The sequence below is a fragment of the Monodon monoceros genome, unplaced genomic scaffold, assembly GCF_005190385.1.
Source record: "Monodon monoceros isolate NGI ecotype Baffin Bay Population unplaced genomic scaffold, NGI_Narwhal_1 Super_Scaffold_14, whole genome shotgun sequence".
NCBI lineage: Eukaryota > Metazoa > Chordata > Mammalia > Artiodactyla > Monodontidae > Monodon > Monodon monoceros.
In genome coordinates, this window is record NW_021703770.1 from 74,116,074 (window position 1) to 74,260,252 (window position 144,179).

Genomic DNA, 144,179 nt, shown 5'->3' on the forward strand with positions numbered 1-144,179 from the left:
GCTGCCCTGGTGCTTCGTAGTTAAGAAAAGCCACAGTTATTTTGACAACACTTAGGAAAGTATGTTGGCAAAAGGGGAAAGAAAAAGCACAGAATTAACTGTGAATGACTCTGCTCATCTGGGCCCTGGGGAGGGGAAGCAGGATGCACAGTCAAGTCCGGGTCCCTCCCCCAACTCACAGCTCTCCAGGGGCCTCTGAATCTGTGCTCCTGGGCTCACCTCCCTGGGGACCCCCCACCTCCTGTCCTAGGGTTCCCCCGGCCCACGGCTCCCGGCTCTTCCTCACAAGGAAGTGCTAAACCCATTTCTCCCTCAGGACATTTGCACTGCTGTTTCCATGGCTTACAGACGTAGCCTCAGAGATCACCGCACTTCACTGAGGCCTCTGTTCAAGTGCCCTGTCTTCACCCAGGTCCCCCTGGCAACAACTCTCTACCTTTGGGGACCCCTCTTCCCAACACAGACAGACCCTCAGTCCACTCCGTTTACCTCCGTGGCACCCATCCCCACTGGATGCCTCACAGACCTACTTGCTTCCTGGTCTACTGTTTGTCTCTCCACGAGGGTCTCAGTTCCAGGAGGGCAGGGATGGGATTTTGATCGATGCTGTGTCCCATGATGTAGAACAGTGCCTGAATCATAGAAGATGCTCAACGCACATTTGTTTGGGGGAATGAAGACATCATTCCTGTGGGGCAGACAGACATGCCACAAAACAGTCAGGGGCAGGAATCCAAGCCCTTCTGGGCGAGGGGGGCAGGGGAAAGGCTCCCAGACCCAGGACGCTTGAGAAGGGCCTTGGAGATGGAGAGGCAGGCGTGGGCAGAAAGGAGACTTGTGCTGCAGGAGGGGAAGCAAAGTCACAACACTGCTGGGCTCAAGGAGAGGCCGGGCGTTTGGAGAGAGGAGACAGGATGCAAACACACCGTGACATGTTGGTGCTCCTGTGACGTCAAGTGGGCAAATTCCAGCACTCGGAGCAGAGGCACCTGCCTCCTCCGTCAGGCTGGTAACGAGGTTATCAGCAGACGGTTCGCCAAGAGGGATCACGGCTTCAGGTCACCAGCAAGGGCTAACGCCGCTCCCCGGGGACGCCACTGGGGACAGGCCCCCACCCCGGCCCCATCACCTCAGAGCCTCCATTGGCTGATGTGACCAGAGCCTAAGATGAGGGACTTTGGCCCATGTGGTCCCCAGGCTCGCTGGGCCGCAGAGCCAGACAGAGCGAAAATCCCGAGGGACAGTAAGAGGATGTGCGGCTCAGGAGAACTCCTTATGGGGGAAAAATGCCTCAGTGGGCGCCTTGAGATGGATGGTGAGACCCCAAAATCACACCCAAGAAACCCCAAACGCTGGTGGTTAAATGCCTACACAGGCAGCCGTGGGAAAAGTGTGGTTCTGCCCCAGGGAAGGAGATGGGGAACAGTGTGAGGAGAGAGGAGGGAAGGGCAGGGTGGGGACCCCGTGTGTCCCGGGCCCAGTGTCACTCCCCAGGGACCACAGACCTCCAGCACCTCTGCATGTCCATGTAGACCCACAGTTTGTATGAGTGGATCACCCTCATTATTCGTGGGCTTCACCCATGGGACAGCATGGTGTTTCCCAGAGACCGCTCTCGTAGAAACAGAAGTGTAGACTCAGAACAGGCTCTGAAATTCCCATAAAATCTTTAGGGGAGGTTCATTTTCCACAGGCTCCACAGAATTTTCCACAGGTTTCCACAATTCCACAGAACTGGCCAAGGTTCGCCCAATTCTACCTAGATCTTTTGGATCTGAAGGGTTGTGAGTCTAAATTATTAAGAAGGGTGGAATTTCTTTTCCCCAAGCAGCGGTGAAAATATGGAAGCATTTATGGGGGCTCTGTTCTTGTGGCCGTGTAGAAAGTGGCAGAAAGAGCTTAGGCAAGAAAGACGACGTCCTCGCCTACGATGAGGTTGGGAAGAATGCTCTGGAATCTTCTGGAATGGGCATCCTTCTACATTTGCGCCACGAATACCTTCCTTAATAAAATCACCCACAGCCTGTAGGCGCTCACACGGTCTGGGTCCTCGTGCTGTTTCATTTAATTAACCTCACCTCTGTCACCCGCCACTCACCACTGCCTCTGCATCTTCTGAGGATTTCTCTCTCTCCTCAGATGATTTTAGATAAGGTGGTCATTACTTCTCTCTCCCACTCACTGTGGCACTGTAGTTCCCCTTGAGCCCCTACCTTTCATACCCACTCCTGACCATCTGCTACTTTCATGAATTAATCCTCATTAAGTAGGGAATGGTACTTTCACTATATGAGTACAAAAGAATATTTGAAGGCTCTGTTATGTCATATTGGAGCTAGAAAGATAATTTTTTTTTTTTTTTTTTTACTAAAGGCGTTTCTTTTCTTTAGGAAAAAAAATACTTCACAAAAACAGTGTTGATTTTTTTCCATTAGTATATGTCTTCTCATTTTCAACAAAGACACAAGGAGGGTGCTGGGCTATGACATGGTAACTTTGAGCATTTTGAAAAGGCCAGAAATTTACCAATCCATGAACAGAACCCAAAGGCCTTGTGTATAACCACCTACTGGCCCACTGGCTTATCTGAAAAGGCACAATTTAAAAGGAATGTCGAAATTTAAAAGACCATTGTCCTTGGTACAGACAACGACTTCCTAGAATTCAACAGTCCTGTTTCCTGTAATTTTCATCTTTGGGAAAATCATGATTTCTGTGAGATGTGACATTTATTTATGGCACTGTGTTTTTCTTTTTAAGTGTCCCATATGAGCCATTTCCTAATAGTTACATAAGGACAAAGTTAGAAGTAAAGCCTCAGGTAAATTTACCCACAAACATGCCCACATTTATCAACTCAAAAAAAAAAAAAAGCAAAACAATTTCATGTACTATTAGGTTATGGCTACAAACATTTATCTTAACAGCTTGATCCACCATGAATTTTTTTCTTGTTTTCGATATAACCAATTTAAACATTGTTGGACTGTCATCCATGGCACATTGCAAAAGCATTGAACAAAATCCCAGTGTACAAAATTGTACTCATTGCATAGACCCAGACAACTGATGCTTGGAATGCATGCACCTGGGTTGTTTGAAGCCTCTCAGTAATTTACAAAACAGAAAAAGAATTAAGGACTCTAATGTGAAATTAAGGAGTAGGTCAGAAATGCTAAATAAAGGAACCTGCTCCTATGCAAAGAACATTTTGCACATTTTACATTTTGTAAAAATCCAGCATAACTGTTATTAAGTCCTTTATTCCTATCTCATCTAAAATTACAAAGAATAGAAAACCTCAGGCAGCTTATTCAATTAAAGTGCCATGTATTTTAAAAGTTCAGAGTTTGATTGAAATTTACTAAGGGACTAGACCCTTGTTTCTCAAAACTGTGGTCCTTAAACCACCTGCATGAGAGTTATCTGAGGTGTGAATCAAAAATACCATTTCCTAAACGTGCCTGAAACACTTGGACACCCTTGGACGCCACAGCTTGCCTCCTTGGCTGTGGGGAGTGTTTCTTTCCCTCTGCGAGTCTGGCCTGGATAAACTGCCTTAGGGAACCGGCATGCTGCTATTCTGGTCTCAGAACAAAAGCCGAGATGGTCTTTGATCTTTTCATCTTGCTCTAGCCTCCTGTATGGTTGGAACTTTGCTACATTTTTGTTACAAAACAGATCTAGTTCTCCCCTCCATGCCCTCAAATAAGAAAGGCAGGGTTGCAATTTAATGCTATTGGAGTAGTAAAAGAGGGCGGCGGCAGGTCCCCTTGCTAGGGTTAAGGCAGCCTCTACAAAGCTTGACCACAGGTTCTCTTAACTGAGATCCGTGGCACCCGTTCCTTACGTGCTGATTGATACTTGGACAGCTTGACGGTGGTGCTGATTTAGCAAACCTCCAGGTCAGCCTGTCAGGCAGGTACTATTGTTAGCCCTGTGATAAATTATGAATGAACACTTTCCTGGTCACCTCTCCTGAGAACATTGGGCCTCCAGTTCTCAGAACTTTGAAACACATCACCAAAACCCAAAGCATAACAAGCAAAACAATTTTGCCTCAGTAGAAGATCGAGAAACTGGTGCAGAAAACATCGTATTTCTGAGTGTTCTTTGGGGCGCAAAATTAAAACACTACTGAAATCTCTTCTCTAGGGGGCTCATACCTTAAATTTGGGACAAAACAAAGGGAAAGGAAGTCTCTCTTCACATTTGGATCAGAAGCCCCCCCAAATTCCGGGAGCTGCCTGTGACCTGGAGACTCCAAATCTCTGGGATGGAGTCGGGAACAGAGGACAGAAGCTGTCACCTCCTCCAGGGCACCTGACAAGCCTAGGAGGCCAGGCCAGCTCGTGACCGCCCCTGAATCCCCAGGCCAGCAAACCTCAATTTAGAGACAAGTTAACTTATGCAGAAACTACAGTTCACCTTTATAATGGTAAAATGCAAGCAGGGCCTTGAATGCTTCTTGAACCAGCCCTGTGTGGATGATAACTGGGTTTCAGCTGGCGAGAAGATGGTCCCAGATCTCGGGAAACCTCCTCTAAGAAGGATGCAGCTTCCAGCAGCTCAACTTGGGATTTTTAAATTTTTATTATTATTCCAGAAGGATAGAAGAGCTTATAAAATAAAACCTAAATTGGTGGGGACTTTTTCTTTTAATATCTTACAGTATCCAAATTTAGTAGGAAACTGGAGAGGCTTGTGAGATACAGGAAGGAATTGACATCTGTTAACAATTGCCCATTTTATATACTCATCTCCTTGGTTAATGATTTGAGCAATTTAAAAAGATGAGTTAGGACTTCCCTGGTGGCACAGTGGTTAAGAATCCGCCTACCAATGCAGGGGACACGGGTTTGAGCCCTGGTCCGGGAAGATCCCATATGCTGCAGAGTAGCTAAGCTCTTGCACCACAACTACTGAGCCTGAGCTCTAGAGCCTATGAGCCACAACTGCTGAGCCCACGTACCATAACTACTGAAGCCTGCACACCTAGACCCAGTGCTCTGCAGCAAGAGAAGCCACTGCTATAAGAAGCCCACACACCACAATGAAGAGTAGCCCCTGCTCGCTGCAACTAGAGAAAGCCCGCTCACAGCAACGAAGACCCAACACAGCCAAAAATAAATAAATTTATAAAAATAAAAAAAAATTTTTTAATAAATAAATAAAAAGATGAGTTTGTGCAGTTTCACGTATCAGGTAGTGTATATCACACTTTAACCAATGTAATCTTGCTTACAATCCCCAAACAAGAAAACACAGGGCCCGTACACTAATTTTGGTGGGTACATTAGTCGAATTTTTCCAGAAAAAGAGAACCAATTATCTATCTATCCATCTGTCTATGTATTTATTGAGAGAGAGAGAGAAATTTATTTTCAGGAATTGGTTCACATGATGGGGGTTGCTGGGAAGCGGAAACCCAGGGAAGAACTGAAGTTGCAGCTCAATTCCAAAGGCATCTGGAGCAGAATTCCCTCTTCCTCAGGTGACCTCAGTCTTCTTTCTGTTAAGGCCTTCAACCGATTGGATAAGGCCCACCCACCTTGCGGAGGGTAATCTGCTTTACTCAAAGCCTACTGACTTAAATGTTAATCCCATCTTAAAAACACCTTCACAGCAACATCTAGACTGGTATTTGACCAAATATCTAGGAATAGTGGCCCAACCAAGTTGACACATAAAATTAACCATCATAGTAGGAAAATAATTAGCATTGAATTGATAGGTGTTTTGTCAATTTAGTAATATTTCCCTTTTTCATAGAATTTCAGAGCTGGAAAGATTTTGAAAGATGAAGCATCTTGAAATCAGAGATGTTCAGATCACAGTTGACAACGGTCAGAATCGCAAAGGCCTGTGTACTTTAGTTCTCTGCTGTTTCCCTAGAGACAGAAACAATCCCTGGCACTCAGGGATTAATCAGCGGAGTTCTTACACACATAGTCCTACCACGTGTCAGAACTGCTATTCTTTTCTTTTTTTTTTTTTGGCTGTGTTGAGTCTTCGTTGCTGCACCCGGGCTTTCTCTAGTTGCAGCGAGCAGGGGCTGCTCTTCACTGCGGTGCACAGGCTTCTCATTGTGGTGGCTTCTCTTGTTGCAGAGCACAGGCTCTAGGCACACGGGCTTCAGTAGTTGTGGTTCGCGGGCTCAGTAGTTGTGGCTTGTGGGCTCTAGAGCACATGCTCAGTAGTTGTGGCGCACGTGCTTAGTTACTCCACGGCATGTGAGATCTTCCCGGACCAGGGCTCGAACCTATGTCCCCTGTATTGGCAGGTGGACTCTTAACAACTGCGCCACCAGGGAAGCCCCAGAAGTACTATCCTTCACAAACGTCATTAAATCCCCACAACAGTCTTGGGACGTGGGTCATCTGTGACCCCACTCTACAGATGAGGGAGCAAAGGCATGGAGGTACTGAGGACCACACCCAAGCTGGTGTTGCTGCCGGTAGCAGAGCTGATGTTCAAAGCAGCCACTGCGGGGACTTCCCTGGTGGCTCAGTGCTTAAGAATCCGCCTGCCAATGCAGGGGACACGGGTTCGATCCCTGGTCTGGGAAGATCCCACATGCCACGGAGCAACTAAGCCCGTGCGCCACAACTACTGAGCCTGCGCTCTAGAGCCCGCAAGCCACAACTACTGAGCCTGTGTGCTGCAACTACTGAAACCCATGCGCCTAGAGCCCGTGCTCCGCAGCAAGAGAAGCCACCGCAGTGAGAAGCGCGTACACTGCAATGAAGAGTAGCCCCTGCTCACCGCAACTAGAGAAAAGCCCATGCACAGCAACGAAGACCCAACACAGCCAACAATTAAATTAATTAATTAATTTAAAAAAGCAGCCACTGTGACTCCTGCACACATTTGCTGAACGAACGAGCCTAGTGGCCCCGTTAACCCCACAAGTCCCAGGTGACCACAGCTCCCCACGCTGCCGAGATCCTCTCCTTTGGCCTCCTGCGTGGGAGGGGGAGGGGAGTGGTCAGAGCAAACACCAATTCTTCCCCAAATTCTCCCAGTTGCCTCTTCAATGCCACCCAGAATGCCTCACCATCCCTGACATTGCCTGGGGTGGGCGACCTGTCAAGGCTGGGAGAAGTTACTTCACAGCCTCTGGACCATCCTTGTGGAAATGTTCTAGCTTTACTTTTAGGATCTGACCATCCTTGATGCGTATTTTATAGTTCTCACTCTTTTACGTTCTCTGCAAAAACCAGATAGTAGTAAAAGTTGTATCTATCATCATGTTTTAGCAAGGTTTATAAGACCTGTGGTTCAATTTTAAATTGAAGGTTATATGAGAAAAGACATTATTTCATCTTATTCATTTAATTCTATGTGCAAAATGTGTAATATTTCTTCTCTGTCTACTCATTTCTTCCCCACTTAATTAGGGTCCCAAAGTCAACTCCTAATCTTCATTTACACAGGTGTTTTCACAGGCCAGAGTGGGTACCAAGGAATTCCTGCAGAATGAGACCCTAAAGAACTCGTAATGAGCAAGGGTAACTGACAAGTGTTGGCTGAAAGAACAGTGCACAACGTAAGGGCTGTGAGTTAAGTTTTATTCAGGGTCTTATTGAGAACTGTAGCCTGGGAGACAACCTCTCAGTGGCTCTGAGAAGCTGTTCCAAAGAGGGACGGAAGGGGCTTCCCTGGTGGTGCAGTGGTTAAGAATCCACCTTCCAATGCAGGGGACACAGGTTCGAGCCCTGATCCGGGAAGATCCCACATGCCGCGGAGCAACTAAGCCCATGTGTCACAACTACTGAGCCTGTGCTCTAGAGCCTGAAAGCCACAACTACTGAGTCCGTGCGCCACAACTACTGAAGCCTGCGGCTGAGGTTGCAGGGTGGTGTCACAGGGGTTAACATTTTCAGTCCTTAGGCTCCAGGAGGCCTGGGGCTGTGTGCTTATGGTCGTCAATTGTTAACATCTTCCCTTTGGTGGGGGTTTTTCACATCTGCAAAACAACTCAGGAAATTCGCATCAAATACTATCTAGGTCCTTCAGAGAGGAGCGGCAGCAGAAGACGCGGGGGAGGTCTGTCCTGGGAAGGCCCTGGGGTCCTGTTCGGTTACAATTCCCCCTTTTCTTTGCTACTCCTCAGTCTTGAGGAGAACAAGTTTTGAACAAGAAAAGGAATAAAGGTTCAGATAAGGAAGTTAATCATTAACTTGACAGAGATACCCACATTCCGGCCGACACTGCTTTGAGAATGGCTGGCGGCATCTAAGTCTGACACAGCTACTCCATTTTTACTTCCAAATGCATTTCTCTCCTCAATGGCCAAAGCAGACATCACCATTAGTGATTTTGATGCTTTTCTAGATATGTGAAGATGCAAGAATTTGGGCTCGTCAAATCTTCTCCTGAAAACATCTATCTGAAGACGTGTTCTGCTAGTTTTTCCCAGAGCACAGAGCGCCTCGTTCCTGATCACCCTGAGCTCCTTTCAGGGCGTGTTGAAGGACAGCAGCTACAGTGGAGAGGCAGGTGGTAAGTGTCAATTTTCAGCCAGCAGGGCCCCTTCATGGTCCTAAATTTGACCATGGTTTTCGTGGCATTTCATAACCTTTTCGTCCCATGGTGCTAGGAATGCTCATCCCCAGGTCTGGCGAAGATTTCGTCAACTACAAATTGTCACTCGCCATTGGCACTCGCCCTCTACGTCTTTGAGGATTAAATCAGGTGTCCCTGCGGCCGCTGACCTTCAACATCTCCGGAAAGGAGTTCAGGGTGGAGATCAGGAATGAGGCGCTCGGTGCTCTGGGAAAAACCGGCAGAACAGGTCTTCAGATAGTCAGGTATTTTCGGGAGCTGATTTTATGAGCCCAATTCTTGTATCTCCTCTTACCTAGAAAAGCACTAAATTCCTTCACGGTGACATCTGCTCCGCGTGACTATAGCAGTACACCAAAATCACATATATATATACTGACCTCCCCCCCCCCCCGCCCCCCGCCTCTTTGGAGCAGTTTCTCAGTGCTATCTGGGATGCTGTTTCCCGGGCTGCAGTCCTCATTTTGCCCCCAATAAAACTTAACTCGTAACCCTCACACTGGGCATTTTTTTAAAGTCGACAATCTCATCTGGAACTATACATTATCATTTTATCAGAGGCTCAGTCGCACATCTGTTAACGCAAGAAACAACAAAAAAGGCAATCTAGGTTATAGGTTGTTACAAATATCTCCTGGTTTCTGCCAGACTCTGTAGGGGATGAGTTAATGTCTTCTTTCCTGCAGCCATTTACAGGTGGGCGGGGTCCCGATGTTCTCTGTGAGCTGAACAAAGGTATTCTAGTTTAACATTCAAGCATGGGGGCAGGGTTCCCTGAGATGGGCAATTGTGTATACTTTAAGCTATAGGCAACATCCCATTAGTGATGAATTTGGAGCAAAAGCGATAGAATACACAGGTTAAAGTAAAGGGAGATTTGTTCTTCCCTATCAGAAAATGTGGTTGTTAGTGGGTCTGCTAGTATGGACTCAGCGGGCAGTGAGAAGCATGGCAGAGAAAGGATATTGTTTTAGAGAATTCGTGAATCATCAGGAAGAGACCGTTAACAAAGACACCGAAGGCTCTGCTGTGAGGGACCAGAGATGGGGAAAACATTACTGGAAATTGGAGGGAGGGCATCCTTGTTACATACTGGCAGTTTCTGTGGAAAGCAGAACTTGTAAGTGATGAACTTGGACAATGGTAAAGGAAAACTTTCATGACTCATGTGAAAGACAGTAAGGTTGACTTCATTCAGCGACCACTACGACGGGGTCTGCAGGAAGCAAGGAGATTCAGCTTAACGCCAAGTACAAGCACAAGTACCCCAAGAAGCAGGTGGTGGTCCGTGGATGGAAAATTACTAAGAGGAGGCACTGGGGGTAGGGGGATTCTGGCTAAACTGGCCCGACAGGATTTTTGCTGAAGGCGGCTAGCAAAGTTTAGGATAAGGAATTTGATCAGGGTGGGGTTTTTCACTAAACCGAATCAGCAGGATTCTTGCTAACATTGGACAAAGTAAGCCAAGGACAGAACCCAAGGGCAAGACCTAGTCAAAACCAGAGCTCAGAGGAGAGAGTCTGGTCAAAGGAGAGAGTCCTTGTCACTATGTAGCTGAGGAGATTTTCAAGAATGTTGAAGTTGATGCCCGGTTTCTTCTTGCAGCTTTTAAGTAAAAAGCGAGAGGAAAGAGATAAACTGAAGGAAGAACTGTGAAGCAAAAAAGAATCGGGGTTTGATGATTTGGGAAACATTCTACTCAGATTGCAAAAGATGCTAGAAGTAAGAGATTCACTGGCAGGAAAGCATTCTCTGAGAGCAAGCCAGGAGTGTGGCTGGACATCTTTTGCTGTCGTGAGAGTATTCAAGCACACAGGGGGATCTTTGAAGAGACCAGGTATTTGACTCATGGCCATCCTCAGCCACCTAAGTGTAAACAAGGAATAGATATGGGTAATGCAGGAAAGATGTGTAGAGAAGCCTCTTGTCTCTAATGGAGTGAATCCCTGAGACTTACACGGGAGACTCACATGGTTCTTGGCAGAAACACTGAACTGAGCTGAAATGGACCAGACAGAACAGAATGAAGGAAGGATGCCAAGGGTGTCAGACTCCCCAAATTCTCCAGGCAGGAAACAGGCTGATAAAACTACTCAATCGCAAACCTGCTACCTCTCATGAAAGAAGAAGGATGGCTCTACGTGTGGAGACACGGAACCAGAGGGTGGGACTGCAAGCCCAGAGGACAGTCAGTGATTCAGAGGGTGAATTTGTGAGCCCAGATGATTATTCCGAGGTCCTGAAACCTAGTGGTGGCAACCACAAGTTTGTTCTCTATGTCTGAGTCTGTTTCTGTTTCGTAGGTAAGTTCATTTGTGTCCTATTTTAGATTCGATTTGAAAATGAGAAAAAGACCTAAAGAAACACTTCACTGAAGAGGATATACTGATGGTAAGTAAGCACAGAGAAAGATGTTCAGAATCACTACTAGTAGGACAGTTAAAAAAAAAAATGATGACAATACTAAAGGCCGGTGAGGATGTGGAAAATCTAGTTCTCTGATACATTACCGGTGAGAATGTAAAATGGTACAACCACTCGAAAATAGCCTGGCAGGGGCTTTCCTGGTGGCGCAGTGGTTAAGAATCTGCCTGCCACTTCAGGGGACACGGGTTCAAGCCCTGGTCCGGGAAGATCCCACATGCCGTGGAGCAACTAAGCCCATGCGCCACAACTACTGAGCCTGTGCTCTAGAGTCCACGAGCCACAACTACTGAAGCCCGCGTGCCGCAACTACTGAAGCCTGCGCTCTAGAGCCCGTGCTCTGCAACAAGAGAAGCCACCGCGATGAGAAGCCTGCACACTACAACCAAGAGTAGCCCCTGCTCGCTGCAGTTAGAGAAAGCCTGTGCGCAGCAACAAAGACCCAATGCAGCCAAAAATAAATAAATAAATAAATAAATTTATAAAAAAGAAAGAAAATAGCCTGGCAAACTCTTAAAAAACTAATCATACACTTACGATATGACCCAGAAATTTTACTTATGAAAGCTTATATCTGCAGAAAAATTATGCATAGCATAATTATGCATAACACTTTTATTTGTAATAGCCCCAAACTGGAAATAATCAGGGTATCCCTCAATAGATGATGAAAAGTTCAATTAACAGTGGTACATCTGTACCATGGAATGCTAGTCAGCAATGAAAAGGGACACACTATTTTTTTTTTTAATTTAATTTATTTATTTTTCGCTGTGTTGGGTCTTCGTTGCTGCGTGTGGGCTTTCTCTAGTTGCGGTGAGCGGGGGCTGCTCTTCGTTACGGTGTGCGGGCTTCTCACTGCGGTGGCTTCTCTTGTTGTGGAGTACGGGCCCTAGAGCACACGGGCTTCAGTAGTTGCAGCACCCGAGCTCAATAGTTGTGGCTCGCGGGCTCTAGAGTTCAGGCTCAGTAGTTGTGGTGCACGGGCTTAGTTACTCCGCGGCATGTGGAATATTCCCAAACCGGGGCTTGAACCCGTGTCCCCTGCATTGGCAGGCGGATTCTCAACCACTGCACCACCAGGGAAGCCCGGGACACACTACTGATACAGGCAACAACTTGGAAGGATATTAAAGACGTTAACCTGATTGAAAAATGCCAATCTCAAAATGTCATATTATTGTATGATTCCATGTTTATAACTTTCTTTACATGACAAAATTATAGACATGGAAGACAGATTAGTAGTTGACATGGGTTAGGAATGGTGGGGAAGGGGTGGATGTGATTATAAAGGGGTAATAGATGGGAGATCTTTGTGCTATGTCTTGACTGCAGTAGTGATTACAGGAATCTACACATGTAGTAAGATTACCTAGAGTTCTACATACAGAAGTCATGTCAGCAAGATGGTAGACTAAGACCTCCCAGCCCTCCTTCTCCCAGAAAAACAATGAACAACTACTCATGGAAGAAAGAAAGTAGCTCTGGGAAAGTTCCAGAATACAATTAAAATGCTTCAGCGACCCAGTGGAGCATAAAAACGAAGGATGGCTGCACAGCAAAGCGTAGGGAGCATTTTACCTGCGTCGGCCTCTTCCTGCAGACTGCACAGCTGAGTGTAGAGAGGGACGCCCTCAGCTGCAGCCTCCTTCTGGGGGGAAAGAGGAGAGCAGGATGGTCTCCTCAGTCTGCTGATGCTGATCGAGGGGCCGAAGACCCCACTCCTTCCCTCTGTGGAGCCACCTCTGCCCCCGCGGCCCCTGCCCAGCTGGAGGCGCCCCTGAGACCCTCTCACCGCACACCCCCGCATCTGCGGTGCCGTTGTGCTCCCCCAGAGCCCATGCCTCCACGACACCCCACATCCCTGGACGTGTCGCGGTGTGACCCCACCCCCACCCCAGCAGGCACCCTCGCACCACTGCAGGGGAAGGTCTTTCCCACCCAAGCCAGTCCGTCAAGTCTGGTAGGGGCCACCATACACCCACCAAGGCTGCAAGGAACACACAAAATCAGAGAAATGTGACACTACCAAAGGAACACTGAATTTCTAGTAACCAACCCCAAATATGGAGATCTACAAATTGCCCGACAAAGAATTCAAAATAAGTGTTTTAAATAAGTTCAGTGAGAACACTGGTAGACAGTGAGATCAGGAAGACAATCCATGAACAAAACGAGAAGTTCAACAAAGAGAGAGAAATCATTCAAAAGAACCAAAGGTCGGTTCTGGAGCTGAAGAATTCAATGAATGAAATGAAAAATGCAACAGAGAGCTTCAGACTGGATCAAGCAGAAGAGTGCATACTGCACCAATGTCAAGCTCTTTGGTTTTTTTTGCTTTCTTTTTTTTAAATTTATTTTGGCCGTACAGTGCGGCTTGCTCTACGGGATCAAACCGGGGATCAAACCCAGGCCTCCGCAGTGAAAGCACCTAAACCTAACCACTAGGCCACCAGAGAACCCCCAAGCTGTTGGTTTTGATATCATATTATAAACACATCAGATATTAAACTAGGTAAAGGTACATGGGAACTCTCTGTACTATCGTTATCATTTCCTGTGGATCTATAATTATTTCCAAAAAAAATGTTAAGAAAAGGAACAGGTTGAAATGTATTCAAATAATGATTAAGAATTTAAGATAATAGAAATATATTGAAGAAGGAATGTTTTTTCTTACTAATAAGGAAAACAAAAGTAGCCTTCAGAAGAAAAATGACAACAAAAAATTTGTAATCAAGCAAAATGACAACACGGGATAATTTTGAGAACATGGTAGATTATAACAAAGAAGCGCTAAGTTAAACATTTCCTCTGAAGTGGTCACTAAGTGTTTCTGGGGTGAGCAGTATTTGCAGAGCACTAGTAACAGCTGGGCTGAGGTAGTGACCTTCTGGCAGCATCAGACTGCAGCCACCAGACCCCTGGGCAAGCTTCCCCCGATCACACTGAGGCGAGGAGAACAATATGAACCAATGTGAAGAAATGAAAACTTGGTAAAGGATGGGCAGAATGTGCACAACAGCAGAACCCAGCCCAACTGACAGATAGGTATGAATACCATGCAGGTTATAAAGAGGCGACAAATTGCTCCAAGACAGCGACTAGGACTAGAATCTGATAACCCAGAGGCTGTGGTATGGTTTTCTATTGAAACATAAAGTTTCTCTCTACAGTCAAAACAAATGGTTAATTTCTTCAACAGGAATGCTAATGACCATGAAAGCATATGTATGAATTAGCTTAGATTTTTTTTTTTTTTCTTTTTCTCCTGACTACTAGTTACGTTAGGGGCTAGGCAATACATATATATTTATGAAGTGTGCATTTGTTTTATGACTATTATTTTTAACTGGTAATATTCTCAAACTCAAAGGATCTTGAATCGTATTTTGGATTTTTTTCTTAGTGACAAACAAAACTTTAAACCCTCTTATCTTTTTTTTAATATATATTTTTAATAAATAAATAAATAAATTTATTTATTTTTGGCTGAGTTGGGTCTTTGTTGCTGCACACCGGCTTTCTCTAGTTGCAGCGAGCGGGGGCTACTCTTCATTGCGGTGAGCGGGCTTCTCATTGCAGTGGCTTCTCTTGTTGCAGAGCATGGGCTTCAGGCGCACGGGCTTCAGTAGTTGTGGCGCATGGGCTTAGTTGCTCCACAGCACGTGGGATCTTCCTGGACCAGGACTCGAACCTGTGTCCCCTGTGTTGGCAGGAGGATTCTTAACCACTGCGCCATCAAGGAACCTCAGAGAGTCACTTTGACTAGAACTGTGGCACGAGGGAAGTGGCAAAGAACTCATCCGCCTACTTGAGAGTACATTTTTCAGCTTCATAATATGACAATGAATAGGCCCCTTGGCTTCTTGCTTGAATAGCTAGCAGTGAGAGTTTTCACACTCATATTCTGCTCTTTTCTTCTCGGAAAATGGCAAAATTACCCACCCCTGCCCTTGCCAATAGTTTGAGCCGTATGAATAGTCCTGGCCAGCAAGTTGGATCATTTATTCGCTGGCATGAGACACTTTAAGAGCTCTCTTTTCCCGTTGTAAAGGTCGTGGAAAACACATGTTAATATGGTGGGGTCTAGAACCCTGAGCCAACCCACGGGGACAGCGGCCTAGAGTTCACCTGATAAACTTGTGTCGGGGGAAACCACTGCAACTCTGTGTTGTTACAGAGGCAGAATCTAGCCCGTGCAGACGGTAGTTGAGAGTTTTGTATCGGGGAGGCATGCAGTGTATCATCCAAACCTGCACACTTGAGAGTGAAAGGGTGCACTGTTAATAATCACGACAGGAGAGCAGTCATCAACTGGGACTGCCACGAGCAGACCAGGATGGATGGTCACCTTCAGTCTGTGGGCTGAGAATATCTGACCTCCAGACAGCCGTCCAGTAATATTCTCCAGTGGTATGTTGGAATGCAGTTAAAACCACAGCAGACTGTGCAATTTTAAAGCCTAAGTCAATACAGTCAAATATTTTTTCCTAGTCAAATGAATTTTGAGTGTGAGTTCGTAACCTACGGAACCAATGAGAAATTTCCATTTGAATTATACTTGCAGGTCTCCTATGTCCGTAATGATTAAACCTCCTGGGTTCTTGTGTGAGGTCAAACCACCGAGGAGGCTGTCCTGGCCTGGAGCTATCAGCTCACAGTAGTTACTGCTGAGATGCCCGTTGTCCCACCTGGTGTAGACCCTTTGCTTCTGGAGGTCCTACTGAGTCCGTTCTACCCTACGGGCGTGAGAGAATGTAGTGCAACCAGAAACTCCAAGTCTGAAAGTCCGGCCTCTCCAGCTATACTGTGCATCCATTTTCTCCGAGTTCTCGCCCCTGGCTTGGTAAACAGGTTTTGGTTTTGTTTTGCTGCTCACTGGACGCAGGGTCATCTGTTTCATTCCCATCTGGGGAGGGAGGCCTTGGGGCATAATTGTGCTAACAAAGTCAGCTTTCTGTCCTGCCAACTTCACCTCTCCCACAAGGCAAGCAGCCACATGACTTGCCTACCTGCTTAAGCAGATCAAGGGAAAAGGAACAGATGCAGAATAAAAATATAAACTAGTGTCAGAGATGTATCTCATATTTCAGCCTTTTAATTAGAAATTGAAGGGAGCTAAGGAGACAGAAAGCCCTCTCCCTGTAACATTCAGTGGCGGCTTACCGCTGAGGCCAAAGTCCTCTGTGATTAGAACATCGTTAGTTAATTCCTTTGTAAGAATTCTACATTTTTTAGAGAGTTGTCTAAGTAAAAATACTCCTGGAGGGAAACCGAGCTGATTTAGTATATGAAGCATCTTGGCGTGAATCCCTTATCATAAGTTCTTTCCAACATGGTGCTACTCCTGGGTCCAACAGGACACATTGTAGAGAGGCAGAGGGAATGTTGGTGGGGAAGGTGGGGATGAGACCACAGAGGGGTCGGGCAGCGTGACGGCACCAGGCAGAGAAGGAGAGCTGATGTGCTGCTCATGTTAAGTGCTGGTTTATAGCTGGTCCTGGCCGGGGAGCTGCGTGATCCAAGCACCTGTGTTCTTGGACTCCCTCTGTCACTTAACCATGACCTTCAAATTGGGCTACACTGAACACTCTTCCAGAGTGTTTGGGGTGGACCAGACTCTGTAAATATCTCCTTGAAAAAGCGTAGACTTTAAGTCACATTCTGATTTATACCACATTTTTGCCAAAAGGAAGGGTGTTGATGATTATTTAGGCCAAGGCTTTGTTTTAGGATTTTTCATTTAAATTCTCTGTTCTGCCCTAATAATGAATTTGTTGACACAACCCCTATTTTTAGTATTATTTTTAGCAAACTATTCCATTTAATGGGATTTTTAAAAAAACACTCTATTTGAAGGCCAGTTGTTTCTGGTCAATTCCTCCTAATTACTGTGTTCAAGATTATCAACCCATTTAGAGCAGGAAGAATCTATGAATACTAGTTATCATTTCAGTGCCTGGACTCATTACTATGGTTCAGTTATCTGATCAATAAAGATAGGCTTATTGACCAAGGAATTTATCATCTTCATCTCAGAATTCAGATGCCATAGCTTAAGCACGTGCCGCGTCATTTTCTTCCTTGCATTATTTGAATACAAGTTTATTAAGAAAGCAATGATGTCACACTTTGCTTCATATCTTGAACATCTATCACAGTTTCTCAGAAAATGTTCATTAAATTTTTAATAGATTCTTTAAAAATTAATTTAAAATTTAGTTACATATAAATGAAAAAAAATTAAATCTATAGTTTCAATGCATCTAATTTACAAGCAGTATCCCTAGTGAAAGAAAAGCATCTCTATAGATTAAAAAACATATTAGAGTTGAAGTCACTATTTACTGCAGACAATGAAGTAGAAATGCTTATTTTCCTAAAATAAATTCCTTTTTTGTTGATAATTTTTATATTTCCTTTTACTGGAAGAACTTCCAGTATCCTATCAATATGAAATCTACTGTAATTGCAAAGTTACAGTTAATACTCAATCCATCTGTTAAGACATGAGAGCTGACCAAATGCCTTCTAACGTAATGGTTAGCTCTGAAATTCTTTATACTAGTGCCCCATAATTTCCTCTGTCTGTTTATGTACAGCTGCACTAAAATATGAGCTCTAAGAAGGCAGGGCCTTTTCCAGCTGTTACCTGCTGTATCTCCTTGCCCAGCAGAGCTCACATCCTAATAAACACTTGTTGAACGAATGAGCGCATCACTTAACCAGACTGCTTGTCTCTCTCCCGCAGAGGTTTATAGACTATGAACATTCTACTGATGCTTTTTTGGTAGAGCCCCTCCTGCGGGCCACTGTGCTAGGCCCTAGGCCTCTTTTAAGCTCCTCACAATCTATGTGGAGAGGCCTGTCAACACCATAAATTAAATGTGAACACAGCTGTAAGAGCTGTTAAAAATAAGACAATATGGGAATGATAATTCAAAAGGATTAGAAGAATCAATTAATTTGGCCTCTATGAATTTTACTAAATGGAGAGTGGGAGGCTTTTCCTTTCATATACATATACATATATATATGTATATATATATGTATATTTCCTTTCATATACATATACATATATATATGTATATATATGTATATTTCCTTTCATATACATATACATATATATATGTATTACAAATGTAATATATATATATTTTATAGAATATAATTCTCACAGTACCAAGGAATAGGAAGTATGAAAATGGGTACACTTCCAGTGTTTTTCTCCTTCTCAGTCATTCATTCATAAAAGACTAATCTTGGGAATTTCCTGGTGGTCCAGTGGTTAGGACTCAGTGCTTTCACTGCCGGGCCGGGGTTCAATCCCTGTTCAGGGAACTAAGACCCACAAGAAGCGGGCGTGGCCCCAAAACAAACAAACAAAAAACCTAATCTTATCAAATTTGAAGGTAACATTGCATTACTTTTCAAGTTTATAATAGAAGTTTGCCCACAGGCAGCTCTCTGGAATAAGCTTTGATAGGAAAAAAAAAAAAATCTAAAGGTGGATCTGAATCCAGATGCAAGATGGTTAGATTTCTCTTCTCTTAAACGTTAATCATCTCTGAAAATGGAATAACTTCCTCTTTCTATTTACTAGTGCCTGAATGCCCACAGTAGAAAAGATGGTGAAGACGTGGAGAAAGGACGAGAGGAAGAGGCTGAAAGTTTTCATGGAAATAGAGTATCTTAAATGCTATTTTTGTCAATAAAAATATCTTCATTACATTTATTATGTTAGTAGCTTAAAATATATAAACCTATGATATATAGTTAGCTTATTAGGGCAATTTCTTCCCTAAGCTGTTATTCTAATGAAAAAGGAAACCACATAATCATATTTGAGTTCCAGAAAGAAGCCTATTTTGCAAAATTTGAAACAAAGATATAATGTAAATATTTGTCTTAGGGAAATGATTTTAACTTTTTGTACTTTGTCAGAGAGGGGGTGAAATCTGACATGTGGAGGGAACGCAGGTTCCAGAGTAAGAGAAAAAATAGGCAAAGATACCTATACAATCATTAAACAATTATTTCAATTAAAAAATTTAATTTAATTTAATTTATTTTATTTTTGGCTGCGTTGGGTCTTCGTTGCTGCGCGCGGGCTTTCTCCAGTTGTGGCGAGCGGGGTCTACTCTTCATTGTGGTGCGCGGGCTTCTCATTGCGGTGGCTTCTCTTGTTGCAGAGCACAGGCTCTAGGCACGTGGGCTTCAGTAGTTGTGGCCTGCAGGCTCAGTAGTTGTGGTGCACGAGCTTAGTTGCTCTGCGGCTTGTGGGATCTTCCCGGACCAGGGCTCGAACCCGTGTCCCCTGCATTGGCAGGCGGATTCTTAACCACTGCGCCACCAGGGAAGCCCTTCAATTGTTTAGGACGAAGCAATTAAACTTATGTCATCACTTCAAAATAGTTGTTTCATCTATTTAAGTGCATATAGTAATAAACTATCGAATTCATCAACATTTTAGACCCAATGTTTATCATATGAGATAAAAACATATGAACATAAATACAGCAATCTCTCAAATCTTTATATAAATGAAATTTTCTCTTTAACGTGGCTGGCCCTTGTCCTTTTTTTTTCTTATTCTTATTTTCACTGAATCTCTATCAATTTGCTTATTAATAAAATGGATATTATACATCACTTTGAAAACCATCTGGCCAATTTAATATTACATAGTATACAATTAGAGTCTTAGGCAAATGCAACAAGATAAGTAACCTTAAGACTTCTCAATTTAGGTGATCAAAGGGGCTATCTGCATAGCTTCTTTGAGTATAAAGACTTCTAAGCCAACAGAAAAGAGAAAAAGAGTTGATGTAGGAATCAGTAGTCCATTATCAGATAAGTTATTTTCAAGTAAATCCTGAGAAAGTGAGAAATGACGCCTGAAATAGTCATTTAAATGTCTTTGGTATTATGTATTGTCAGACAGAATACATTTTATGTATTGTCAGATAGAATAAAAGGGATCTATATATAAAAACAGGGTAACACAAATAGATGTATATTATGGCTTAATATTATTAGAGATTAAATTTCCAATTAAAAGTCATTTCTAATTGAATATAGTCTGCACAAACAGGTTTCATTCTTAATGTTAAATAGAGCAGAAATTTTGGAAGTATCCACTCAAAGAATAGGGTCAAGTGACTTTGGGAAAGTATAATTTTAATTGCACATACAATTCCTTTATTACTTAGATTTCAATGGTTACTGAATTTGAGAAGCTAAAAGCAACTTTTCTGCTTTTCAGTGTTTTGCTGTAAATAGTTCCAGTGGAGGGAGGTGGTTAGACACAGCAAGGTATGTGTTTTTACATTTGTTGCTTGGTCTCAGAAGAATTGAATTCTTTGCTGTTCCAGGTTCCAGGTTTTTAAAGACTCTTACTATAAAATAACTTTACATAAATTTTGTTGTAGATTTTTGGTTTTTGTTTTTAACATATTAAGAAGTTTCAGAAAATACAGTATAGCTTTGAAATGCTGGGAAACTAATGGAGTCTGCAGATCGACGTGGCATTCTGGGTGGGTAGTTCAGAGGGAAAAAAAATACAGAAGAGCCACTAAAGGCTCAGGCCCACAGAAGTAGCGGTGGTGCACGATTCCAGGTGATTTTCCCACATGGGAAGGGTTGCTTGAGCAGTCTTTCCGTGCACACCCATCATCACGAATAGCATCTTTGAATGTGAAAAATATCAACAAAACAACATCATATTGTGGCTCAAAGGATTGAGAAAGGCCCATAAAGGAAGAAACACTGGGGAAGGTCCATGAACAATGAGTACACTTTCCTTACTAGGAGATGATTTATAGCCACTGGGAATACCAGGAATGGAGTATTTTCACCAAAGCAAGCCTGTTTTCCACCCAGTTTCATATCTATGAACTATATGTACTTTAGAAAAAAGATGTACTGAAAAAGTCTATTTTCAAACTTTCAGCACTGATCAGAATCGCCCAGAGGACTTGTTAAATTGGGGTTGGGCCCCCTGGATTTACACTTCTGGTGAGTTCCCTTATGATTTGATGCCTCTGGGCCCAGACTGAGGCAGGAAGTAGACTGGCCCCCGGGGCAAATGGTTGGAGTTCGTTCCATGTGGATTGATACTCAGATACTCCGAGGAGAATAACAGGACAATTGAGAGAGGAGGCTGGGCCCTGTCCAGATAGAAGATAAGAGACCACATCTTCCTCATTCTCCAAGTCAGGAGACCTCCCTGACTACACATGCCCAGAAAGGCTCCTTGGAGGTCAAAAGGGGAGTGATGCTAAGTGGCCCACAGGCCTCTTCAGTAGAATCCACCTTGGCTAAGAGATGTGCGCGCACACGTGGGGAAATCCTGAAATAAACCAAATACAGACTCAGATCAGGCAAATCAAAATGATTGGCCAAAGGAAACCAGGAAGAAATGCCCCATAAAAGTGATTCACTGATTCACGAGGGCACGACTCTCTCTCTGAGTCTGCCCGTGTGTCTCTCCACACGTACTGTGCTTTTTTTTCTCCTAATAAATACTTTACTTGTTTCACTACTTTCCGTCTTTGTGGGAATTCTTTTTCTGCAAAGCTGTAGGGCCAGGGCCTTGTCACTGACCTTTGGTCTAGTGGCTAGCATTTGGTGCTCTCACTGCTGTGACCCGACCTCAGTCACTGGCCGGGAACTGAAACCCTGCTTCAAGCCGCTGCAGGCTGAGGCCACCCGAGACCACATTTTGAGAACCACTGACTTAAAGTCTGTTTCACTTTTCTTCTAGAGGATAAGCTACTTTTATGTTGTCATAGAGAAATCGTGAATTTTGACTTTAATGTTTCTCAGTAATCTTAAGTGATCACAGTGGGACGCAACACCAAGGAGACACCTCGGAATAAAACAAAGTGCTAATGGCTATAAACAAAGGTTGTCACGAAGTTAAAAGATTCCCTTTCATCTGTCAGCTCTGAGACTGCTTTGTATTTCCTCGATTTGTAAATTATATAGATATCACTCCTCTGGAATGTAGGGTCTGAAGTTTTCTCCTTCATTTCCAAATTCTAGTCCTACTCTAGAAACATGACCATCTTCCCCAAAAACCAAATTTATGTTTCTTAAAATCAGTAAGGAAATGCCGTTGTGTGGCTCTTGTTTTTCAAACAGAAAAGTAAGTACAGTGAAACTAATTCTTTTTTATTAGAGAGGAGATATTTATCTTTATTTTTTGTGGGGCGGGGAAGGAGGCGATGGACTTGTAACTGTACTGAAAATAGTACAAGGAAATTTAGTTGCAGAGCAAAACAGTTCCATATTTAGTAGGATTTAGCCCTGGATTTTCCCCAGACATTGCAGGTCAAATGAAAGATACAAAGAAATTCTTTCAGGCCTCAGACCAGACTTGGCACTCACTATAAACCATAACCAAGGCCCATTATGCAAGAGGTGTTTGCAAATAACTAGGTGATTTAAGGTTAATCTGGGCAACACACGAAGACCTCCAATCCTGAGGCTGAAGAGAACATGCAACAACTCTTGCCATGACTTTGGGAAATGTGAACTCCAGGATGGTGGCAGTAGTTTGTATTCTGAATTTGGTTTAGTTTAATAAGCATTTGCTGAACGCCCTGCCAACTACATACTGGCATTCGCCATCTACCTTTACAAGGATTAAACCATGAGCCGCTACAGCTGCTGACCTTCAGCACCCCCTGCAAGCAGCTCAGGTTGGAGATCAGGAATGAGGCGCTCTGTGCTCCGGGAAAAACTGGTGGAACAGGCTTTCAGACAGTCAGATAGTCTCGGAAGATTTTATGAGCCCGATTCTTGCATCTCCTCATACCTAGAAAAGCACTAAAAGCATAAGCAGTGACATCTGCTCCTCGTGACTAGCAGCAAGCCTCTGCCAAAACGTGTGTGCACCCCCTGCACTAAAAACCTGTATAACACTGACCGTCCCCTACCTCCTCGGGGCAGCTTCTCAGGGCTATCTGAAAAGCTGTCTCCCGGGCTATAGTCCTGATCTTCCCGCAAATAAAACTTAACTCACAACTCTCACTTTGTGCATTTTTTTCCAGTCGACAGCCTTCTGCGTGCAACTAACAGAGCATTTCCGATATTACAAGGCTCCTGCCTACACAGGATTCTGTATTCATGAAGTATGCACTCTGGCTATGTCCTGCTTAATATTAAAACTGAAGCAACCTGGTGTGAAGAATTAAGTTACTGCAGCGAGTGTTACTTTCCCGTTGCCAGGACCACACTCGCTGCAACACTGGACCAAGAGCTCTAGGAATAAATTGTCTTGTGGGCATCTAGATTAATCAAAGTCTAAACAAATCTCTAAATAATTCTGGATGATGGGATAATTTAAAATTATATCAGCCATTCAACAGCTGCAGAGGACTAGTCTTGCAGGAGACCCTGTACTGGGTGCTGGAGAACAGCAGGGAACACCATAGGCCTGCGCCCAGACTTTGTGGATTACACATCAGTAGGAAGGCACACACTCACCAGAAGTAAATTATGCACGAGAAGTGCTAAATGCAGGCGTAATCAGAAATGGTCTGAAGGTGGAGAACCCCAGGAAGACACTGAACTGTCGGCCGATTTGCTGTTGAATCACTCACCCACAAGAACAGCACTTGGTCCCGTTTGCTAACTACATCCTTACTGGCAGTCTTACTAAAAATGACATGTGGTCAAGTTTAATGCAGTTGCGGAAGAAGAAAAAGAAAAGTCTAGAACTCTGAAAAATTCCTATTGCAGAATGGGGAAAGTAAAGAAAATGCATAAAGAAATGAAGGGGAGAAAAGAGGGAAAATGCTGTGGCAGGTGATTCATGATTTCAGCTATTTTCCTAACTTGACCATTTTTACTTATTTAGCTTATAGTATAAGACTTTCGGGTGCAGAAATTCCTGCTTGGGAATTTCAGAAAGCGAACCCTTTAAGGCTGTTCCGTGACCCCAAAACGGTGAGTACACAGTTAGGGCCCGGGACCAGGAATGCAGGGGTCAAGGGCACCGCAGACAGAAAGACTGCAGGAGGAGCGGAGCGGCCGCCGGACCTGCATTTACACTCCATTCACTGCAAACACAGTTGCTGAACTGAACGCCGACCAGCTCTTAGCAACTCTGCTCCGTCTGCGAGCTCCTCCCTAGGGCTCTGACCTCGCCTGCAGGGTTTCCGCCAACAGTATCTGATTTAAACGCTTCTGCACACAGATAGCCACGGTGGGAAGCAGCACGGCATTCAAGGCGCTCTAACTGTTCACCCGCGGAGGCAGCCCGCGGACATGGTCCGCACGTCTGCAAGGCCGGCAGCCGCGGGCAGACCCCTCCCGCCGGGCAGCCCTCGGCCCCGCCTCCTCTCCCGGCGCCGCCCGAGGGGGTGGAAGCCGCCCGCCGTAACGGACGGACAAGCGCCCACACGCCGCCGGGAACCGCTGAGCAGCACCAGCTCACCCACCGGCCCCAGCTCCGGAAACAGCCGCCCCACGCGGGGAGGCGGAGGGGGGAGGACGGCGGCGACGGCGGCTACGCGGCGGCTGCTCTCGCGGGATCTCTCTCTGCCTCCGTGTCTTCGGGCTCCGTAGAGATCTCGCGTGGTTTGGGCTAGGGGCGGGGCGAGTCGAGGGGCGGAGTCGGATGGGGCGTCCCCGGGCCTTGTTGATTTCAGCGTCCTCGCGGCGGCCCTCGCGCCTGCCGCCGTCCGCGCATGTCCGGTCCCCGCCGGCTCGGAGGCCGCGGCGCTCGGGCTTCCCCAACCAGCGTCCGGGCCCCGCCCCTTCCCCCGGCGGCGGCGGCGGACGTGTTGTTTTGGCGGCGGCGCCGGCTGCCGCGGAGCCCGCGGAGTCCCAGCCCCTCACCTGCGCCCGCTGCGGCGGGCCCACCGACCGCCTCGCCACAGGTAAGGCAGTCGCCTCGGGCTGGGGGCGGGGTCGGGGGCCAAGGGGCCGGAAGGGCCGAAGGGGGCCGAGGGATTGAGGGAGTCAGGGGGTGGTCGGGGGCCGGGAGGAGGGAGGTCTGGGCCGGGCGGCCGAGGGTTCGGGGGAGGCTGGGCCCGGGGTTGGAGGAGGGTCTGGGGCCTGGAGGTCGGAAGGGCCGCGGGGCCGGGGTCGGAGGCCGAGAGGTAGGAAGGGCCGAGGGGCCGGAGGTCGGGGCCGGCGGCTGAGGGTTCGAGGGGGCCTGGGTGCTGAGGGGAGGCTGGCGGCCGCGGGGTCCAAGGAGGTGGAAGGGCCGGGGGCCCGGGCTCGGGCCCCGCCGCCGCGACTTTGTTGTTGTCGGCTTCGGAGGAGGCGGACCTGCCCGCGGCGCCTCGCGCGGCCTCGGCGCTACGGCTGGAGGGGGGGTCTCGGGGGCTGGAGCGGCGCCGCCTTTTCTCGTTTTCGGGTCTCGGTTGGGCGGTTACTGCTGTAGAGTGCGGGCTCGTCCACCGCCGGAGTAGAGGGGACCCAGGCGTGGAACCACACGGGGAGAAATTTTGCGAATCCAATTATTTTATTGTTTGTTTGTTCCCCGCTTCCAGAACTGTGTTTCCATCTATCCTTTTCTTAAAATTTAGAGATCCTGTGTTTTTTAAATTACACATTGGCATCCTTTGGGTACGGAGGAGGAAGTACGGTCTTCCCGATAGTTTTTGCTCTTAGTTTGTTATGTATCATTGTTGCAGAAGTACTATGTGCTCTTTAAGGAAACACAGCGCAGCCGAACAGTGACGAAGTGTGTCCTCCCGCCGCGCCGGCCTCCCCCCCCTCTACCCCCCCCCCCCCCCCCCCCCCCCGCTTACTGCCCAGGGGAACCAGTCTGCGAGTGTGGTGTTTAGCCATTAAGGATTTGTCTGTGCGTGTAATAAATACGGTTTAAAAACACAGTTGTCACATTATTGTAAATCGACTATACTTCAATAAAACAAAAAAACTAAAGTTGGGCTCATATATAGTATATAGTTCTTATTGGCCAGTTCTACTCATGGTTGTTTCTCCATTTTATGACATACCTCATTCTTTTAAAAACATACAGAGCTCTATTCTTTTAATCGATGAACGTTGTCGTCCATAGTTCTGTAATCTTTTAGCTTTTAGTTAGCTTTTAATAAGGTCTACAAACTAATGTTTTGAAACGTAATGTGGTAGAACTTTCAGAATGTCTGCCAGTTGGGGATACTTACATATTAGGAAGTTGAGTAATATGTTTACATAGAGCTTAATGGTAGCTTTCAGGAGGTCTGGGTGACTTCATAATGCAGGTTACTAAAATACTTCATTTTTTGTTTTTTTAAGTGCATTTTTCAGAGTAAACTTAAATTCCATATGCTCAGTTGAAAACAGATTCAGTCCCTCAAGTGTGAACTGGCCCCTGTGTGACGAAGAGGTGAAGGTAGGAGGCCAGTGGCCCGCAAGCTTGTGTCTCAGGCAGGTGAACCGTAGGGAGTAAGCTGTTAAGTGGAGGGATGAGAGCAGCTGCTTACTATTCAGGAGGACGGGGAACTAGGGGCTCTGCTACACTTGATATTTCTGCGTGCAGAACTGGAGGCTTTGTTGATCTAATCACCGCCTTGTATCTATTAAAAATGTGCTGTGCGTTCATCTTGGTGCTGGCTTCCAGGGAAAACAACTGAGTAAGGTAATCACAGAGAACCATCTGGTTCTCAACATGTATAGCCTGAAATCTGAGGCCCAGTTGTGTAGCATTTTATTATTTGGGAAACTGTGTTTAGAAGGAATAAAAGAAACATCCGTGGCCTTTTTAGTTATCCTTGCTGGTAGTAGAATGCTCTTTCTTATGTATTTCTCACAACATAGGTGGCAGTCTCTCCATTATATGAATTTTTAAACAGAGGCTCTGACAGATTAAACTGGTGAAGACCCCACTGCCCTTTTAGTGGTGCTGACTGCATTAGACTCAGGCATGCTTCATGCTTCAGACATGCATCCAAGAACCTGTTTTTTGCTTTACTGTGCTGCCCCCCATTAATGAAAATTACCTTACAAAATTACTGAACTTAGAGTTTCCTTCCCTTTTTTGGCTTGGAAACGTTCCTTACAAATAGAGAGATAAATATAATTGTATGTATTGAAAATAATCTAAAGGATAATTAGTGTGAAACTCTAACAATATCTATTTATTTATTTTTATTAATTTTTATTTTTGGCTGCTTTGGGTCTTTGTTGCTGTGCGCAGGCTTTCTCTAGTTGCGGCGAGCGGGGGCTACTCTTCGTTGCGGTGCGCGGGCTTTTCATTGCGGTGGCTTCTCTTGCTGCAGAGCATGGGCTCTAGGCACACGGGCTCAGTAGTTGTGGCTTGCAGGCTTAATTGCTCCGCGGCATGTGAGATGTTCCCGGACCAGGGCTCGAACCCGTGTCCCCTGCATTGGCAGGCAGATTCTTAACCCCTGCGCCACCAGGGAAGTCCCCCTAATGATATCTTTTAGATGAGGTTTCTGATGGTGTATTATTAAAATATTGAATTCCTTGAGGTGATGCCATTAAGCAAGAAGATGGGGGATTGTGTTACTTTAGTTTTCAGTCACTCCATTTGATGCCATGCAAAATTTGGATGTCATAGTGAATTGTAGCTATTACAGATGCTTTTATTCCTTATAGACTAGTTTCATTTCATTTAGTATTATTTTTATGAACACCATTACACTCTTTGTAAACTAATATGATGAAAACAATACAAAGAGGGTCCTAAAAAGATTAAAATTTGCTTATTTATTTTGGCCACCTAAAACTGCATCATGACAGGCAGTTTAATAGAGTATATGTCATAATGTTATGGTTATTGATCTGTTTTGGTTTTCCAGCAGATGTGACAACTGTGTGGTTTAAAGAAATATAGCACGTACTGAAGTTAAAGTATGATCAGTTGTAATATGTATTTGAGAAGAAACCCACGTATAGGAAAATATTTGAGCTTTTTTTCCTTGGCATTTGTTAAGGATGGTAATTAGATTCACATTTAAATGGCATATCTGCCATCACTTGTCTCTTGGACAACTTACACTGGATGTGAGTGGGTTATATAGTTGTGGGATACAAAAAAACAATCCAGCACTAGCAAAATGTCTTTAGAATACGTTAGGACTTCCAGCTGTTGGAGGATGGGGAATCCAATTCTGTGTGTGCATAGTCTCAAAAATTAATAAGAGAGATCTTATGGCTTACGGGGAGAAATACAGTTTTCCATTTAGCCTAAAAATCCTTTTGGGGTGGCATACATTTATGAGTAGCTGTCAATAAACTATTTAGGGCCTATGAATGGTAACAAAAGCGTCAGCTATGATCTAGAGTTTAAAATCTAGATGAGATTTAAAAGCTAAGTATGAAAGAACTCTTGTGGCATTGCCTAAAGGACCTGTTCCCTGATAGCTCTGTTTCTAGGGAGAAAATAGCTAAGATGCAAGAGAGGCCAAAAGAGAGGGGAGATAATCTGAGAGTTGGCCCTCAGAGTAGACAGAGGGAAAGGGGAGCCCTCAAAGAGTCAGCTCCGTGGTTGGAGGTCAAGGGAGATAAGAACTTAAAAGTTATAGTTCTTTGAGATACTGAAAAAAAGTCTAATTACGATTATTATCCTGTGGTAGCTGTGTCCTGCTGGGGGTTGAGTTGGGATAATTAACACTTTGCAGTAACAGGCGGGCTCTTGTAAACCTGTAGTAACCACAGTGCAGTAAGTCAGTTCAGTGTATAACCTCAAGTGCAGTGAGCATCTGAGAGCTGTGGACTGTGAAGTGTCATGAGGCCCTTGTCTTCCCTGTTCCTGCTACAGGCCAGCACCTTGGACTTAACGTGCAGGTGTTACCTGAGATACAGTTCCTGTCTCCCTTTTTTGGAGCTGTGTTTTCTCCTTTCTGGCCGCCTCAGGCCCCTGGATCCCCCTGTTCATTCCCTCTTTGCTGAGGTCCCAGTTTGCATCACCAGCTTCATTTTATTTCCAGAGCTTCAGACCTGCCTTCTGTTGTTTTCCTTGACAAACTCTTTAAAGTGCTGTCATTTTGTTATCTTGAATCAAATAGATTCAGAATTGAAGTGTTTTCCTTGCAAAGTTCATTCTTTTTCCTTCATTTACTTGTTTGTATTAATGATCCTCACATTTTCTTAGTCATCTAGACTCAAAATCAAAGGACACCTTTGACACTTTGCCCCTTATAAATGATTTGTCATTTTATTGCATGTGGTTCCTGATTCTCCTGCCTCTTTTCCATTTTCCCAGCAGTTAAGTAATTTTAATCCCTTTGCTTCAACTGCCATTAACAGGAGTCATCCCTAATCTCTAGGTTTTACCATCCCATCATGTTTGCTGCTATCAAATTAATTGTACTAAATGCAGCCCTGATCATTTTTTTCCCCCTGCCTGCAAACAAAACAAAACCCCAAAACTTACGGAGTGTTTCTTCTGACAGCCACTGTGCTGGGTGCTTTGTCTCATTTGGTCCTCGTAATAGTTTTATTTTGTAGGTACTATTATGCCACTTTACAGAGGAAGAAATTGAGAGTTCATGAGCCTGAGGGAGTTGCTAGTGGGTAGGTGAACTGGAGTTGGAATCCCAAGCATGTCTTCCAATTTTGTGTTCTTGACCTTTGTGCCTGCACCGCGTGGCTCCTGATCCAGCTCTGGAATACAGTCCTTGTTCTTCACCTTTGCCTTTTCAAAACTGCATTACGTGGCCCCAGCGCTCCTCCTCAAATTGGTTCCTTGTTTTATTCAGACTTCTGGTTTCTTATGCATTTTCTTTCGGAGTTTCCTCCCTTTCCTGTCTCTGCTCTTTGAGGCCCTCCTTGTGGAAGGCTTGCTGATGCGCTGTATTTCGCTAGGGCTCCTCTTCCCGGCCTGTGAGTAAGGTCTCCTCTCATTCATATAGTTGCTTAACCTTGTGATGAGAACTTTCTACTCTGAATTTGTTTTTGAGTACTCTAACAGTTGTAATTGGATTAAAAAATGCTCGAAAACAGAAACCGTGTGTTGTGGACGCTCAGGAGATGGGTGTGAATGAATATGAAAATGATCTCTGGTCACCTGCCCTGTTAATGGCAATTTAAGTAGTATTTGACTTTAGTTGGTAGATGACACCCAATAGTTTATTGGAGTTTTTAATTTTGTGTATGTGACAAAACCAGATTTTCTTGTTGTAGGCTATCAAATGAGTTCAATTTTCAGATTCATTTCTAGGTAATTATGATAAGTTGTTTTTTCTTAAAAATTCAGTTTTGTTTTTTTGTATGCATGTGTCTGAGTTATTGACAATTGTACATATGTATAATACATGTATATAAGTTCTTAAAATTAATGGTTTGACATTTGAATTCTTTTCGATGCGGTTAAGTTAGACATATTGTCAAATGAACTACAGTGCTCTCATAAGCTCTCTGGCCTCACACCTCTCTCCGCGCTTATGTAGATGCGGGCCTATCCTGCAGTGTCGTTTATTCCTTTTTTGTGACAGCAGGAAGCTCCAACTTTTTGGTCAGCTGAAATGCACTCACACAGATTATACATAAGTCTGCTTCCTGAAGAGTTCATGTGAAATTTCAGATTATTTTGAATCTATCAAGGTTAATGGTTACCATGCAAAGGTTAAAATTTTATATTTCTCTTATATCTGCCTCTGCATCTTGTATTATAGTGTAAGTAATACAATATAAGTATTATATTAAGTAATTAGTTTCTGCTTTATCATATAAAAATATAATCCTTTCTGTTAGGAGTTGAGAATGTAGGATATCTTGGTGATGGTGATAGGGGGACACATTTGGGGTTTCTTTTTGGAATACTAAATGCATGATTATAAAAGAGTGAGATTGATTCTCAGACTAATTATTAGTCTTCCTGCTCTCGACTTCATAAAGGATTAAAGTAATCACAAATACTTCTCTAAAGATAAAGCAAGTTTAAAATAAATGATTTTGAAAATCGGTACTGCAGTCACATGGTTCAAGGTTTAAGTGCTGTGAGAAGTTTCTAGCCTCAAGATGACTCCTCAGGCTGCCCTTTTCCCCGCTGGGAGGTAGCCACTTATCTCTGGAATGATACAAAAGAAACTATTTGTATGCGAGTAAATTTGAATAAATACTCTTCTTCTTTCCAGTTAGGATGAGGGTCACTGCAAACAGTTTCACTTGCATTTTTCACTGAGTGTATCTCTAATATTCCATAACAGTAAAGAATTTCTTCATTCTTTAAAAAAATCTTTTTGCAGCCTCAAAGTATTTGCTATATATTGCTACATATGTAGATTGTTTGTATTATCATTTATTTAACCTTATTCCCTACTGATGGACATTTAGATTGTTTCCAGTTTTATACTGTTATACCCACTGAGGCACCCGTTTGAAGGAAGAGAAATAAAAAGTAGATCTTTCTCTCTAGGGAAAAATAAAAATTGAAAACTGAAATGGATGTTTCTTGGGGAATGAAATGGTTTCCTTTTCAGGCCTGATGATTACTGGTGAGAGAAGGACGGGCCATGTGAAGATGCTTGCTGGAGTCCCTAGTGACTGTGGGCGGAAGAGTAGGAATGGCAGTGGCAGTGGTGATTGGCCGCAGCTCCCAGGGCCAGTGTCCGCTCCGCGCGAGGCCACCTCTGCCTGCGGTTAGAAGTTCTGTACTTGGAAAGGGTTCTCCATATCTGGAAACTCGTCTCTGGGACTGTGGCCTGTAATAGTATATTTAACATAGGAAATCTGTTCAGGGAATGAACTAAGATCCCTGGGTGTCATCTAGAAGGAAATGTCATGGCCAATAATACAATATATTTTACGAGGTCATTGAATTTTTTACTGTAGTATTATTGTATGTTCAGGCGTAAGATTTAAACTACTGAAATAAATGAAGTTTAACAGATTCCTCCTTCAGCAAACCTCTGTCATCCACATCTGTTCCTCATGGGTTGTTTGGGTAATAATGGCTTTTTAACAGTGTGGTGTGAATCCTTTCAGACTTTATGTATAAACAGAAATAACATTCATGTATCTTAAAAATGTCAGTCAGAATCCTATTGAATAACAAGTCACGGTAAGAATAATGAAAAGTCAGAATTGAATGTAATAACAAGTGAATAAGGTGATGATGGGATGTCAGGTAAATAATGAATGCACTTTCATTCCTTCTGACCAAGGGTGCTATAAATACAGACTGTCATTGTATACAAGTGTAACAGCTGCTAAAGTTGTGTAGCTGGTCTATCAGGTTACTCCTAACAAGTCATTTAAGGTTTCCCAAGCTGTGCCTTTTTTTTGTTTGTTTGTTTTTTAAACATAGTAGATATGGCTTACTGAACAGGGTGAGTTATCTTTTCTTTGTTATTTTTCAGTAATTCTGTTCTAAATATGGGATTTGAGTGTTTTTCTGATAGGCATCAAAAAATGAGTTTTTTAGGTGTTTGGTAGCTATGTCATTTCTCTTTATGCTGGTACTGTATATGCTGCCTGGGTCCACATGGCTCAGGTTTTTGTAACAAGGATTCGTTTGCACTGACTCATTTCTGAACACCTATGATTCTCTTTTGGTCACTTATACACACTTTCCTGGCCATCGTAGAAATAATAGGTAAAAAGGTCATTTGTCTTTGTTCATCTCCAGATCCTGCCACATATAATAGCAGTAAGAATTCCTTGTAGAAAGACTAGAAAATATGGATAAAAAAGAAACAGATTGTCGGGAATGTAATCACCCGGGGTGTGTGTCCTCTAGTTAATTCTGAGAGATTTCTGTATTAATGAGAACACCAACTAGAAAAGCCCAGCTTTATAAATCCTGCTGCCATATAAGGCAAATACATTTGGTGATAGAAGCATGGAAAATGTGAGTGCTTGAATTTTCTCTGACCTGGATGCTTTGCCAGGTGACCAAGGCTGTGGTAGGGCCTCAGCTTAGCGTGTCAGGTGATTGGTGCGTGAACGGCCAAGTGCCAAGTGGTTTAGCTGTTGGTGATGGGAGCCCCACGTGTGTCAGTAGGTGGGTTAGTATATCCACCTCTGTTGCTGTTCCTGGTTTAATAATTCAGAGCTTTTATTCTGATTGTGTATCATTGTATTTTTGTAATCGTCTTTAAAATACTGGATCTTAAGTTTATTAGAAAGAAATATTTAGAAATGCCATAGCTCAAAAACAAACACAAAATGAGCCTTTCTTTGTTTGACAGTATTTCGAAGGATGGTGTATTTTATCCCTGTGACCCCTGTGAGTCCTGGTACTCTTAGTCTCCTGTTTGCATTCTAGTCTCTTTTTAAAAATTAATCAATTTATTTTTGGCTGCATTAGGTCTTTGTTGCTGCACGTGGGCTTTTCTTTAGTTGCAGCGAGCGAGGGCTGCTCTTCGTTGCGGTGCGCGGGCTTCTCATTACGGTGGCTTCTCTGGCTGTGGCGCACGGGCTCTAGGTGTGCCGGCTTCAGTAGTTGCAGCACAGGGGCTCAGTAGTTGTGACTCGTAGGCTCTAGAGCGCAGGCTCAGTAGTCGTGGCTCACGGGCTTAGTTGCTCCGCGGCATGTGGCATCTTCCTGGACCAGACCTCGAACCCGTGTACCCTGCATTGGCAGGCGGATTCTTAACCACTGCGCCACCAGGGAAGCCCCCTGCATTGTAGTCTCTTGATGACTAGAGTGGATTTTTAAATTCATGGTCACCTTGATACTCAAATACAAGAGCAGATTTTGGAACACATGAAGGTAGTTACTACAGTTTTAGTTTTAAGAAAAAGCCTGGCAGTGGTCTGTAGTGATTTAACATGTATTGTAAATACCACTGTGAAAGAATTACTTCAGATACTTCTAAACCATTTTAATGGTTTAATGGACTTGACTTTTTTCCTGCAAATAGAGTGATTTTGAACCTTTATTCTTTTATGAACCAGAGAAATTAGAAATGGCAAAAGAAAGATTTAGGCTTTTCTGCAGTGATTTATATAAATATCTGTATTGTAACTGTTCCTGAAATTGGTTTGATTCTGATGGAAAGGGAGAGATCACCATGGTCTTAAACTAGTTGAGCCGCCTTATTGTTTATGGCAAAAAAGCTTTTTGTAAGCTTTCTGTTTCTTGTTAAGGACTTGTTCAGTTGTCACTGTTTAATAATCCCTGGTTTTATTGTGCCTAGATAGTACATCCTGTATGTATTTGGGGCCACACCTGCATATGCACGTGCGCATGGACATCCGCGGCGCACGGCTCCAGGAGGCCCCATTCACACAGACACAGTGTGAGTGCCATTCCCTGCGCTGCCTCAGGAAGTCTCCTGTGTGCGACGGATGCTCCCTGGAACGGTGCAGTATGAGATGCTAATATCTTGGTGCTTTAACATTTTCACACTTTTGTATAACTTTCCCTTCATTTAATCTTTACAACAGCCTTGTCAAAGAGTGTCTTGTCTGGTGAGTATCATTAGTCTCATTTTATAGATGCATGAACTGAGATTCAGAGTTAGTTCCTTTTCCTGAATCTGCTGAATCTGCTTTCTTTCCTGTGAAATGATCTGCAGTCTTTAAGGACAGAGGGCTTGGTGCGAGAATAGACCTAGAACTCAAAGCCCGTTCTGCCTCCTAAGGAAGTTAGGTCATCCCTTTCCTTGGAAGTAATACTATTACACGGAGTTTTGTTAAGATTAAATGAATTAAAATGGCACCGCTTTATATGCAGTAAATGCTCAACTAATGAAAGTTGCACTAATGATAAAGGTAGTAATGCTTTATGAGTCACACACTGCTTTTCAAATATCATAAGATCAGTCGTCACTCGGCAGAGCGAGGGACTCGCACAGCAGTAGTGGCCATTTAAACGAGAGTCTAGCCTTGGGAGCAGCCTCGCGTCAGTATTGTGTGGGGGGTCAGGAGTAGCCAGGGAGCCGGGGCGCGGTCGCTGGGGAGCCACCTTAGGCTCGCTTGTCTTCCGTTCGTTTTTAGTGATAACACGCAAAGCACCACCTGTAGGGCAGTCTGTTTTTAAAAGGGTGCTCCCTCTTGGGGCCAACCTGGAATCATACTACATTAAAGTTTGAGCAATTTTGAATCTGCTGCAAAAATCCTGACAAGTACCAACAGCTGAGAAAAGGTGCCAGCTCTCACGTACAGGGTCTTAACTCATGCTGAACTGAATTTTTGTCAGCCCTCAGAATGAATCTGTGCAGTGGCTTCCCACTGTCCTAAAAGTAAGGGCAGGAATTGAGCAGGGTTGAGCCCTAAGTGGTTTTGAGCTTAGGCACAGCTTCGCCCAGTGGTGTAGCATATTAGGGATGCTCGAGTTTTTTTGTGATACTGCTCAAGGGTTATAGGACTGGGCATACGTTTTCATTTATAAAAAATGATTACATGCCTTAAGAATAACCAAATCAAAAAATTGATGGTTTTATTTGTTGCAGTGTTTCCAGTTAGTGCTTCAAAGTGAATTTCAGGGTCATCTTTAAAGTCCTTGTATAGTCGTCTGCAGTATAGTCATTGTTGTTTCAGGGGACTTCGGGTTGTCTTGGTGTGGCCGTGCCTTGTCTGTAAGAGAAAATGACTTCCGTGTTCCTTCAGGACCACGAGCTCTCTTGCCGCCGATTATCCTTGTGATCTCTTATTTTGTTTCCTGTGTCTTGGTGAGTAGCATGGATTCAGGCCCCAAGTGTACAGATTTAATTCCCTGTGGAGCAGCGTTTGGTTGTAGACTTTGGGCAGTGTGATAGACAGATAATGCCCTCTTCCCCAGGGTGTTCCTGCTTTAATTCCTGGACCCTGTCAGTGTGTTACCCTGTATGGCTCAGGGGAATTAAGGTTGCTAATTAGCTGACTTTGATAGGGAGAGTGTCCTGTATTACTGTGATGGGCCCAGTGTGATCACAGGGTTCCTTAGAAGTAGAAGAAAGAGGCAGAGTGAGGACTCAGCCTGACGTGGCTGGCTTTGAAGATGGAGAAAAGGGTCATAAGCCAAAGAAAGCAGACGGACACTAGACTTTTGAAAATGCAAGAGTAACCCCCCTTAGAGCCTCCAGAAAGGAATGCAGCCCTGCCTGCACCCTGATCTTAGCCCAGTGAGACCTGTGTTAGACTCTGACCTCCAGGACTATAATATAATGAACCTGTGTGGTTTTAGGCAGTTTCATTTGTGGTAATTTGTTAAGGCAGTGATAGAAAACGTATACAGGTAATAATAACACATTGTGATCATTTGATTCCTTAGTGAAGTGATTGCTAAGCAACCCCTTCCCCCAACAAAATGTTTAGATGACATTACAAAGCTGATAAAAAACTAGTACTGCTGTGTTTATTTTTATTAAAAAAATTTTTTAAAGGCTTGTTTAGAGCGTTTATATTAGTGTCATTTTTATTTATTTATTTTTGGCTTCGTTGCTGCGCTGGGGCTTTCTCCAGTTGCAGAGAGCGGGGGCTACTCTTTGTCGCGGTGCGCGGGCTCTAGGCGTGCGGGCTTCAGTAGTTGCGGCATGCGGGCTCAGTAGTTGTGGCTCGTGGGCTCTGGAGTGCAGGCTCAGTAGTTGTGGCACGTGGGCTCAGTAGTTGTGGCTCATGGGCTCTAGAGCACAGGCTCAGTAGTTGTGACGCATGGGCTTATTTGCTCCACGGCATGTGGGACCTTCCCGGACCAGGGCTCGAACCCGTGTCCACTGCATTGGCAGGCGGATTCTTAGCCACTGTGCCACCAGGGAAGTCCTACTGCTGTTTTTAAATGGGGGTGGTCTTGAGCCCTGCCAGGTGGGATTTTCTCTCATTTTTGTAGCATCCTGGAGATACCTCTGAGTTTTTGGAGCTTCGTCCTTTTTTTAATGACAAAAGTGGTGTATTGGGTAGGTGAATCAACATGGTGCACAGATGCTGTTGAAGTTGGGAGAACCACAAGTATGAAGACCGTCTTGAAGTTAGTTGTAGTAATCTAGCTAAAATTGATAAGGATGGTGATAGAATGGAATTTTCACTGAGAGCGGTGGGAGTAATTGAAGCGAGTAGCTGCCCTGCAGGGTGAGGGCTGTGTAGAAGGCTTTGGGTGTATTGTGTTTGAAGTGATGGTGGGGACCCCTGGCCCTGTGAAATTAATCTAGTAATTTATTAAATGCACTGGAAAATTTGTACTGAAGAGGAGGGTGACTTTGAATCAGCAGAGCAAGAGAAAGGAGAAATACATATCTGCGCTCAAAATCCTGAGGCAGTATGTTGGAGGAAGGCATGGACAAAATTAACAGCTATTTAAGTCGCTTTTCTGGCAGATAGAAGCTGGGGTCCTTGTGAATTTGCTACATGGAATCCTTCCAGTTTGGGGGAAGGAGTCTTATATTTGAAGAAGTTGTATATACTCTTTGTTCTCAGTAGGAAAGAAAGACTATCCCTCTGCATTCACTGTAAATAGACATAAGTAAATTTCTACCCTAGGCTCCCCTGCTGTAAAAAATGGAAAAATGACAGTAAGGTAGTTGGATAAGGTAAATTATTAGAGATTATTATTTTTGAAAAATTTTTTTTTTTTTTTTCAGTACGTGGGCCTCTCACTGCTGTGGCCTCTCCCGTTGCGGAGCACAGGCTCCGGACGCGCAGGCTCAGCGGCCATGGCTCACGGGCCTACCCGCTCCGCGGCATGTGGGATCTTCCCGGACCGGGGCCCGAACCCGTGTCCCCTGCATCGGCAGGCGGACTCTCAACCACTGCGCCACCAGGGAAGCCCGAAAATAGTTTTGTTCTTCCAGAACACGTATACCTCCCCACACAACACACATTAAAATAAAACCAAATGCTCTGTAGAAGCATAAGGATGTCTTTCTGGCTAGTCCTGCTCTTCTCTGGTGTTCAGTGTATCACATTTTTAGGGCACAGCAGCAACGTTTATATGGCTTATTTACCATTTTTTACTGTTGCTTTCTTCCAAAATTATTTTCTGCAAAATGAGTAATACAACAAATCCATTGAATTCTTTAGGGCCTGTTTGTATATTTAGTTTTCCCTCTGTGTTCCTACAACTCTGGGACTGCATTTTCCAATAAATGTTTTTTGATGGTCTTCTTTCGATTTGAAATGCCACTGGCTAGAAAAAGTAACCTTTACTATTGCTTATCTCTGGCATTTGTTTCAAGAATTTGGCTTTGCTGTTTCCCTGTTCCTTCATTCCTTTGTGGGTCTCTATTTTTAGCCTGCCTACCATGTCTACATGAAATTTAATGAGTTTTTCATTGGTTTTATTTTGTCCTTTTCCAGGTGTGCTAATAATTATTGAAGTCTATACAGGGGAAACAAGGGAACCAGAAAGATGTTGTGTTTCAGTTAACAAGCTCATGTTTAAGCTGACTCCCAGTAGCTGAGGCTACCAGGCATCCTTCTGTCTAAGAGTGTGACCCAGTGATGGATCTCCTGAGAAGGAACTTTAATTAATTAATTAAGTTTTGGCTGTGTTGGGTCTTCGTTGCTGCACCTGGGCTTTCTCTAGTTGCGGCGAGCGGGGGCTTCTCTTGTTGTGGAGCATGGGCTCTACGCGTGCGGGCTTCAGTAGTTGTGGCTCGCGGGCTCTAGAGCGCAGGCCCAGTAGTTGTGGTGCATGGGCTTCGTTGCTCTGCGGCCTGTGGGATCTTCCTGGACCAGGGCTCGAACCCGTGTCCCCTGCATTGGCAGGCGGATTCTTAGCCATGGCTCCCCCAGGAAAGTCCTCCTGAGCAAGAGCTTTAAGACGGCAGAATTGGCGCCTGCTGCCCTCAGACTCCTAGTTGCTGTTGGCCGTCTAACTTCCCTTTGTGATCATGGTGGACAGCTCTCATAGCACAGAAAAGCTGGTGACAAGTGTTTAACATTTTGCCAAGAAACTAAGATAAAACACAATCACATACTTAGAAGTTTTAAAAAAAGGGGTGGTCGTTGCAGGATATAGCAACTCACGTCAGATCCATGGGACTGTGGGTGTTTTGGCTGGCATAGTATCAGGGTCTCGTGTATCCTCAGTTCATTTTACTGCCTAACTGTCTTTCGTTCTCTGATGGACCTGAATGTAGTCTTTCTGGTTTTCAGGTTTGTATGAGTCTAGCTCGTACAGGAAAGGAAAACCACACGGTACTTTGAACAGGGAAAGTTTAATGTGAAGAATTGTTAGCTGTAATGGGATTGGCTAGTAAGTAAAGAGAGCCCTAAAGAATATAGAAACGGTATGAGGAGCAGCCGCTACTCCTGGGGCTGGGATTGCGCGCTCCAGGAAGAGGCCCGCCTGGCGCTGAGATCCAGGCCTTGTTGGGAGGGTGTCTGGCTCATTGGATGGCAGAGAAGTTGCTCTGGTGCCTTCTTGATGGAATTTTCTAGAAATCTGCTCTCTGGGGTATGAGGCAAAAATGCTAGAGAGGTGTTTCACCAGAGGCTGCCTTCCGCAAAGTGGCTAGGGCAGCCGCTGAGGGAGCCAGGTGCCGGGAACCCTCTTGCTCTGTGGGAGCCCGCCGAGACATGGCTGGGCTGTCCAAGGTCAGGAGCCCGCAGGAGGAGTGAGGTGGAAAGCCCGGGCGAGGGACTGAGAGGGACAGGAGGAGGGGCAGAGTAAGGGGGTGAAGACTTGTTCGTGGGACCTGTTCAGTCTGGGAAGAAAGTGGTACTGGCGGGTGTTAGCAAATTGTGGCCCGTGGGTTAAACTGGGCCTGCTGTCTGTTTTTGTGTAGCCTGAAAACTAAGAAGGGTGTTTACATTTTCAGATGGTTGGAAAAATACTAAGAGTACTGTTTCATGATGTGAAAATTCTATGTAATTCAGGTTTCAGGGGTCCATAAATAAAATTTCTGGGACATAGCCACACTATTTGATTTATAAGTTGTTTGTAGCTGCCTTTGCTCTGGAAGCACACAGTTCAGAAGTTGTGATGGAAACTGTGGCTTGCATATCCTAAAATACTTGCTCTCTGACCTTTTATAGAAAAAGTTAGCTCAAGGACTGGGGACACTGAAGGTTAAGTGTAGTGGTAGAAGGGTCAGCAAATTAGATGCAAGATGTGCCTGGAGAATGAAATAAGGATTCCCAGGGGCAGTGGGTGGGCAGGTCCTCAGACATGAGACAGTTGCTGTTGTTGGAGTTGTGGTGCTTGTTGAAGGTGCCCAGGATGATGGTGAGAGCTGGCGGCAGAGAACCTGCAGCTGAGGTGCCAGAGTCCCCACTGACACTGGGGGAGTGGACACCTCAGGGTCCTCAGTGTGTGGATGGGGAGATCAGTGTGCACAGATAGGAGAGTGGAGTGGGAGGTAGAAATGCACAACGTCTTCCGCACCTTTTCCAACAAGAGTGAAAAGCAGTCGCTGTCAATCTTCTAGGCCTTCTTAAACACGGAAGACTATGTATGTATATGTGTTTTCTCTAGCTTCTTATTTTTATATGTGTGTGTGTATATATACATGTATATGTGTACACACACACATATATATTTTATATGTATATATTTTAAACGCGTATCATGAGTTCACATTGATTCCTCCAGTTCCATCCAGCTCACGAGATATATCCTCGCAGTCTTGCCCCGATCTTTCCATGCTTTGGTTTCCCTCAGAAACACCGTAGGGTTTTTGAGATCTCATTGACAATTGGCACCTAACATCCACAGTATTTTATGTGTCTTTATTATATTTTATTGCTAGATTTCTATACATATGATGAATGTTTCTTGAAATGGAAACATGTTCTTTTGTGAGAGGACTAAGTAGGTCTGTATTAAATCATAAAAACAGCTGTTGAGCACATGGTGTGTGTTATGGAATGTTACAGGCAGTTTACGTAGATTATCCCATATATTTCTCACTAATCCTGAGGTAGTTATTATTATTAATATTGGGTTTACCATGTAGTAGCTGAGGCCTAGAGAGATGGGTTATGTGTCCTGAGGCCGCATAGTTGGGAAGCTGTACAATTAGGTTCCGACGCAGAACCCGCACAGTATCCTATGAGCCTTTATTTAAGTATAATTTTTATTTTAAAAGAGCACTTTGTTAGAATATGATTCATAATGAACATACAACTTGATGTGAAGTTATGATTTGATATACTAGTACTCATTCTACAAATGATCATTCTACAAATGATCCTTGTAAGGGTAGCAAAGAGTAAAGTGAAATTAAGTTATATTCCTGTTGATGTGGCTCCTGTTGATTTCTGACCAGAATTTCACATTGCGGAGGGTTGTGGCTCAGCACCGTAACCTCTGTGCCTATCAGAGTTCCTGAGACTAGGTTATCAGTTTTTGTTTATTAAATGAGGAAATCATCAAGTAAAGTCTTTTTGTGCAAAACACTTAAAAATTAAAATATCCAAATGTAAGGTAATACTATTTGCTTTGAGTAACTTTTTGTTGAGGGAACGTGTAGTGTTTTAAATACGCTGTTAATAAACATGATTTTACTCACCCATTTTGACTACTGTTTATAGTTTGAAGACCGGTCTAATTTCATTTTAAAATGAAACGGTTTCTTACATTACTAGAGATCTTTAGTTCTGTAAATTCATTTTAGCCAAGTTAAAAGTAAATTTTAAACATTTTTTCTGAAAATATGCTAACTATTTAAGAGACTGATTTCCTTGAGCAGAGACTGTGTGCACTGAAGCCATCCTTTGACATCCTTTCCTCAGTGTGCCTGTGTCGTGCTCATCTTGCCGGATTCGTGGTGAAGAAGTGTTCAGTGCAGGCTGGAGAGAGGTACTGAACTATAGTTGTAAAAGCTTTTGCAAGCATTTTGATTGCTTAGTTTGGACAGTTTTTTGAAAATGAGATTTATTAACTAAAGGAACCATGGATGACAAATGAATCATTTGAACTTAAAAGGTGAAGCTCTTAGCACTCACTTCAGAGCCCATGTAGCATTGTTATGATTGTCTTAGGACGACAGTTCATTTCTCAGAACTTCTTAAACTTTCTCTGGGTTGTGAGTAAAAATAAGGATAGAAATATTTGTCCCCATAAATGAAATGAAGCTATAGTATCAATGTGGTGTGTGTGTGTGTTTGCATTTCTCAAGGGTCTCAGACCTGCATTTCTAGTCATTTTATTTCTGATAATGTGAATATTAGTAGTAGTGCATGACATAAGATCTATGAATAAGGCTGAAATATCTCTGTATTTAGGAAATCTAGAACAATTTACTCTTTCTCAGTTGGTTTTCTTCATTCATATGGTACAGGTAATACCACCTGTTCTGAAATACCCTAAGGTAATTAGGATATTATGTGAGTTGGTACTGAAATATAACAAGGTGTTTTTGTTTTATGCAGCTTTTACTAGTGTCTGTCTATAGATAAAGTGGCCATCATGGACTTCAGAAAGATGCCATTTTATAGAACTACCATACGACCTAGCAATTCCACTACCGGGCATTTACCCTGAGAAAACCATAATTCAAAGAGTCATGTACCACGATGTTCATTGCAGCTCTATTTACAATAGCCAGGACGTGGAAGCAACCTAAGTGTACATCGACAGATGAATGGATAAAGAAGATGTGGCACATATATACAATGGAATATTACTCAGCCATAAAAAGAAACAAAATTGAGTTAGTTGTAGTGAGGTGGATGGACCTAGAGTCTGTCATACAGAGTGAAGTAAGTCAGAAATAGAAAAACAAATACTGTATGCTAACACATATATATGGAATCTAAGGAGGAAGAAGAAAAAAAAAAGGTCATGAAGAACCTAGGGGCAAGACGGGAATAAAGACACAGACCTACTAGAGAACGGACTTGAGGATATGGGGAGGGGGAAGGGTAAGCTGTGACAAAGTGAGAGAGTGCCATGGACATATATACACTACCAAACATAAAATAGGTAGCTGGTGAGAAGCAGCCACATAGCACAGGGAGGTCAGCTCGGTGCTTTGTGACCACCTAGAGGGGTGGGATAGGGAGGGTGGGAGGGAGATGCAAGAGGGAGGGGATATGGGGATAGATGTATATGTATCACTGATTCACTTTGTTATACAGCAGCAACTAACACACCATTGTAGAGCAATTATACTCCATTAAAGATGTTAAAAAAAAAAAAGATGCCATTTTATAATACTGGAAAACGGTAGTTAACCTACTTACATTCTTTATCTTTGCTTAATAAAGCACTTACTTAGACTTTTTGAAAGTTTTTAAAGGTGCCATCAAAATAATTTGATGTAATGACTGTGTCCCAGTTGAAAAAACGAAAACCAGAAAAGATAACCACTTGCTTAGAATCATACTGTGTGACGAGGCCAGTCTTTGCATTACACAGTACCTTAATATATAGAAAGAACATGTTTGGCGTGAGCTCAGCTTCGGGTTTATTTTATATCGTTATAAAATAAACTGAACAAATTAGTGGAAGGGAGCAGACACAGACCATCTGAGCTGATAGTAGCTTCCAGGCCATGGAGCTCTGCTTCGGAGTATTCTTGTATTTTTATTTGAATGTTGTCCTGTGTGACTGCATAATTTTTCAAATAAGCCCCACTTTGAAAGCGTGACCCAAGAGGAGCTGAAAATACGTATGCTTTTCTCTCATGCTTCCCCATCGATCTCATTACGTCCTAAGAAAATTGTCACTTAACGGACTGAAAGCGGACAGCACAGCTGCCATTTCAGTATTCTGGTTCAGACTTTTCCCGAGTTAGAGGAGGCAAACAACTTGCAGGCTGTGGCTCCTATGAGGATTGTTTTTAAGTGTTAAGGACTGTAGTATAGCACTTCTTAATACTCCTTGAAAAATGGAAAGATGTCAAGTAAATATCCTCAAACCTGATGAGGTTCTTCCCCGAGGATTGGTTTTGTTAGGTCACAGACACATGTGTGTAGTGAGGGTGTTTGTGGTCTACGATTAGGGCTGTGCTCAGTGACCACGGGCTTGCGTGGCAGTGGTAGAGGTTTGACAAGGCCGTAGATTCAGATCTTTGAGTAAGAGGAGAGGAGAGACTTCTGGAGCTATATGAAGTTCTGTAATTTTCAAAATAGAAAAAAAATTCAGATTGAGTTGCTTCATATCTCTTCTTTTAAAAAAATGTGTATTTCTTTATCCCCTCATGTCCTGTACCTTGAACTCTTCAGCGAGCCACCACCTACTGCTTCTTTGTCCATCTGTGAGTTCATGCCGTTGTCCACTGTCCCAGGTGGGGAGGAGGGGAGAATTAGAAGAATGAGGGGCACTGTGGGGAAAGGCAGCAGGGGCAGCTCTGGAGTCGTGGGGCTGAGAAGGTAACTGAGAAGCCCGCACCTGTGAATATAGGCATCTTAGCACTTGCTGAATGTCAGAGTATCTAGTGTGGACGCTTGAACAGTGGCTTATCAGTTTGCCTTTCTTCCTGGCGCTCCAGCTTCAGGGTTCACACTCTCTCTCTAGAATCCGTCTCACGGAGGCCACTCGCTAGGTGATAACTGCGCCAGATTCCAGAACTGGTGCTTCTTTGTGTTCCCTCTTTGGTCTTCTAGATTGAAAAATGGAAGTTTGGAATGTGCATTGTGTCATAGAAGTGAAAGAAAATGAAGTATTTACTGGATTTGTGTATTATTAGGAGCGTACTCTTTACTCTTCACAAATTGATGATGTGATTATTATTTTCCCCATTTTATAGATAGGGAAACTGAAGATCACAGGTTAAACAGTTTGCCTGAGGCTGTACAGTCATTAAATGACATCAGATGCTTAATTTCCCTCGAATCCAGGGGTCCCCAACCCCCGGGCTGCGGACCCGTTAGGCGGGCCGCACAGCAGGAGGTGAGAGGCGGGTAACCGAGCCAGGCTTCCTCTGCCGCTGCCCACCGCTCGCGCCCCCGCCCCCGTCCGTGGAAAAATTGTCTTCCACGAAACTGGTCCTTGGTGCCCAAAAGGTTGGGGACCGCTGTTCTAATCCATTCTTTCTTTGGAACCAAGAGTACAAAAGGGAGGAAAAAAAGGAAATGAGAGGTTGAGGAGAGGGAAGGAGATCTGAACTGAACATCTTTTCAGCTAAGAGAATGAAAGGTTCTTCGGAGTGAGAGGTCAGGAGCCTCTGGGTCAGCTCTTGTGTTTCAGGAGGGTCCATGGCTTGACAGACCGGATTTGCGTTGTGGCTCACCCCTGCCGGCTGTGAGCTTGTCTCGTGGTCTTTGAACTTTGTTCTTGTCAGTAAGATGAGGTTAGTGCTTCTTCGTAGGGATGCTGAAGAAACAGACTCCAGTGCCTGGTAGGTAGAGGTACACAGGGAATTGCATGTGTGTGTTATTAGTGGTAAAACAAGGGCAAGCTTTGCATTATCCTTGGACGTGGAGTTAATCAGATGTTCTCAGCAGCTTTTGGCATGGAGTAGCGAACCTTGGCTCACCCTATTTTTTCTTTTTCTTCCTTTCATAAGTCTCTATGTTTCCTCGTGTTTGTCTGTCATCATTGAGAAAGGTTCCCGTGTGGTTCTCTCTGTACTCAGAGCGGCCTTGGTCCACGACTCCCATGGCAAGATCCTTGAAGGCTTGAGGAAGAAAGAGCCTATGTTCGTGCCCTCCAGTAGTGTGTTCTCCTTTGTTTGGGTCACCAGTCTCCTTCCCCCAAAGCTGGGTGGGCTGCGTCCCCACCTGCGGGGACAGGAGCACAAGGAGTGACTGCTGGCCACCAGTGCCAGGAAGGCAGGGGGAGGGGTCAGCCTTCCGCCTGTTCTCTTCCCGCCCCTTGGCGTCTGTCTGCCACCGGCTTGCTTCCTGCCTCCTTTGACTTGGCTTTAACCTTCCATAAAACATCCCTGAGCTGCCTGAAAGACACCATGATGTTGAATGGAGCTGCCAGTAGTTCTTTCCCACTGCCAGGTACATAAAGTCACAGACCTAATTTTGAAAGCATAGGGCAAGCAGCTTTTGGAGCACTTGGAAATCATGTCAGGTGAGCTTATGTGAATGTGCCCTTTGCTCCTCCACCCTCAGGAGTGAAAACTGTTCTTAGGAGTAAGTGCCACAGCTTCCTTCTGGGACATAACTGCTTAAGCTGTTCAGTCCTTTATTCTGACACTTTGTCCTGTTCTACCTTTACCCTTTCTTCTTTTTCTCAGAATCCTTATTTTGCTTTTATTGTTTAATGCAGGACTTGAACACCCCTAAATTTTTTTTTTCTTCTTTGTTACAGACAATGGCAGGAGTGGGGCAGAAAAAAATTGTGATTGAAGTAACAGAAATGCTGAGGCACAGACGCTCATTTCTAGATAACTAAAACTCAGTTGTATTCAATGCAGGTTTAACTGATGCCAAAATAGCAGAGAAATCAGAGCCTTGGGGTACCTTAGGAATCAGAGAATTAGCCTCTTCACAGGTGAGGAAGTGATGTTCTGGAGGGTTGCCCAGAGCCATTCAGCAAAGTTATCAATGGGATCAAGGCTAGACCTTGGTCTCTTGACTTGTGTTTGGCACTTTTCCATGATAGAGATGGAATTATCTCAGCATTAACAACTGGCAAACACATTCCATGACCTAATGCTGTAATGGCTTTTTTAATACTGTTTGCTTTACTCATAAAAAATGAACTGTATTTCAAGTTAGGAGATTATTATTGTTTGCCTTACTCATAAAAAATGAACTGAATTTCAAGTTAGGAGATGATTGTTGAATTATCAAAATATTCACTACAGATTTAACTTGCGAACTCCTCATATGTACATTGATTATAATCAGTTTAAAATCTCATGGTCCAGTAGTCAGGGGATTGGTTACTTGGTGCATCTGTCTGATGGAATATCACGCCCCTGGATTTTGGAAGAATTTTTGATGGCATGAATAAATGCTTAAGACATTAACTGAATGTCTGAAATAATATATACAGTTTAATACCAACATTGTGTTAAAAAAATAAGAATATTGATGCTTAGAAAGTAAATAATAACAGTGACTCTTCAAAGGTTAGGCTTATCAATAATTTTTATTTTACTTGGTTTTCAGGTTTTCTGCAAATGCATATACTACTTTTATAATCAAATCAATGAATATTATAAAATGTAATTTATAATTATACGTACAATTTATATGTACTATGTGATTCATTTTTCACTCAGTTTTTCAGAACAATGTATATGATAAAATGACATCTTTGAAGCTCTGTAGTGTAAATTATTTATATTATGATCTCTTTTTTTGTTCCGTGGTTTTTCTGCTGTAGACTTATTTTATTTGTTAAATGTATTTTTATTCCTTAGGAAACTATTCTCCATGTGTCTTTATTGTACTTCTTCTGGTCTAAATAAATATATATAGCTGTCTTCATTTTTACCTTGTCAGTTTTGTTCAAATAATGCAGATACGCAGCTTAGAAAGTTAAGTGATACTACGAGCCTTGCAGACAAAGCATAGCAGTTCCTGGCTTCACCTGTCCCCCCCCCAGGAGGCTCACACTCCAGAGGGAACTTAAAAAGATAGCTTTTACGTCCTGCTACAGATGAAGGGTTAACTCCCATACCCCCTTTACCTCCCTCTCATCCTCCCAGTGTGGTTAAATGACTATTCAAGTTAAATCAGCAATCATGTTTTCTGTTATGACTATGTAAATATTGCCTTCCACAGACCAAATAATGTATTCCAATTCTAACAGTCCCTTTCTTTTACGGTTTTGGTTTTCCCTTAACATCCTGTTTGAGTCATTCAGTGCGCTGCTCATTGTCTGAAATCCTTCCCTGGCTTGCCCCGTCTGCAGGAGGAGGTCCAGGCTCCATGTGCTGTGGCCTGCGAGTTTGCCAGGCCCCTTGGTCCTTCTGGCCTCAGGAGCACTGCTTTCTGTCCCCGGGCTCACCTCTGCGGTGCTGTTTGCAGTGTTTGAGCGGGTGTATTGCCCCTGTCCCTTCTACATCCCGAAATGCCTTTACTGCTTTCTGCTGTCTCTGCTTCCCAGGCCTTCTTTAGGCAACTCGTGCGGTCCTTCCATCCCCTCCCCTCCCCCCACTGTGTCTGGGCTGGGTGCCCCCTAACACCTTGTGCAACTGCTGTGCCCTGTTCATCTGAGTTTGTAATCGTTTATGCCAGCTGCTTGCCACATGTGCTCTGGGGTCCTTGAGGTCTCCTAGGATCTTTTCAAGGGTCTGAGAGGTCAAGTACTGGGTTTTTCTACTATAACATCTGAAAACACCTAATGTTTTGCAAAACAGCAGGGCTTGTGGGAAAAATAGCGTTGGGGCACGCCACTCAAAGCCTGTGCAGCCAGCTTACCAGCAGAAACAATACCAATCCCAAGAAAATTTCTGGGACAGCTAAACCCCTACTGGGGTTTGCAGCTGGCATCACAGCCAGTCAGTCCTTCACAGCCTTAAACCCTAGGGTTCATCGTCCTCCTTTGACATTCAGGCCCTGGAAGACCATTTGCTTATGGGTTATCATTTTATTTGCATATAGATGTCATTTTTATTAAAATTAAAAAATCTGAACCTGGGTATAGGCTTCATTAGTCTGTTGTTTTAATTCAGGGAAAACGTCATACCATTTTTACATCTGCATCCACAGTCCCCCAGATCACTTGAAGACACTGTACCATCATTTAATTGTCTTACATAGGAAGGTACTCTATTCTAAGCTTTTCGCTTGAAGTCTTTATGAGCTGCTACGGTATGCCTTTAGTGTGTGGAAGCTTGTGCCTTCCTGTCACTTCAGAACACGAACATGTATTGTAAACCACCACACCTTCATTATCTCCACGTCATTACCGTGTATGCTGAACGTGTGAGCTCATTTGTGTTGAAGAAACATGCACTGCAGCAGGTTGTACCTCCTACTCCAGGAAGCCTTTCCTGACTTCCTCCCTCCTGCATAGCCTTTCAGCTTTCTGTTCAGATCTGTTTCTTTCCTACCAGACCAGAGAGAAAGGAGTCTGGGAAATCTGATTTTGCAGTTGGGCGCTACACGCTGTTGACAAAGGTGATGTTTTTTCCAGCCTTCAGAGTGCCTGGTCTGTTGCAGTAGATCTGAAACACAGATGCACTGCACTTTCTAAAATGGAAAAGTAATTTCCCTTGTTAATACCTGACTGACTCTGCTGCCTATAGTAGATGTTCCTAAACTGGCGTGGACTCCTGGGTCTCTAGGAACTCAGGAGCCTTCTAAAATTGTATGCAACACTTCTAATTTGTTTATTTTTTAATAGAGGGGAGTTTGTGATCAGACTCTCAAAAGGGTCCCCCCCAAAGAAATCACTGGCCTACAGGCTGAAGTCTACCCAGCTCCGTGTAATTTCTCTGCTCTCTTGACTTAGGCTGAGCTGTTTCCTCAGCCTGTAATTCCCTGACTCCCATTACTGTGTTGCACAGTCCATGCCCTTAGGAAAGCTTCCTTGATCCCGGGAGCCAGTTCCCTGTGGGCTCCGTGGGCTCCTTCAGCAGCGTCTGTCACGTGAGCTGTAGCTCCCCATCCTTTACGGACGGTTTCTCACTTGACAGCGGGCGTGCCAGGGCCTTCTTCCCAGGCTTACGGTGGCGTTGTGAGGCAGTACACAGATGGCGGCAAATGGCGGCAGTCCCTGCTCGCTTGGGTCTTCCCCTTGCCTTTCTCGCTGAGAGTGTGAGCTCCCGTGTGGTGCGGTCCACGCGTGCGTTTTGCTATGATGATTTTGGGTTAGAGTTCAGAAGGACCCGAGAAGGGTCAGGTCACTCTTCAGCCATAAAACAGAGCAGAAGGGAAATAATTTTTCAAGCTAGTAGATTACGGCGTTTCGGAAGAGCCGTGTGTAAAATGTCTCTGTGTAAAACGTAGTCAGAGCTGCTCTCTTCAGATCCTCAGCAAGTGCTGCCCGGGGGCGGCTGACGGCAGCCGCCGCAGCCCAGTGTCGCCAGCTTTTCTGTCGTCTCGGGAAGATTTTGAGGACCCGGTGAGAAAGCTATATAACCTGTGCTTAGAGGCCATGCTGTCAAAAACACCTCTAAATGGGGAATTCCCTGGCGGGCCAGCGGTAGGCCTCGAAGATCCCGCAAGCCTCACGGCGCGGCCCCAAATCCCACCACCTTTAAGTGCTGGAATCGCACCCCGCGCGGCGCGCGGTGCTTGAGCTGGAAGGGGTCTGTCCCCGTCCGCCTTCGTTGCGTGGCGGCTGCAGGACGCTCAGCTCGCGGGGAGGATGGCGCAGCGGGCCCTGGCCCTTTGCAAGGAGAGCGGGTGGGGACGTCGGAGCCAGCCGTTTGTGTGCGTGAGCTTGAGCGCGCTAGATAGGAGCGCTGCGCGAGTCGGCAGTGTTTCCCCTGCTTGGAGAGGAGGAGAGACAAGAGGGGCCCCGGCAGTGGGGCAGGCCCTGGGGGCGCGGCCGCTCTGTCCGGCTGCGGTCCGGCTGCAGTCCGGCTGCTCGCCTTCTCGCCAGTCAGGAGCGGACCGAGTGGGCTGTCAGAACTCTGGTTTTTGGCCATATGGGTGTTTTCGTTTCTCGCCTTCCCTCCCGCCTGATTTATCAATTCAGAAATTAATTGATACATGAATTTGCTTATTAGCGCATTGAATAAAGCTTAAATTGTGTATTGAATAGTACTATTGAAATTCTTATTTTATCAAGTTGCACTTATGTTTCCGTTCAAAGATGCTGAGTTTGACTTGTTAGAAGTTCATTGTACCTACGTGTGTATAACGTATGTTCTAAGGCTTAAACTATTAAAGTTGTTAACAAAATTTGTGGTCTCATTTATCATGACAGGGTTTACCAAACACAACAATCTTAATATGTATATTTACATATATGTATATATATTTATTTCTATACACACATTTTAAACATGTTCCATTTTGTATCCTGTGTTTAGGTAATCTATTCTTCTTTATGTTAACCTTTTGAATTTATGTGGTGCATTTAGGAATTGATAGTGGATGTTTAAGTTTAGGAACTTTAAATCCAGTAACTCGTGTTTATTTACCTGGGCTTTCCACACTCTGAAGAAGGCCACGTGGCTCAGTGATGGAGGGGCGTGGTCTCTGGAGTCGGGAAGGCCGGGGGCCACGCCCCAGCCGCGCCCCCTTCCAGAGCAGCCTGTCCACCATGGCAGCCACTGGCCACGTGGGGCTCTTCAGCACTTGGAGTGTGGCCAGTGTGACTGAACTTTTAATTGTATTTAATTTTAATTAATTTAGGTCTGGGTAGCCATGTGTGACTGTGGCTGCCATACTGGGCCTCACAGTATGAGGTGATTTAACTTAGTTCTGTGTCCCAGGTTTCCTGTCTGTACAGAGGAGATCAAACTTAAGCTGCCTTTTGTGGTGGTTATAAGAATAAATAAAACAATATATTTAAAGAGCTTAACTCTGTGCCTGGAACAGAATATGTCCTTGAGAAATGGTAGTTAGTTATAATGACTATTATATATTTAATAAGCTGGAATTACTTTCCTTTTGAGCATTCATTTAAACCTGTTTATTTTTATTCTTCCCTTTCAGGATTAATTTATTTTTGGAAATCAAGTGCAATATTAAAGGAAAACAAACCACACTACATTATTGGAAGCCATTTCTGCTAATTTTATTACATTTTACAGTTTATGGTTTGATTTGAATTCTATCATGGGAGGCGCTGTGAGTGCTGGGGAAGATAATGATGACTTAATTGATAACTTAAAAGAAGCTCAGTATATCCGCACTGAAAGAGTGGAGCAAGCCTTCAGAGCGATTGATCGCGGAGATTACTATTTGGAAGGCTACCGAGACAATGCTTACAAAGACTTAGCCTGGAAGCATGGCAACATACACTTGTCAGCACCTTGCATTTATTCAGAAGTTATGGAAGCGTTGAAACTTCAACCAGGATTGTCTTTTCTTAACCTGGGAAGTGGAACCGGATATTTAAGTACAATGGTGGGCTTAATTTTAGGTAATTTAATTTTTGTAAAATTCTATTTTAAAAAGTAAGCTGAGTTTGTATTACTGTTTATGATTTATAGGGTTTGTAACTTTGTGTACAATGTATGTTTGAATGTATATTCTAAAAGTAGTTACCTTCCGTAAGTGTGGAAACACAAGGTCATAGTAGTAATCTTGCCTTATTTTCAGCCCTGACCCTGATAGTTAGCTTTGCGTTCAGTCCTAGACTTAAAAAGTTCTTGGAACTGTTTTTGAACCCCCAGCCATTGTCTGTACTTAGAATTGAACAGTTGGAAGGTGGGAAACTCAGGAGTATCATGTAATCTACTTCAGGTAAAGTGTCCTGACAGCTGGCATCCTGACAGCTGGCATAGAGAGTTTGATGGCTATCAGTCAGTGCCCCATGGTGAAGGGGATGGTGCTGTGCTCTTGTTAGGGTGCAGGAGTCTGTGGGGTATGGAGGGTGTGGCACTGTGGGGCAAAGCACAGGACCGGGGAGAGAAGTGTGTATGTCATTAAGTTTCAGCCATCTCGTTGAATGTCTCTCTGCTAGGCCTTATTTCTGGAGCGAGTATACAGCAGTGATCAAAAGGGACAAATGTCTCTGCCTTCAAGAAGCTTACTGGGTGCTTACTACGAGGGCTAGGCATTGCTGAAAGCACTTGACATACAGTAACTCATTTAATGCTCCCAGTAACCCTGTGAAGTATGTATTGTCATGATTCCTGCGTATGTCGGTGAGTAAACCGAGGCACAGAGGTTCAGTAACTTGCCTAGAGTCACGTAGCTAGGAAATGACAGCTGGGGGATTGAGGAGGCGGGTGGACAAAGCATGCACGCAGGAGCGTCTGCTCTGAGACATTGTGATGTTGGATGGAGGATGAACAATCACGAGTGTCACTGAGCCGCTTAGTATTTACCGAGAACTGCTGTGTGACAAGCATTAAGGTAGAGCATCAGGCCCATAACACGGACTCTTGCCCTTGAGTTTGCAGACTGGCAGGAGTGGAGAGACAGGAAGATGCACGGTTCTCATCCCGTGTGCTGTGTGCCGTGGTTGGGTGTGTGCCCACGTTACAGGGATGAGACTGGTTTACAGACTATACAGTGATGGGGATCATGGAAGGATTTTAAATAGAGAAATGGCTGTACTCTAGGAGGTCCTGGTGCACTGAGGCAGTCCTGGTTTTTCCTGGTTATCCTAGCATCAATATTAATGATGTCCTTTTCTTTCCCAAAGTGTCCCAGTCTGCACGGTAAATTATGTGTTCACATCGTACGACTTTAGGCATTTTCAGGCCTGAAGTTCCCCCTTCCTAAACACTGACTAGCTCCGTACTTGCTCTCCTAGTCGTGGAACCTGCAGTCATTTCACTTTAAAAAAAGAAAAAAAAAGCCCTTTCATCCCACAGCTGAGTCAGTTCCCGATACATAATAACTGGTCAAAAACGGTAACATTATTAATTTCTGCCAAGAAAGAAATTTAGCAGCTTACATTTAAATTTGGTGCTCTGCTGATCCTGAGATAGCAATTTTTCATCAGGTTGGGAATCCCAGAAACCTAGCACTTGTGTCATTAGAGCCTCTTTGAAAATGGAATCTCTAGGGTTTGAGATGGTCTCCAAATCAAAGGAACTTAGCGGAGGGGGAGTAGGGAGAGCTGCTTTTCCAAAGTGGGAGCTGCCTTCCTTGAGCCCGTGCATTTCTTGACTAGCTGTGGCTGCTTAAGACTCAAGTCCAGGCCTCACTCCACGTCCAAGCACCTGTTGTTCTGCCTTTCACTGTTCTAGCCGGCCGGCTGGCTCCTGCTGAGGGAGGGCAGTTTAGCCAAAGGCCTGGTGGGGGGAGAGCACGGGTCCTAACCAGCTGCCTGACCAGCAGTGAGGTCACCCTCCTAAACTCCATTCCTTAGTACTTGTCTCCAAGAAATTAGATGACTGGGGCCAGATGCATTTGTAGGCCGACTGCAAACGTCATCATATCTTGAATGCTTTCTCCTCTATACCCGCGGGCATTGTGGGGAAACAGACCCTGGTTTAGGTGACCCACAGTGATGCCGCTTCCTCCTGTTAGCAGGCTCCAGGAGGTCGCGAGTCTTCAGTCACATGTGTGACCGCGCTGACTGGACAGTATTCCAGCGTTTGTCTGTGTGTGGTCCTGCAGTCAAGACCAAGATAGAATACCTCTCCTTTTGCTGGTAAATAATTCATTTCATGAGAAAGATAAAGACATTTTAAAAAAGGAAAGGCAGAGAGAGCGGAGTCTGTAAGACTGTGATTACAGTTAATAAACCTTGGATCTCTCCAGCTTCTGAGGAAGCTAATCTTTTTTCCTCCTGCTCCCCTTTTTTGGTTTGTGTTTCTCGAGCATTTAATTAAAGTCAAGGAGGGGGATACATCCGTAAAAATCACTTAGAACCAGCTCCACAGGGGGCTGCTTCCGTGTTGCCTGTAATAATCTGAGAGCCGTGCGTCGGGCTTGGCCCAGTGCTTCGCAGTGGCCGTAGCAGCAGAAGCTGTCTCCTTGCTGCACTGCTCTAGCACCCTGGCCCTCAGCCCTGCTCTCCAGTCCCGAGACGGGCGGCACGTGCTCCCTGTGGGCAGCACTCCTCGCCCGAGGACACGCTCCGTGTGATCCGGAGGCTCTGGGCCGCACCGGGAGGGCAGCGCCCCTTGAGGGATCTCCCCTGGAGAGGGTGGGCTGCAGTCCTGAGAGCTCTCGTTCAGTGAGAGGTTAGGGTGATCCTGGCTGCAGGAAGTGTCTTGTGATTCCACCACATTTGGAGCAGCTACTCATAAATGGAATTTAGTTTTGCCGCGCACTGAGAAAATGGACTGCTCCAGGTTCTAAATCATGCCTCCTTCTGGACAACTTGTTTCGTTCCCAGTTGAAGATAAATTCTTGTTCCGCTCTCTTCTCCTTAGGAGTCTTCCTGGAGCAAAGGGTTTCCACACAGAATCCAGTCCTTAATTGACCCTCCTTTCAGTGCTGTCTTCTCCAGGGAAGCGCATTGAATGGGGTGCGGGAAAGAGGTCTCTCGTGTCCTCATTAAATATCAGAACCACGCAGGCACGTTACTCTGATCATCTTTCTGGTTCAGGTGGGGACGCTTCGTCTCCATTCTGGTCCTTTGTGCTGAGGGATTCACCCCTTATGTAACCCATAATATCAAACTTAGGTGTTGCTTATAAAACCTGTAACCTCGGGCTGAATGACTTTCTCAGCCTCTTGCCTAGGTCCTGAGTTAGCAGACGTGACTGTGGAGAGACTGCCAGAATCACCCAGCACTGCGTACGCCGCTGCCTCAACTCTGCAGCGTTAGTTCCTACAGGTCACACGGTGGGCAGGCTTGCGTGTCTGATGGGAAGAGCACTGCCAGTGTACCTAAATGCCCTCACCTCCCAGGGGGCTGGTCAAGCTGCGCGTGGCCGTCATGTTTGGTCTCTGTGCTCTTTCTCTTTACCACAGGACATTACGTGGTACTTACTTATTCAGCTACACTGACATTGCCTTTGACCTCAGACATTCATGTTTTCTCTCTCACTTTAGCCCTCTTCCTCACTTGGATGAAGTTCTAATTTACATGCCATAAAGTTCACCCATTTTAACTGTACAAGTCAGGGAGTTTAAGTCTGTTAGCAGAGTTGTACAAACATGACCATAATCCAATTTGAGAGCACTTCCATCACCCATAAAGATCCCCTACCCCAGCCCCTGGCAGCCACTTAGCTACTTTCTGTCTCTGTAGATTTGCCTTTTCTGTACCTTTCATGTCAGTGGAGTCATGCAGTCTGTGATCTTGTGTGTATGGTTTCTGTCCTGTAGCGTTACATTTTCAGGGTTCATCTGCTGTAGCGTGTATCCGTGGTCCATTCCTTCTGGTGGCTGAGTAACCCTCCGTTGTGTGGGTGTGCCACATTTTGTTTGTCCTTTCACCAGTTAAGGCTAATTTTGAATGATGCTGATGTGAACATTCATGTACAAATCTTGGTGGAGACGGCCAGTTTCATTTCTCTTGGGTGGATTCCTAGGAGTGAAATTGCTGGGCTGTATGGTGAGTTTATGTTTAACTTTTTAAGAACTTGCCGAAGTGTTTTCTGGAGTGGCTTGCACCATTTTATATTCCCACCAACAATACACGAGGTTCTAGTTTCTCCATAGCCGCACTGATGGTTTTTTTTTTTTTCTTTTATAGCCATCTTAGTGGGCATAAAGTGGTATCTTGTGGTTTTAGCTTGCACTTCCCTGATGCCTAATGATGTGGAGTATCTGTTCCTGTGCTTTTTGGTTATTCCTCTATTTTCTTTGGTGAAATGTCTGTTCAGATCTTTTCTCCATTTTTAAATTAATTTGTTGGTGTACTTATTATTGAGTTGTAAGTGTTCTTTATATATTTTAGGTACAAGCCCTTTAGCAGAAATATGATTTTCAAATAATCGTTTCACATCTTTTTAAGCACCCCTTTTAGAAAACCCCCATGGCTCACTTCAGGCCTGAGAATGAGGGAGATCCAGAGTGGTCTTCTGCCTCATCTCCCCCATCTTTTTTGGTGAGACAAAACCCATTTTGTAGGTTTCCAGGGTTCTCTCTAAGGTAGATTCTCTTCTCTTCTTCTCTGCATTAAGCCAAACCTCAGTTTTCCCTCTATATTTCTACCCTACTTCTTCTTTTTAAGGAGATTATTATTATTTTTTTTCTTTTTAAGAATTACAAAGACTGTTCTTGGTATGGGCTTTATTTTGGGCTCTGAGCAAATCTGTTTTGAAAAGAACCCTTGCGTCTAGGCCACTACCATTTTCTGAGACCAGTTAAGCTCCTTTACACCGTTACTTCTTAGCCCTGGTTGGGCTCCCATGCATCTTTTTTCTGCCCATATGCCCTGCATTGAGTTGCTACCATTATTGTGTTTCTTGGGGCTTTCCCCTCACTTCTGGTTGTGGAGCGGAAGTCATTACTGACAGCCGGCTCCTTCATTGCTGCTCCTGTGGAAGTCCCCAGGTGATGGTGTTTATGGGTGTTACTGCTGATTGTTACAGGGCAGCTAATAGTGATAAAAATACAGCTTTAGGGAACAGTGCAAGCTGTAGAAGTTTTACCAAGTTTTCGTAGTAATTTCTTCTGGTTATATTTCTTCAAGCTCTTCTTCGAGGTTGAAAGGCCCTTCCCTCGGTGCTGTGAAAAGTCTCAGGTGGGTCACTTTGCATCCTGAGTTTTTACCTTCAGGCTTAACGCTCCCCAGCCTGGATCGTCCATGCACCAAAACCAGTTGAACTGTATTTGCGAATTTGCCGACTTGCTGAAGTGCGTCTGTAACGCTGATGTCAGTGTCTGTCATTGGCGCACACGTGCGGGTGCCGGCGGGGGCGGGGTGGTGGTGGTGGGAGCCGCTCTGTGGGCGTGGCCCCAGCTGGCCTGGGTCGAGGGATGGTTCTGCTCCTGGTTTCATCGTCTCAGAGCAGCGGCCAGAGGATCGAGTCAAAGTGCGGTGCGAGCAGCTTGGGTGCTGGGCCCCTTTCTCCTGAAGCTCGCTTCTTGTGCAAAATAGAGAAAGTAGACTCCACCAGGGTGAGTTTTTAGGACCGAACGTTATTATCTCTGTGAGGTACATATGTATGTGTATGTGTGCGTATTTCCCTAGTAGCCGTGGTGTAGCATTTGCTTCGTAAGTATTTTCTGGACTTTACAGAACATAAACCACCTCAGACACCATGTGCTGACTGTGTACTCCAGAACACTCCTCACCCTCTCTGAATTTGTGTTTCTGTGTGAAATGACTTGTGAATCTCTGTCTCCCGGCGACTCCCTCCGGAGCTGGCGCCCACGCCGTGTCTCTCCCTGGCAGTCTCCTCTAGGCTGAACTGGGTGCCGGACTGAGCACCCGCGTCAGAGGCTCACCTGTGTCGCAGGGCTGCTCCTGGAAGCTGCCTTCACGTCGTCTGTGCGGGAGCTCCTGCAGCCTCAGCCTGTCCAGCCTCCCTCACCTTTGGTGGAAAGAATCTTCCCCTGGATTCTGCTGCTCTTTGCGTTGCCTTTACATACACTTCCTCTGTCCTTTTGTGGAAGCTTCTTTGGCTTCAGCCTATGGTGAAGGGTGGCTCTTCCTTCTGTCTTCAGGTCACCTCCACAGGCAGAGGATTCCCAGGTTTCCAGCACCAGGTCTGTCTGCTGAGCTCTGGACACTCCGCATCCTCCAAGCTGGCCAACAAGCTGGATACTTGATTATGCAGTGCTTACTGCACGCCTCTTCTTCAGTGTGCACGAGATTCCCAAGTTCAGCCTGTCTCCAGCTCAAGTTGCCCTTCCTTACCCTCGCCCACACAAGACAGAGCAGCTCAAGTGGCTTATACCTCCTGTGTTTGCATTTTGGTGAAAGGTACTTTTTCCTACAAAAATTACTCAAGGCAGGGCCTGAACAGCAGTCTCTCTTCTCTGTCCTTAACTTCATCTTGCGGGATAGGCATGTTCACAGGGTTAGAAACCTGAAAGAACCGCCAGGCCCCTCACCTGTCTCCTCGCTTTGTCTCATCTTCCCACCTGAAGAGCAGTCAGCGCATGGAGCCCTGGGGACACCTCCGCTTCGGCACAGACTCGCAGGATGCTTAGAGGGTGGCAGTTGACTTGAAAGCAGAAGACCTTTCCTAGGTACAGAAAGGAAAGTCTGTATTGCATTTTAGAAGATTTCTAGCAAACAGCTAAAATTAGTAAGAAATTTATTTTCAATGACATATACTTTTCTGTAAGATCTACTTCTGTACAATGCCTCATTCTGTGATGAAATAGATTTGACACATGAAGATGTGACAAGTACACATTTTTATGCTTTGTATATGTATCACTTGCCTCAGTCTTCCTTGTGAACCTTTTAAATTTGGGATGGTAGCTAAGTTTATGTACTTTATCATTCTCCCAAAGAGTATTTATGATACGTGCCATTGAGCCCGCCACTGAGGATACAGCAGTGCAGAAGACACATCCCACACCCTTGAAATCCTGCACGTCGCTTCTGAACTAGCAATAGAAGCGTTGGGTCAGATTTATTGGCTGTTCTTCATTTAGTTCAGGAATTTTTATTGAGTATTGATGTGACTTGGTCACTGCACTGGCCCTGGAGTGTCTTCACAGGTGAATATGCAGTACAACAGAAGGGCTGATGAAATGGCTTCCGTGGAAAGTGAGTGCGTTAACAGAGTTGGATCAAGACCTACGACTGTTCACGTTACCTTGTAAACCATGTTCTGCTCTGTCACAGTTGCGCACACTCCTCAGTTTACTGACTGCTTTGGCGTAGTGTCTGGTGTAGGCGTGTGAGAGATGGTCGTAAACTACTCTGGCCACGTTAGACTTGGGTATTATCAGCCCACTGGGTGGAAGTACCTGAAGCAGCGGATGGTGACATGTGTTCTTGATATTTGGACATTTTAGACATATAGTTTACTTAGGATCTTGGGGCCATGCTCCGTAACTGTTTAAACCGACACTTTCAGATTTCGTGTAAACATATTTGTAAGATTCACCTGTAGTAAAAGAAAACAGTACTTATATCCATAAGCTGAGAGAAGCCTGAGGGACTGGAACGTTCTGGTAAATTCCAAGGCTTGCTTCACGAGGCCTTTCCCAAACCTAGAGAGCAGAGAACAAGTCTCCGGTCTTAGGTATGTCCTACTAGCTAAAGAATTTTAAGCTTAACATGGCAAGATTCAGTAAATGTTTGACAGTGTCTTTTGTTAATATGCTTTGGTAACATGATATAATAAGGCGGAGAACCATAAGAAAATATTTATATCGTAAGTGGAAATGCATTCGATCAGTTTCTCTTATCTGGTTATCGGTTACTTAATCTTTTGCTGATCTCATTTTTTCTCCCCTTTTCTTCATCTACCTTTGCACTATTTTGTTTCTTGGCGTTATACCCCAGGGTGTTCATGGAAAGAAGGAATTAAACCTATTCTTGTCTGCTTTTCACCTGTTACCATCTCTGAATTCTTCTAAAGTTACTTGTAAATCTTCCCAAAGATGCCTACTTTATTCAACTGGAATTAGTAATAAAATATCATTGTAACTTGTTTAAAGGTGTTTTTACATATACAGTTGGTCCTCTGTATCCACGGGTTCTGCATCTATGGATTCATCTACCATGCATCAAGATATTGGGGGGAAAAAGTGCAGCAAGTCCCTAAAAGCAGAACTTGAATTTGTCACGTGCCGGCAACTATATACATAGCATTTACGCTGTATTTCCTATACGTAGCATTTATGTATTGGGTATTACAAGTAGTCAAGATGATTAGGGGAGGATGTACAGATGTGCAGGGTGCATGCGGATACTACCATTTATATGAGGGACTTGAGTTGCACAGATTTTGGTATTTGCAGGGGGTGGTCCTGGAACCAACCCCCCCCCCCCCCCCCCCCCCCCCCCCCCCCGCCCCAATACTGAAGGGTGACTTTTAATTCTCACTGAGAAACTTTATGCTAATTTCATGGAAACCGAATAACTGATTCACCTACTCCCTCTTGTGGTAAATATTTAGTTTTATCCCGATGCTTTTATTTGTAGTTATTAACTCTTGATTATCATTTTAGCAAACGAGAGCACAGATTTGAATAGTCCAAAGAGATTTAAAAAATCATTTAGATTGGGCATGGCAATAATTAGGAGGGTGTAGCTAGGGTGCTCAACCCAAGCTGCCTTGTTAGAGTCACCTGCAGAGCCTGGGCCTCACCCTGAGAGATTCCCTCCCCCTGTTTACAGTTTAAATCAAATTAAATTTAATCGACTTTGAAATTTGATTTTAAAATTCACAGGTTATTCTAACATGCAGTCAGGGTAGAGAACCACCTATAAGCTGCAGTTTTGCTTCTACAGTTAACCAGTTCTGTATTCAAGGGGAGAGCATGTTATAATTTCTAATGATTTGTACCCATCTTGTACTTTATGGTGTGTGAAAGACTTTTACATAATTTACATGATTTTCCCACAGACCCATTCCATACAGTAGGAAAGACCTCACATGCTAAGTGACTGGTCTGATGATACAGCTGTAGCAGGAGCCAGGATTGGAAACGAAGGCACTGGCCTTAAATCCACCCGGTTTCTCAGCACCCCGCAGTGCTTTGGTCTCACACGGACTGCGACTTGTTCATCTTCAGAGCTCCTCTGGTTATGTGCTGTGCACTGTGAGGTGCTTTTTGCTTGTGGCTGTTCCACGGATTAGCTCTCCGCACAGCACGGAGGACACCGGGCATCCCGGGCGCTGTGCAGCTCTCAGGTGCCCGGGCCTGCACACCACACTCAGTGCTTCAGAGGGGGCGTGGGGTGCTGGGCGTCACACAGGGTCAGCAGCCATGTAGGTAAGAAATGGAGGTGTTGATAGACACTTGATCTAGACACTAGACCTAATAATCAGCGACCTTTATGTATAAGCTCTCATTATTGACTAGCTGGAAGATAATAAATAAGCTGGTTTAGGTCCAAATACTACAAAAGAAAAACAGTCTTTAGATTTTTTTGTTATATAGGAATTTTGTTATATTATTGCTCTTAATAAATGGACTTTTGCCAGCCTTAAAAATAATTTCTAATATAGGATACCTATGCTTTTCTAATACCTGTATTTGTCTTAATAAACTTTGACTTCTGTGTAAGTTTCTGTTTTCTCTTTAGTATTTAGCAATTAAAGATAGTGGTCAACTGTCAGTACTTTGATTTTTTAAGAATTTATATGACAAAAATTAAGCTTTTATTATTTCATAGAAAAATCTCTTCACATTGGCACATACAAAATAACACTGGCATCTATTCAGCACAGTCAAATTAACGTTTCATCTGTTAGATGGTGATAGGGAGTCTTAAGCTCTCGTCTTTTGGATGCCATTTTAGTTTTCTCCAGCAACAGTTTATTATGCCTTTCTATTAGAATTATTGTACATTACTTATTTATTTGAAAATCTTGTACTTTTTTTAAAAATCTCTTTGACTAAGCTCATTTTTTGATCGAAAAAGTTATACATGCATGTGTTAAGACACACTTCAGACAATAGAGTGTAATGGTGAGAATGCCTCCTTCCCACCCCAGGCATCTTAGTCCCCTTCCCTAGAAGCAGCTGTGTATGCTTTTTTAGTTTTCTGTGTTTTATTCTTCCGTTCTATTTAATACAGGTGTCAAATGAGTTGCAATAAAGAGCATCGCACTGCAGTTTTATCATATGCTTGATGTGTTCTAGTTGTATATCACATTCTAAATAAATGAGATACTGGTGACATTGCCATTTAAGTTCTGCCTTCTATTAATGCATTCTTTTCAATTTATTTTTTTCAACATGTTAATTACTGTTCAGTTTATTAGTGATAACTAAAGATATATCTCCATGATATTTTAAAATTAAGCAATTCCACCCGTTAAAAAATCATGAATGGTGTTTGTACTAGAAATTAATGATAGTATATCGTACTTGTGTGTTTATGATACTATCAAACAAATCCATTGTATGTTAATGAAATTGTCTTTATTTTGTGTCAAGGTGATGTGAAAAACAACGTTAAGAAATTTTCTTAACAAACTTTAAACCTTATTTCCAAAAGGTGCCACTTTGCTTTTAGATACTGTATAAGCAGAAAGCAAGAAAAGGAAAATGAGACCAGTGGTGTCTTGAGTGACAAGCAGCCTACGTAGTCCCTTTTGACTTAGAGCTCTTAAGTTCAGACGCCCTCTGTTACTAAGGCAGTCTGAAATATTGAGCAGAAGCCTTGATTTCTACATTCTCTACTTGCCGCCTTTATTATAGTGTTTATCCATTCGGTCCTATTGGAAGCTTCAGCCCCAGCAATAGTGACCTTTTTTTATTGACCTCTCATCCATATAGCCCTCATTTTGTTTTCCAGATGGTTGATGAGTATAACTAGATTCTTAAAATGAAAAAAGTCTCCGTTATGTTTTACGTTCAGTGGATTACCTTAAAAGGGTAGAAGGAAAATTAGATTCATTTCCTAGAGCAATATTTTCCTTACTATGTATATAATGTTAAGTAACTGTAGTGTAATTTGAGTTTTTTTAAGTGAGGAAAACTTTACTCAGTGTTTCCTAGCCTTTTTTGTTTCCTTACGGAAATTCAAGTTTTCAAAATAGTCAGATTCAATACTAAATTAAAAAGTGACGTTACTACGTGTACTTCTCTAAGTTTATTTTTTTTGTGCCATTTTCGTTTGTTTTTTGAAAAAGGAAATTCTAGTTTTTGGCAATTTGTCTTTGGTAATATTAAGGAATTACAAGAGATCTTAAAAGATATTGGATGGGTGTCCCAGTTAGCAGATGAAGACTAATGGTTTGACAGTAAGGAAACAAAAAATGAGAAGCAAAACATTTAAGATTTCACTGATCAGAATAACTTATTTAAAAAAGTATAAAGCATTTCAAAGGAAGGTAATGCTATAAGTGTTGTGGTCTCATGGACCTTTTTATCTAATCTTTTTTTTAATCTGAATACATTTTCCAAGTAGAATCAGTTTTTTTTTAAATTAATCAAATGCAATAGAAATATAGTAGGTTTATCTGCTTTTGACCTGAAGATAGTATCTGAACATTTTGGTTTAATTTTTATAGTTAGGTAATTCCTAGATTACAAACCGGTATTTTCATGTGCCCCCCTGTACATTCAAAAATGTTAATTGAGGACTGATTTTTTTGTTATTTTAAAGTTCTTAGAGGTCGGTAGAACTCCAGTATATGTTGTATTTTTAATGGCATTCAGTAGGGGGCACATCCAGTTAAGTAGTTCCTAAGATACATACCAGATACAGAAAATAACACACACACACACACTTTTTCCTGAGAGACCAATCTCAAAGTAAGACAGGAATATAACAAAAGCGTAGAATGGAAAACCTGGTTGGCTCAGTCTCAGAAGTTTGGGACGAATGAGATGACTAGCTCAGAACAGTGTGTTACTGTCGTGGGGTTGTGGGGCAGGCACAAGACACAGTAGCCTTAGGAGACGGGAATCCTGTTGGTCACATTCTCAGCCAGTACCAGGGTGGGGGAAGGAGCAGTCCCTAGATCGTTGCCCTGTACCTCGTTCCTGGACTGTCACTCATCCTTGGCTGTGTGCAAAAAGAAATGCCAAGTAAGCGGTGTAAAGTGGGCGGGAACAGGAGAGTCAAACCAGCTCCGCCCGGCGCCACACTCCCCTGGACAGTGGGAGCTCCACGGGCAGAGGGTGTGGTCTCAGCCCTGGAGGAAAGGAGCATTCACTGGGTCGGGGGGGGGGGGGGGGGGGGGGGTGGGGAGTGCTGTGCGAGGCCTCTGTCATACCTGTGTCAGCCCGTGGATGCAGACATTTGAGAATTACCAAATTTTTAACAAATGATAAAGGAGAAGATAATGGTAATTAACTTAAACTTCATATAGAAATATGATTATCTCTTTGGCAGTATTGTCCTGACAGATAAGCTACACCCTGGAGAGAACTCTTTGTGACTTATTTTTTTTTAAAGCAGTGTAAATAGGTTTCCATATAGCTTTTAAATCTGTGGCTAGCAGAGACATATTTCAAGCCCTCTTTAAATGCTCCTGTGATAGATAAATGAGCAGAAATTAAAAGAGCTCTATAAAGACATTCTTAATACTTTTTATAAATGCTGCTGCTACAATTGCAGGTCCTTTTGGAATAAATCATGGGATTGAGCTTCATTCAGATGTGGTGGAGTATGCCAAGGAAAAACTGGAGAGCTTCATCAAAAATAGTGATAGCTTTGATAAGTAAGTATTCATATCTATAGTTCTGCTTTGAAAGCACTTGATAAGTAGACACGTGTGACATGTCTGTTCCTCACTACTGTTAGTTTATTGATCCTGAGTTGTCAGTTGAGTGCAGCAAAAATCAGTGTGGTATAAAATGAGAGAAAAAATTAAGGTAGAAAACTGCTGTGATTTTTATTCTGTGTACGTATATAGTGAATTACAAATAAATAACTTCTATGTTTTAATTATATGCTACTGTCCCTTTATTAGTAGGGTAATGTTCCATTCATTAAACGTCATACAAGTACCTTTCCTGAAGATAGAATGTAAAGATGTGCTTGGCATTAGAATACTTTTTGGGAACTGTGTTTACACCTTTGGGATAGTAATTTAATAGTCTGCCCTCTTTGTTTGTAGCATAAGAGTGATACCTGTTAGAATATGGAGGACTTTCTTAAAAACATGAAGTTACTTAGTAATATAGCCAGAGGAAATTATCATCGAAGTATATTGATATATCCTGTGAGGGCTGTGTTTGACAAATTTGCTTATAGAACCATTGTTTTGAACTCCTACTTTCCCTTAGAAGAAATACTGCACAGGCGTTGGCCCTTGCGTGGGCAAGGAAGTCTGTTTGCTGTGTAATGTCCCTAAAGTTCAGCAGTGGTAGTACTGTGGGGCAAAGACTGCTTCTGCTGAAGTCCGTGAACTCTTGTGAAACTGGAAAATTTGGAGGGCATTTATCTCTCTCAACTAGTCATATTTTCAAAGAGAGAAAGGCCTAAAACGGATAGGAATCAAGCTTAGAACCTAGTCCCTTTACTGTATAGCAGAGCTTTGGTCCAGGGTTCCAACCCAGCTTGTTGGGAGTGGGCCTCACTCAGCTCTGGCCTGGCCTGGCCTGGCCTTGCTTGGAGGTGGGGACCTGGGCTGGGGGTGGGTTCCGAGCTGAGGGCTGGTCCTAGGGTTCAGGCCTGGGGGTCAGCGCTAAGAAGGAAGCAGGAGGGCCTTTGAGGGTCTCCTGGAGCGTCTTCCCCTCTCTCCTCCCTTCTCTGCCCCTTCTCCCCTTCCTTCCCTGGCCCTTTTCTTTCCGTCCCCTTTGCCATGGCCAGTTTGTATGTGTCCCCTGGCAAGTGGCACTTGGTGGGTTGAAGAACAGAAAACCGAGGTGCCGCAGAGTCCGCAGTGCAGGGGGAAGGACCAGGGAGGGAGTGTGACTGGGTATTACCGGCGAGCTGGGAGCTGCGAGCGTGCCTGTGCTCAGCTCGGCTTTGGCTTTGTTCTGTAATCAAGCCAGTGGATCTGAGCAAGTCCCTTGAATTTTCTGCAGCAGTTTGCTGAACACAGTTCTTTATCTTATTTATAAAGAGTTAACATTTAATTCATGTTTTTGAATCATTTTTCAAATGCTTACCATGTGGGTTCATATTCTGTTTCCAAGAATAACATACTGTTTGACAGAAATAAAATAGTTTTGAGTTCAAGTTATTTGATAAGAAATTGAGTTTCAATGTTAGTATCCTTTTGTGTCTTCATCATTTCCGTCTGTCTTATAATTAGTGGTATGGTAAGTGCTTAAGATATGGGCATGGCTAGTTTTTATTTTGGTTATTAGAACTATGGAACTTTGTTGAATTTATTGAATTTCTATTGTTCTAAGTATTTGCTTTGATGTTGAAACTTAACATACACATAAGACCTTTTGAATACAGGTAAACTTGGAAAATATGAAAGTAATATTACTAAAAGCAAATGTTTAAGGTCTTATCTTAAGAACTACTATATATTAGATAATATATTTCAGGTGTTAACACATAAAGGCACAGATAATTCACTTTTGGGTCATTAATCAGGCAGAACAAACTCAAGGAAGAACTTTGAATCATTGAAGTACCTCTTTACAATATCTGTGGAGTCAAGTTTCTTGCTGACAAGTGGGCATGGTCCTGGCAAACAGTAAAATATGTCATTCTTTATTTCTGTGTTGATGTAATTTAAATATTAAGTAATCTATAACACAGATAATTTTGAAGGTTTTATATATTTAAGTGTCTCAATTAAAATTTTTTTTTCTAAAATTGTTTTCATGTAATCGTAAGATGATCAAATGTCCTTGGCTTGTATTTCTTGAGTGTTGTTGTTACCGTGTTATACAGGTTTGTTATTCATAAAATGGTGAATCATCAAATATGGTGATATGACTGATCTGAATGTTTCTTTATAATTTTTAATGGTCTTGTTACTTTAGTTAATCAGACTTTATGATATGGTTGTTTCTAAAGTGTTACAACTTACTTTTAAAACAGATTCTTATATTAATAAACTATTCTGAAAAAAAAAAGACAGTTCTGGAAATGTTATCTATTCTGGTTTTCAAGTCGCTCCTGAAATAGTGGTTACGTACTTCAGATTATAAAGGTATCTTGCACATACAAGGGGTAGTAGGTACTGGGAAATGTTTCGTTTTGCACAAAGTCGTGAGTTGGGTGGAAGTTAAGTAATCAAAGTTGAGTCATTTAATGGGCTCCTTTAACATCATTTGGTTTTGGTGATAGAAATGATGAAGATGTAGTAGTTTTCTTCCTATCTTACTTGTGTTTTGATGATTTCTTTGATTTTTCTTGGCGTTTGTTGATAATATTCCTAGTTATTTTCAATTTTTAAATTTGAAAACCTTGCTTTGGAAAGTGATGTTTAAAATTCCGTTCCTAAGCAATTTTATTATATTTAATTGTGTACGGGTCATCAAAATACGTTTTAATTAATAAAATATAAAGTAACTCAGGAAAACAAATTGCTATTTATGTATTCCTTAGTACTTAGTACTGTTCCTTAGTACCAGGCTATCCTTGATTGTGTGTAACACGAAGACAGTAGAAAGCTAAAACCTAATACTTTTCCAATCTTATTTATCCTGTTGGTTTGGATCTTTTTTATCAGTTCCTTTTTTGAAAGTATTGTCATGTCACTTATGATTTAAATTGTATCTTTAAAGTTTTCTTATGTATATCTATTGGAGATCATAGTGAACTCTCAAACATAGTAGGCGGGAAAAGATTCAGTAAACTACTCAGCATTAGAATATGTAATGTAAGATACATATTTAAAAAACAATATACAGGTGTATGTTTCTGTGTGTGCTTTATGAAGCAGGCTTGGTTCCTGAGTCTTGAAAGTACTATTTCTTCTTTCAGAAAAAAGATCCTTAGTATAATGTGTATACTTTTAAACTTTCTTTCTATGTCTTGGTTCTGTATCAGCAAATGAAATAATTTGGAGAGGCTACCCTGAATTTACTGTACTTGGAGACAGGAGGGAAGGGGGAGTTCTCTTGTGTGGTTTATTCCTTTGCTCTGCCTGTGGTATACCCACATGCACCGAAATTCCCTAATGAACTGACATTTGATTTCAAAGGTTCTCAACAACACTGGCAAGCTTTTTCAGATGAAGGACCAGATAGTGGATGTATCTGGCCTCCTGGGCCAAGCGGGCTCTGTTGCAGCTGCTCAGCTGTGCCACTGTAGTGCAGAGGCCTCCTGGGACACCCTGTGGAGGGGTGGGCGAGGAGTTCTGGTACCACTTCATTGACAGAAACAAGTGCGGGCTGCATTTGGCCTCTTCTCCGTGGTCTGCCGACTCCTGTTCTGCCCGTCACACACACGCTCCGCGACGTTTTTATCTTAGCCCAGTGGCTTTCACCAGCGAAGGAGAAGTTTGGGGAAGGTCAGGTTATCTGAATCAGTGTTTGTGCACGTAGAGTAAGCAAAATAATCTCTCCAGCTGTGTTTACTTGGAAGAGTAAGTCAGTTAAAGGAGCGTGAATTATAAACCTTTACCCTGTAAGTGCTTTGCAAGTAAGTGGTAATTGGTGTAGCATTTATTTACGGCTTCATTTATGTGTTTGTATAGAGCCGACTTGGCTCCCTAGAGGGCATGCTTCGGGGTGTGCCGTTCCCTGTGAGACAATAGGTCCTGTCTCCTCTCCCCTCCAAGGAAGCTGTACCTGATTTTGGAAATACTCTACTGTCATTAGCCACAGGAGTGCAGCGTAGCCTGACTAATTGAAGGTTTTCATTCTCTTTGAATGGAGGACTGTTGTCTCTACATAGTTTGTTGTAGAAATGAGTCATGAAGACAGTAATGAGATGATAAAATAACAGCAGGTAATGTGTATTATCTGTTCCTTAAGTACCAAGTACCATTCTAAGTGCTGTACCCACAGTCCTAGAGGCAATATTAATGTCCACATTTCCCAGATGGATAAACAGGGTTAGACAGTCCATAACTTCAGCTAGGCCAGTCTTTGTTTAGTTCTGATTTAGCTATGATGATGTAAAAACTGATTTATCTTAGTGTTTCTTCTCAGGGGTAAGCTGTGCCAATGAATTACAGCCTAGCGACTTGGCCCCAGATACAAAAGTTGAAGCAGCACTTTTATTTCCATCATTTATTTATTTTTTCCAGATTAGAATTTAGGGACTGCTGTTAGCATGGTTATGTGCACTATAGCATTTTTATCAGAAAGCACACCTACCTGTTCATTAATGAGACTTACTTGTGGTATGGGTGATGGAGATGGGCAGGAGAGGAAGCGTGTCCCTCAGGGTCAGCCAAGGTACACACTTTAAATTACCTTCAGAGCTAGTGTAGTTGTCTGCATTTTAGAAGATTTGATTGATTTGTGGCAATGTCTAGTGTCCTAATTTTATTTTTAATTATAGGCTCCTTTTCCACATTATATAGTTTGCATTGGAAAAAATTAAATGATACTGTATTCTATGAGTTTATCACTAGAGCAGTCCTGCTTCATCTTTAAGAGAATTATGGCATACTTGAAGTAGTTTCGCTATCTTAGATATATAGTCAACATTATTTCAAACTAGTTCTCGGATACTTGAACACTTTGGTATATTAATAATGTTCAGATGGTAGTTGTATGAGAGATATTATAGGTTGTAAACACAGTTTTTAATCATGACAAACATTGAAATGGTGGGACAGAAAAATGCTTAAAAATAGTCATCAGGGCTACCAGTTATGTATTTTAACATTGGTTAGAAATGGCATGGGTGAAAGTTTGATGGCTTCTAACACATTTTAGGAGAAGAAATTATTCCGGGAATAACATACTGTTTGACAGAAATAAAATAGTTTTTATCCCAAGTTACTTTATAAGAAATTATTGTTGAAATATATGAAGACTCACTTTTATACGACATACCTGTCACATTCCCTATAAAATGTTTAGAGATTGTTTTTGGTCCTGTGGAGTCTCCTAAAGCTCTATTCAATGAGAAATCTGTGTATTTACTCTTAACACTGTGGTTTAAATAATGCTTGAATTATTCTGAAATGAGTTTGATACAGTTGAAAGGGAAACCACTTGAAAAGGTAAAGTCTTTGATTTTTAAAATTTTTTGAAATTCAGTAGCTTAATCCTTGGTTGTACGAGTTTTTGAATGGTATAACTGTACTTGGAGATCAAGAGATTAATGTTTCCTTGGGTTTTTTCCCAATGGAAGGTTGTGAAGTTTTTTTTTTTTTTTTTTTTTTCCGCGGTACACGGGCCTCTCACTGTTGTGGCCTCTCCCTTTGCGGAGCACAGGCTCAGCGGCCACGGCTCACGGGCCCAGCCGCTCCGTGGCATGTGGGATCCTCCCGGACCGGGGCACGAACCTGTGTCCCCTGCATCGGCAGGCGGACTCTCAACCACTGCGCCACGAGGGAAGCCCTGAAGTTTTGTTTTAATGAAGTAGTCCTAGCTGTTAGAGTTCAAAATGTATATTATGACAAAGTGTTTTAAGAAAAAGAAGTGTCTGTGATTCATTTGGCAGGTTGTTTTGGACGAAGTATGAGAACAAGATAGGATTCTTTCCTTTGTCCTTGAAGTCCTTTATTCCACGGGAATAATAGTCTGAAATTTCAATGGTAGTATCCTATGGCACATGATACACTAGGTGTGCAAACTGTCAGCTTCCACTCCAACGGTGCATTGAAGGGGAATGTTGTTTTTTCTACCCTCAGTCAGCTCCTAGACCTAGACTATCCATCTAAGAGGGAAGCTGCAGGGCAAGGCTAGGTCACCCTGGTCTCCTAGCAGCTTATCAAAAGAATTATATGGGCAAGTTGGCAAGGTCCCTGCTGTAAGTGGAATCGTCTGTCCATCTGGAGATGAAGGTAATCCAGCATGCACCTGTAAAGAAGAGCACCGCTGAGGTAAGTGATTGGACTTCGGGTGCTAGCTTGGCCAAGCGCTCATGTCGTAAATCAAGCTATCTGTGCTCTCTCTTTTCCCACAAATGATTTTCCGTGCACATTTTATTTTAGTAAGGGCATGTCAAATAATTTTCCCTCTCGACATAAGAGTCTAAAAAGCCATTAGATTTTCAGGTTTAAATCAATAAATAATTATAAGTCTAAAGTGGATGAATTTGTAGTTATTACATTTTAGAACTGTTTAACTTTTTTTTTTTTTGTATACAGGTAACTAAGTTACCTAACTTGTTAGGAAGTATAATTTGGTGTAATATAGGAGTATAAGGTATCTGTATCTGGGAAATTTTGTTTTGGAAATTTTCTTCAAAGGATAAAAATGATTGCTACTTTTCACATTACTAACAGACATAAAATTTTAATGAGCTCCCCTAAATCAAGTATGAAAACTGGAAGAGAACACAAGAACCATACTTTTAGGATTAAAATGATAACCACGTAGGAAGTCTCCTTTTGGTAGGTCTCTTATCTTTCTTTTTTTTGTTTATTTTTGTTTTGCTGTTTTTTTTTTCCCCCTTCTCAGGTTCCATTTGTGTGTGGTTGATGTGGAAAGGTGGAATTTGGATTTTTTCTTTCACTATTTTTAAACCTAGATTTTATGTATAAATCTATAAATAATGTAGCACTATTTTATAATAAAGTGAAAACTTCTGGTTAGTTTATTACTACAGCCTTCCAGATTATACAGAATGGTATTTTTGTTATATGTCCTTTGCCTATAGAGGTTTGTGGAAACTTGGGGAAGATGCAGCTTTCAGAATCTAGTTAAAGCTGAAGGAGGAAACTGTTCTCTTTATTTTCTTCTTTACACTGGAAGAATTAGTAGCAGTTGTAATTGACTCTAGCCACACGGTAGCTGTCATCCATGCCTCAAATCAGTCATTTGTTCTTCATACGTATACGAGCACATCCGTAAACATTTGCCTGAAAAAGTTTAATCATAGACTTCTGAAAAAATATTATTAGTAGGATTTATATGAATTTATTTACATGAAATGCTATTTTAAAAATGAGCCATAATTTCAGTATCAGAATACAGAATGTCTAAGTCAGATCCTCACCTCTACCTCGTCAGAAATACTAAAGCTCATCTCTAAATCCTTTATTAGGAAAGATAATCTATAACCCATTTGTGTATTTAAAAAAATAATGTTATAAGTACAGGCAGTTTGAGAGTTGTTTTGTTTTCTTTGGTAACGTGAAGGATTCGTGAATTATTGGTGAAGGTGAAGCCATAGCTCTAAGTGTAATAAACAGTACCCGGACGGAACACTGTCTCTGCTAGACATGTTTCTTATAACTAGTAAATTACTATGTGCTAGGTGTTTTTGTGCCTATATTTAAAAACATTCACCTTTCTACCTGATACGTCCTTGAAGCTTTACTATTTTGTGTCTAGAAATAGTCCAGTCCTTCTACTCTTTTTGGAATGTTGTCTCAGGTTCAGTTAAACTTTAAAATTTGAGTATGCTGGTAAAGGAAATTAATTTGTATGTTAAATGAAAGTGTAAAGACCCATATGCATTTGTTAGAGGTATGTGGTCCATTTGCATTTGTAGAAGTTATTTATAAATTTAGAGGTCTAATTTTTCTCTATAATGATTCTTTGTAGTATTCCCTAAGTGGAAGCAGTTATACTTGTTCAGATCTGCATTACAAGGGAAAAGACTTTCTTTCCTAGAATAAGGTGGCTTATTTAAGATCTTCAGAAGGGCCCCTAAAAAGTACCTTTCAGGGGCTTCCCTGGTGGCGCAGTGGTTGGGAGTCCGCCTGCTGATGCGGGGGACGCGGGTTCGTGCCCTGGTCCGGGAGGATCCCACATGCCGCAGAGCGGCTAGGCCCGTGAGCCATGGCCGCTAGGCCTGCGCGTCTGGAGCCTGTGCTCTGCAACGGGAGAGGCCACAACAGTGAGAGGCCTGCGTACCTCAAAAAAAAACAAAAAAAAGTACCTTTCAGTTAGAGGACAGTTGGTTTGGTTTATTCATTAAAGGCAAAAGTGTTTGTTTTTTTTTTTTTTTTACTGTTTGAGTTTTGCTTTTTTTTTTGGCACTTGGGGAAAAGAATCATGTATTTTGTAACATGAAGCTACAGTTACTTTTGGTTATCCAATTTAGTAAAACAAGAACCATCATATTGATATAGAAGGTGCCATGGGCACATATTTTTTCTGTAACTGTTTCTGTGCAGGTTTCTCTTCTAGTCCTGGGGTTCTTGTGATTAACATATTTAGTTTGTCAAGTTTGGGTTCATATTCAAAGTTGGTAGGTGGAACAGCTGACAAAACAATTGTTTCTTATGTTTCTCACCTACTTAGTAAGTGTTTTTTGAGGCCCGTAATAGGTGATGGAGATACAATTAAAATTCAGAGGAAGTGTTCAAAGAGATACCAGGAAAACCAGGAGAATATTCCAAAGGGAAGTTTGTGTTAAGGGAAATATTTGAAGCTCCTGTTTACAGGTGATAGAGTTAGAAGGGTAGTTGTTCAGTGTTTTCAGTTTATGTGGCTGTTGAAGTATACACACACACATACACATATACACACACATACACACACATATACACACGCATATAAAGGAAATACTGAGATATTTTACATTTTCATACTAAATATTTGAGATCTTGTGTGATTTTTATCCTTTCAGCACATCTCAGTGTGGACGAGCCACATTTTAGGGGCTCGTATCCACATGTGGCTAGTGGCTACCATCTTGGATAGTGTGGTTTGATTGTCCTGTCTCACCTTTCAGATCATGGCTTAATCATTTCTCAGGGAGCCTTTCTCTCACTCCCCAGCGCTGTCCGTTTCCTTGTATCCTCAGTCTCATTTATGGAGTCATATACCTTTAGAGCATTTATCACACTTGTAAATTAATCTTTAATTCCTGAGATTGTTGTCTATTCCACTAGATGCAGGCCTGAGTGTTTCCTGTTGTATTTCCAGCCGACACACAACTGGTGCTCCAGAAACAGTATTTGGAATGAATTGTCCTAATCGCTAGTGTCAGGCCACTTGGCTAGAGTCACACATTTGATTTTAGAATCAGACACTAAACTCCTTCTAATTCATTTTGCTGGGATGAGAGTATATAAAAATATCACGAATATGAGAAGTGGTTTTAATTGTAAGTTGTTTACTTGTAATGATGTTTTGCTAGATAATAGTTCTGTGAGCTATCATGTATTTTTAACTAGTAGGAAACTTTTAAACTATAAGCATATTTTTAAGTTGATTTAACAGACTTAATGGTAAAAGAGGTTTAATAATTCAGATTTTTAAATTTAAATTCCCTGCTCACGTTCATTCTGAAAATTTTAAGACTGGCTTAAATTATTATAAAATTAAGTTATTTAAAATGAAATTTTATAAGCATGAGGATTTTTAGATTGAAAATACTGGTCTTTTTTCTTTTTAAAGGATGCTTATCTTGAGTTTGATGAGATGATTAAACCACGTGATCCGTATTATTTAGTTATTTGAAAGCCAGATTTTAGACAAGCCTAGGTTGTGTTGAGTGTAAGAGAGGAATTAAACATTGTCCATTACATAGGTAAGTTCACACTTTTGTGTGTATTATGCAAGTAGAAAGAATGAGACACGATTAAGGAGTTGGGTAAGATTTCGTTGTGTATCTCATATCTGAGCTGTGTCTCCAAGTGATGCTAGGCGTTTATCAAGAAGAGAGGGAAGGGCCTTTCAGTCAAAGGAACAGCACAGACACATACAGGAGACTTTGTAATATTTCCTCTAAGTGATGAGAAGCCAACAATTCAACCTGTGGCTGCAGTGCAGTGTGTGTGGGGTAGGGGGCAGAGCCAGGGAGTGAGTCTGCAAGTGGGGACATCCAGGTAGAACCGTAAGGAGCCCCACATGGCCCTCTAAGGGGCATGGACCTGTGCTGAGCAGCCCTGCGGGAAGCGGTGGAGGGAGGGGAGAGCCAGAAGGCGTGAGCACCGGGGCGCAGGTGCCGCAGAAGGAGCGGTGGCGCGGGGCCGGCCCTGTGTGGAGCCCCGTGTGGAGAGGAGGGTGCAGGCTCTACACTGACCCCCATGCCCCCAGCCCCTCCACCAAGGGGACAGGAAGTTGAGGACGGCATCATGCTGCGAAACTCTTCTTTAAATATCGATGACCGTAGTGTGTCTGTACTTCAGTGAATTTTAATGGGAACTTACTGCGTAATAAGTCTGTTAATTACCAAAGGACAGGATACGTTTTACAAAATAAAAGTGATTATGATTCAGAGTCATTTTTCACCGCATGCCAAAACTTTTAATGTAAATTATTTCATCCTCAAATGATAGCCTGATTTTGCTGTGTGGTCAGATTAACATCAATCAACTTAAAAGTGAAAGGATATTTCATGAATTAACTTAAAAATATTACCGTACGTGTTTCATTAGTGAATTAGGCTTTTAATTATGTATTTTAGAGACCGTTTTCAGATTTGCCAGAACTTAAGGAATAAAGTAGAAGTCTAAATAGGATAGTTTGTAAAAGCATAACTCGATATACAACGAACCAACACTGTAACCAGGAACAGGCGGCCTGGATAAGATGCCTTTGCTTTGAAACCATCCATCTCTCTTCTTTTGTTGTGTAGGGAGATCACGGGGGCCAAAAAACACTTCATTCTGCTCTCTTTTCCAACCCTGTAACATAGTTCTGCCAAAATGTATTAGGAAAATCTCCCTACTCTTTAGTGGTTGCAAGAGCATAGGGTAAGGGCACCGGTGTCTTTTCCTGACAGGCTTTGCCACTGTTAACTGCAGCAAGATGCCCGCAGTGGAGACTGCACAAGCCCTTCCATGTCCACTGGCCCCTGGCTTCTTTTGGAAAGAGCGGGGGGAGTGAAGCCTTTTCTCTCGTTTGACCCTTGGGATTCTCATCCTTATTGTATGTCCTTTGTGGGCATCGCAAGGTTGCTGTTGTGGTGGCTTTTTCACTATATTCACCTTTTAAGCCTTAAGTAAGGTTTCAGTGTGGCAAAAAAAAGGTTAATGTTTTGAAAAAATGTACACTGCATCACTGATAATAAAACAATATATTTGATCAGTGTTAAACTTCATAAATCTGATATTTCAGTCAAACTTTATAATATTTTATCCTTATAATTAATTTGGTAACTTCACTATTTCAAGAAGCTAGACTCTGTTAATTTGTTTAGATCTGATCTTTTGCTTAATGAGGTAAAATGCCGTCTGTTTTCCGTATAGATTCGAGTTCTGTGAGCCTGCATTTGTGGTTGGTAATTGTCTGCAGATAGCGTCAGACAGCCACCAGTATGACCGGGTCTACTGCGGGGCTGGAGTCCAGAAGGACCACGAACACTACATGAAGATACTGCTGAAAGTCGGGGGCATCCTGGTCATGCCTGTAGAAGACCAGGTAGCTTCCACTGTCCTTTCACTTGACGTAGGAGACGCACTTAGCGTAAGACGGGAAGCGTTACCTCAGTGAAAGGTACACTGTAAGTGTTAAGGAAGAAATAAACACTCTTCACAGATCTGTCTATAGAGGAGAACATTGAAACGGGCTCTTGACTATTAACCAAGGCAGGTGCGGAAAAGACCCGTTAACTAGGGTTAGGAGAGCCGCACTGAGCTGCTCCCTGGTCCGGGTGAGGGGCGCGAGTGCCACTGAATGTGGTAACTGCTTCTAGCTGAACATATGAAAAGGAAATCCTGTTTGCGGTTTGGTTTGAACTGCTTAACTCCATTCCAGAAACGAGTAAATTTTTGGATCTTCTCTTAGTATATGTAGGCGCATTTGAAAGTATTTTTCACCTATTGTCTGCCTTTGGTTTGGAATTATTAGGTATAATAAGTGTATGAAATACTAATTTATTCAGAAACTGGGTGGCTCTTTTACTTTGAAATTTTATAAATATACATTGCAAAAAATATCTTTTATATTCATATTAACCTACATCTGAGATGTTTAAAACACCTTGTGGTTTGTAAGTAGAAGATCGATTGTCCAAGATGACTGGGACATAGTGTGGTCGTTTTGGAGTTTGTGTATCTGAGGGTCCCCTAAGTTCACACATGTGATTTGCAGGTCAGAGGATTTCACCATCACCACGTACTGTGTTTGTCAGTTATTAGAAAGAATATAAAGCATTCATTAAAACACATTCTTGGAAAAATGTTACTTGAATGCTTCTGGAGTGTTGAGACTCCCAGATTAATCGTCTTTTTCTGTTTTCCTTTAAAGAGACGTTTTTAAACATTTAAAATATGGTTTCCCATTGGTATTTTATTGAATATTTATTATATACTATTGTACTAATGTAAAATATAATAGGCTGATTGCTATAATATAAATTGAAGATACTAATTCATCTTCCTTCAGTCATGTACTGAGCTAATATTTTTTCTCTAGAACTGATGGTGGGTATTTGCTGAGTGGGTAAAACTTCTCATCCCCTTGTGACTAATTACATATATCTGTGAAATGTCAAGTTGGGATTAGAATTAGAATCTGTATTTTATAACCACCATGGAAGATCATGAAGTTGATTCGTTGGTACAGTAATGAAAACGTCTTTTTACTAATACAACACTTTAACCAAACAACTGAACCTGTGTGAGACGTGTGTTTTGGGGGCCAGTGGCAGGTGTGGGTTGGAAGAGTACCCCTAGAAGCCCTCAGACCCCAGATACAACCTGCAAAGTCATGCCTTTTGAGCTCAGGTGTCTGTCTTGAACAGCAAGTATTTGTAATTCCTCCTGTATCATTTTATGGTAAATATTTAAACGAAAGTAATTTGCTTGCATTCAGATACAAGTGATTATATAGCAATCACTGCTGTTATTCTGTTAAAACAAAATTGTGACTCTAAGGTGATCACACTTCCAAGATTAAGCCATTCTATTTCTTTCCTCCCTCTAAATAGTTAACACAAATTATGCGAACTGGACAAAACACTTGGGAAAGTAAAAACATCCTTGCTGTGTCATTTGCCCCACTTGTGCAGCCGAGCAAGAATGACAGTGGCAAACCGGACTCTGTGGGCCTCCGTAAGTAACCGCTGGGCCTTTCTGACTGGACTGTGGCTTATGTTGTTCAGCAGCTGTGCTTGGGATTAATGGACTGTGTTAATGATGAAGAGTTAAGTAAATAATGCAGTAATATATTCCATGGATTTATTTATTTATTTTTTTGATAAAGCTCCTACCTTGCACCAGACCCCTGTTAGCTGCCTTCATGGAGGCATGAAAAGAAGGGGCAGGTCAAATGAAAAGATGACTTTATTACTTACAGTTGTGAAATTATTAATTATGGTAAATTTGTTGGCATCATTTTCCATACAGAGGGACAGCAGACACAAAAGCCTTTCTTTAGGCTGAAAAGAGCTTGCTCGTTCCAAGACCAGCAATAACTTTCAGGGTCGCTGAAGCTCCTCGGCTGGACTGCAGAGGACAGCTGATGGAGACTTTCCTTGTCCTCAAGGAGAGAGTCAGTGTTGATGGGGGTGGAGTTGTTTGAAGGTAGGAAAATGGTGGACGAAAAAGAGGGCTCTAAAGTTTTACCCTGAGCCCCTCACTGAGTGATGGTACCATTTATTGCTGTTGAGGACTGAGGGTGAATAGCTTGGAAATCGGTGTAGGAAGATCAGAGACTTTTATTTTGGCTGGGCTTGAGTTTCCATTAGGTAGGCATGTGGGTGTCACCCCGCTGCACGAGCTAGGAGGATAGGTGAGGAGTCGCTGGGACTGGGCCTGTGATCCACCAGGTCAGAGCTGGACCACGAGCAGAGGCAGGGCCGAGAAGTGGGGGGGACAGCAGTGTGCGGTGTGCGAGACCGGACTTTGGAGAAGGCGGGAGCGCTGAGCTCCCTGAGGGCTGCTGAGACCCTGAGGAAGAGCGGTGAGCACGGCCGTGGTTGGCCCAGCGTGTATCATGGCTTTGGAGACCAGTAAGTAAAGTTCTTTGCCAATAATGAACTTTAGAACTTTACCATAGTAGACTTCTTGGTTTAATTTGCTTTCTAAATGAATTTATTTCATAGGAACCTGGGAGAGATTTCATTTTATTTTCAGGGTTATTTTACCCTCTTGCAACCCATGTGGTTTTGTGGTCTTTTGGGGTGTTTTATTTTATTTTATTTATTTACTTTTGGCTGCATTGGGTCTTTGTTGCTGCGCGCGGGCTTTCTCGAGTTGTGTTGAGCGGGGGCTACTCTTCTGTGCGGTGCGCGGGCTTCTCATCGTGGTGGCTTCTCTTTGTTGCAGAGCACGGGCTCTAGGTGCGTGGGCGTTAGTAGTTGTAGCATGTGGGCTTAGTAGTTGTGGCATGCAGGCTCTAGAGCGCAGGCTCAGTAGTTGCAGGCACGGGCTTAGTTGTTCCGCGGCATGTGGGATCTTCCCGGACCAGGGCTTGAACCCATGACCCCTGCATTGGCAGGAGGATTCTTAACCACTGTGCCACCAGGGAAGCCCTGGGGTGGTTTTGAGAATTAAATGAAGTAGTGTTTATAAAGTGCTTAGCGGGTAATAATGGCTTAGTAAAGAATAGTGTTGGGATTTTGGGAAGGTCAGTAAATTACACCCGTTTCCCCTGCTCAAGTTCTTACCAGTGGAGAGGTGGACTTGGGGACTAGGTAGCTAGGAATTGAAATGGAATAGGATGTGTGGAGAATAAGAACACGTTTGCTTTTCTGTTAAAATAAGTTAAAATAGGTTTCTGTGTAGAGAACATTATTTCATTAATTATAGGGAATAAAAATGTGAAAGAATGTTAGCACAAAAAAACCCTAAAAAATACATGTGCAAATCCTTTGCCAAATGTATTTTGTAGCTATGAAATTGCTCATATAAGCAGTTACTAAAATGTATTTATAACTTTTCCTCAGGTTCATCACAAATTTTTATTCAACTTAAAGTCATATTTCTTTCTTTGGTATAAGACATTATAAAAGTAAATTTCACAGCAGGCCCTTTAGAAGGGGTGAAGGAAAAACCCTACACCAACTAAAGGAAAGCTCTGTTTCCTTTATACACCACCTGCCGAATCCTCCTGTCATCCAGACCTGTGGGTTCTCCTCCCTGAGCAATCCTGCAGTCTGCAGACCCCAGCGAGCTGGACTGGGGTCTGGTGCAGTTGCGGCGCTCGCCGGTGCTAGCACAGACCCCGCAGGCTGCAGGCTCTGTCCTCCTCCAGCTTCTCACAGGCTGCTTGTGAATCAGGTCCCCATGACCCCTCCTAGAGTTTGATAATTTGCTGGAGCGGCTCCCAGAATGCAGGAGCACAGATTAATCATTAGGTTGACTGGGGAACAGCCAGATGGGAGTGATGCCCGGGGCGGGGGGTGTGGGCGGATGCGGACCTCCACGCCGTCTCTGCAAGCACCACCCTCCCAGCGCCTCCAGTTGTTCACCAGCCCAGAAGCTCTCCGAGCCCTTTCCATTAGGGGCTTATATGGAGGTTCGATTGATTAAATCATCAATTCTCGGTGACTAACTCAACCTCTAGCCCCTTTCCCGTCTCTGGAGGGGTAGCCTGAAAGTTCCATTTCTCTAATCCCATGGTTGGTGTGCCCGACAGCCAGCCTAGCACCTTGAAGGGCTTAGTGAAAGTCACCCCGTAACATCAAGTCACGTGTGGTTGAAGGGAGCCTCTCATGAACACTAAAAGGCACTGCTTTTCACTTTGATGCTCTCATCACTTAGGAAATTCCACGTGTTTTAGGAGCTCTGTGTCAGGAAGGGGAAGCCAAATGTACATTTCTTCTTATAAATCTCAGTATCACAGAGGTCAGGAGATTTCATGAACTGTTGAACTGCACCACACTGAGCCATACGAAGTTGCGGTTTTGTAGGTTAAAAATGGGGTTTGACCTAAATCCAGTGCCCTTTTCAGTGTTACTTAACAAATAAAAATGAAAGTGCTGACTGCTAGGTTCCTATAAAATCTACATAGAGACCACCTTTTGGGAAACAAATAGAGCTGACGTGTGTGTTAGAGATAACCTTCATTGTAGTTTTGGCCTGAAAGCTTCAATTCACAGTAAAATTTTATAGCAGTCAGGACTAGTGTTGTCTGTCCGGTCCATTGAATCCTTCTCGTGACTAGAAGCATTAGGAACAAGGAGGGTTGCAGTGCAGAAAATACTGGGATTTTTGAATAAGTAGGGCTGAGAATTGTCTAAAGGTGTTCGTATTATCAGAAAAACGTTTAAATGAGGCTCTTGTGGGTGCTACTTTAGGACCTGTGAGTGTTAGAAGCGACTGAATGGAGCCAGGTCTGAATCCTTTTCCAGTCCGGGTCCGGTCGGTGCTTCTGAAGTCGGGCTGCCCCGGCAGTCGTCGTGGTGATCGTGTCCCTGGAGGAGCAGGCAGTGCTGGCAGAGGAGGAGGACAGTGGACGTGTTGGGAGAGCGCCCGGGGTGTGGGCGGGTCACACCCACAGGGACGGCCGAGAAGTCTAAGTACTCTTTCTCTTCTTTGTAGCTTCTGAAGCTCTATCCCCGCTTGTTCTCTACCCTGCTTCCTGCAGTGGTCCCTTGACCTCTGGCCTCCCTCCCGCCGGCGCCCCCCGCGGGGGCCGTCCTGGCCTTTGGGGCTGATGACCCCATGACTCCCGTCTGCAGCCGGGCCTTGCCCCGAGCCGGGCGCTGGAGGAACTGCCGCGGCTGGAAAGGGCCGGCACGTCGCGTGGCCTCTGGGCCCCGAGCACCTTGCCGGCCCCTCCCCGCTTGCCTCGCCCGGCACTGACGGGCTGCCCCCGTGTGAAAGGCCCACGGGGTGGTGGCAGCGCCCAGACCTCCATTTAGGACACACAGCGCGAGCAAAGCAAATCTTTATCTTCTCCTCCCCGAACTGTGCTTTCTCTTTGTCATGTGGGTAATCAGCATTACATCTGCCTCGCCGCTCGGGCCAAGACCCCGTCCGTCCAGTCCCCGTCCGTCCTGTCTTCACAGCAGAACTCAGGCTTATCCCCTGTCTCCGCCCCAGCGTGGTCCTGTCTCATGCCGGCCCTTGGCACGCCCGCTCCTTCCCTTGCCAGCTGCCACCCCACAGAGGGGCCGGGCCGTGCTCTTCCATTTTGGGTTTCAGTAGAAGAGTCTGAAGAAGAGGTTTTGTAGCAGGCCAGGAAGTATGTGCTAAGGGATCTTGGAATTGGTCTAAAATGCCTCCTGCCTGGAGTTTTATGAAAGACCACATCTCCCGCTGCAGGATGTGCCCAGCTTGTGACTGGGCAGAGCCCCGGGCACTAGGGCAGGAGGGAAGCACCCAGGACAGGATGTGTACCCTCAGGCCCTTTGTGGGGGGGTGAGGAAGGGCCCCAGGCCTCTTTCCTACCCCCCGCCCCCAAGGGCTCACAGCTGAGGGCAAAGAGCGGCCACATACACATTCGGATAAGTGACACGATCACAGGAAGGTTGGGAAGGAGGTAGCTAAGAACAAGTACCAAAAGTAAGGGGAGAAGTGATGAAGGCTTTCTTGTGCTGTTGAACTGAGGAGGGCTGTGTTTTGTTTTGTTAGGTATTTGAGAAGAATCCTTGATAAGGGTTTTATTCCCACAGGGGTGGAAACTGGGAAAAACGGATTTCAGGTGGGGACCTGAGAATTTTCTTTGTCTGGGTGCAATGCACTGGAGGAGGCCACCAAGAGGGGCGTGTGGCGCTAGGCCTTAACACCTGCGCGCCGGTGGGAGGCAGGAGTGAAGCAGACAGGGCCTGTTCCGACTCTCCCCGTGTGCTAGATAGAAGCGAGCGTCAGCAGCTTAGGTCTGTGGTGTTTCGGGGCTGCTAAAGTGTGCGCCATGATTTCTGGGGGCCCTTTACCTGTGAACCAGTTCTGCCTGTTGATTTACAGAAAGATGGAAACTGTGTGTGCATGCGTGTAATAGTTTAGAGCTCAGACTGAGGCAGCTGTTCAAACAGTGCCTTCATTTGAGGTTTTTAAACAGGTCCTTTACATGCTTTTCAACATCAGAAAGTACAGAAAATGTGTAGGGTAAAAGCTCTTCTATTCTTGTCCCCTAACTGCTTAATTCACATGCGCTCCAGCTGTTGTAAGTTATTTATCCTCCCCGAGAGGGTTTATGCTCATACCTGGGGATGCGCACACGTCCGTACACACAGACCCCGGTGCCGTCCGCTGTCCTCAGTACTGCAGTGGTCTGGCACATAGTAGGCGCGCTTCCTAAAATCTGTGTTAGATGAACGTCAGTTTTTTATGTCCTGTCTCCTAATATTCACTAAGAAGTGAACAGTATATAACGTTGTACTTCTTATGTTTTTCGTGTGTTTTTAGCCCCCTGTGCTGTCAGGAATCTGCAGGACTTGGCTCGTATTTACATTCGACGCACACTTAGAAGTTTCATACACGATGAGATGCAGGCCAAGGGCGTTCCTCAGAGGGCTCCGCCCAGAAGGAAAAGGAAGCGGGCCAAGCAGAGGATTAACACTTACGTCTTTGTGGGGAATCAGCTCATCCCTCAGCCTCTGGACAGCGAGGAGGAGGAGAAGATGGAAGAGGATAACGCGGGGGAGGAGACAGGCCGCGGCGCCGCCCGCGAGCAGGAGACGCCGCCCCAGAACTTGCTGAGGGAGAAGATCATGAGGCTCCCCCTGCCCGAGGCTCTAAAAGCGTACTTGACGTACTTTAGGGAGAAGTAACTTAGAGCAAGAAGAAAGAATGCCTACTGATAATTCCTTTAGTCTTGAAAATGTAGCATTTGTTAGAAGTTAAAAGAGAATTCTTTCTTTCATCAGAGTGAATTTTTAGTGGAAAAAGTATAACTTGTTTCTGTCTTGGTAATAAAAATGATGTATTCTGTGATTAAAAAGAATCCCTTTTATAAAATATATTTTTCTTTAAATCTTGTTAAAATTGCTGTTTTAACTTGGAGCGACTTCAAGAGTGGAATGTAACAGTAGTCAAGACTGGGTCCTTCAGACCCTCATCTGGTTCCTTACAGACTAGTAGTGGTGAGGGTTGGATTTAATCTTCCATAAGGTGAAATAATCAGGAAGCATATGTAGTCTGATTCCAATTGCAGCCATTTGCATTTCCTCCATGAAACCTTTATCTAACAAGGAAATCAGAAGCTTTGTGTGTTGCAGTCACTATTGCTGAGTTGCTGTAGGTCTGTTCCGGGCAATGTATGAGTGCAATAACAATGCAGATACGGAGTAACGTAGCTTTAAAAAGCCTCCTTTCAGGGAGTTCAACAGCACTGCTACTCTTGCTCTTGAATCTGTTGCCAAAAGACACGGGGAAAACATCTGCTTCTCTCATAGAGATTTTAGGAGCGCGTCAGGTGAATATTAAAATAAAACGTATGTACTTAATACAACTCTTAGTTTGGGTGGACCCTTTACATTTCCAGTATTTAAAAATGATGAGGTTATCTTACTCTGAAGATTTAGAAGATAGTATATTTAGGACGGTTTTCCCTGTAGTCCACTGTATAAAGTATTTGCTTTAAGAGAGTCCGTTTTTCTACGCGACTGTTGATGGCTCATCGGTGAATCGGCCTGAGCGGGCTGGTCACAGGTGCACTTTAGCAAAGGAAACTCCTGGTTCATTGGCAGGTTCATCCTTGACAAGCAGGGCTGCGCCAGCCTGCATTTGCTTTGAAATTCATCCTTGTAGCATAGGAAGTATTCACAGAAATTATATGTAGATGACCTTTTCTTTGAAAATTCGGAATCATAGTGTAATCTTTGGGACCTACACTGGGCTCATTTAATTTCTTCCCATGTTTTTATTTTGTTCTTGTTTCTTGTGGTAAAGTAACAGTGATTTTCATTTTTTTGATTAATACCCCATACTACTGTATTCATTATTTGAATGTCAGTAGTGAAACAGGTGGTAAATGCCATTATTAGTGTGTTTCTTTTCTTCCTACTAGGGCCTGAAGAGTCATGCCTTGTTTAAGAAAGTATACAGTGTAGCATATTTACTATTTAGTGTTCCGTGGATTATATATTTTTTAGAAGGAAAAATTTGAGAGTATCACTTATCACCACCAGCATCACTGTTACAACTGTTGAACAAGTGTGCTTGAGGAAACGCAATCGATGTGTAGTGGAAGGATTATTATGTCTCTGCAAAGATTCAACCGTTAGATAAATGGTTTAAAAAAAATCTCAGCTCTGGTAATTCCACACATCTAAAAACAACTGTTTGAAATAGTCTAAGCATGAATCATCCCAGGTAAATCAGGATATTTTAGTAATGTGAAAGATAATTTCGTGGAAGCTGTTCGTTTTTTACCATTGACTGGGCTTGGGCGTTGGGGGTATCTCCACAATTTTTCTTAGGCGATTACTAAGCTGTTATTGTTAAGAAATGCCCCATTCATTTCTATCAAGGAAAAAAAAATAGTTTCATACTATTGTCACGTTAGAAATGTTCCTTTTATTTTGAAATCAGTGTCCATTTTAGAAGTTTAATTTTGGGTTCCTGGTGCCCACATATTTTTTATCTAGCCGCCCCCCCACCAGCTTTGTTGTTTTCGGGGCAAGTGTTCAGATAACGTCAACACGACGTTTTCTTAAATCGTGGTGTTAACTATTCATGAGGGACGTTTTTGTTAAGGATATATTTGAAGATGGAGTTTTTCATATCAGCTTTTATTCTGTTGGCTTTGGCAAAATGTACAGTAGGTTTTCATAATCATCGCCTATTTTTTGTCATTGAAATGTATCTTTTGTGTTTTTAAATGCATTTATTTCACAGTTGTGACTTTACTATTGACTTTAAATAAAGAAGTAGAAATAAAGAATGAAATTTTAAGCGAAAGCCCTTTTATCTATTAATGGGAATATATTAGAATGATTAAGAATATTTTGGGTGTTTATTTTTTAATGAATCATGTTATATTTGAGTGTGGATAATTATGCTTTATAGGTGGAGAGGTAGCAAATAAAGATGAAGTAATTGAAAATGATGAGCAGTGTATTCATGGGATTTTACAGTGGGGTAATTATTTGTTTTGCGGAGAGAAAGTAGGCCTAGGGAGGGAGCACGACGACTTCCCCCCTCAGTCAGATTGCTGCTTGGAGATGGCTTGAAATAGCACCCAGGATCTGATAGAGCCCGAGAAACTGCCGGCAACACCATTAACTACCAGGAACGTCGTTTAAATCTGTACTGCTTATTGGTCCATATATCTGGTTCTAGTACTAATGAAGAAAAATGTCATTAAGATAGCACACATAGTAGTTAAAATACAAAATGTGGAAGTGTTGGTTTCCAGCTGTTTGAGAGGACAAAAGTGAAGCAAAACCTGTTAATTCATGGGAAAACTTGGAAAATTATTTTAAATAAACAGTTGCATATAATTAAGCATCGTTCTCCAGTGGCCTGCCTTTTTTCTCTTAGAAAATGTCAGTACACCTATGGATATATGCTGAATTACGGTATAGAATTGTCTGTATTTGGACATCTCATTTCCTTTTGACTGTTGCCACCTCTGAAGGGTGTAGGGTTTTAAAAAATTTATTTTTATGGGGCTTCCCTGGTGGCGCAGTGGTTGAGAGTCCGCCTGCCGATGCAGGGGACACGGGTTCGTGCCCCGGTCCGGGAAGATCCCACGTGCCGCGGAGCGGCTGGCCCCGTGAGCCGTGGCCGCTGAGCCTGCGCGTCCGGAGCCTGTGCTCCGCAACGGGAGAGAGGCCACAACAGTGAGAGACCCGCGTACCGCAAAAAAACAACAACAACAAAAAATTTATTTTTATGAACTATTCAAGTAGATACGAAGGATATTTATAAGATGCTTGGAAAGTCCAAGGAATGAGTGTTCATGTACGTACATGTGAGTACGAACCATGAGGCTTGACTGACAGCACTACCGTTACCTGTGTGTGCCCCTCTTCCCCGCTCATCTTAGCCCCCCGCTCATCTTAGCCCCCCTCTCAGGGTGCCCGTTTGTGACGGTCACACCTGGCTTTTTGCCGCGGTTTTACACATACGCTCGTATCTCCAAGCGGTATGAGTGGAATCACCCCTGTTCATTCCTGTGCACCTACTTTTCACTGCACGTTGTCTTTCTGAGGCTGGTCCCTGTTGTCTGTAGTGATGCTAGATTCCCACATTCCCACTTTTTTGTTCATTATTTCTTCTTGACTCTTAGATCATCTCAATTTTCTTTTGCCTAAAGTACATCTTTTAAAATTTCTTTTGGTGAAAGACCCTGGGTAGCTAGCTCTTAGTTTTGTCTGTCTGAAAAAGATTTATCTTTGTTCTTGAAAAATATGACTAACTTTAGGATGACAGTATTTTTCTCTAAAACAATGGAGTTACTTCTCTACATTCTGGCTTTCGTTGTAGCTGTTGAGAAGTTCACTGATAGCCATTTCTTTGAAGGTTATCTTTTATCTCTGTTTTTACAGTTTTGTCCTGACATTGTTAATACTCTTGTCTTGGCATTGTTGATTTTCTGTAGTTTCATATAATGTGCTAGGTGTTAATTTTTATCTTTAATCCTACCTGGTATTTGTTTTATAGGTGTGTGGATTGGCCTCTTTGATCAGCTCTGGAAATTCTTGGCCATTTTCTTTTCTTACAGACATTGCCTCAACTTTTTGCCTCTCAGCATTGGATTCTAAATAATTTATTCAAATATATCTTCCAACCACTAATTCTGTCTTCACTTGCTTTAAGTCTGCTGTTAAACCCTTACACTGAGTTTTAATGTCTGTTAAATTTTCTAGTTCTGCTTAAAAAAATTTTTTTAAAAATAATTTCCTGCTCTTTATTAAGACGTTCAATTCGGTAAGCACACTGAACCTGTTTTCTATTCCATATCTGATTCCAGCATCTGAACTCTGTGGTGGGCTTCTGCTCAGGATGTCTCTGAGGGCTAGCTGTGACGACCCCGTTTCTCCTGTGCTTTGCGGGCTTTGACTGAGCGTGTGGAACTCTGTGAGAGTTTATTAGAGGCTTTGCCAGAAGCACTGCTGGCTCACGGCCTCTTTAAACTAAGTCCTGGGTTTAAGGGTTTCACACCACTCAGGGAGAGGGGCCTGGACATCCACGGGAAAGCAAAGCTGGGGACGTTACATCTTCGGGGAGGTTTTACTCCCTCCTCATAGCAAGTTTTGAAATAGGCAGTTTTCTCTGCGTTCTCTGGGGGAAGGAGGGGATAAGGTAGATTATTTCTAGTTCTCCTTAATGAACTTTATGGGGACGTGGAGATTCCAGTGAAGCCCTCCCCATTTAGGAAAGGGCTTTTCCCCTTCTTCCTGTAAGCTTGCTGCCCCAAATCTGAAGTTAATGTCGCAAAGTTAAGCAAATACTCCAGCTGAATGAGACTCCAGTGTTCACGTACCTTGCTGGCTTCCCTTTTCACTTTGTTTTTGGACCCTTGTATATGTCTTACTAACTTGCTCACTCAGCACACTGATGCCTGTTTAAAGAAAAAATGTTTCTAATGCTTTATCTAGCACACACAGTTTTCTGCTGGAGAGTTTCCTAAGGCCTGCAAGGAAAGGTCCCACAGCCACGATGAGGCTGGCATTCATGTGCTCCTCTGGGCCTTGCAGTTCTTAGCCTTATACTCATGGAAGGTAACAGTAGGGTGTTTTTTTTCATTGACTGTCAGGATTTTAAAAGTAGAAGGTTTTTAGTCTTTCCTTCCAGAAAAATGCCCTACGAATATAATGTTATATTTATTATATTGAATATTTTGAACTGAAAACGACGCACAAACCCGCATGTCTTGTCCGAGTTCTCCAAATTGCAAACATCACCAAGAGCGTCGGAATTGTTAGCGGTGGGCCTGAAAGGACGAAGGTGGCTTTTTCGTTTATTGATATAGACAATAAGAGACACACGAACGATGTCAAGCATAGTTCAAGTTTATTTTAGAATCATTCTTGTTCATGGAGATTTGAGTTTTTTCTTCTGATTTTTGTATTAAAAAAACCCAAAACCCCACATATTTAAAAGTTGGAACATTCTGCCAATAGAGGGCAGTGTTCACCTACAGTAGAATGTAAAGGAACGAAGAATTGCTGAGAGAAGGAGAATGAATTTGTTTCTTCTTTATACTCATAAGGTTGATAAAATTTGACAAAACGTTCTCCACTCACTACCTCTGTCTCGCAGCCTGGTCATCTGGAGTTGCTGCCTAAATTAACCATCCAGTTTCACTTTGTTTTTCTGTTTTGCATTTTTTAAAGTCTTATTTTAGGGATGAGCTTTGTTTGAAAGTTTCAGTCTTTAAAGAAAAAACCAAAACCTTAAATACCTGCTTACAGAGTGCCCAAAAAGTACACGTTGAACTGCAAGACATACTTGTGGCAGAAGTCTTCTGTTTCCAGCGGTGTCGCCGGGAGAGGGCCGCCCGCCCCCGGGCACCTAGAGGGTGAGAGGCGGGTCTGCAGCCGCCGGGGCGGCGGGTCCTGGAGGCTCATCGGTGCCACTTCACGTGCTCACACGCGTGACCGTGGGTGCGTCTGCTCCAGGGCCGGGCGTGGGCGCTAAACACTCAGTGTTAAAGGAAGAAACCAGAAGCAGCTGGTGGGACTCTCTTATTAGTGCAGCGCTTTGGGTTTCAGGAGTGGAATAATACAGTTCAGAGTAGGGAGTATGTGTCCCTGGGTCAGCCAATTATTACTGCGCTCGCCCTTCAGGGTTTGGAAGTGTTACCGGATAAAAAGAAAAGCTGTCCTGCGTGGATGCAATAAATAATGAACCAACGTGAGCTGCCGAAGCCCGGCCAGGGGCTGAGAGGCTGGGCTCACGGAAACGGTGGAGCGACGCGCCAAGAGGAGGTGCCTTTGCCGGGCGGCTTTGGCGCTGACGGGCCCTCTTCCCCGCGGCGCACCCCGCCCCGCCTCCTGGCCCAGCCCCGCGCCCCCCCCGCCCCCGCTTCCCCCCCTCCCCCGCGGCGTGCGCCCTCGCCCCGCCGCGCCTCTGTCCCCCCAGGTCCCGCCCCCGCTCGGGTCGTCGGAGCAGAGTCCTCACTTTTCCGCAACCCCAGGCTTCGGCGCTTAGACTGGAAAGCGCGAGCCCTGAAGCGGTGAAAGGAACGGGTCTCCTAGCATCTTCCAGAACTTACCACAGAGAATTCCCATCTTCATTCCTTGGGTAATTTGCCTGCATAGAGTCCCAGTTTAACCCCTTTATCGTCGCCCCCCACCCCCAAATCTTCCCTTCCCTGAATTGGCCGCCCACGCCGCGTGCCCCCGCTCCCGGCTGGGCCTCCCCGCGCCCTGCGGTGGGCGTTGCTCCCGGGTACCCAGAGCAGCCGGGAGCGCGGGGCGGGGGCCCGGGCTAGCAAGCAGGTCGGCGCCCGGGAGACCACGCCGAAGTGGGCGGGCAGATGGGCCTGGGTGCTCACCCGCCGTCCTCGCCTTCCGTGTGGGGAGAGAAACCGCATCACTGAGCTGCCCTTCGGGTCGCACAGTGTGTGGAGTGCGCACCCTTCTCACCGTGGTGCTCAGGCTGGAGTGCGCACCCTTCTCACCGTGGTGCTCAGGCTTTACGCCCCAAGAGGAGAAGAGGAGAAGTGCCTCCAGGACGAGGCGGTTGGAAGGGCCCAGCGTCCCCGGTAAAGTGTCTGCCGGTCGTGGCGGGTGCGCGCGGGAGAGAGCCGCCTGCCCCGTTCGGGTGCATCCCTGGGCGGGTGAGTCTCACTCTCCCCGAGTGAGACTCTGGGAATTTTGAGCAAGAGGTAGGACGAGCAGCGCCGGGTCACTTTTCGTCATAATCGTGAAATGAGGATCTAGCTGGGTAATGAGAGTTCAAGCTGGTGGTTGGTCGTTGCACATAAGCCCACTTATATTCGGCCCAGAGTAATTTTTGTTAAGCATCTTAATTTTATGTGCTCGTGAATACGAAAAACAGTCTTACTGTAAAAACCCACAAGACGCATTCTTGAGCCCGGGGCCGCTTCTCGTGTGGTGGCCAGAGGGCAGGGCGAGCGGGGCCTTTGGCCTTGAACCTTGCCTGTGTCGTGTTGCGGCGTCAGTTTCTGCAGAAGCCCCAGCGCCAGGCACAGGGTGGCCTGTCCGTCAGGTGCAAGGTCGGCGGTCGGCCCGTGCCGGACACCCTCTCCTGGAGGCCCTGAGCGGAAGGGAGAGGGCGTTGTCCTTGCAGCTGTGCAGAGCCTTCCTCGGCTGGAGAATGACGCCCAGTGGCTGGACCCTCAGGACCCCAGCCGGGCCCCCTGCGAGTTCCCAGCTTCCTGGGGTCTCGGTTTCTTAGTCTGTAAAATGGGGATGCTAGCGGTTTTCGCCCCCTGGCGTTATTCTCAGGTGACATGAACTCGTGCGCGTTACACGCTTAGGAGAGGATCTGGTTCTGCCCAGCGCTATGGAAGGGTTTGCAGTGACTACTGTTTACGGCTCAGGGCATGAACTTTGGACTCATATACCTACAGGAAGCTGGCTGGTAGGGTCCTCTGAGGGGAGCAGCGGGGGCGGGGGGCGAAAGACGACCTGCCCTTAGTAGAGTGATGGGCAGCGACTGACCTGCAGCTGGAGTCCTGGGGAGCGGGGACAGCCCGGGGCCAGCCAGCTCCTGAGTGGGTGCTGCCCTCAGGGCTTGGGGCCCATTGATAATGAGCTGGCTGTAGTTTTCAAGAAAATATGGAGGTCAAAAGTGAAATTCCCTGATTTTTATTTTTTAAAAATTTTTTTGGCCAAGCGACACGTCTTGCAGGTATGTTAGTTCCCCAACCAGGGATGGAACCTGGGCGCTAGGCAGTGAAAGCGTGGAGTCCTAACCACTGGACTGCCAGGAAGTTCCCTCCCTGACTTTTATTTTTATTTATTTATTCAAAAAAACATTTATTTATTTGGCTGCGCCAGGTCTTAATTGCGGCACACGGCATCTTCGTTTCTGCATGCGGGATCTAGTTCCCTGACCAGGGATCAAACCTGGGTCCCCTGCATTGAGAGCGCAGTCTTACCCACTGGACCACCAGGGAAGTCCCCCTGACTTTTCAATATTAGCAGCTAATTAAACAGTTTTTCAAAGTGAAAGCCTCGACCACGTGTATTTGCAGGTTGCTTTCAGCCCAGAACCTTCAGTTTTTGACCCGTATTGGAGACAGGGTATGAAAGCCGAGAGAAATATATGCAAAGTCTGTACAGATTGGTCCTCTACTTCTTTGGGGCCAAAAATCCTTGACATAGGATTACATTTTCATGCCAGCAATATCATGAAGGACCACAACTAACTGATTAAGATGAAAATTCTGAAAAAGAAAAGGCAGATCAGCCTTTGAAAGCAAAGGCGTATGGGGCCTGGCTCAGTTTCTCCCTAACAGCAGAATTAAGTTTTTGTTAAAGCACATTTAAATATATGTGTATTGTCACATAACAGTGGAAACAGTGTAAAGAACACATTTAACACTATAAATGGCCAAAGTGCTAGTAAGTGTTAATTTGTAGTATTGTTATATTGATACTTTCCTTGATTTTTTTTCTTTCCATGTTTTTAGAATTTTAACCTTAATGTAGAAAATATTTTTCTTAACCATAGATAAAAAACTTCACTATATTTAAAGATTATGGTTAATCAGGGCTGTAAGATTAGAAAAATGCAAAGCTATTCCCTTCCTCAATTTTAATTTGATTCCATCTATAAAGATATCAAAGCACATATCGTTTACCAAATATTCTATTACCATTTTGAAACTCTCAGGACTTCCCTGGTGGTGCAGTGGTTAAGAATCTGCCTGCCAATGCAGGGGACGCGGGTTCGAGCCCTGGTCCGGGAAGATCCCACATGCCGTGGAGCAACTAAGCCCGCGAGCCACAACTACTGAGCCCAGGCGCCGCAACTACAAAAGCCCGCGTGTCTAGAGCCCGTGTTCCATAACAAGAGAAGCCACCGTAATGAGAAGCCCACGTACCACAACGAAGAGTAGCCCCTGCTCGCCGCAACTAGAGAAAGCCCACACGCAGCAACGAGGACCCAATGCAGCCAGAAGTAAAAATTTAAAAAAAAAAAAAAAAATTGGACCACTACTGGAAATTGTGTAAATCGTATACGCTTAGTGGAAGGACTTTTCAATGTGAAAGTTTCAAGATACTCTGTTTCTTAGCAGAAAGTTGAATTTGACGAATGGTAAATAAAGGTAACCAATCAGGTAAAACTATAGCAAAGTGCTCTGTTACACCTGACTTCCAAGAGGAGCCCCAGGGCAGAATGCAGGCTGGAAGGGACCTTGGAGGACTGGCCAGGTCTGCCCCAGGGGCGTCTGGTCTCCCCCGAGGGTCCCCGTTCTCCACCACATCCCTTCGTAGTCTTGGGTTCGGCAATGGATACTTGGATACTGTGCACCAAAAGCACACTGACAAAAGAAAAAATAGATAAATTGTTCTTCATCAAAATCAACAACTTTTGCACTTCAAAGGACACCATCAAAAAAGTAATAAGACAGAATGGGAGAAAAATTTCAAATCATGTATGAGAACCCTTTTACCTCAACAATTTAAAAAACCACATAACCCAGTCAAAATTGAGCAAAGTATTTGAAGAGCTATTTTTTAAAAGAAGGTACACAAATGGCAAATAAAACCCATCCGGAGATGCTCAACATCATTAGTAATTAATGAAATGCAAATCCAGAATGAGCTACAACTTTAACTCTTGAGAATGGCAAAATAAAGATGACAGATGATAACGTGTCAGCAAGGATGTGGAGAAACACTGCTGATGGAATTGTGAAACAGAGCCCGTTGGAGGACAGCTTGGCAATTCCTCAAAACCTTAAACGTAAAATTACCGTATGACCCAGCAATTCTGGTCCAAGAAAAACGAAAACATGATATTGATTCTTCCAATCCAAGAACATGGAATATCTCTCCATCTGTTGGTGTCATCTTTGATTTCTTTCATCAATGTTTTCTTTAAAAAAATTAATTTATTAATTTTTGGCTGCGTTGGGTCTTTGTTGCTGTGCGCAGGCTTTCTCTAGTTGCGGTGAGTGGGGGCTACTCTTTGTTGCGGTCCGCGGGCTTCTCATTGCGGTGGCTTCCCTTGTTGCGGAGCACGGGCTCTAGGCGCTCGGTCTTCTCACTGTGGTGGCTTCTCTTGTTGTGGAGCACGGGCTCTAGGCATGCGGGCTTCAGTAGTTGTGGCACGCGGGCTCAGTAGTTGTGGCTTGCGGGCTTAGTTGCTCCGTGGCATGTGGGATCTCCCCGGACCAGGGCTCTAACCCGTGTCCCCTGCGTTGGCAGGCGGATTCTTAACCACTGCACCACCACGGAAGTCCCTTTAGCAGTATTTTTAAGTGGAGAATTGATCTATAAATAATTCCTGCCTACAGAGAATTTTCCAGTCTCTTTCCCTCTCTCCTTCCTACAAATATTCATGGAGTGCCTATTTTATACTAATAGCTAAAAAAAAAAAAAAAAAAAAAAGCTATATTTTGCTTCTTGGTCCTTCCCTCTGGCTCTTATACCAAAAATGGGAACATAGATAATAAAGAAAAAAGTCCCCAATCCCCCAAATATATAGAGTGCAAATTCTCAGATGTCCTGTGTAGGAAACTGTGCAGGGATGGAACATTGCCAGCAGGGGTGGGTGTGGGGAGAGCTTACTTAGAAGCATCAGGGCTGGCCTGCCTGAGAAGGGGGTTGAAACCTACAGAATGAGGAGACAGCCATTCAAAGAACTTCCAAGCAGAGGAGTGAAGTCTAAGGCTGAGTAGATTTTGGCTCTTAGAGAAGCTGAAAGAAGGGCAGTGGGGCTTCGTGGCTGGAAGGAGAGTGTCTCAAGACATCGAGTAGAGGAAGCGAGTAGAGGAGAACCTCCTTCAGCCAAGCCTGGGCAGGCGAGCAGCCCCTGGGCCTCTGTCCCTGGGAGCCAGGGTTTGGTGCTGGCAGGGTGCACCCAAAACCCGAACGTCTGCTCTCGTGGCCATCACCATCACGTGGCCATCACCATCACGTGGCCATCACCATCACGTGGCCATCACGTGGCCATCACGAGGACCATCTTCTGTGGTCCCAGAAGATGCTTCCCCTCATCTCCTGCCCTAATGCCTCAAAACAAAAGGGGATGTTACCTCTCCAAAGGCTGCCGGGACTTTTGGGAGGTACTGGTGCTAACCCTGGAGCAGAGAGGCGATTTGAGCTGTAGGAACATGTAGGTAAGAGAGAACACAAATACGCTACCTTGTCACATCCCTCCATTCACAATAGCATGACAGCCATTCTCATTCACGCATAATCAATTTCCCAATCTCATTGATCATCCGTTTCCTTGATTCTCTTCATGAACCCATCCCTGGACTGGACATACTCATAAGTTAGCAAGGGATTTGCATCTTCCTCTTGAATTCACACACTCTACGTTCGAATATTTGTATGTCTAGACATAATGTGTGTGAAGTGTGATAACAGACTCTTTACGCTGGTAACTGTATAAACTTGGAATGCTTAATTAAAAATAGATTTACTTTTGTAAAAATATTTAATAAGGTTTAATTACATTTTTATAAGTAAAGATTTAATTTTAATACATTTGATTTAAAATTTGATAGATTATGATTTGCATTTAACTAGTTTAGATTATTATATATTTTATTTTTCCAGCTTTATTGAGTATAATTGACAAAATTGTATATATTTAAAATGTACCATGTGATGATTTGATCTGTGTATACATTATAAAATGATTACCACAACCAAGTTAAATAACACATCATCACCTCACATAGTTACTCTTTTGTTTTGTTTTTGTGAGAATGCTTTAACTGTACTTTCTCAGCAAATTTCACATCGACAGTACTATAGTCACCATGGTGTACATTAGATCCTCAGAACCTCTTTTAACTGAAAGTTTGTACATTTTGACCAACAGCTCCCCATTTCCCCCACTCCCAAGGCTCTGGCAACTACCGTTTATTCTCTGATTCTGTGAGTTCAACTTTAGTTTAATTTTAGGGTTCCACATATAAGTGATACCACACAGTGTTTATCTTTCTCTGTTGGGCTTATTTCACTTAGCACGAAGCCCTCCAGGTCATCCACGTTGCCAGTATCTTGGCTATTGTGAACAATGCTGCAGTGGACCTGGGAGTGCAGGTAATTTTTTTGAGATACTGATTTTTTTTTTTTTTTTTTTTGCGGTATGCGGGCCTCTCACTATTGTGGCCTCTGCCGTTGCGGAGCACAGGCTCCGGACGCGCAGGCTCAACGGCCATGGCTCACGGGCCCAGCCACTCCGTGGCGTGTGGGATCCTCCCGGACCGGGGCACGAACCTGTGTCCCCTGCATCGGCAGGCGGATTCCCAACCACTGCGCCACCAGGGAAGCCCCCTGAGATCCTGATTTTGTTTCCTTTGGAGATATACACAGAAGTGGGATGGCTGGTTCATATGGTAGTTCTATTTTTCATTTTTCTGAGGAACCTCCATACTGTTTTCCATAGTGACTGCACCAGTTTACATTCCACCAACAGTGCACACGGGTTCTCTTTTTCCCACATCCTTGCCAACGTTTGTCATCTCTTGTCTGTTTGTTAACAGCCATCCCATCCGAACAAGCGTGGTGATATCTCATTGTGGTTTTGAATTACATTTTCCTAATGACTAGTGATGTTGAGCATCTTTTCATCTATCCGTTGGCCATTTGTATATCTTCTTTGGAAAAATGTCTATTCAGGTCCTTTGCCCATTTTAAAATTAGATTATTTGGGGATTTTGTTATTGATTGTATAAGTTCTTTATATATTTTGGGTATTATCCAGGTATCAGATATATGATTTGCAGATATTTTCTCCCATTCTATAGGTTGCTTTTTCATTTTGTGGATGATTTCCTTTGCTATGTAGAATTTTTCTAGTTTGATGTAGTCCTGTGTTTGCTTTTGTTGCCTTTGCTTTTGGGATCAGATCCAAAAAATCGCCAAGACCAATCTTAAGGAGCTTTTCTCCTGTGTTTTCTTCTAGGAGATTTAGGTCGCAGTTCTTACATTTAAATCTTTAATGTATGTTGAGTTAATTTTTGTGAGTGGTATAAATTAGTGATCCAGTTTTATTCTTTTGTGTGTGGCTGTCCAGTTTTCCCAACACCATTAATTGAAGAGGTTATCTTTTCCCCATTGTGTATTCTTAGTGCCTTTGGCAAATATTAATTGACCGTATATGTGTGGGTTTAATAGTGGACTCTCTATTCAGTTCCATTGGTCTATGTGTCTTTTTAATGCCAGTATCATATTGTTTTGATTACTATAGCTTTGTAATGTAGCTTGTACTCAGAAAGTGTGATTTCTCCAGCCATGTTCTTCTTTCTGAGGATTGCTTTGTCTATTTTGGGGTACTTTATGGTTCCATATGAATTTTAGGATTTATAAATGTTTTTCTATTCTCGTGAAAAATGCCATTGTGTTTTAATAAAGATTGCATTGCACCTGTGTATCGCTTTGGATAGTATGGATATTTTAACAATATTAATTCTTCCAATCTGTGAACATGGGATATCTTTTTATTTGTTTGTGTCTTCAGTTTTTTTCATCATCGTCTTATAGTTTTCAGCACACAGATTTTTTTACCTCCCTGGTTACATTTATTCCTAAGTATGTTATTGTTTTTGATGCAGTTGTCAATGGGATTGATTTCCTAATTTCTCTTTCAGTTAGTTTGATGGAGTCTTTAGGGTTTTCTAAATCTAAGATTGTCATTTGCAAACAGAAACAATTTTACTTCTGCCTTTCTGATTTCGATGCCTTTTATTTTTTTTTCTTACCGAATTGCTCTGGCTAGGACTTCCAGTATTATGTTGATTAGAAATGGTAACAGTGGGAACTCTTGTCTTGTTCCTGATCTTAGAGGAAAAACTTTCAGCTTTCACCACCAAGTCTGATATTAATCGTGGGCTTGCTATATATGGCTTTTATTGTGTTGAGATATGTTCTTTCTAAACCCTCTTTGTTGAGAGTTTTTATCATGAAAAAATGTTGAATTTTGTCAAATGCTTTTTCTGCATCTATTGAGATAATCATTTGATTTTTATCTTTCATTCTCTTAATGTGGTGTATCACATTTATTGATTTGTGTATGTTGAACCGTTCTTGCATCCCAGGGGTAAATCCCACTTGATTGTGGTGTATGATCCTTTCGATGTGCTGTTGAATTCAGTTTGCTGGTATTTTCTTGTGGATTTTTGCATGTATTTTTTGTCAGGGATATTGACCTGTGATTGTCTCTTCTCGTACTATTCTTGTTATTGAGAGTAATGCTGGCCTTGTAAAATGAGTTTGGAAGTTTTCCTTCAGCTTAAAATTTTTGGAAGAGTTTGAGAAGGATTGAGGTTAATTTGTCTTTAAATGTTTGATGGTATTCACCATTGAAACCATCTGGTCCTAGACTTTTCTTTTTTGGGTGTTTTTGATTACTGATTCAATCTTCTTACTAGTTACAGATCTTCAGATTTTCCTTTTTTTTTTTGATTCAGTCTTGGTAGGTTGTACTTTTCTAGAAATTTATCCATTTCTTCTAGGTTATCCAGTGTGTTGGCATATAATTTTTCATAGTAGCCACTTATGAACCTTTGTATTTTTGTGTTATCAGTTGTTATGTCTCCTCTTTAATTTCTGATTTTAATTGAGTCTTCTTTTTTTCTTAGTCTACTTACAGATTTGTCAATTTTACCCGTCTGAAATCTAGCTCCTCCTTTCATTGATCTCTTTTACTGTTTTTCTAGTCTCCATATCATTTATTTCTGCTCTGATTTTTGTTATTTCCTTCCTTCTGCTAACTTCGGGCTTAGTTTGTTCTTCTTTTTCTAGTTCTTAGAAGTGTAAAACTAGATTGTTTATTTAAGGTCTTTCTTTTTTCTTATCGTGGGTGTTATGGCTATCAACTTCCCACTTAGAACTGCTTTTGCTGAATCCCATAAATTTTACTATGTTGTGTTTACATTTTCATTTGTTTCAAGATTTTTTTAAATTTCATTTTTGGTTTCTGTTTTGACCCATTGATTGTTCAGGAGTGTGCTGTTTAATTTCCACATATTTGTGAAGTTTCCAGTTTTCCTCTTGTTATTAATGTATGCTTTCATCCCATTGTGGTTCAGAAAAGATATTTACCGGATATGATTTCAATCTTCTTAAATCTGTTAAGCCTTGTTTTGTGACTTAACATATGATCTATCCTGGAGAATGTTCCATGTGAGCTTGAGAAGAATGTGTATTCTGCTGTTGTTGGATGAAGTATTCTGTATATGTGTGTTAGGTCCATTTGGCTAATGTGTAGTCTAAGTTCAATATCCCCTTATTTATTTTGTCTGAATGATCTATCGTTAAAAATGGGGTATTGAAGTCCCGTGTTATTGTTACATTGCTGTCTATCTCTCCCTACAGATCTGTTAATATTTGTTTTATGTATTTGAGTGTACCAATGTTGGGTAATATATATTTACAATTGTTATACTCTCTTGATGAATTGACCTCTTTATCATTATATAATGACCTTCTCTGTTCTTGTTATAGTTTTTGACCTAAAGTTTATTTTGTCAGATATAAGTATAACTACCCCTGCTCTCTTTTGGTTTCTATTTGTGTGGAATATCTTTTTCCACCTCTTTACTTTGAGCCTGTGTCCTTAAAGCTGAAGCAAGTCTCTTGTAGCAGTCTATAGTTGGGTCTCTCTCTTTTTTAAAAAAATCCATTCAGCTACTCTGTGTCTTTTGGTTGGATAATTTAATCCATTTACATTTAAAGTAATTATTGATAGGTAGGGACTCACTGTTATCATCTTGTTAATTGTTTTCTGGCTGTTTTGTGGTTCTTTTCTTTTTTTTCTACCTCTCTTGCTTTCTTCCTTATGATTTGATGATTTTCCGTAGTGGTGTGCTTTGATTCCTTTTTCTTTGTCTTGTGTGTATCTACCATAGGTTTTTTTGCCTTGTGGTTACCATAAGGCTTACATGAAACTTCTTGTAAATGTAACAGTCTCTTTTAAGCTGACAGCAGCTTAAGTTGTGTTCCTTTGGTGTGTCACGTTTTTCAGTTTTTTTATGTTTCTTGTAGCCTTGCTCTGATGTCTGCATATTTGATGGAGCAGTCACCTCTTTCATACTTGACAGACTGGTTTTGGTGTGGAAAGACCTTCACCTGTGCGTGGGTGAGAGGGTGTGGCTGGGTTGGAGTAGTGGTTCTGGCTCTGGGGATGCCTCTGTGTTAGGCTCTAGGCAGCTCTGTCAGCTGGGGGCAGTGTTGGTGAAGATTGCAGGGCTTCTAGAGGACCAAGGCTGTGGGTGTCCACAGTGGTGCTGAGGGCTGCTGGGGTCTTTAGTGGCAAAGCCTGCTGGGACCACCCGATATTTTTTTCTTCCATGGGGGATGTCGTGGCTGAGGGGATTTTTTTGGCAATTGGTCCAGTTTGTGGTGGCCTTCATGGTGGTGATGTCACTGGTTTTGGATGTGTGGGTGCCCATGCAGTAGCCGTGGAGCCGGGGTCTGGAGAGGGGGCACTTGTGGATCTGCAGTGGCTCCTGCGTCCGGGGTGCTGGCCAGCCTGCAGCATTGCTGGCTCGGGGAGCCCGAGTTACGGGTGCAGAGCCATTGTCTGGGGTGCAGGTGGGCACAGAGGAAACAGAGCAGGCTTTGGGGGCTGGGTGTGCAGCGGGGTGAGGTTGCTGGCAGCTGTGGTCATGGGGCAGTGTAGCAGAGGCTCCTTTTGGTGGGGGGCATGGCAGCATCTCTCTCCCGGGGGGCCTGTGCATATAACACTAGGGGTCCTCCACTAGGGAAGCTGCAGGAAATCTACAGCTGCCATGCTCCCCACTGGCAAAGGCTGTCCGGTCCCCACAGAGCAGGCCGTGGGCACCACAGGGGCATCTGCTGCTTGCCTGGTGTTGTTGGACCCCCCTCTTCTTTGTTCCTCACTGCCTCTGACGTCTCTGCTGAGCTGAGCTCCCCAGCAATCCTTTCTGTGCAGTTTTTCTCCTTCTTTTGCTCCACTGTGTTGCTGTAGGTTCTTAATTGAATTCTTTTTTGTTTGTTTGTTTTGTTTGTTTTTTTGCGGTACGCTGGACTCTCACTGTTGTGGCCTCTCCCGCTGCGGAGCACAGGCTCCGGACGCACAGGCTCAGCGGCCATGGCTCATGGGCCTAGTCGCTCAGCGGCATGTGGGATCTTCCCGGACCGGGTCACGAACCCGTGTCCCCTGCATTGGCAGGCGGACTCTCAACCACTGCGCCACCAGGGAAGCCCCTTAATTGGATTCTTCAGCCCTCCTAAGGCTATTTTCAATTGTGAGTAGCTGTCTAATTGTTTTTTTGTGAGGGGAATGAAGGCTGGTATCTCCTACTGTTTCATCTTGCTCAGTTTAGATTATTTTAGAAAAATAAACTTTGTCAAAATACATATGAAAATAATTTGTTCAGTTTTTACATTTGATTTGGATTTTTATGAATATATATTCAAACAGCCTTTGGATACAATTATGTTTTAAAAATTCTTTAGATCATTGAGAAATATTATAGTACATGCTAAGGAAGGGCTGGAAAAGAAGACACAAAAATAGAGCTCAGAAAAGGGGAAAAAACAGCGGAAAGTAGGATTTTAGAAGCAATCTGCTTAAATTTTTAAAATCTGAAGATAATGAAAGAGTAGGCTTCTGTCATGCATGACCCATATAAAATCTGCAGAGTTCATTACACATTTTTCAGGTTTAATTACTGATCAAAACAATAAAAACAAGCCAACTGGGCATTGCAAATTGTTTAGATTTTTACCACTGATCAAAATAATGAAAATGAGCAGAAAATTATTCTCATCAAATCCACAGTTTTATCAGGTCTGATAAAATTTATGAAACTACAGTCTTTAGTAAATGAAGCTTGAGTTACTGATCAAAATAATGAGAATAAGTGACAAAAGTATTTACATCAAATTTCTAACCCAGAAGCACAAAGGCGGTTCTGTCCAGTGCGAGATGACAAAGAAGACGCCTTCCCAGAATCAGCAGATCGGGAGAGAAGGTCAGGACTGGGGGCCCCGCTGTCGTCTGGGAGCTGATCCTGGAGGGTGTGGCCCTGCTCCCGGAAAACAAGCTGATTCGGGTTCATGGTGAGAAACCTTTTGCATTGGATGAAGAAGAAATAGAAACGAACCTTTAATTTTGCAGACAATCTATATTTTGTTACTACTTTTCTATGTTTTATAGCTAATTTTGGAGAGCAGCTTTTGTCAGTGAAGTTATTTGTGATGGAAGCGTTTGGGTTCTTTATGAAGAGAATATAAGAAAAGCACTATTATAGAGAAAAGCACACATAATACAATGGCTAGAATTGAAAAACTCCTGGAGAAATAGCAAAAAATTGGTAGTATTTAACAAAGAGAAGTAATAGTCAGTATAAAAACATTGGTATGATGTTCTAAAAATACTTAGCCAAACATATTTAGTCAAATAAAATGACACTTTATTTATTTTTTGACAGTGTCCAATATTTACTGAAAACAATGGATAGATTCTAAGTATAGAAGAAGTAACTTTGGAATTTGAGGCTAGAATGTCTGAATATGTCAGATAAATATAAAAATAATAAAACAAATTAAAACTATCCAGAATGGGGCTTCCCTGGTGGCGCAGTGGTTGAGAGTCTGCCTGCCGATGCGGGGGACATGGGTTCGTGCCCTGGTCCGGGAAGATCCCACATGCCGCGGAGCGGCTGGGCCCATGAGCCATGGCCACTGAGCCTGTGCGTCCGGAGCCTGTGCTCCGCAACGGGAGCGGCCACAACAGTGAAGAGGCCCGCGTACCGCAAAAATGAACAAACAAACATAAAAAACAAACTATCTAGAATGATAAAATCAAGTGAAAATTTTAATATAATGGGAATATTGTTAGGATCCAGATATTTATTTTTTCATTTATTATTTTTAAAAAATTTTTATTGGAGTATAGTTGACTTACAGTGTTGTGTTAGTTTCAGGTGTTGCAAAGTGAATCTGTTATACATATACATATATCCACTCTCTTTTAGATATTTAAGAGATGCTGAGACCTGTAATAATGATTCATATGAAGGAAGTTAAAATATTTCATGGTATTTTCCATGATGATAATTTTTCATATTCAATCCGCCTTTACAATTCTATATGTAAAATCTGTTAGGTTTTTTTTCTGAGTCTAAGTATCACTTTAAGAATTTTATTAACAGTTGCTGCTGCCTCAGTGAATAAAATTTCTCCAAACTGAAAACATCTCTCCGAGAATTACAGTGACTCTAGAAATGAGGTTTAATTTGGCATTATTCTCAACAGAGCAAGATTATGTGGACAATCTGGATTGTAAACACATAATTAGTGATTTTTTTTGACATGAAGGCAAGAGATAAATTTTGTGGAATAGATATGTGAGTATTTATGAGTTCTCTAGGTCTTCCTTTTATTAGTCATTTACCACCGCTGGTCCATCGTCAGAACGTCTCAGCACAGGTGATGACTGTGATATTCAAAAGATCTTATGATTGTGGAGGTATTCTTGTCAGGAGAGGGTGGCAGAATATATTTTATTTAATAGCTTGGTTTCCATTACTTGACAGTGTAGACGCACAGTGTGGGTCTATTTGTAGTCCTGTCCAGACTCTGCAGTGGAAGTGCTTGGCCTGGGTGGACGAGCCTCCATCATTCAGTGCTGGGGCCTCTTGTGTTCTATGTCCAATCAGTGTTGCCAGATGAACGCATATTACCTGGTACTCCCTCCTGCAATTCCACTTGTCACTACGACTTGCCTTTCAGAGCCTGGATGGACTGGCTCATTCTTACGGAAGCATTTCCCATCCCCCATCAGCCCGAGCCATCGCTTCTCCCTCTGCGCTTCTGCAGACCTTACAACTGGCTGCATCCCACAGAGGGTCATCGCAGATGCTCTCAGCATCCCCTCTGTCCCTGTATCAACGGCAGCCTTAGGGCAAACACACTGGTCCTTGCAGCTTCCCACAGGACTTGGCATGGGGGTATTCAGTACATTTTTTCTTTTACTGACTATGATATTTTAAGAAATTAGTATACGTAAATCCTATAGTAAAATCCCTATTCCTCCACATTTATGAAATAAGTACTTGTGGTTTTGTCCTTTTGCTGCAGATTTTTTAACCTTGTATTAAATACGTACATAACAGACACTGTTCATTTTGAGACTGGTGAATGATTTTTATAATGTTTCAGGATAAATCTTTATAAGTTGTTATCAAAATAGCCAAGAGAAAGAAGAATATAAAAATAAGTTTCAGATCTCTGGTGGCTTGATCAAAGAAATACATAGTTTGAGGGTCAAAGATGCATTAATCTGTTGAGGTTAAGTGTGATTTTCTATCAAGTCAAAGAAAGGAGTGCACGCTAGTCTACTGGGTCTGAGAGGTTGTGTGGACCAGAGCTTCGGCACAGCCAGGCTCTGGGTCAGGATCTTCCTGCCCTGCTTATTTAATTGTAAATCTGCTGTTGGAACCACCTTTACTCTGCTTGCTATACATGATCTATTTTTAGCTGCTATAACTTTCTCAGAAAACATGATACCCCCTTAAGCACCTTATTTCTTTTTCGTTTTTCCGTCCTTGTGAAGGAATCTTCCCAGCTTGACCTTAGCTGAATTCCGTTCTGTTCTTTTGTATTCTGCTTGCTTCAGGCAGAAATTGAACCAGATCACTGATGAACCGTTTGGCATGAGACGTGCGGGTTTCAAGACTTCACTGAGGTGCTATTTCAGGATGACTGTGATATTATGGGTCAGAGTGAAAACAGAAAAAAGGTGTTCTTTTTTATTAAAAAGCAGTTCCAAATGAAATGACATCAGTTTATAAACATTTGAAATGCGTCCTCATTTTCCACCGGTTTGGTAGAAATAGAGGGATGATTGCAATTCCTGGGGGTCTTTACTCTTTCCTTCAGGACGTTCTCTGTTAAGGATTCTGCCTGGTATTCATTGTCTCACACCTGGGAGGTCATGTGATGGCAACTTCAAGAGGAAAACGAGTAATCAGTATTCAAAAATAGTTTTTAAAAATAGCCAATAGCAGTTTACGGCTTTGGATAATCTTTACTGAACAATGGAAAGGGGAATTAGATTTCTCTGGAAACTATTCTGTTAGATTTTACGGGAGCAAGAGAGATCTGTTTGGAGGACGGATCCGTGCCCTGAATGGTGACTGTGCTTTTCCCGTTTTGCTGTGTAAATGGTCACGTGCTCACTGATGAGGAGCTAGTGGTGCCGGCTGGAGGTGCCCGGGTGTTGGCTGGCACGCCCCGCCTTTCCAGGTCTTCACCTCCGTCTTGACCTGAGATACCTCAGCGACCAGCTTGGAGAGCACCTCCGCCCACACACATAGTTTGCTCATCCTTTGTGAGCAGACTTTGTCATGTGGAAAGTTTTCTTGGGGAGCTGAGATGTGACCACCAAATTCACTTCCATCTGCAAAGCCAGGATTTTCCCCACCGCCAAAGGAATTCCTGGGGCTGCTGTAACGTGGTGCTTTGTTAGAATGCAAGCAGGTATCACTGATGTCATGACAGTAATTTTAAATAAGGTGGGCATTGAGGAAATGAACAATAAGGACAGAAAACCTTACTGCAGATGTATGGCCACACCTAACCTCCCCCATCTGAACCCATTTGGCCAGAGGTGGTGGGTGGTGGTCTTTAGTTTGGGTTCATGATGCTGGAATACACGATCTATATTAAAACAGCCCTAACTGGGCTTCCCTGTGGTGGTGCAGTGGTTAAGAATCCGCCTGCCAATGCAGGGGACACGGGTTCGAGCCCTGGTCTGGGAAGATCCCACAAGCCATGGAGCAACTAAGCCCGTGTGCCACAACTACTGAGCCTGCGTGCTGCAAATAATGAAGCCCACGCGTCTAGAGCCCGTGCTCCACAACAAGAGAAGCCACCACAATGAGAAGTCTGAGCACCGCAACAAAGAGTAGCCCCTGCTTGCTGCAACTAGAGAAAGCCTGCGCGCAGCAACGAAGACCCAACGGCAGCCAAATAAATAAATAAAATAAAATAAATTAAAAAAACAACAACAGCCGCCCTAAGTGTTAATTGAAATTACAGAAGTACATATCTTAGCTGATAAAGAAAGGAATTTGGAGGGAGAATACACTAACTACGAAAAAGCTACTTACGTTTATAAACCTTGATTCTCTTTTTGAGATTATCGAGGACCAGGTAGGATGACAATAAAAGCAAACCCCTTCTGTCCGCCACCCAGCTTCTTGCGTCTGGGTTTTCTTTGCTGAATCTGGACATGATCAGAGGGCAGGCCAGGAGGATGCAGTCGGGATTAAACCAAATATTCTGATGCAACATTCCTTTTTTTTCTTATCGGACCTTTGGAATCCATGGTGACTTGGAGTCAGACAGCATCATCTAATACATGAGCTTTAGCTCAGAGAAAACATGAGCTCGAGCATAGTGTAAAAGAAACGTGCCAATTCATTTATTCACACCTCACAGAGAAATCATTGATTGGAAACGGTGGTTAAAATTTAGAAGGAAAATAAAAAACATTTTGACAGGGACAAAATCTGCCGAGGAAGTACTCAGAAAACGAAGACTGGATAGTATTTGATCTTGAAAATACAGTCTTTAGTGGCGCTGTATGTCTATAGTGTCTCTTATGTTATTGTAAATTGTATTCTGTTAGTAATTTTAAGCTTTCAAGTAATTAAAATTAAAAGGGGTCTGCTCCATATCTAGCATGGTGTCTGAAGCATTTTGTCACCAGGTCACATTGATATGACCCACGATGAGGTCTCTCAGTTTCCCTTTGGCAAAATAAGAGCGATGACATTTCTGTTTGAAAAATCATTGCAACTGTCTGTAAGTACTTTTCCTCTATGGATATATATATATTTAAATAACTGGCATTTTCTCTGGAGAGACTTTGCATTTCCCCTGCCGTAAGCAGAAAGTTGGAGACTGCCAAAGCCATAGCAGCTCTTGTCCCAAGCCAGGGAAACTTCTCTGTCTGAACTGCCTCTTTACTAGCAAAGACAATGTGTGTATTTTTGGGGTTTTTTTTGACAATGTGTGTATTTAAGGCCGCTGTTTCTTAGGTTGTCTAGGTTGAGCGTTGGGTAGACAGCGTAAGAAAGAAAGAAAGGATTTTGTTTTCTGTTGCCTCTTCCGTGATGTTTGCGGGGCTTGATGTGGGTGTTTTAATCCACCTGTGGCCTCTGGTTCAGATTGAAACTCGGGATGAATTGTGAGTATTGATGTGGTTCATGTTCATGAAGGTGCTGACCTGTCCTCCACTTCACGTCATTTGTGCCCTTTTCTCCCTTATTATTGGAGGGTGTGTGTGTGTGTGTGCGTGTGTGTGTTGATGATGAGGGATCTTGGAGGCAGTGCTGTGCACCATCCTAAACCTGGCCTGGGATGCTTTTCATCAGTCAGTGCTGTGTCACCTGCCCTAACAGAAGACTACACTCTGGGTGAGAAGCAGGGGACCAGAAAGAGAGAGGCAGTGCGCATGGGGTCAATGTGGCTCATCCCAAGTTGTGAATCACGTTTGTCTTATTGAAGGCGTTTCTAAAGTATTTTAATAGTTAAATTCAACAACATGTACCAGCCTCCACATTCGCTGCGGGGTAGATAAGTATTTCACTTAACAGGAGAGGAAACAAAAGATGCTGAAGGTGATCTTGACGAGGGATCTGGCTGGGTTCTGGACCTGCGGTATCTCCTGAGACTCCCAATTCAGTCCACACCTTTGCTCAGAGCTTCAGAAAACGCCCAGTGATCCCCGTGGCTGCTGGGTCTAGACAGGTGGACTCTTGTAAACAGGGCTTTGAAGGCCTTACAAGGAGTGTCTGGAGGTCAGCCAGGGCTGGGACTCTGACAGGGGGGTTCCCTCCACCCCGGGAGGCTGCCTCCTGCCCAGGAAGCCGCGGGCAGCACAGGTCCCCTTGCGTCTTGATGAGACCTTGAGGGGCGGCCGAGGGGCCGTGTGTCGGGATGCTCTGCCCTCAGAGGACTGGGGTTCTGGAGCCTACGTCACGTTTCCTTAGATACCACTGGGCATTGGGACTGACTCCAAGAAAAAGGCTTTCGGGAAGCTTCGGTAACTGGAAGGGTAAGTGAGTAAGAGAACTTGCCTCCTGCCCTCTAAGTAGCTCTGGCTCAGATGCTACTTCGGGTGTAAAATAATTGTCTGACCATTTATCTCAAATAGATTGCTGTCCATTTACATCTCACGCCTCCCTGGAGAGTCCTAGGACATAACCTGGAAGATTATTCTTATATAAACATGATCATGTGCACACATTCCTGAATCAGGTCATTGGTGTCAGTGAATAAAGCCTACAGACAAAGGCACTGAATACTGGTATCAAAAGGTTTAAAGCTGTTTTAAAATAATTCATAATGATTCCTTTTTTACAATTTTTTATGTATTTATTTCTTACTTTTTGGCTGCACCATGTGGCATGTGGGATCTTAATTCCCTGTCCAGGGATCGAACCCTGCACCTTCTGCAGTGTAAGTGTGGAGTCTTAACCGCTGGGCACCCAGGAAAGTCCCTGATTCCTTTAAAATTGTTTTTTTTCTCAGGTTATTATGCGCTAAATTGATCCTCTTACACCTAGACTAGTTAAGTCTTTGAATTTATAATGAAATCTAAATAAACTTGAAAGAAACAACAGGTAGTTTTAAAGCAAATGAGGTTCTTAAATAAAATACATTCTCTGCTTAGTTTTAGTGCCCTAACTGTGAAAATGAGCACCGCCCTTCCCAGGTAATTTTTATTTTCTTTCATTTTTTAAAAATTTATTTATTTTTATTTATTTTTTGGCTGCGTTGGGTCTTTGTTGCTGTGCATGGGCTTTCTCTAGTTGCGGCGAGCGGGGGCTACTCTTCATTGCGGTGTGCAGGCTTCTCACTGCAGTGGCTTCTCCTGTTGCAGTGCACGGGCTCTAGGCACCCAGGCTTCAGGACTTGTGGCTTGTGGGCTCTGGAGCACAGCCTCAGTAGTCGTGCATGGGCTTTAGAGCGCAGGCTCAGTAGTTGTGGCATGTGGGCTCAGTAGTTGTGGCTCGTGGGCTCTAGAGCACAGGCTCAGTAGTTGTGGTGCACGGACCTGGTTGCTCCGCGGCATGTGGGATCTTCCTGCACCAGGGCTCAAACCCGTGTCCCCTGCATTGGCAGGCAGATTCTTAAGTACTGCGCCACCAGGGAAGTCCCCTGACTGAGCACTCTTGATGCAGCAGTTAATTTGCTCCTCACAGAGGATGCTGATGAAGGTACTGTTATCACTTCCAGTCCTACCCACCAGCCTGCTGGCACCACATTAAGCAAATTGAAGAATAAAAATCATGTGATCATCTCAATAATGTAGAAAAACCTGTTGACAAAATTCAACATCCATTTGTGATTAAAACTCTCAACAAAGTGGGTTAGAGGGAAATACCTCAACATAGTAAAGGCCACATATGGCAAAATTACAGCCAACGTCATACTCAACAGTGAAAAGCTGAAAGGATTTCCTCTACAATCAGGAACAAGACAAGGATGCTCACTCTCACCACTTTTAGTCAACCTGGTATTGGAAATCCCAGCCATAGCAAGCAGACTAAAAAATATAATAATAAAAAGAATCCAAATTGGAAAGGAAGAAGTTAAACTATCACTGTTTTCAGGTGACATGATACTATATATAGAAAATCCTAAAGACACCACCAAAAAACTATTAGAACTAATAAATGAATTCAGTAATGTTTCAGGATAGAAAATTAATATACAGAAATCTGTTACATTTCTATATACTAACAACAGACTATCAGAAAGCGAAATTAAGAAAACAATCCCATTTACAATTGCATCAAAAAGAATAAAATACCTAGGAATACATTTAACCAAGGAGGTAAAAGACCTGTACTCCCAAAACTATAAGACACTGATGAAAGGAATAGAAGATGACACTAACAAGTGGAAAGATATACCATATTCATGGATTGGAAGAATTAACATTGTTAAAAGATTACTAGCCAAGACAATTTACAGATTGAATGTAATCCCTAACAAAATACCAATGGCATTTTTTTTCACAGAACAAGAACAAATAACTCTGAAACTTGTATGGAAACACAAAAGACCCCAAATATCCAAAACGATCTTGAGAAAGAAGAACAAAGCTGGAGGTATCATCCTCTCTGATTTCAAAGTCTGCTACAAAGTTACAGTAATTAAAACAGTATGGTACTGGCCCCAAAACAGACACATAGATCAATGGAACAGAGTAGAGATCCCAGAAATGAACCCACACTTATGTGGTCATTTAATCTACAACAAAGGAGGCAAGGATATATGATGGGGAAAAGACAGCCTCTTCAATAAATGGTGTTGGGAAAACTGAACTTCTACATGCCAGAGAAACAAACTGGACTACTTTCTCACACCATATACAAAAATAAACTCAAAATGGATTAAAGACTTAAGTGTAAGACCTGAAACCATAAAACTCCTGGAAGAAAACGTAGGCAGTATGTTCTTTGACATTGGTCTTAGCAATATTTTAATGGATCTGTCTCTATAAAAATACGCAAGGGAAACAAAAGCAAAGACAAACAAATGGGACCACATCAAACTGAAAAACTTTTGCACAGTGAAGGGAACTATCAACAAAATGAGAAGGCAGCCTGCTGAATGGGAGAAGATGTTTGCAAATGACTTGGAGATGCCCTGGCGGTAGAGTGAGCTCCCAGGATGGCTGTGCCCTGTCTGTGTCCCTGGGAAGCACAGGGACCCCTCCCCTCCCTGTCTCTCACCCGGCCTCCTCCTCGGGAGGCCCTCCAGGACCAGCTGGTGGAGGTGCCCGGTCTCCTATTGGGTCACTGCTTCCACCCGGAGCCTGGGAGGTTTTGCACATCTTTTAGGCCTGGAGCCTCCATCCCCTTAGCCCTCTGCTCCCCTGAGAGTCAGCCCCACTGGCCTTGGCACCAGACTTTCTGGGGGCTCGTCTCCTGGCACAGGAGCCGGGCTGGGGAGCCCCATGGGGCACAGACCTCTGTTTCCGGCTGAACCTCTGTGGTGTGGTCACCCTCCGTCTGTTGGCTGTTCATCCTGGGGTGGGGCTCAGCTAAACCGCATCTCGCCCGCCCCGTCTCCTTGTGGTTCCTTCTTCGTGTCTTTAGTTCCAGAAGCTCCTTTCTGCCAGTGCTGCTTATGGAGATGCTCTGGAGAGTCGTGGCTTTGCAGGCTTTTCGGGGCCCCTGGAAGGCTGGGTCGGGGCTTCCCGAGATACTGTCCTGGTCACTCCTGTTATTGGCTTGCTGTTTTAATTTTTATGTCTCTGATTATGAGGGTTAATAGAGTTTTGGATATCTTTATAGGTATTTATGTTTTATCTTTTGTAGCTATTTATATTTTGTCTTTAAACAGAGAGCAGTGTTAATATATTAACTAACAATAACTGTGTCAGTATGTCAGTAGTCTACCCGCAGCATTAACTTGCCTTTAAAATATCATGGTCATAGGTTTCTGTGTTGAGTTTGGGAGGAATCATAATAATAAAATAGCAAAAATTTATAATGCATATTATATGCTAGACACTCGTCTAAGTACCTTAAATGATTAACTCATTTAATCCTTGTAATAAACTTATGGAGAAAGTTCTGTTATTGTCCCCATTATAGAAATAAGAGAACAGCAATGTGTCCAAGGAGACACAAATGACAGGACAGAACTGAGAGCCAGGCTCCAGGGCCTGGCTGAGCCTGGACTCTACTGTGGAGAGACTTACTGAAATCCCGCCTGGCAAAGTTACGTTAAAAGAAGTGTAAAAACTCTGTGTTATTACTATAAATGTACAACTTCCCAAAGAGTCCTTGAAAGAATTTAATCACGGGAGGCTTCTTTCTCAAAATACTATCGTGATCAATCTTTGTTTCTAATACCTGCCATCTTTTATTTAGAAAGAGACATTCAGCTCCTTGGGTTGAGTTATTTCATTTTGGGCGACATATGTCTGGGGTCAGGAGCCTCTGTGTGGGATTTATTAATAAATCATAATAATGAAACCCACAATGGTGGCTTTTAAAAAATAGCTTCTTTTCCCGTCAGGAATTTGCTCACGGCTGGATGTTGGGAAGCCCTCAGCTCTTTCCTGAGCCGAAGCTGCGGCCCGAAAGCCCAGGACAAGGTGACCTGTGAGTGGCTGGGTCCCCTCACCTCACACCTGGGCTCTTCCTGCCACAGAGCGTTGCTTTCTAGGTCTTCCAAGGATTGCATTAGATGATAGCTTTTTACCAAATGGTATAAAAATAAACTTAACATGAAACTTACCGTTTTTTTTTTGTTTGTTTTGTTTTGTTTTGTGGTACACGGGCCTCTCACTGTTGTGGCCTCTCCCGTTGCGGAGCACAGGCTCCGGACGCGCAGGCTCAGCGGCCATGGCTCACGGGCCCAGCCACTCCGCGGCATGTGGGATCTTCCCGGACCGGGGCACGAACCCGTGTCCCCTGCATCGGCAGGTGGACTCTCAACCACTGCGCCACCAGGGAAGCCCAAACTTACCGTTTTAAATGTACAATCCAGTGGCATCCACTACAGGCACCTGCTGTGGAACCAGCGCCAACATCCATCTCCAAAATTTTTTTTCATCTTCCCAAACTGGAACTCTGTACCCATCAAATAACATCCCCCACCCCCCCCCACCCCCGGTCCCTGGTACCCTCCATCCTACTTTCTGTCTTGGTAAATTTGATGCTCTAGGGACCTCATATAAGAATCGTACAGTATTTGTCCTCTTGGGACTGGACGATTTCACTTAGCATAATGTCTTCACGGTTTATCCGTGTAGCAATAGGGTTGCTTTGAGAAATTATGTATGTAAAGCAGTTAAGACAATGCCTGGCATATAGTGAGCTCTTTATAAACTGTTACTGTTGATATCCACTGTATTGGTTTCCTATTGCTACTGTAACGAACTCCCACGAACTTTGTGGCTCAGAACAACACACATTTATTCTCTTACAGTTCTGGAGGCCAGAAGTTTGAACGCAGTTCCACTGAAGTCCAGGTGAGGGCAGAGCTGGCTCCTTCTGGAGGCTGCAGGGGAGAGTCTGTTTCCTGACCTTTTGCAGCTTCTAGAGGCGCCTGCGTGTCTGGGCTCAGGGCCCCTTCCTCAGCTTCAAAGTCAGCAGCATGGCGTCCTCTCTTCTGTCCGATCTCTGCCTCTGACCTTCCATCTTCTCTAACTTTCACCGTCCTGCCTCTTTCTTACCTCTGACCCTTGTGGTTACCCTGGGCCCGCCTGGATAATTCAGGGTCATCTCCCCATTGCAAGATCATTAATTTAATCACATCTGCAAAGTTCTTTTCGTCATATAAGTTAACATATTCATGGGTTCCGGGGATTAGGGCGTAGACCTTTTGGGGAAAACTTCATTCAGCCTACAACAACAATAATGCAACAGCTGGTGATGGTAATAATAACATAGTATTTAGTAATGGAAGGAATGTCCTTATACCTGAACAACTCATCACAACAGCAGTGGTACCACCTGGGAGGTGGTTAAGTCTCAGCAGTAAGCCGGACCTTCTGACGCAGAATGTGCGTTTCAGCCAGATCCTCCGAAGATCTGAATGCACGTTACTGTTGGAAACGGTGTCTGCCCTTCATCGGGTGCCTTAATGAGGACAGTATGCACAGATAAAGACGGAGCCTCGATTCTCTGTTCCCTGCTTGATCTTCCTGACTAATGACATCACCACGACACTGCAGACTCCGAGTCTGCACCAGAGTGTTGCCGACTTAAGCCGCATATGAGAACTGGAGGTGGTTGTAGGATGTAAGGGCGTTTGCTCTGTGAGGATTGCTGACTCTGATTTTACCTGAAGGGAGTGTGTGACAGGGGACCCCGTCTGCTCTCTGCCTTCAGGTAAGGACTGTGCCTCAGGGCGGTAGGTATCGATTTATGACCCTGGGAGCAGAGTAGCGATTTGCCTTCTGGGTTAGATTAACTAGTCTGAAGGTGAATAAAATCTGCTACGCTAGCACATGCTTCCTTTAGATTATCTGTCTTTTTTATGAATATGTATTTGAAGATAACTTATTTTAAAGCCTTGCTAGAGAGGTGGACAGCTTTTAAATGAAGCATGGAAGACCAGCTGGGCTAACAGAATCAGGGGTTTTGTTGATTTTCTTCCTCTTATTTGGTTATTTTGTTTTGTATTATTTTGTTTTGACTAGTGATTGAGGTTTTTTTGAAAGCTGGAAGCTTTACCTTGACAGAAACGTAGGGAGAAAGACAACAGTTCTTGGGAGGAGCCTCCAAACCTGTCCAGAGATGCAGCCTTTATCACGGAACTGTCCCACTGCCTCAGCATCTCTTTCTAGAACATCATGGTGAAGGACTGGTCGAGACTATTCTAATTCGGTGTTCCATGTGGGAGACTTCCAGCAGGGTCACGGGACTCACCTCTCGTGTTCTCAGGTTTCTGCCGTGCTAATATTGCCAAGTAATGTAATTTTGAGTCTCAGTGACTCCACGCTTGAGTTAACACTGTCTTTTAATTTTCCTTGGAGGTTTGAAAGAGCAGAGCAGGAAACACTGTCTACACTTGATTTATTAAGTGTCAACCTAGAAGGTAGTGGATGGTTTGGTCTGTTTTTCTCTGCCTTATATATAGAGGCATGCATGCCTGAAATTGCTGGGCAGAATGACTGTTTGTATTGTCTATGTCGTTTATCTCTTTCCTATTAAAACGTTAAGATTCTCATACAAAACTGTGTCTTGATACTGATGAGCTGTGAATTCCTGAAGGGCTGGAGACGATTCACCCTCCTTCCGAGATTCCCTTTCTCAGGCCTGAGCTATCATAGCCAAATTGTTTCCATCATTTTGAAAGGACAACTGGAACTCAAATAGACCAATTTATCTAGGCCATACACAGAAAGGAATTTAGGGTACTGGAAGAATAGGGTATTTTCAGATATGTCCTCTATTTTTGTTTTAGTTCTCTTCAGTTCTTATTCTCAGTAAATGATGTAAACACTAGTTAGTCTGAACTCATTGTTTATTCTCCCCTAACAGACTCTTAAAAAAAATTCTTGGAGCTGTAAGTTCTAAAATAATTTCCAAAATAATAAACTTAGATGCTATCCTATTGACCAAAGCTCCATAATATACTGAAAGTGAAGTTTCTTTGCTGATACAATGAGACCTCAGCTTGAAGGATACACTTTCCCAATGTTCATAGCAGCACTATTTACAGTAAGTCAAGACACAGAAGCAACCTAAATGTCTATCCACAGAGGAATGGATAAAGAAGATGTGGTACATAGATACAATGGAATATTACGCAACCATAAAAAAGAATGAAATAATGCCAGTTGCAGCAGCAACATGGATGGACCTAGAGATTATCATACTAAGTGAAGTAAGTCAGACAGAGGAAGATAAGTATCATATGATATCACTTATATGTGGAGTCTAATATATGACACAAATGAACTTATCTACTAAACAGACTCACAGACATAGAGAATAGTCTTGCGGTTGCTAAGGGGGAGGGTGGTAGGGGGAGGGATGGACTGAGAGAGAGTTTGGAGTTAGCAGATGCAAACTTTATATAGAGAGAATGGATAAACAGCAAGGTCCTACTGTAGAGCACAGGGAACTATATTCAGTATCCTGTGATGAACCATAATGGAAAAGAATATGAAAGAGAATGTGTATATATGTATAACTGAGTCACTCTGCTGTACAGCAGAAATTAACACAGTATTGTAAACCAACTATACTTCAATAAATAAAAGAAAAGAAAGATACACTTTTAGACAAGGATGTTTGGTGTTAATGACAAAGTAGGTATTCAAGATGTTTGTTAACATGAAATGAAATACTCTTGTGCAGGTGTGTTACTTAAAATGCACTCTGGGCCGGGCAGACCTCCCTGTATCTCTTCTTTTGTTTTTTTCCTTTCTTTATATTCCACCCTCTTCTGTTGCTTTCTCCTTCATGTATCCTCCTTTTCCAAAAATGCATCATCAATAAACTTGATTTCTGTTCGTGGTAAGCACATGGTGTGCAGATCTTTTACTCCTCTAATTTTCCAAAACCAAAATCTGCCCGTCTGAGTACGCTTGAGTACGCTTGAGTTTCCTAGAGGTCTGCCAGCCCTGGAGCAGCCCCTTGGGCACAGTGGGAGCTGTGGTCGCCCCTTTGGGGATGGAAAGAGAGAAGAGGGAAGCAAAAACTGTGCTGCTTATCTGGTTTCTTCCAGATGCTCCTGAAATAAGTTTTACTATCCCAGGCAAGGCCAAGGCAGGGTTTTCCCTTTCCCCTCGGCCTTAGCTTTACTCCCAGATCGGATTCTAAGGTGACTGTTCCCAGGGTTGTGCTTGTGCCCCAGACAGTTGCTGAGCACTGACCACACGATGGGCACTGTTCAGAAAGAACACACAACTCAGACTGTCATTAGGGCTGTTAGGAAAGGACCTGCTCCAGAAGCAGCCGCAGGCATTGAGTGTTTGTAGTGAACAGAGAGCAGTGCGTCGGTGGAACACACATGGGATCCCATGTTGGTATTTCTTTATGTATAAACACCTCTTATGAGTGTTTACTTTGACCGTAGGGTCAGAGCTTTCCTCTTAATTATCTTTGTATCCACAACATATAGACAGTCACCGGCATAGTAGACAATTGGTAACCTGCTCATAGACTAGAGATTTCCCCCTTATCACTGCAAAACAAGGACTGTGGTTTGATCAAAGCCAGATTGTGAAAATAAAGCTATGATTTATTCACAGAATGTGCTGTAATTAAAAACTGGTTCTGAAATATGGGATGTATGAAGGAAAGAGAAACAAAATCCAGGAAAGGTTATTTGATTGTGTTGACTTAAAAAAATAGACTTTATATTTTAGAACAGTTTTGAGTTCACAGCAGAACTGAGTGGCAAATGCAGAGATTTCCCATATACCCCCTGTCCGCCCGCCCAGACAGACACAGCCTCTACCAAGCTCAGGTTCCCGCCATCAACATCCTCCTCCAGATGGTACATTTGTTACAATCAATGAACCTACACTGACACCTCATTATCACCCAGAGTCCATAGTTTACATTAGGGTTCATTCTTGGTTTTGGACATTCTGTGAGCTTTGACAAATGTATACGGGCATTATACTATCATACAGAGTGTTTTCACTGCGCTAAACATCCTCTGTGCTTCACCTGTTCATCCCTCTCTTCCCTCTAACCCCGGCAACACTTATGTTTTTATTGTCTCCGTGGTTTCGCGTTTTCAGAATGTCTTATAGCTGGAATCACACAGTGTGCAGCCTTTTCAGATGAGCCGCGTTCACTTAGTCACGTGCGTTTAAGGTTCCTCCCTGTCTTTTCATGGCTTGATGGCTCGTTTCTTTTCTAATAGTCCAGTGTCTGGATGGACCACAGTTTAATTTATCCATTCATCTGCTGAAGGATATCTTGGTTGCCTCCAAGTTTTGGCAATGGTGAATAAACTTTCTATAAATATCTGTGTGTGGGTTATACTGAGGATATATGTTTTCAACTCATTTGGGTAAATCCCAAGGAGCACAATTATTAGATTATAGCAAGAGTATGAGAGTAGTAAGAGTATAGTAAGAGTATGTTTACTTCGGTAGTAACTGTCCTCCAAAGTGGCCGCGCCATTCTGCACTCCACCCACAGCGGGTGAGGGTTCCTGTTGCTTCACATCCTCAGCAGCATTTGGCGTTGTCAGTGCTCGGATTCTGGTCCCTTCTAACAGGTGTGTAGTGGTAGCTCATTGTTTTAATTTGCATTTCCCAAATGACGTATTACATGGAGCATCTCCGCGTATGCTGATTTGCCATATGTTTTTACCTTCTTTGGTGAGGTGTCCATTGAGGTCTTTTGTTCAGTTTTTTAGTTGGATTGTTAGTTTTCTTATTGTTGAGTCTTAAGAGCACTTTTTATATTTTGGCTAGCAATCTTTTATCAGATATGTCTTTTGTAAATATTTTTGCCCAGTCTGTGGCTTGTCTTCTGATTCTTTTGACCTATCTTTTGCAGAGCAGAAGTTTCTAATTTTTATGAAGTCCAGCTTATCAATTTTCTTTCATGGATTGCGTTTTTAGTGTTGTACCTAAAAAGGCATCACCAAATCCAAAGTCCTCTAGATTTTCTTCTATGTTAACTTCTAGGAGTTTTATAGTTTTGCATTTTTTTTTTTTTTTTTTTTTGCGGTACTCGGGCCTCTCACTGCTGTGGCCTCTCCCGTTGCGGAGCACAGGCTCCGGACGCGCAGGCTCAGCGGCCATGGCTCACGGGCCCAGCCGCTCCGCGGCATGTGGGATCTTCCCGGACCGGGACACGAACCCGTGTCCCCTGCATCGGCAGGCGGACTCTCAACCACTGCGCCATCAGGGAAGCCCCCTGTGCTGACTTTTAAAGGAAAGTTGAAAAGCTTTCCTGCTTGCATAGGGAACTTGATTTTTAATTAATTGTTTCTCCACTGAAAACTGTTCTACAAACATGATTATTGTAGAGTACAATGCATAGCTTTTATATATGTCCCTTAGGAGTACCAAATCCCCCTCATTAAGGCTCTTTCCTAACCCAGTTCTACTAAGATTGGTACTACATTTTGAAAAGGTTATAAAATACAAAGTCCTTATATTTGTATCTGATGTTATATGTATAAGGTAATTTATCTGAGCTGACTACATCATAGATCTTTTGTAGCGGCCACATAAAGTACTACACAGTATCACACGGGGTGATCTTTTTAAGACACAACTTGTGTTGTCACACTCCCTTGCTTAAGACTTTCCAGGCAGTGTCCATGGTCCTTGGGATGGACTCAGACCGCCTTCAGGGGCCAGGGCTTGTCCATCTGAGCTGGTCGTGCCCCCTCCCAGGTTCTCTCTGTTCTCCCAGGACCCGCCCCTTGTTCTCAGTTTGCTGAGTCAGTGCTGGGAAAAGCTCAAACTTCTGGTTTTCAGATGCTTGTCCTGGCTCGTCCTGGCTCACGGGACCCCTGCAGTGCCCCTCCGAGAGGCACCCCTGACGCCATCGCCAGCCTGCACGGCTGCCCCTTGTCTCTGGGTGTCACGTCCATCGTTGTTACGCTGTCCTCTGCACGTATCTCCCCATCTCCTCTCAGTGCCGCCTGTGGTCTTGTCAAGTCTTCCTTTTCCGTCTCTGTTACCCATACCTGTCCACCCACCACCGCGTGTGTTCCAGGAACGCTGGGACTCTGGGGGGTCGTGTTCCTGCTCACTCCCCATCAAGGTGCCCGGTGTCCGGCCTCGCAGTGAATGTTTGCCTCGCAGGCAATCACTACAAAAGTGGTAAATATATTAAGCCTTGCGAATGTGAAGTGTTATAAAAGGTAGGAGACGTAAGGGGAGATACACACAGATGCGTGACGCAGGAGCAATTATTTGAAGAGAAACTAGTTTCCTCTGTCCCTTCCTCCGGGTGGCTTTTGCCGCCCTTTTGTTTTGGTTCGTAATATTCATGTGGCCACACCCCCCCCCATCCCTGCTGTTGATTAGGCGTTGAGGCTGGAGCAGCCTTTGAAGGCGTCCGTCCCCTCAGGCTCCACTGGGACCTGCGCGGCTTCTTCCTTACCGCGTGGAGAATCTCCTCTTTCCAACTTTAAACGATTTCTTAGGCGTAAATGGTAATTTAATTTAATTTAATTTCATGCCTTAAATGGTAATTTGTGAGATTTGTTTTTTCAACTTTTTACCTTAATCTAATTCTAACTCTAAGGACCTAAATCTAACTTTTTACATTAACCTAATTATAAATATGATAAACTCACATGAGAAAATAGCCATTGGATTAGCAGCAACCCAGAGAATAATTAAAATCACATACCCGGCATTTGGACCAGGAAAGCTTTCAGTGTCGATGACTACCTTGTGGTTTTGTACTGATGGATGGACGGATGGCTGGAAAGCCAGGTGGGTGGCGCTGATGTGCCGCAGTCTCGCAGATGCACTGGTATCGCGGTACAGCAGCTACAGAGGGTTGCCTGCCACGGGGCAGGCACTGCGCCCGCGGCGCCCTTACAGGCTTTATTAGACCGGACTTTTGCCACAAATCTGTCTAAGAAAAACAGAATACGTAAGCTTGTTTGAAATCTAGAATCTGGTTTTGTTTATAATCTGTGTTTGTTTTGTAATTACTTGGGTGAGATGTAGGCTTTTCAGCAAACAGATGGGAATTAAAAAGAGGAAGACAAAATGATATTTGGAATTTAGTACTGTTTTTGTGTCTTCTCCAGCTGTTTGGTAGTCATGATATTAGTTCTACCGCATAATCCGACTTCAGATGAAAATATAAGATCAGTGACTGTGGAGGTCACTTGTGCTTCTGTCGACCTGGAACAAATATTAGCCTGCCAGATATTTCTCCAGCAAAGGCGGGTTTATTCAGAGCTGCAGAGAATTGCCATTCGGGGTCTGCAACCATGGCAACCACAGCAAGTCCCCGCAGGGCAAGGAAAGGAGAATCTTTTATAGAGGGGAAAGGAACTGAGGAGGGATGTAGTAAACAAAGGGTCCATGGCTTGCCACTGGCCGAGTCCTGGCCAGGAGAGAGGAGTCCGTCTTCTTCCTGCTGGGGTCGGCTATCGGCACAGGCATGAGAGCTCCCCCTTCCGGCCTCCCGGCTCTATTTAATTGAGGTTTCTGTTTATTGTTTTTACACTTCAAATTGTGCAGTTATGGGATGTTAGCAGGGGCTATGCGTCCTAAGTGAAAGGCTTGTTCTAATCTAAAAGTAGGACAAAACATATTTTTGCTGACTGACTATTTGGAATTTGTTGCTAATAAGAAATCGGCCAAAAGCATTTAGCATTTAAAAATATTTTAAAAATATATTTTTAATTAATTGATTAATTTTTGGTTGCATTGGGTCTTCGTTGCTGCGTGCGGGCTTTCTCTAGTTGCGGCGAGCGGGGGCTACTCTGTTGCGGTGCGCGGGCTTCTCGTTGGGGTGGCTTCTCTTGTTGCGGAGCACAGGCTATAGGCGCGCGGGCTTCAGTAGCTGTGGCATGTGGGCTCAGTAGTTGTGGCTTGCAGGCTCTAGAGCGCAGGCTCAGTAGTTGTGGCGCAGGGGCTTAGTTGCTCCGTGGCATATAGGATCTTCCCAGACCAGGGCTCGAACCCGTGTCCCCTGCATTGGCAGGCGGACTCTCAACCACTGCGCCACCAGGGAAGCCCCTCAAATGGAATATTCTAAAAGGCTGATGAACGAAATCAGTCTTTTCAATAGAGTTGACTCTTTTTTCAAATACTACTTTCTTTTAATGGCTCAATGTAATGAAAATGTTAGAAGAATTCACACCAGATTCATAACCGTTGTAAATTACTTTGTTTCGCTGGTCTTAGGTTAAGTGTATGCTGTTTTAAGTGCTGTTTAACGTTCCATGAAGCTGTTATCTTATAACTTAGACTTTGAGTTAAAGAGAGGTCCAGATAAATAATAAAGAACCCTGATTAATAAAGAAGCCTCATGGGCAGGTGTGAAGGCCCGGCTTCTTCACTTTCTGTCTCTGTTTGCAGAGTCATGTCTGCTGTTTCTTGTGGTTTCCCTGAGAACGAAAGGGCATACGAGTGGCAAGTGAGGGCAGATGTGCAGGCATGTGTGTAAATGCCATTTTTCTGGGCTGCCCCAGCCCTGGCGGGGGCAGGGTGCCCACGGGGTAGAGGAGGGGCACAGGGGCTCCACTCAGTGGGGGACCTGGGCCCAAAGGCACCGAGAGTGGTTGACCCTGCCCCAGGGCTGCAGGGACGGTGGATGGAACCAGCCCTGCTTCCCCAGCTCTCTCTGTGGGAGAACTGGACCATGAAAACACCGGTGTGATCGGGATGAGGGTAGAGCTGCAATGGAGACGCACACAGCGGGTCGGGATCTGTCTTGTTTCCATCACAGAATCACTGTTAGAATTTCTGGAGATTCATGGTGATTGTAGACAACCCTTATTTTACAGTTAAGAGAGCTGAGACTCAGGACGGAGCGATTTAGCTAGGGCTCCATCATTAGTCACTGGCTGAGCCGAAACATCAGTGCAGTGTTGTTCACATGGTCAGTGATCCCATCTAAACCGAGCGAAGGGAATCTTAAAAAGCCAGTAACACCGCCTACACTTCAGGGATGATCTTTTACCTGAATTTGAATATTTGCCTGTTGACTAGTTACGTCTGGGTATTTGCAATCCATATTCACAAAAAGCGAAAATGATAACGTGTATTAAGGAAAACCAGACCTTCCCCATCAAATTGTTCCTCAGGTGTCCCCTCCCAGGATTATGACTCTGGCTGGGAGCGCTCGCTCATCCCGATATTGCAACACCTGGCAGCTGGTGGAGCCAGAGGTGGCCAGCGTCCCGTCCCCCCGACAGCTCCCAGGAAGGAAAGAGTATGCTGCCCTTGAGCACGTCCTCAGAACCTCACCTGGTGGAGGTGCTGCCTGAAGCTTTGTAGCTCAGTTTATCAAAGAACAATAAAATAAGTGGTGTTAGAAACGCACATTTACACAAACTGTTAGGATTTGCACTCGGTTTATTTAATCTCTGTTTCCTGCATTTCACGTGTTAGTAAGAGCAACACAGCTTTCATTTCTAATTCTCATGCTTCTCGCTGATGAGAAAGGGGCAGACGTGGACCCGCTAACGTGGCCAATGTCTTGCCCTGCCTGTGACCCATCGGCAGAGCACAGTGTGACGCTGACGTGCCAGGGCCCGGGCGACAAGCCTTGGTGGAAAGCTTGATATTTTCGAGGCGTGGCTGTGAGCACCATGGGGGGAGGGGACAACCATGAAAAGGCCTTTGTCCTCAGGACCTTCCTATGTGGTTGACTGGGAAAGACACCACGTGCCCCGGAGTGAGTCTCTTCTGGGCCGACTCCTCGGGCAGAGCCAGGTGAGCCCCCGACGACCTCCTGGGCACGGTGCTGGCGCTGCCCCTGGGTGGCACCTTATCGCCTAAGAACGGACCTGGCGTCTCCGCTGGGGGCCGACCCCAAGGGCATACGCCCTGGAAGCCACGGATGAACACAAGTTCAGGTTCTCTCGAGAAGGCTCTGCCTCCCGACACGTCTTTCTCCTGTCTCCTGCGGTGCCCTTTGCTGACTGGTGGAACAGACACCTAGGTTGTGGCCATCACGGCTCGGAGACACCAGGGTATGATGGGCCAAACACGTGGGTCTCTGTTCCCCGGAAGGTCTGGACGCCCCTCCCAGGCTCCTTCGACGACAGCCTTACCCTGGTGAGTCCCGAAACAGCCCTTTGTAGCCCCAGACTCCCTTCCGAACGCTGGACGAGTGCATCCACCAGCCTCTGGACACCGTGGCTCAGATGTCCTCAGCAGAGCCCAGGCCGCAGTCTTCCCGCGCTGGCCCCAGGCCCGCCCCTTCCGAGATGACCCTCGCGCGGCCAGCAGCCCCAGGACCCAGAGGCGGGCCGAGAGGTCTCGTGGTGCTCGGCCCTGACGCCCCGGACTCCCCACCCGCCGGGCAGGCACACAGACGTTCCGTTCCGCCCCTGAGCACGTCTCCGCCGCGTCCGCACGGCTGTTCCCCGGGTCACCCCTCCGCCTTCATTTTCGCCAGTCTAGCGCCCTGCGCGTCCGACGCAGACTGCCTGTCAAAACAGGTGTGATTAGGGCACTGCCCTATCTGATGTCTGCCGTGGCTTCCCGTCGCCCCCAGGGAGGGGTCCAGGCACGGTTCGGGCGGCCCTTGCTGCCCGGAGGGAGGCCGCCTGCTTCCCCGTGGCCCTCCCACCAGAGCCCCGTCGGGAGCCTTGCCGTCCCTGCGGCCGAGCCTCGGCGCGCCAGCCCTTTGCTTCCTCCGCGTGGGGCTCAGGGCAGCCTTTCCTGATGCTCCGCGCCAGGTACCGGTGCCCGGGCGGCCCTGAGGCTGAGCCCATCTCAGCAGGTGCCGTCCGGCTGTGGGCCTGCCTGCTGCACCGGGAGCTCTGTGAAGGCAGTTCTGCGTCTGGGTTCCGTTGTGCCTGTTTCTTTCTTTTCACTTTTCTCCCTTGTCTCTGCAAGGCATCGAGGCATTAGGAATGCTAAATTCAAGGGTCTGGATTCGAATCCGCGTCAGCTGGACTCGAATTGTGTTCTCTCCACCACATGCCTCTGTCTTCCCTAAGTGAGCTGCACGCTCATCAGGAAAGTTAAGACTTTTGGGAATGCTGTTGTTGACTGAAAGGAAAACGCACAGTGTCAGGTCTGTGAGGCGGTCTTATTCAGGGTCTCACTGGGGACTGCAGCCCCCTGGGGAGCCCCTCTGAACTGAAGAGGCATTGGAGGGGCGGGCGAGCGTGCGATCTCGGCTGAGGGCTGCGAGCCGTCAAGCACGCGTCTCGGGCCAGGCTCCTGCTACTCACGGGGAACAGACATGTCAGTTAATGTTTTCAGTGCTTCGCTAAGTGTGGGAAGATACAGGTGTTCGGGTTCCTGAAATATATCTGTCTAAGGGCCTATCTTGCCTGTTTCCCCAGAGCACAGAGTACCTCATCCTCTTCTGCGTCCTGAGCTCCTTTCAGGGAGCACAGCGACCGCAGTGGCTGATGACGCGGTCCCCGTAGAACTGGATGGGGGGCAACTTTCTTTATTTTACACTGCTCAGGAGGGAGAATAATTGCTTTTTATAGATTTTTCCAAGAAGTTTTGCTTGCAGACATTGAGGAACTCTTTGTCTTTCTTTCCTTCCCTCCTCGCTTCCTTCCTTCCCTTCTTGCCTTCCCTCCTTCTTTTCTTTCTTTCTTTCTTCCTTCCTTCCTTCCTTCCTTCCTTCCTTTCTTTCTTTATTCCTCTCTCTCTCTTTTTCGGTATATGGTATTTTTTAAAGGAAAAACTCCTGTGTTTCGCATCTACATCTCGTCTACATTACTCTCAACACTTCTGACACTTCAGGTCACCGAATATGCGGGGTTTTCCCCACACCAGGCAATTCTGTGACACCAGCTGGGCGTCCTACAATTCAGCTGACTTCTGACACTGTTTACCTGGAGACGGCATCAGATCCACAGTCAAGGGCTCAGTCCCACAGCCCTGCCCGTCCCCCCCGAGACACCACTTACAAGTCCAGGGTGTCACCTGTGGACCAACTAGCCACAAATTGTAGGTTCCCATGACCTCTTACTTGAATTCCATTAATTTGCTAGAGCAGCTCACAGAATTTAGGGAAGCAGTTTACTTATCAGATTACCTCTTTATTCTAAAAGGGTATATGTAACTCAAGAACAACCAGATGGGAGTGATGCCCGGGGCGGGGTGTGTGGGCGGATGCGGACGTCCACGCCCTCTCTGCACGCACCACCCTCCCAGCGCCTCCAGCTCTTCACCAGCCCAGAAGCTCCCCGAGCCCCCTCCTTTTGGGTTTTTATGGAGGCTCCATTACATAAGCATGATTGATCAAGTCATTGGTCACTGGTAATTAATTCAACCTCCAGCCCCTGTGTCCTACCCGTATGTTGGGGGTGGGAGGACGAAGGAGCGGGGCTGAAAATTCCAAACCTCAGATGGATGGTTGGTTCCCCTGGCAACCAGCCCCCATCCTTAGGTGCTTCCAGTAGTTGCCTAATTAACATAAACCCTGGTGGGGTTGGAAGGGGTCCATTAGGAATAACAAGACACTTCTTTCTCCTTTATCACTCTGGGGCTATCTGAGAACAAAAGATTCTCTCTCCTCGCTCTTATTCCTTAGGAAATTCCAAGGCTTTAGGAGCCGTGTGCTAGGACCAAATGTGTATCTGTCTGTTAGAAATGACAGTAGCACAGCTATAGAAATAAATTCTTGAGTGTAAAGAGCGATTCTAGTCTTCAGTGCCAGGTAAAACACATCAGACTGCAGTTCTGAGGCCTCGTCCGCCACGTGAAGGCTGTCAGCCGATGACAGCTCCACCTTTGGCGGGACCTCTGTTTCGGGGCTCCTTTCTGCCTGTGAACGTTGGCCCAGCGAGGAGGCTCTGCTGGGTTTTTCTCTGGCTTTGTAACCTCTGAGAGATCAGCCTTGGCTCTCTCTGTCCCCACCTAGGAGCTTCCTTTAGTGCCTAGATATCCTGGGGCCATGATGGGACAGACTTTGGGAAGAGGATGGGATTTGCCCTTGTGTGTGAGTGCCGGTGCCCTAGTTTTATTGTATTTGTCAGAATTTAACATCCGTTCTTATCTGTGTGTCCATGGGCCCTTGGTCTGAAATTATTTAAGGCTGGCGGGGAGCTGGCAGCAAGAGGAAAAAGTGCCATGACAAATATCCTACTCTTGTTACGGAACCAAACTTGGGTCCGCTAGCCTGCCCGCGGTAAAGGCAATCTACTGACACCAGGTTTTGGTGGAGGAAAGGGCAACGTTTATTGTTAAGGCACCAAACAAGGAGTCCAGGACAGCTAGTGCTCAAAAAGCCCGAGCTCCGCGATGAGTTTCAGGATGAATTTCAGGAAAGCCAGGTGATGGAGGGGGTCACAGGGTATGTGATCAGCTCGCCAGTTCTCTGATTGGTAGATGGTGAGGTCACAGGCTGGTGTCACTCAGATAAAGCTTATCTTTAGTCTGTGAGCATTTTAACACAATGACAAGTTCGGGATCCTGAAGAATTAAAAACATCCAGCTATGATGGTTATAAAAGTAGTGGAGGCGCTCATGCCGATAATCTGTATAAGAATTTCCAAGTCTATTTACAAAGAATTGGAAATCTCCAGTCCTTGGAGAGTCAGATGACTTGTCACAGGAAACTGTAAAATGAGATACCTCAAGCGGATGTGTTCATCTTTGAGTTTTATAGCACTTGAAAAGACAAATTACAACATTCTTAAAAAAATTTCTATTAAAAAAAAAATGACCAAAGCAAATGTGACCGGTAAGCAATGAAAAGTACCCTTTTAGGGCACCATAGGAAAATATAGGTAAAGGCAAACTATTAAGGTTTAGCTGTGATTGGTATTTCTTGGTTCCCTGTGGGTGGCTGCCACCTTTTTTGAAAAGAAAAACAGTTATAATGCTGGAAAGTAGGTCATTGGATTACAGGTAACTTACACCTCAGTCGCCCAGCCTCCAATGCAGCCAGTGACGCTGGTGGTCCTGGACCCGGGCTACTCACAACAGGAGGGTGAGACGTCCCTACCCCTGCTGGGTCCAGAGACATTCAGCCGCAGGTCTCTTCTGTCTCATTCCTGGTAGCAAGAAAATAAGCCACTGTTATAATGAGGAGGAAGAAGCCCACATGCCGAGGGTGGAAATGTAAAAGCTTGTCGCAGACTACACGCTGAGGGCTGCAGCCTGACAGCCCCCCAGGTCTTCTGGGATGTGTCTGTTTGAGCCTGGTTCAGACTTTGTTATTTGCAGCGTAAGTTATGCCTAACGGATACAATAGGAAAGACAAACAAACAAACCCCCCCCCAAAAAACACTTGGATTTGCACATCCTTGGATGGTGAGTAAAGCCTTGCTTTTCTAAGCCCCAGTTTCCCCCCAGCGAGTGCTGGGGGGTCTGGGGAAGCGTCTCCACCTTCTCCCTGGTGGCTGCAGGAGCTGCACACACAGTGGCTTCCTGCCTGCCCTGGGGACTGTCCAAAGCTACTGTTTTCATCTTTCTCATGTTACCATTTACTTTCTGCTAGGAATTAGACCCAGACAATAATCTGGAAGGAATCATGGCACGCGTTCAGGCTCCTAGACCATTGTCCTTAAGGATTCTTTTTTTTTTTTTAAATGAATATTTAGATCTGTGAATCAGCAGATTACTTCAGTTCTTTCTGATTATTTTATTTTATTTTATTTTTTTATTTTTGCTGTGTTGGGTCTTCGTTTCTGTGCGAGGGCTTTCTCTAGTTGTGGCAAGCGGGGGCCACTCTTCACCGCGGTGCGCAGGCCTCTCACTATCGCGGCCTCTCCTGTTGTGGAGCACAGGCTCCAGACGCGCAGGCTCAGTAGTTGTGGCTCACGGGCCTAGTTGCTCTGCGGTATGTGGGATCCTCCCGGACCAGGGCTCGAACCCGTGTCCCCTGCATTAGCAGGCGGACTCCCAACCACTGCGCCACCAGGGAAGCCCCTGTCCTTCAGGATTCTGAACTGTCTTCTTTTTCATGGGGCTTTTTCCTAACGAAAAGTGTGTTTGCCTTCCACTGATCCAGCTGCATTTTGCAGCCCGAGCGCTGTAGCTTATAAAAATGCGCAGCACGAGGACAAACTAGGTAACTACACCTCAGTTTAACTGTTCTCTCAGATTGAAAGTCAGTCCCATTCCATGGAATAGCAAGGGGTAGAAGAGCGTTTTTGTTCTATGTGTGAGCATTTGAAGCCGAGTTTGCTTTAGGGTTTTATGGTTTTCAAGGGGCACTGTTGAAGCCGGAACTGCAGTGGCCCCAGGGCACAGCTGCCAAGAAACAGGGACCAAAAGGGAACTGCTTCACTAAACACAGAGCTTTCCTTTGTCATTGGGATCTTGCCAGATGGGAATTTAGTGTTTTGCAGGCAGGCATCCCTGTGGATGCCTTTTGTTCCTGACATTGGTGAATGAGATGGAGGCCTCACCGTAGGTGTCGAGGAATGCTGGTCCAGGTGGGACCCCACCTTCGGATGCTGGAGGGATCTGTGAGTGCCCGATCAGCCTGTGGTTGAGGCCTGCAGAGAGAATCAGTATCTAGGAATCAGAAAGGTAAAAGTAAACTCTTGCATTTAAATTTTCATATTGGAACTGTTGGGACTCAGGGTGGGCCACCTCCAACTATGCCTCAAAATAATCAATGTTGATTATTTTGATTGATTTTTTTTAAACATCTTTTTGGGAGTATAATTGCTTTACAATGGTGTGTTAGTTTCTGCTTGACTGATTATTTTGAATTAAAGTTACTTAAGAAATGGCCAGGGCAAGGGGGACACTCTGACCCTCCTCTCTGTCTCCCTGAAAGCAGGAAATCAGTCTCTCATGTGAAAGGTGCTTCTCCCTGCGTCCAGAGGTAGAAGGACGTCCTTATCTCCAGAGATTGGGAATTCTGCCAAGCAGGCTGGGTGAACAAAACTTGTGACTCCTCTAGTTGACTCCCCAGGCCCAAGGTCTGTTTAGATTCTTCACTAAATGAGCACCCAAACCCAAATTTCTTTGTCCTGTCAATTCCTCACCAATGTATTGTTTCTTTTTCTAAAAAGTATAAAAGCTGCCTGCTTTGACCACTTCTTGGGTCCCATTTCTGTGAGACCTCCATGTGCACGAATTAAAATTTGTTTCTTTTTCTCCTGTTCATCTGTCTTGTATCAACTTTATTATTAGTCCAGCCCGAAGAACTCAAGAAGGGTAGAGGTGGAAATTTCACCCTCCCCAAAACAAGAGTCTTCCAAGTGGACCAAATACCAATTTTTTCACAAGACTTCCATTGAACCAGATGTGTAGGAAGAACCACCACATTCACTAATTAGATTCTCATGTCTGTATAAAAGTGAAGAGTAAACACGTTAAGTTTAACAAACCTAATGTTCTGACATTGATAGATAAATGAAGATAACGGCTAAGCCACTAGCAGTTGTGGAGAAAGTTGAAGGTTCGCGTGTTATGACACTGATGGTTTCAGTTGTTCAGAAAGTTGAAGATTTGTGTGTGATGGTGCTGAAGGTTTCTTAAGGTCCTTGTTTATTCAGACACTAAGGACTTGTAAAGTAGGAAAGATTAGCCTAAGAAAGCATTTGACAATATGCAAATGATTAGACATGCTAACTTGGCTCCTTTTTTATGAGCTAAATAATTCCATATACCATACGGTTCCATAGACCTGAATGGTTCTGTGTTTCTTGAGGGATGTTGCTGAAATCTGTGATCCCGGAGCACGGTGGGGTCGTCAGGTGACATGGGACTCGCCCTTCCTTCCGCCTGTTAGACATGAAGCTTCAGACCAAGCTCCTCAAGGATTCAACTCCCTCGTCCATAAAATTAGAAAACCAAGCAACAAGCAAACAACCCAGTATCCTTTGGGCCTCTTCCTGCTGAGCCTGGTATTATTCTCCCCCTTATCCTGCGTGAGTATGTTAGGGGGCCATTGCCTCTGTATCACCAATAAATGCCCCATTTCAAGACCACTGAAGATTAAAATCATATTTTTATCTGTAGTTTTCATGATGACACCAGAGCCCTGACGTATCATTTTATAGACGACGGAATGAGGGGTATCAGGAAAGTAGAGCAGAACATCCAAGTCAGCAAATTTGAAAAAGAGTCAAAAACAAGAGGATGATGTGGAAGAAATAAAGGTGACACAGGAGAGGAGAACAGACCACACAGGGGACCTCGTGTGCTGGCCCAGGGAGCAGAGGCAGCAAAGACGAGGGGGCCCTGGAGACCAGGGCCACGGCGGAAGATGCCCACCGAGGAAACCAAACACCATTGCACTTACTGACGTCGTCGTGATGCAGGGTGTAAAAGTCTAGAAAGGAGGTCTTCCCTTCTCATCCGTGTCAGTGAGGTGTGTCTATGTTTACTGTTCATCTTTGAACCGAACTCAGTTCATCAGTTGTTACCGAACTCGGGTTTGGCTGCTCACCACTCAAAAGCCAATAATTCGAGAGACAAGTGTCAATAGAGAGGAAAGGTGCTTTCATCAGAAAAGCTGGCAGTCTGGGGAGAAGGTGGACTCGTGTTGAGAGACCAACTCTGAAGATTCTGCTCAGCCAGGACAGTGTTGAAAGGGGAAAGTGGGATTTAAGAATCTCGGTGAATCATCGAGGCAGAAGGTTGATTCTTCATCCTTCTCCATTATGTGCAGACTGGCTGACTCTTCTCTGATGTTCTCTTGCCCACGTGGTCTGCCTGCAGGATTGCTAAGGGGGCCGCTGGGGGGTGGGGGTAGAGAGCTAGCCATTCTTTAACTACTTAATTCTTCATCTTCTTTTTATCTAGGAAAAGAACAGGTCAGGCAAGGCATGGTGTGCATTCAGGAGAGCCCAAGTCAAGAGTTAGGTTCAATTGCTTAGTGATCTCATTCCTGTAATCAGGTTTTTAAGGTTAGAGGGGGACAGAAATGGGGAAACAGGAAAGGGGCAAAAGAGCTGCTTTCAGAAGCAACGGAAACCTTAGGAAGAGTTGAGGGAAACGGCAAGGATGTGGGCAGGTAACGCTGCCCGGTGATGTCTGAGTAGTGGACACTTGGGGAGGTTGGAACTGCTTTATGGCTCTGCACTTTCTTTCTTTACAGAAGGAGGAATATCAATACCTCCTTGACGCTTTCTCTGTTTCCTTGACAAAAGAAAACTGAACTTTTTTTTTCTTAACATCTTTATTGGAGTATAATTGCTTTACAAAGGTGTGTTAGTTTCTGCTGTATAACAAAGTGAATCAGCTATACGTATACATCTATCCCCATATCTCCTCCCTCTTGCGTCTCCCTCCCACCCTCCCTATCCCACCCCTCTAGGTGGTCACAAAGCACTGAGCTGATCTCCCTGTGCTATGTGGCTGCTTCCCACTAGCTACCTATTTTACGTTTGGTAGTGTATATATGTCCATGCCACTCTCTCACTTCGTCCCAGCTTACCCTTCCCCCTCCCCGTGTCCTCAAGGACATTCTCTTCGTCTGCGTCTTTATTCCTGTCCTGCCCCTAGGTTCTTCATAACCATTTTTTTTTTTAAGATTCCATATATATGTGTTAGCATATGGTATTTGCTTTTCTCTTTCTGACTTACTTCACTCTGTATGACAGTCTCTAGGTCCATCCACCTCACTACAAATAGCTCAATTTCGTTTCTTTTTATGGCTAATATTCCACTATATATATGTGCTACATCTTCTTTATCCATTCATCTGTTGATGGGCTTTGAATTTGTAAATTGAGTGGGAAAATAGCAGACAGTGCAAAGAAAAAAAAGCATCTGGAAATATATTTCATTTGTTCAATCAGATTCATTTTAGTTTGCAAAATGGCACATTGGAAAAAACACCTTATGTCATCATTTTCCCCCCCTTCTTGTCAATTATTTTTCTCTCTGGACGGTTCTCTTCTCTGGACAATTCTCCCTTGAATTGTTCTCTGAAAATTGCTGACACTTTATTCCTTCTAGATTTTCAAGTGCTTTCAGAATTGGATTATTGTGGTAATAGGATCTCAATATTTAACAATCTCAGTGTTTAAAATTGAATGTTTTCCTGAATATTATACTCGGAAAAGCTTTTTTTGTTCCCTTGAGCCGTTCAAAGAAAGTGCAGACAGCTCTCCAGAATGACTGCAGTGTCTGTTCACTAGAGATATGTTTAGACAGTCTAGTGGGGATGGAACGCTATCTGAGATTTCCTCAGTGCCATAACAGGATGGTGCTGGGTGAGAGCGCTGCAGTATTACTAAATCAGCAAAATGATGTCTTGGATTCATTAACAGTGCGATGTAGTCAGTGACTAGCAGTCAGTCTGTGCAGCAGAAAAGGGATCTGGAGGCCCAAAGAAAGTACAGACATATTTGTTAACTCAAAAATATGAGGCCTAGAGGAAAACATTCCATAAAGTGTGACCAATTTATGCAATGGTCATTAGGGATGACAGTTTCACTCATTACAATAGTCTAATCTTAACAAGAGGTTGAAATCACAATGTACTCTCTATTTTAAATAGCTTTAAAGGGCGTTTTTGGGTGATTATTGGATCTTAGTTTTGCAGTTTCCTTCATTGAAAGCGCTGACAAAACAATTTACATTTTTATTGCATGGATTTCACAAATATAATTGTGTAGAGAATTAGAGTGATACAGAGGAAAGGCAAAGCTTTTTTTTTTAAATAATAGTCCACTTTTATTTTAATAAAGCTCGTGACTATTTTGCTTGGATCTGACATCTAATATACTTTGGGAATACTTTCAGCCCTAATTAAGATAAATGGCCCACGATGGTAAATTCAGATTTTGTTAACCAGCTCTTCTGTATTACCAATGATTTCTCAGAAAAATGTGTGTTTCTTTGTGGCAAGCACTTCATTTTCTCATTGCATTTTTTTCTACTTTGATGACAAAAGGGTAAAACCCATTTCACTAAACGGGCCTTGCAGCATGTGAGCTTACACCTCGTGGAGCTTCCGTGGCTGAGCAGTTGGTTCTTAGCGTCCATCTGCTGGTGGCTTGATCTTCAGCTCAGCGGTCTGAACTGGTTCCACGGAGTGGGAGCTGGGTTGGCCAAGTCTCGTCGGAGGACCAGGCTGATGCGAGGCTGCTCTCGGGGTCAAGGCGTCCTTTTCCACCCGCAGGGGTCCCTGTTTGGATGCCAGGTCACACCGTCACTTTACAGCCAGCTGCTGCTTTCCAGAAGACTGCTCTAGGGATTTAAAGTTTCTTCATTAGAAAAGCACAGGCAGGGACTTCCCTGGTGGCGCAGTGGTTAAGAATCCGCCTGCCAATGCTGGGGCTACGGGTTCGAGCGGAGCAACTAAGCCCTTGTGCTACAGCTGCTGAGTCTGCGCTCTAGAGCCCGTGCGCCACAACTACTGAGCCTGTGCACTGGAGCCCGTGCTCTGCAACAAGAGAAGCCACCGCAATGAGAAGCCCACGCGCCGCAATTAGAGAAAGCCTGCGCACAGCAATGAAGACCCAACGCAGCCAAAAATAAATAAATTTATAAGAAAAAATAATACTAAAGACCCCCCCACCCCCACTTAAAATAATAATTTAAAAAAGCACAGGCATATCAAACCTCAGAGGTGCCTTGGGTGGTATTTCAAGTGAGATTTTGTATGTTTTAGCCTCACCTCTGCCTTAGGACAGCTCAGCAGATATTATAAATTCTTGGTAATGTTTTAGTACATCTGTCTAACGAGATTTTCTAAAGAGAAGGGATGTAAACCAGTTTCAGGTAATGCTTTCCTTATTAAGCCATTTAGAAAAATTCAGCTGGATTAAACCCCAAGTATTGGTTAACCTGATTTTTTATTCACTCACGTTTTAGGAGAAAGATAAAAATGACCTTAAAATTAGTTCACATGAAGGATTTAATTGTGGTCAGTACCCTTTTGGCTCAGTCTTCCATACTTTTTCTTTCTGTGGTTTATTGTTGCATAATGTGAAATAGTGTTCAGAATTAGAGCTCCAAAACATTGCAAAATTGTAAATGAAGAAATGTATTTTATTACCCATTAATCATAGGATATTAAAACATTTCCAAAACAGGTTTGAAAGGAATATTTTATTTATTTATTTAAGTATAGTTGATTTACAATGCTCTGTTTAGTTCCTGCTGTACAGCAAATTGACTCAGCTGTACATACATATATTTTTTCTCATATTCTTTTCTATTATGGTTTATCACAGGATAGTGAATATAGTTCCCTGTGCTCTACAGTAAGACCTTGTTTATCCATCCTATATATAATAGTTTGCATCTGCTAACCCCAGACTCCCAATCCATCTCTCCCCCATCCCCTCCCCCTTAGCACCCACAAGTCTGTTCTCTATGCCTGTGGGTCTGTTTCTGTTTCATAGATAAGGTCATTTGTGTCATATTTTAGATGCTACGTATAAGTGATATCATATGGTATTTGTCTCTTTCTGACTTATTAATTCTTCACTTAGTATGATAATCTCTGTGTCCATCCATGTTGCTGAAAATGGCATTATTTCACTCCTTTTTATGGCTGAGTAGTATTCCATTGTATATCTATATGTATATATGTGTACACCACGTCTTCTTTATCCACTCATCTGTCATGGGACACTGAGGTTGCTTCCATGTCCTGGCCATTGTAAATAGAGCTGCTGTGAACTTGGGGGTGTGTGTGTCCTACACTGCTGGTGGGAATGTAAATTGGTGCAACCACTGTGGAGAAAGGAATATTTTAACAGTTAGCAGAATTTAATAAACCAAATTGTACAATCTCCTGAGCATTGTGTCTAATCTAGATGTGTCTGTATGGAACATGTGTCTAACATTCAAACTTTGCCATACAACGCAAATTATTTTTTTTCTTCTGCTATAGAGGCTAAAGTCATTACGTTTTTCTTGTACTAGAAGAGCTAAAGTCATCTATTTTGTTTATATTAACTTTGATACACGTGATAAATGTCTAAACACTTATTCAAGAAATGTTTATTCAGTGACTGCTATGTCCCAGGCACTGTTCTACGTGCTTGCAACAGATGGGCGAACTAAACAGAACCAAGCCTCATGGCCTTACATTTTAGCAGAGAGATGGAGAAAATAAGTGAGAAACATGGTAAATAAACATAGTTTATATGGTAACAAATGCTACATAAAAAGGAAAATTAGAGCAGGGTAAAGACAAGCAGGTGTGCTAAGGAAAATCACATAGACACAGTGTTTTTTACTGACACATAATAAAATCAACTGTATACCACCAAGACGTGCTATACTTTTGGAAATGCTGGTCTAGACCAGCACCTCCATTTGGAAATTGTGGAAAGTCCCCTTCACAAAACAAAGACACTTGAAAGTAAATTGACCAAAGTGGTTGGATTTGAGAAAATGGCTTTGTAACCTTAGAGTTATAGATACACATTTTATAGGAAAACATCATCAGGGCAATTGCAAAGCAGGCAGTTAGCAAGGCAAAAATTTAGGTACAAGGGTGGTATTTCCCTGAGTTTAAACATAAGTATTATAATGACCTAGAATAAAAAGATACAAAAAAAAGTGGCTGGAATCTAGAGGTCATAGTTCTCTGGTTCCCAGATATGTACTGTTTCTTTTTCATAATTCTGGAGTGTCATGTCATGGTAGACTCTTAACTCTGTTACATCTTTGTAATTTTTATAATCAGAGGACAAACTGTATAATTCTGAAACAAAAGACCACAGTGCGTCTATGTGGTCAAGAGACAACGTCAGGTTCTCTTGAAATGGAAGGAGGAAGTTGCTTCTACACAAATTTTATTGTTTATAATCTGGAATGTGATGAATTTTGTCTTTTTTTTATTCGGAATTTCAGAAAAGGGCTGGGACACAGGGGGACATTATAAAAAAAATATCCATTGCTTACTGTAGAAAACCGAAAGGAAAAAGTTAAGTGCTGTCTAGCATCAAGTTTTTGAAGCTCACAGAGTTGTAGCTTTGGTAAAGTTCAAACAGTAAATTCAATTAGTAAAGCAATGCCTATCATGTGAACAAACATGACATTTAATGTATTAAGTTCTTGTCATAGGCTAGTCACAGGCTGAAAAGGGGCAGACACCTGGGGCTTCAGCATCACGAGTATGGGTGTTTGTAGTGGATTTTGTGATTTTTTTTTTTTAAGTAGGAAAGACTTCTGACAGTAGATTGTTTTTTCCTTACGAGAAAAAAAGTAAAAGCTCGAAGACAATTTTATATTACTTTGCTCTGGAAAACATTAGAAGAAACAAAAGCAAATACTCTAAACTAGTTGTCCAAGAAAACATCTTAACACAGCATAAACGAAAGCAGAATATTTGCCACTCAAGTTCACGAGAGGGCTTCTTAAACACGGTGCATGTAAATTGCTTATTCTTTTAAAATGTCTACTAGAATTAACAAGATTATGAGCTGGACAAACAAATTAAATAGAAAATCCTTCAGAGGGTGATTCTGTGTGGACATTAGAAGTTTCACTTGGGACTCGGCAGTATTTCTTACCTGCAGTTTCTTTTTTTTTTCTCTCTCTCTCTAGATGTGGTGTGCGGGCTCAGTAGTTGTGTCACGTGGGCTTGGTTGCCCCGCGGCATGTGGGATCCTAGTTCCTGGACGAGGGATTGAACCCGCGTCCCCTGCATTGGAAGGCGGATTCTTTACCACTGGACCACCAGGGAAGTCCCCCATTACCTGCAGTTTCTGATCAGGTGGCTCAGAGGGACTGGCTCTGGGTTCCAGGAACCTGTGTTCCGGGGACCACGTTGTGAGAAACGCTGGGTTAAGGTCAGAGTTCACAGTTTGCAAGTTTGGGCAAAAATAAAAGCTGGAGAAGCAAAACCAAAAACAAGCCAAATCCTCAAATTTTGGCAAAGATACAATTATGCTTGTTCATTTGAAAAAAAATGCAATGAAATTGACAGATAAGTTAATGATCAATTTTTAATAAATAAAGAGCATATAAGGAAAACACCCAGAAAGTTTCCTTTGGCTGCTTTTTGTGGTCAGCTGTTAATGGGAAACACCGCGTCTCTTTTGCTATGAAAAAAGTCCTCAAAATGAAAAATTTATGCTGTACTATGAAATTATACCTGTGTAAAATCAGTTTGATTAATGTATTCAATTCGAGTTACTTAGCACAGAAAAGGAAAGAAGTTCACTGAGAAGTGAAAGATGAATGCAGTGGTTTTCCCCACAGTACGTCTGGTGCTTTACGTACATTTAACCTCAGCTGATTAGCAAAGATTCCAGAGAGTGGCCACAGTTTACAGTGTAGAGAAGAGTGTCTCTGAAGTGTTATTCTGAATACAGAGGAAATGTGGTGATGAGAATGAGATCGTGAAACGTGTCGAAGCTACCTGGGTGTTCAGATTCCATGGTCCCTCCTTGTGACCAAAGAGATTGTGTTGATGTAGAAAACAGTCAGGAAGTTTAGTTTTGCTGCTGCATTTCAGTGTAGCTCTGGATTGGTTGGATAGATTTGAAAACGATGGAACCATTTTGAAGCCGTGATAGTCCAAGTGCAGTTCTGGGAACGTGGTACCAGTTCACACTGCCTCTTATTTACTCTTCCTAAACTCCAGCCTGTTCCTCTGCCCACCTGACAGATGCAGAGACTTGGGCAAGCGAGTTTCAGTGTCTTTCATGTAGGATGAAGGGAGGGTGTGGGTTGATTCTGATCTGAAAGTTCTCGTGAGAGCTGCAGAGTTCTCTGCATGGCTGTGTCCTTGCTTTCCCCACCATCGTCCACAAGTTTCTCAAACACCCACCGCTATTGGCATTCACTTTCCACGCTAATTTCCCAGGACTGATGCCCAAGGGTCGTGTTTCTGCGTCAGCTGGGGGCCACAGCATCCCAGTGGGTACGTCAGTAGAGAGCCTGCCGCCAATAGTAAGTCAGTCGTTCGGAAGTTTTCTAGAGGTCAGTGCCCTTTGTCCAGCTTGTTACGGAAGACCGATGGATAAAGTAACAGGAGGTGCTTCTGCAGTGTGAGAGCTGTTATGCAAATTGAACATCCTCTACTGAAAAACTGTGGAAAAATAGTGGAGTAAATGGTCATGCTTCTTAAAGTGAGTCTGGATGGGAAACATGGATTTTTCTAACATTGTAAAAATATTTAAAGGAGTATTCTGGATTAATACAGTGTTTTTTATTGAATACTTTCAACATTCTAACAAAAAATAAATTGATTAATGGCCTATTTCTGTATTCATCTAAAGTCCAAACTTTGGACTAGCGGGTCTCTACCTGGCCTACATACAAGACTCACATGGGCCCTTTTAAATTGTACTCAGGACCGGGTCTGTCCCACATGACTTACATCAGCATCTCTGGGGAGGGGCTCAGGCATCAGGATTTCAAAACTTTCTTCAGGTGAATCTAGCTGGCAGCCAGGCCTGAGAACCACTGTCTTAAGATGTTTCCCGTCTAAGTGCCGTTTGAGTTGCTTCTAAGTAATTAAGGAATGTGTTTTCTTTGTTCCTATATCTGAAAAATCTTGCCTCTATCTTTTAAGAAAATTATTTATTTTTGGCTGCGTTGGGTCTTCGTTGGTGCGTGTGGGCTTTCTCTAGTTGTGGCGAGCGGGGGTTACTCTTCCTTGCGGTGTGCAGGCTTCTCATTGCGGTGGCTTCTCTTGTTGCAGAGCACGGGCTGTAGGCGCGCGGGCTTCAGTAGTTGTGGCACGCAGGCTCAGTAGTTGTGGCTCACGGGTTCTAGAGTGCAGGCTCAGTAGTTGTGGCGCACGGGCTTAGTTGCTCTGCGGCATGTGAGATCTTCCCGGACCAGGGCTCGAACCCATGTCCCCTGCATTGGCAGGCGGATTCTTAACCGCTGCGCCACCAGGGAAGTCCAGCCTTTATCTTTTTTTAAAACTTTTTATTTTGGAGTATAGTTGATTAACACTGTTGTGATAGTTTCAGGTGTACAGCAGAGTGAATCTGTTTTACATATACATATATCCACTCTTCTTTAGATTCTTTTCCCATATAGGCCATTACAGAGTATTGAGCAGAGTTCCCTGTGCTCTACAGTAGGTCCTTGTTGGGTATCGATTTTAAATAGAGCAGTGTGTACATGCCAATCCCAAACTCCCAATCTATCCCTTCCCCCCATCCTTCCCCCTTGGTAACCATAAGTGAGTTCTCTACGTCTGTGAGTCTGTTTCCATTTTGTAAATAAGTTCATTTGTATCAGTTCTTTTTAGATTCCGCATATAAGCAGTATCACATGGTATTTGTCTTTCTCTGTCTGACTTACTTCACTCAGTATGAGAATCTCTAGGTCTGTCCATATTGCTGCAAATGGCACTCTTTTGTTCTTTTTATTCGCCTTTATCTTTTAATCGAGTACCTAAACCTCCCTCGATGGAAACACAACCAGACATTCAGAGTTGGTTTTGCTAGGATTAGAGAAATGGGCAGTGGAGAGATGCTCGTGTACATCAATCACGCTGGAATCTGTTTAATTACAGCAGTGTAGAGAGGGGTGGGAAATACATCACCGAGGTGATGCTAATTGCTTTAATGAGCCGCCAGGGACTGAAAGGAAGGGATCCCTCAGCTTGGCCAAGTGGAACGGAGACGGTTCCATCGGTTCCAGACTGAAAGCGAAACCTTAGAATTTCTAACTCTTCTTCTAAAACAAGGGGAAAATGAATTATCATTGAATAATGCATTACATCTGCTCTGGAATGATAGTCACCGCAAATTATTCAAAGCAATGTCTGGAGACCCGCTGAACGTGAAAGAGGAGGTTTTAATGCAGACTTTGGGTGAAGGAGCCAGGGGCGGGGGCTCGCTAGTCCACAGCCACCTGCATTCCTGCATTTCTGTTTTATTTCATCTGTGATATAAATATAATGATCTAAACAGGATGAAGATAAACATTGTTTATATAAATACATGTGAAGTACTAATAACGAAATTGCTAATGCTAATGTATGTAATTTATGTCATCTAAGTAGAATGTGCTTTCCTGAAAGTACTTGTAATTATATAATTTTGAGTAAAAGACTTACTAACCAGTAGTCATTAGGAAGCTTTCTAGAGGAAACTCTTGCGGATAGCAAGCACCTTGAAGGCCTACATCATTTTACAATCCGCCCCTCCCTCAACGTATACTGCCTAGCAGAACAGATTGCTTTTCTTATGCACCATTAAGTACATTTAAGCCAATAAGCTCTTCATTAAATCTTTTTAGAACAAGAGTAATCACCTTTTCTATTTCCTTATTTAGTTTTGAGTGTATTCCTCCATTTTTTTTTTTTTTTCGGTACACGGGCCTCTCACTGTTGTGGCCTCTCCCGTCGCGGAGCACAGGCTCCGGACGCGCAGGCTCAGCGGCCATGGCTCACGGGCCCAGCCGCTCGGCGGCATGTGGGATCTTCCCGGACCGGGGCATGAACCCGTGTCCCCCGCATCGGCAGGCGGACTCTCAACCACTGCGCCACCAGGGAAGCCCTATTCCTCCACGCTTAAATGAAAATCTAAAGAACTGTTCTGTTCTTTATCTATAACTTTCCTCATATATGCATCTATTTTGTCTGCTGGTTTCTGCTTTGAAAAAGCAGCACCACGACCAACAAAGACTGTTCCAAAGTAGCATGTATGTGTGTGTATGTATTTGTGTGTATGTGCATATGTGTTTATGTATTTGTATACATCTGTATGTGCCTGTGTGCACGTGTGTGAATGTGTATATGTGATGTGTGTGTTTTTGCGTGTATGTGCGCATGTGTGCTTCCCTGAGCCTCGAGTCCTGTCCCGTGAGGAACAGTCTCCTGCCTTCTCTGTCCAGATGCTCCTCTGAGTTGAACCAGTGTCTTAGTCAGCTTGGGCTGCATAACAAATACCACAGACTGGGTGGTGAACAGCAGACATAAATTTCTCACAGCTCTGGAGGCTGAGGGTCCAAGACTAAGGTGCCGGGGTGGTCAGATTCTGGAGAGGGCCCTTTCCCTGGCTTGCAGATGGCCGCCTCCCGCTGTGTCCTCACCTGGTGGAGAAAGGGCTCTGCTGTTTCTTCTCTCACAAGGGCACCAGCTCTATGGGATTAGATGTGTCAGGGGCACGGGCATTGGTGAAGCATTTTTCTCCAGGAAACCAGGCTGCCACTCTTTGTTCCCATTGGTGGGATGGAGGGTGGTGAAGTGAAAGCTGCTGTGTTTTCCCCAAATGAATTATGTTTGGGAGCAAAACAGAACTGTGATTTAGTAACTCTGAGTATATTATCATCTTTTTTAAGATAAATTCTTGTTTCTAGCTTTTTTCTCTAAACAGTATGTACACTGTGATCACATTTCTGTTGACAGTGAAAGATGTTCTTCTGTGTCATTTATAGCCTGTGTGTTAAGAGCCTGAACTGAAGAGATATTAGCCTTGGTTTCAAATTCTCTTAGTAGATGGGTGATGTTGACCAGAAAACTGAACCTCAGTCTCTGTTTATCTTCTGTGAAATAAGGATAGTAATGCAGAGCACGAACCCAGTGTTTGGCATGAAGTGAATAACTCGTTCTCATCCTAACACAAGCACAGTCCAGGGCAGCAGTCATGATCCAGAAAACACAAACCTTCAACATATTCTTTATGACATTGAGCCTGACCAGTGTTTTGACTGTTTGCTACTTAGTGCTCATCTCTGCCGGTAAATGCAAAGATGTTATTATTGCCTGCAACTTTCATGGCATTTATTTTTATGTTAGAATGGACATAATTTGTTATTTCTAGCATAGTGGGCTCATTGAGTAGTATTCTTGAAATGGATAGAGGCTCCATGGTTTTTAGAAGACATAGATTGTGTTTAAATCCAGGGAACCTGCCTGAAAATACATTTGAAAATTCCCCCGAAAATAGTTATTAAAGGCACAAAATTGTGACTCTGCCTCTTTTCTTGGGCTTTTGATAAGACTCTGTACAGCTTCAAAGCATGGTCCGTGATGATGCTTTTTTTTTTTTTTTTTTTGTGGTACGCAGCCCTCTCACTGTTGTGGCCTCTCCCGTTGCGGAGCATAGGCTCCGGACGTGCAGGCTCAGTGGCCGTGGCTCACGGGCCCAGCCGCTCTGCGGCACGTGGAATCTTCCCGGACCGGGGCAGGAACCCGCGTCCCCTGCATCGGCAGGCGGACTCAACCACTGCGCCACCAGGGAAGCCCTTGTGATGATGCTTTTTGTTTGGAAGATTTAGAGGAGAGGCTGGGAGCATGTCCTCTGCTTTGCTCCTGTGTCTTACTTATTTCACCTTGTTGATCTGTCTATGCATAATGTGTTAATGAATATTTCTGGATCTTTTTGATTGATCTCAGTGTTTTATATAAGCTGTGATCTTGCTTTGACCTAGGTCACTGCTCATCTGTGATTTGTGGTACCCGTGGATTGGAGCGAGGGCAGCGCCCACGGCTCCTGGAGTGTAAACAGCGTCGGCATCATCCACCGACGTGTGGGGTTGGACACCCTCAGGCCCCCCCCACCTGCTTACCAGAGCCCCGGCGGGCCGGGGAGTGGGTGGTGCGTCCAGCCGTCGGCGCTCAACAAGCCCTGCAGGGGAGTCTGGTCAACTCTAGTTTGAGACCCATCAAGTCATACAACCTCCTGTCTGTCTTGAATACCTATGTCTCTATCCCTGAACTTTTTATTGAAAGACTGGAGACAATAAACACTATTTTATACAGTTACAGAAGTTAGAATGTTTAGTTAACGAGGTAAGCTTGGGTAACGAGGAGGTGGGTGGGGAGAAAGTCGGCGGTCCGAGGCCATCGCGGTGCTTAGGAGGCAACAGCCGAGGCTGGAGCTGTGTGTGAACAGAGAGGCTGGGGCTCTCTGTCCTCGAGGTCACGTGAACCCTGTGCCAGGAGGAGGACCCCAGGGCCCCATCACCAAGGTCAAAGGGCAAGGGCCTTTTTTATTATGTGGGCAAGGGCTCTCTGGCACTGAGCTGGGTGATGTACAGCGATGAGAGAACACAAACGTAAGCCTGTCCTCACAGGCTTAGAACTAATTAGATGGAAGAGATAAGGCCTTTGCCCAGAAGCACATCATCCCCACATGGTTGGAAATTCTAAGCCAAGTGGGAGGGTCTAGTTGACTTTGGATGGGGGACTGGAAGCTTCTGGAACATGGCATGTCTCCTCTGCTGGAGAACAAATGGGAAAGGAGGGCTAGCGGTCAAAGGCCATTCTGTGCTGAGAGGACCACAGAGAACAGACGCTTGTCAGAGAGCGAATGGCCAGGACAGAGGAAGGAACCGATGTGTATGCAGACGCAGGCGGGGCATCGGGGGAGGTAAAGATAATAGTACCCGCAGCTCAGCCAGCAGGAACCTGAGCGCCAGGATTGCTCACTGGGGACTCAGCTCTCACATCCTTCCTTCTACTGAAGGATGGCGCAGAGGCTTGGAACTCTTAGTGACTTCCCCAAACAGCACTGATTACTGACTGTTATACTTGAGGTGTGTAGGGGAGAAAACTGTAAGAGATGTACTGGATTAAGGATCTACACAAGTGACTTTCAGAATGTTTCCATGTTGACTTTGCATCAGGAAGGCCGTAAAAGGGAACAGTCTTCCACTGGGCAGAGATGAGGGCTTGTAAGGGCAGGCGGGTTCCGAGCGTGAAGTTAGCGCCCCGGAGAAGCAGGGCGGCGTTTGGCAGACGAGGGGTTGTGTGGTTGCGGGGTGGCCAGGAACCAGGAGCTGCTCTCAGTTTCCCACGGACTCGGGATGTCATCACGACAGAGGCGGCCGGGTCACTGATCGACAGCATCACAGCCCAGGAAAGTGAGATCCAAGGAGGGAACGAGGTTTGTCTACAATCTAAGGAAGCGTTGCAGGGCTGCTAAGTAAGCACTTCGGACAGTGACAGATCTGGATTGAAACTGGCTGTGCTGTCCACTACCTGAGCAGGTTGGTGGCCCCTGGGCAAGTTACCTAGGTGCTCACGTGTAATGCCGAGGTGGCCTGCCAGCGCAGCCGGGTCGTGGTGAAACGTGAGCAGGCTTTTGCTGTCGTGTCCATCACAGCCAGGACGGGAACCCAGACTCCTGACTCAGGTCCAAGCTTCTCCCATGTTAGTGCCGAATACCACCTGGAATCTCAGAAGAAAGACTTAACCAGATGAAGTTCACGCTGTAACCTGCCTCATCACCGTGCCGCTTGCCCTGGGGAATGTGTCATTCAATAACAGTCACGTTAAGTGAACAACAGAAGCCCCCATGTCTGAGGTTATCTGCAAAGAGCAACCTATAGGAAGGTTCTCTTTCCAAAGTCGTGGCATCCAGCTATTTTAGGGGTTTTCCTTGACGCTCAATTCAAGACGCCGATTTGCCATTATTACCTTCACATTTCAGTTCACCGGCGTGGAGAGAGTCCAGGGCCCAGGGCGATCCGGACTCGGTCCTTGAATCCATCTGGGCACCAGGCAGCCTGAGGTTCCTGCGTCACTGAGCAGATGCATGACGCTGCACTGCGATCCCTTCTTCTTTTCAGGATCCAGAATCAAGGGCCTTCTCAGTAGCCGTAGAGAAAAACAGGCAATGACTTGGATTCTGCTCCTTA

At 43.9% G+C, this 144,179-nt stretch overlaps 1 protein-coding gene across 5 annotated transcripts; it reads left to right on the forward strand.

The window, feature by feature from the left end:
- Nucleotides 1–24,678: 24,678 nt before the first annotated feature.
- PCMTD1 (protein-L-isoaspartate (D-aspartate) O-methyltransferase domain containing 1) lies at nucleotides 24,679–84,433 on the forward strand. 5 transcript variants are annotated; one of them, XM_029222552.1, is made up of 7 exons: nucleotides 24,765–24,887; nucleotides 46,107–46,183; nucleotides 51,256–51,685; nucleotides 64,328–64,430; nucleotides 75,897–76,068; nucleotides 77,579–77,702; nucleotides 82,944–83,308. In XM_029222552.1, exons 3-7 carry the CDS (start codon nucleotides 51,379–51,381, stop codon nucleotides 83,306–83,308), a joined length of 1,071 nt encoding a protein of 356 aa, XP_029078385.1. In that variant the 5' UTR covers nucleotides 24,765–24,887; nucleotides 46,107–46,183; nucleotides 51,256–51,378. The 5 variants fall into 5 exon arrangements, with proteins under 5 accessions (XP_029078387.1, XP_029078388.1, XP_029078384.1 ...); XM_029222551.1 differs by lacking the exon at nucleotides 46,107–46,183 and having other exon boundaries at nucleotides 24,685–24,887; nucleotides 82,944–84,433; XM_029222554.1 differs by lacking the exons at nucleotides 46,107–46,183; nucleotides 51,256–51,685 and having other exon boundaries at nucleotides 24,679–24,887; nucleotides 82,944–84,433.
- Nucleotides 84,434–144,179: the final 59,746 nt, after the last annotated feature.

Bases quoted from the DNA above. Each gene is read 5' to 3' on its own strand.
- PCMTD1 (XM_029222551.1), top strand. From the start codon at position 51,379: ATGGGAGGCGCTGTGAGTGCTGGGGAAGATAATGATGACTTAATTGAT. The intron at 64,431-75,896 runs GTAAGTATTCAT...TTTTCCGTATAG, and splicing joins AATAGTGATAGCTTTGATAA to ATTCGAGTTCTGTGAGCCTG. The intron at 76,069-77,578 runs GTAGCTTCCACT...CCCTCTAAATAG, and splicing joins TCATGCCTGTAGAAGACCAG to TTAACACAAATTATGCGAAC.